Source organism: Peromyscus leucopus, chromosome 7 (assembly GCF_004664715.2).
Source record: "Peromyscus leucopus breed LL Stock chromosome 7, UCI_PerLeu_2.1, whole genome shotgun sequence".
Taxonomy (NCBI): Eukaryota; Metazoa; Chordata; class Mammalia; order Rodentia; family Cricetidae; genus Peromyscus; species Peromyscus leucopus.
In genome coordinates, this window is record NC_051069.1 from 51,316,185 (window position 1) to 51,423,088 (window position 106,904).

The 106,904-nt window shown below is 42.5% G+C and overlaps 2 protein-coding genes, 1 long non-coding RNA gene, 1 other non-coding gene and 1 pseudogene across 10 annotated transcripts in view; 4 read left to right on the forward strand and 1 right to left on the reverse strand.

Annotated features, from left to right (window-relative positions):
- The window catches only part of LOC119088342, an 8,540-nt gene extending 181 nt beyond the window's left edge, over positions 1 to 8,359 (reverse strand). Inside the window, exons 1-3 of the long non-coding RNA XR_005091995.1 lie at positions 8,088 to 8,359; positions 7,742 to 7,831; positions 1 to 282 (exon numbers count right to left, since the gene is read on the reverse strand). The exon at positions 1 to 282 is cut by the window's left edge and continues 181 nt beyond it. This is a non-coding gene — a long non-coding RNA (uncharacterized LOC119088342). The remainder of the gene's footprint in view (positions 283 to 7,741; positions 7,832 to 8,087) is intronic.
- Positions 8,360 to 16,414: 8,055 nt separating this feature from the next.
- LOC114695298 lies at positions 16,415 to 18,356 on the forward strand (annotated as a pseudogene).
- Positions 18,357 to 26,232: 7,876 nt separating this feature from the next.
- LOC114695187 (zinc finger protein 426-like) lies at positions 26,233 to 59,100 on the forward strand. 2 transcript variants are annotated; one of them, XM_028872401.2, is made up of 9 exons: positions 26,233 to 26,320; positions 26,551 to 26,662; positions 45,108 to 45,268; positions 46,577 to 46,731; positions 47,384 to 47,472; positions 48,508 to 48,634; positions 51,919 to 51,999; positions 53,159 to 53,238; positions 53,656 to 59,100. In XM_028872401.2, exons 4-9 carry the CDS (start codon positions 46,707 to 46,709, stop codon positions 55,066 to 55,068), a joined length of 1,815 nt encoding a protein of 604 aa, XP_028728234.1. In that variant the 5' UTR covers positions 26,233 to 26,320; positions 26,551 to 26,662; positions 45,108 to 45,268; positions 46,577 to 46,706; the 3' UTR covers positions 55,069 to 59,100. The 2 variants fall into 2 exon arrangements, with proteins under 2 accessions (XP_028728234.1, XP_037063622.1); XM_037207727.1 differs by having other exon boundaries at positions 26,260 to 26,331.
- A 1,843-nt stretch (positions 59,101 to 60,943) lies between these two features.
- Positions 60,944 to 101,285, forward strand: LOC114695188 (zinc finger protein 426). 6 transcript variants are annotated; one of them, XM_037207729.1, is made up of 9 exons: positions 60,993 to 61,011; positions 61,230 to 61,299; positions 66,914 to 67,041; positions 90,679 to 90,802; positions 92,643 to 92,725; positions 94,822 to 94,948; positions 96,797 to 96,877; positions 98,708 to 98,790; positions 99,231 to 101,285. In XM_037207729.1, the coding sequence occupies exons 4-9, from the start codon at positions 90,778 to 90,780 to the stop codon at positions 100,488 to 100,490; spliced, it is 1,659 nt and encodes a 552-aa protein (XP_037063624.1). In that variant the 5' UTR covers positions 60,993 to 61,011; positions 61,230 to 61,299; positions 66,914 to 67,041; positions 90,679 to 90,777; the 3' UTR covers positions 100,491 to 101,285. The 6 variants fall into 6 exon arrangements, with proteins under 6 accessions (XP_028728236.1, XP_037063625.1, XP_028728242.1 ...); XM_028872403.2 differs by having other exon boundaries at positions 60,944 to 61,299; XM_037207730.1 differs by having other exon boundaries at positions 60,944 to 61,299; positions 99,234 to 101,285.
- A 1,777-nt stretch (positions 101,286 to 103,062) lies between these two features.
- On the forward strand, positions 103,063 to 103,221 carry LOC114695312. Its single transcript, XR_003734831.1, has one exon. It is a non-coding gene; the product is annotated as a U1 spliceosomal RNA (small nuclear RNA).
- The last annotated feature ends 3,683 nt before the right edge of the window (positions 103,222 to 106,904 follow it).

A 106,904-nucleotide genomic window follows, 5' to 3' on the forward strand; every position in this document is an offset into this window, starting at 1 on the left:
AACAACCATAGTATAGATTACAATTGATCAGTGCTGGAACTAGGCTTCTGTTATTTCTCACTAGACTCACAATTGACTTCAGTGATGCTGAAATACAGTTCATACACAGCACTCCTCTCCTCCCTAAGAGACCAGGAGGGGCAATGGCATCTTACCTGCTGAGGACAAGTTCTGGTAGTTCTCCAGCATCACCTCTCTGTAGAGGTCTCTCTGAGTTTGATCCATTATAACCCACGCCTCTTGGGTGAAGTCCACAGCCACATCATCAAAGGTCACCGAGTCCTAAATCATATACATGCCAGTCTGAGTAACACATGACAATAGGCATGTCTCCATAATGTTCTCTGGAAAGGAATGAGAACAAAGCCTCTATGGGGTTCTGAGGGTTCTGCTAGTCCTGGATCTTCTCTATAAGTCACCCCAGACACTCTCTACAGAAGGCATTCATGACATTAGTGACACATGACAGGATTTCAGAGTACCCAGACTGGGACTCCTTTCCTCTTAGTCTTCCCACCCCACAGCACTGGGAAGGGAACCTAAGGTGTCACACATACTAGAAACAGAGTATTAGTAAGCCATACAACCTTGCAGTAGGACAGGCCCATAGGGTTGAGGAAATTGGCTCAGACCAGTGGCCAGGGCATGCACATAACATACTCCTTATGGGCCAACCTGGAGTCTGCTTGAGGGCCTAGCAACAGGAACTGTCAGAGTTCCTAATTGATGTCAGAGTTCCTGATCATGCCCAGCCAATGAGGGAGGACCACTCAATGCCATCAGATTGCAACACAGACTGGGTGTTGGGAGGAGGGTATACAAGGCCTTCCCCATTATTAAATAAATGAATCTGATGTTTGCCTTCAACTGACTCCCAGTGTCTGAGCCATTGATCCTTCAAGGGAAGCCGTTAGGATCCAGCATCATCACCCAAGTAGCTGAGATGACAAACCTGTGTCACCAAACTTGGTTCATTTCCTTACTTAATTTATTTGAGTCAGGGTCTCATGTAGGAGAGTCACAATCAGTAACTGCTGGACAATCACAGCAACGTTCAAGACAGCTGTTAGAATTCCTAGCCATTTCCCCATGACCACACATGTGCTGGCAAGACACTTAGCCATCCCAGGGCCTTACGACCTATGTAATCTGTGTGCTGCGTGATCAAGTAATCTATGTGCATGCGGCATAGCTATGTCCCAAGAGGGACACTGGTCGACTGACTGTCCCTGTGCACCTCATAGCATGGGGACATCAAACTAAGACCACCCTCCAGCGGATCTCCTAGGCTTGGTGTTGGGCAAGGATTGAAGGTGCCATCTCTCACAGGAAACCCAGGGTAGCCATTTCCTTCTTTTTGGACAGTGGAACCACTTACTCAGTCCTGAGGGAGTTTTGGGGTCACACCTCTCCTCATTTCCCTATTGTCGGGGTAGGGGACAGCCTTACCTACCTCACCAGACCCCACCACTTAATTATATTTTCAGGGGTATCCCTCTCACCCACACATTTTCAATTGTGCCAACCTGCCCTGTGCCCCAAATGGGACGAGATTTTCTAGCTAAGGTAGGAGCTTTGATTTCATTTGCTCCCCCCATTTGCCTTAATCCAGAGTTATCAGCAGCTTCTCTCCTCTTCCTCCTAGCCACCCAGCCTACTAGCTCTAACATTTCATATCCCTTGCCAGTCTCTCAGGTGGACCCCAAAGTCTGGGACACCCAGAACCCTTCCCTTCTATTGCTAGGCACCATCCCCCTATTATTATCATCCAGTTGCTACTCAGCTAATTGTTATAGGACCACCATAGAGTCAGAGACCAAGGGCCACCAAGTATACCCAGGCAGTAAGGAATAGTAACAGTCCAGAGGTATTTACACTCCCCGACTCACAAGTGCCTGGACTCTGCAAAAAAACAGACTTTAATATAACTATCAATTACTGTTAAATGCCCTCAGCAATTGATCACCTGTGTCTCTTAGATGCTAAACTACCAAAGAAAACAGATGCCTTGAGGTTTGTCTTAGATAAGGCTTACCTCCGGTGAAAATTAAAACCATGCTCCAGGTTTCTCTCTCCCTCCCTCCCTCTCTCTCTTGCTAACACTAACCAATAAAATTCTTATAGCAGAATACTAAACATTATAATATCATGGTTACCAGCTCAAGATTTTAAATTAACTGTGACTGCTTCTCAATATACTTAAAAATTCTTCTGAGCTCCAGAGCCAGCTTGAATTGATCTGGACAGGTCAGATCGATGTCAGATAAGTATAATTCAAACTTTTCTGGTCTTGGGACCCCCTCTGTCACCCTGGTACCCCAAGGTAATTTTTTTTCTAAATTTCTTCTGTCTTGCCAGCACCTTGTCAGACCCAAACAGTCATAGAGCCCGAAGGAGTGGAAGACAATGGACGATTCCCAAAGCAGCAGAGGACAATTCACTACCTTAGGATGCCCAGCTACTTCAGGAGTCCTCTTCCCTACCCCCAAGATTTAACCAATGCCCACCAAGTCAGCTGGAAGCACTTTTGGGAGGCACAGTGCCCCCATTCCCACCATCTTTATAAGAAGAAAGAGTCCGGAATGTTAGAATTCCTAGCCACTCCCCCATGACAGTGCATGCACCGACAAGATGTTTAGTCATCCCAGGGCCTTACGTCCCATGTAATCTGTGTGCTGCGTGATCATGTAATATATGTGCATGCTGCATAGATACGTAAGCCCAATATGCACATGTAAATATGCACATGTATGGAGGAATCTATAAAAGTGGGTCCCACATACCCCTACCCCTTCTTCCTGCACAATCATTCCCATAGGCCTAAGCACCCCCTTCTGTTCCCTTCCCCTAATAAACTCTTACAGTGGGTTTTGTTTCTCGTGGCTTTTCTTGCATGGTAAACAGTGCCGCTTAATAAATAACAATGGCCTCTCTCTATTCCAAGGGCTCTGCTCTCTGGGAAAACCAACTAGGGACTCAGTCCTGGAGTAAGGTTCTATATATTTAAGAAACTGGTGAGTTGGGCTAGGACAACCTCTCAGTGGTGATAAAGTACTGGCTCTTCAAGCCTGAAGACCTGAGCTTGGCTGCTGGGGAAGGTTATTTTAAGGTGTGTTACTTTTGTTTATGTTGCATCTGTTTAACTCTGTGAAACTGTATTACTGTGCCTGTGCCACCTATTGGATTAATAAAGAGCAGGCCAATAGCAAGGCAGGAGATTGGAAAGGTGGGGCTGGCAGGCAGAGAGGATATATAGAAGGAGAAATCTGGGAGGAGAAAAAAAAAAGATGAAGGAGTGAAAGGAGGAAGGAGCCAGAGAAGGAGGAGGACATCAGGGGCCAGCCACCTGGCCACCCAGCTACCCAGCAAGCCACGGAGTAAGAGTAAGATTTATAGAAGTAAGAGAACGGGAAAAGCCCAGAGGCCAAAGAAGATGGGATAAGTTAAGGAAAACCAGCTAGAAACTAAGCCAAGCTAAGGTCAGGCATTCATAATTAAGAATAAGCCTCCACATGTGATTTATTTGGGTGGCGGGTCCCCCAAAAGAAAAACAACAACAACATTTGACTTCTCAGAACCTATGTAAACCTGGTTCTGAGTCTGATTAGTCAGGTGGCAAACCTGAACTCTATGCGATCTACGGTTAATGAAGTGATATGCAAGAGCTTTCTTCCCTGATGTGACGGCTTATGCAGTCACTGGATGGGACCAGAATCACCTAAGAAAGGAGCCTCTGGGCAAGCCTGTCAGTGATTTTCTTGATTAGGTTAATTGAGGTGGAAACAATTACACTAAATATAAGCAGTATCATTCCTTCTTTGAAAAATGATTTATATTGTTTTGATGTACGTGTGCATGTTTGCCATATTGTGCAGTTGCCCATGGATGCCAGAAGAGGGCATTGGAGGCCTGGAAGCTGGAGTCAGAGGCAGTTGTGAGACACTATATGGGGCTAGAATCAAACCTAGGTCCTGTGGGAAAGCAATGTATTTTCATCTATTTACTTATTTATTCAATACATTTTGATTTTTTTGAGGCTAGGTTTCCCTGTGTAGCCCTGGCTGTCCTGGGACTCACTCTGTAGACCAAGCTGGCCTGGAATGGAGTGCTGGGATTAAAGGCATGCGCCACCACCGCCCGGCTTTTCTTTCTCTCTCTCTTTCTTTCTTTCTTTCTTTCTTTCTTTCTTTCTTTCTTTCTTTCTTTCTTTCTTTCTTTCTTTCTTTCTCTTTCTTTCTTTCTTTCTTTCTTTCTTTCTTTCTTTCTTTCTTTCTTTCTTTCTTTCTTTCTTCTTTCCTTCCTTCCTTCCTTCCTTTCTTTTCTTTCTCTTTCTTTTCTTTTTGTTTCTTTCTTTCTTTCTCTTTCTTCTTTCTTTCTTTCTTTCTTTCTTTCTTTCTTTCTTTCTTTCTTTCTTTCTTTCTTTCTTCTCTCTCTCTCTCTCTCTCCCCCCACTTTTTTGATTTTTGAAACAGGGTTTCTTTGTGTAGCCCTGGGCTGTCTTCAAACTTGCTGTGTAGCTGAGGAAGATCCTGAAACACCTGATTCCTCTGCCTCCATCTCCCAAGTGCTGGGATCCTGTCACACATCACCATACCTATTACACAGTACTGGGGATGGAACCCAGGGCTTCGAGCATGGGAGACAAGCACTCTAACCAGCTGAACTGCAGCCCTAGCTCCTGGGCTGGAATTTTAAGTTGCTCGAAGAGTCTGTTGTACCTCTCAGCATTCATTGCCTTTGTTGAATTTATGAGGAAATGAAAGTCTCATTGGCTGCCTTTTCCAATTACACATTTGGGAAAGTGAAGTATGTGCTGGGGTTCCCTTTCCATACCTGTAACTCCAAGGCCATAGAAAATGTCTGGGTGGGTGAGATGGCTCAGCAGGTAGGAGGCCCATGCTGCCAAGCCTGACAATCTGAGCTCAGTCCCTAGAACCCACATGGGGAAAGGAGGAACTAACTTTTGCAAAGTTATCTTCTGACCTCCACACAAGTGCTGTGCTACATTTGTGTCCACATACATACATAGACACAATAGATAAATGTTAAAACAACAACAACAACAACAAAACCAGATCTGCCAGGACCTGGTCACAACCACTAAACTCTACTACTCTGGCCTCAGTAGAAATAGAGATGTGTGACATTGTTTGTTAGGTGCTACAGTTCTAACACAGGTCTTACACATATTAAGCATGCATTCTATGGCTAAGCTCTGTCCCCAGCCTGAAATGTGACAGTGATATTTTAGCCTCTGTGAATCAAGAGATCCCCAGCGTTCATTCTTTTTTTTTTTTTTTTTTTTTTTTTTTTTTTTTTTTTTGGTTTTTCGAGACAGGGTTTCTCTGTGTAGCTTTGCGCCTTTCCTGGATCTCGCTCTGTAGCCCAGGCTGGCCTTGAACTCACAGAGATCCACCTGCCTCTGCCTCCTGAGTGCTGGGATTAAAGGCATGCGCCACCACCACCCGGACCCAGCATCATTATGAACAGGACAATTTTTTTAAGCAGTAGTGAACAGTTTGTGCAACAGTAGTGAACATGGGACACCTGTTGGCCACGGTTTCTAGGGTCTTACTCCACAGCCTGGGCTAGCCTAGACCTCACTATGTATCACACACAGGCTGGTCTCAAATTTGAAGCAATCCTCTTGTCTCAGCCTCCAAGTGCTAAGATTAAGGCATGAGCCACCACATCCAGCTTGGTCCCCCCCCTCCCCCGTGCTAAGTATGGACTCAAGGCTTCCTTACACATGCTAGGCTAGCGCTCTACGGACCCAGCCTGGAGACTATTTTATAGGAGCATCTAGGCCATCTTGTTGCCATTTTCATAAGGCTAAGTATAATTAGCAGTTGAGTTTGGAGGGTCATGGACTCAGGGTCTTTGAGAGACCATTTCCAAGACATCCCAGGATGTAGCCAGCAGCTGCTTTTAAAGTACATGACAAGAATGTCATTTTGGCACTGGTTTCAGACTCCGGGCCTGTTTCCTTGGTTCCTTTCTCCAGCTCAGGTCCCAAACCCAGGCTGTGTTCTTTCCCTGGTCCTGGGCCTCAGGGCCAGTATTCTACTGTCCTGCTCTGTGGTTGGTTTCACAAGTCACTTGGCCATGGGCAGAGATGGCTCTGATCTGAGCCAAACTGTGTTTCTTTCACTGGCCTTATCTGAGCCATCTTTCCCTAGTTCTGGGCTCCAGGGTCAGAGTGGGTTTCTTTCTTTCTTTCTTTCTTTCTTCTTCTTCTTCTTCTTCTTCTTCTTCTTCTTCTTCTTCTTCTTCTTCTTCTTCTTCTTCTTCTTCCTTTTCTTCTTCTTTTTCTGAGACAAGGTTGGTTTCTTTAGTCAGCCCCTTTTCCCTACACCTAGCACTGCATAAAACCAGATATGGTGGTGCATGCATGTAATCCCAGGAGGTGGAGGCAGAAGGATTAGGAGTAGAAGGTCATCCTTGACCACACAGTTTGAAATCAGCCTGGAATACCTGAGACAATACCTCAAAAAAGGGTGTTGTTTCTTCCATCAAGAGCATGTGAGAGGACACAAACTAGAATGGCCACCCGAGACTTCAGGAAGCATGAAACTACCTAAGCCATTACCATGATGAAGTATCTGAAGGACCTAATGGAGTATGTGTTGTGATCCTATGTGTGGAGAGCAAAGAACTGTTTGAAGGAGTTCATTCTATCCTTCCAACACGTGGGTCCAAGGAATTGAACTCGGGCCAAGACATCCCATCAGCCCTGCATATGTATAACTTTAGTGAGAGTCCAATGTATATCTTTAGAAGAGGCTGTCATCAATGTATTATCATACTTGTATTCCTGGAGAAAATTGGACAAAGTCAAGTTTCTGTCTGCAAGATTATCTGTAAGGAGACTCAAGCTGAGGTATTCACAGTGGTTTTGAAAAAGTATGTTGTGTTTCCCTATAGATGAAGGCAAACTGCAGCCGAGGAGCTATTGAGAAAGACACTAAACAGAATGCTCCATCCAAATGTATACTAGCAAAATATCTACAGGTTGATTAGAATCTGTATTTTAATAAAATTAGGTGATGGGTATGGAGACCCTATCATTGGGTCTAATGGATGGAACTATAACATTGAGACTGTAGTAATTTATTATGAATAGTTATTTATAATCTATTTTCAGTTTGTTGGCTTTGTTTTCTTTGTGTTGTTTGTTTTTGTTTCTGCTTTTGAGACAGGGTTTCATTATGTGGCCAGGTTGGTCTAGAACTTGATATGTAGACTGACTAGGCTGGCCTTAAACTCCCAAGTGCTGGATTAGAGGGTGGGGCACCGCCACCTGTGGACTATACCCCTTCCTAAAGCCAGCCTTTCTCACTGTAAGTTCCTTCTTTTGGGCACTGTGTCAGAACAAGTAGAAAACAGCAATGCACTCACTGTTTTGTATTCAATGTGAGTAACCCTTCTCAAGTTCTTCCCCTCTTACTGTTATGTTCAAAGAACTGGCCAGTATCCATTGAAAATTACTTTTTTCCATGGACTGTTTATTCCATAGGTCTGCCCAAGGTGGCAGTTCTATGCCTGTCTCGATGGTCACTGCTTCCCTACTTCTGACCGATTATGTAGACTGTCAGATGCCCTCAGAATCACCACAGTGAAGCAGGTATGGTGGGGAGGTCATGAGTCGAGGCTAGCCTGATCTATCAAAGACTCTGCTTCAAAAAGAAAAATAAATAGGGTGTCCTGACTCCCCGAAATGATCTTTCTATCCAGTGCTCACCTGAAAGCCTCAGAATCACCAGGTCCTGCAGCCGCAAGATTTAAGGCGAGACTCAACTAAATGTATGTTAACAGGTGAATGTTTTTCCTTCTGAAAAAAAAAAAAAAAAAGAAAAAAAAAAAAAAGAAACCAGAAGGTTTTCTAGGGGCTTTTGAAGAGGGGAAGACACGAAAACAGACCCGAGTCATGCGTGGTAGTTACGCCTTGTAATCCCAGCACATCAGAAGAAGTTGGGTCAGGTAGTTAGGAGTTCAAAATCACTCTGAACTACATTGTGAGACATTGTCTCAATAATATTTAAAAAAGAAAAGGAAGGCAAAAAGCACTCCGGGGACGCAGTGTACACCAACAGGACACTTCCCGCCGGCCCGGGCAGGGGTGGGCGCGCTGGCTCCCCGGCCTCCATCCACACCCGGACCCTCCACGTCACTAGACCGTCTCTAGGGAGGACCAACAACAATTTGTTCTTTGACGAACGGGGACCGCAGCGGAAGAGACGACTGCTTTATGGTGTCACTTCCGGGACAGCCTCCTGAGGGGTGCACAAGCTGGGGTTCAGCGGCAATAAACAGGCTGGGACCAGTCCACAGCTCGGCTGCGGCTGCCAGACTCCTACCCGCTTGGAGCTCCACCTTAAGAATGATCCGGAACGCTGGGGGCGGGGCTCCTTCCTGGGGGCGGGGCTACCTCCTCGTGGGGGCGGGGCCGCTGTGCAGGCTACGCGTTGCGGGTCCTCTGCCCAGGGGCCGGGCCTCCAGTACTGACCTATCCAGAGACCCGGAGTCTGGGGCGGGTCCGCTACCCAGCGGGGAGCCTGCACACGCAAGTTTGGTCGGGAGGTGGGGCCGGGTCGGTTCGTAGTGTGCACAGCGGGATAGACCTGAAGAGCAAGGTTTCATGCGGGGACTTGCCCCACCGGATGCTCCGAAAAGCCTTGCCGCATGCCTGCCGTCTAGCTATTCAGCCGACGCAGACTGGTCTCGAGTCACGTACTGGAATTCCAAGGCTAAATGCATTAGGGCGCAGAAGCTGAGGACAGACAGGCGAGCTGAACAGGACTGACTCCTAGACTACAAATTGTATTCCTAGTACCCAGGGTGTGGCTCGTGTGTTGAGCCCCTGTGTACCAAGTGTAAAGTCCTGGATACTAACCGCAACGCAAGCAAACAAAAACAAAAAAACCAACTTAAAAAGCCCTAGGACTTACAGTGATGGAGGAAGAATCCCACTGAGAAATTTATTCCTTGCTTGCTGTCTTTTTTTTTTTTTTTTAAGTTGGTGATGAGGATCAAACCTAGGGCCACCTTGGACCTGAGGACCTGAGATCGATCCTTAGGACCTACAAAATGCTGAGTGTGGTAAACATTTGTAACCCCAGTACTGGGGGAGAGCAGGAAGAGGAGGAATCCCGGGGTGGCCAGCCATCCTCGCCCACTTGTTGAGTTCCAGGCCAGTGAGAATTGTAAACATGCCCCAGACTCTTGTGATTTTTTTATTCCTCTGAGGCTGGGCTCTCCTGGAGGCACAGTGAGAACCTGAAACTGTAGCTCAGGTCCCAGCTTCTTGGTTTACTCAGGCATTGAGATCGGGAGCGCTGCAGGCATGGCTTGGGTAGGATCCGTTTCAAATTAATTTTTGAGACTTTTTTTCCCCTTAAATTTGTATTACATTTAGTGTGTGTGTGTGTGTGTGTGTGTGTGTGTGTGTGTGTGTGTGTGTTTTCATATGTGTATGCCCATGTGTGCAATTGCACATCAAAGCCAGTGAAAAAAAGGACCCAGAAGCGACACGCTGGGCCAGGTTTCAGTCAAGTGTCTTAGGCCTAGATACCCAGACTAACCAATAAGCCAGCCTTTGTTTTCTGTTTGTTAGAAACTATTAGACCATTGCCTAAAGCACTTTAGAGAATCAAAACTTTGGGAATCTGTTGTCTTAGAGATACTATAAATTGAAATGATGTGTTATCATATAGACTAAAGCACATTGCTGGCCCTGCCAGGACATTCCTTATTCCTTTCAGAGTTGCAGATGGTTCTGTTAGTCACAAAGTTACATGGTTTTTTTTTTTTCTTTTCTCTACTTTAACCTTTGTTGCTTGAACCCGTGTTGTATACATGCACATGTGTATGCATTTGCCTGTGTCTAGGAATGTGTGTGTGTATGTGTATGTATATGTGTGTGTGTGTGTGTGTGTGTGTGTGTGTGTGTGTGTGTGTGTGTGTGTGTGTGTATAGTCCAGAAGTTGATGTCAGGAGTCTTTCTTGGTGATGCTCCACTTTATGCATTGAGCTAGAGTCTCTCACTGAACCCATATCTGAAGATTCTAGCTAGTCTAACTAGCCTATTGCCCAAAGGATCCTGTCTCTACCTCCAGCGCAGGAATTACAGGTTTCTATCATGTCTGCCCATGGCTTTCATGTGGATTCCCAGGGTGCAAACTCCAGTCTCCACACTTTCTTGGCATGTTTTTTAATCCATTGAATCAACTCCCCAGTCCCTTTATCTTTTGGGTGTCTGTGTGTGTGTGTGTGTGTGTGTGTGTGTGTGTAATATATGTTATAGTAGTGAGTTGTCACACAGTTTGAGATCACTGAGAACCTGGCTCTTAGGGTAGGGCTGCCCCCTCCCCACTTTAGACCCAAGCATGCTAACAAGACCTCTTGCCTGGGAATGGACTAGCTTCCTCTGGTCCTGTGAGGAGAAGAAAGAACAGCAAAACAGCCCAATGAGACTGTGAGAAGGAGTAAAAGTACTGTGTCCTTGAACACACTGGGAGGTAAGCATTCCTAGGCAGCTTTCCAAAGCTAATGACTCTGCTACTGTTTAATCCATGATATAAAGGTGCTTGTGGTGTGAACTGCCAATGGGAAGTCTCACCCAGGGGAACACGTTCTGCCTGGAATCTTCTGGTGGTCAGAGTGCCAGCTGACTGTCTTGGTGGTGACTGTCCTCAGACAGTTTCTGCTGGGTGGTGTAAGTGCCTGGCCTCATACTCTGCTTGTTTTCTTTCCAAACCATAAGCGTGGCTAGCATGGATCCCTCCACAAGATACAGCTCTGTTCTGAAGGAGAAAGCATTCTAAGGCTGCTGAGCAAATCCCTGGCTCTGAGGAACTTCTCTTTTGTGTATTGGCTTGGTAGTGAATAAATCAGGCTGGTCTTTGTGAAGAGTGGGCCAGCAAGTTGGAAGCTTTGAAGCTACACCATGTAGCTTAGGCTTCAAAAATGGTTACTGGGAAAAATATGACCCTTTTGGCCAGGTGAGGCTGGTGTTTGCTAATGATCTACTTGAATGCTATTGAGGATGTAGATGGGGAAGACAGAAAAATGTTCAATGGGAAAAGGAGGTGGCAGATTTGCAGAGCTGTTGATGATGTTGCAATGGCAGACACATATCCTTAGTGAACAAATGCAGGAGGGGAAGTGGAGGGCCAGTGCCTGGAAATGCCACCTGGCAAATGCTGTGGCCAAATTGAGATCCTGACACCTATACTGGGATAGTGATGTACGGGATAAGGATTAGAGTGATGAGGGATGTAATGAGGAGGAGAGAGAATTCCACCTTACTGAAAGCTGGGCTCTCATGCACAGATGCTTAGAACAACAGGAGGATTTGGGGATCTGAAGGGATGTAATAGAATACTTTACATGGCATGAAATAAATGACATTATCAAGGGCTACCTAGAGGCTTGGGGGACCCCTGATTACCTAGCTGGTGCAATTGTATGACCTAGGTGTCACTGGTATGAAACTGGATTCAAGAGACTTCATGTTGTTATTGCCACCACAGAATCTGCAGTGTGCAATGTGTTCTGAGTGTGGAGCATACGGGCTTATCCACAGATGCACAGGGCAGGCCAATTGACAGCACCAACATGTCCGAACTGCCTATGAGGGGTGCTCAGGGACAAAGCGATGACTCTTGATTGGTGACCCACAGCTAATCACCCATGATACTCCTTAAAGGATTGTGTACAAACCGTGGGAGAATCCTGGAGCCATCCAGTGTTACAGCGGCTCATGATCTAACAACCCTGCTTTAGGAACATAAATCAGGAATAGGACAATTTAAAAATATTTATTCTTTATTCTTTATTTATTATGGTGGTTGCACTCATGACACAAAGTATGTGTGGAAGTGAGAGAGCAGCTCTTGGGAGTTCGTTCTCTCCTTCTCCTCCTTCCTTCTTCCTCTTCTCTTCTCCTCCTTCTTCTTCTTCTTCTTCTTCTTCTTCTTCTTCTTCTTCTTCCATGTGGATCTTGGGGATCAAACTTGGATCGTCCAGTTTGACAGCAAGTGCCTTTGCCTCCTGACCTGTCTCACTGACCCTGATAAGACAATTAAAACCGCATCTCCTGCTTATAAGCAAATTATCAGGGCTCTGCTAATAAATGATAGATAACTTATTGACTTGAGTGATTTAAAAGGTAATGCAAAGAAGGAAGTTGGGACTGGACTGTAGGAAGGTGACCTCCCCATGTGCACCATGGGAGGAAAGCTTCCAATTCCCAGAGACAAACATTCACTGCCCTTCTTAAGTCAGAAGTGCCACGTGATAAAATAGATGGAGTGACTAGCCAAGAACTGTGACAGATGTTTAAAGATAAAAGACAGAAGCATCCTTATCCTCCGGAAAGCCCCTGGCTGATGCTTCCCTGGTGGTCCCCATTGCTACAGTGGCTCCTTTTGCTTTGTCTGCTGTTTTACTCTCAAAACTGGAAAGTCCAGCTCCAGAAGTGAGGGTGACCTGTAAAGACTTTAGGCCCCACATTAAAGTCATAATCTATTGGAAAAATGGGTCAACTACCATACTAGTACTTTGGTGAGTACTAGAGATGAGACCAATTTAATTTATGGTAATCCAATATTGTTCAAAGGGAAATCAGTTACAGTTACTAGATTAGGGGAGGGAATTTTTGCCAAACAAGCTACAGTTCCATTTAAAAGTGGCCAGCTTCCTAGACAGGGGCATGAGGTAATGATAGTTCCCATTCCAGAGTAGATTGTGAGCATTGATATGTTAAGAGGATTAAAACTAAATTTAAATGATGGAACTTATCAATTTGAAATCAGAACTGTTTCTTGTAAAGCCTCAACAGGTGCCTGTGTTGGTGAGCTACTAAGGTGATGCAAATGAGGCAATATCATCAAGGGACCACGGAGAAATAGCCCAGACTATGGAGGATTTGGAAGTATAAGTTTTGGTGCCTACTACTGCTTAGTGGAGCAAATCCATACGGTCTGTTAGAACAATGATCATGGAAGAAGATCAAAGACTGTTGGAAGTTAAATAAGTAGCTCTGCCTCTCACTGCTGCTGTCCCAGATGCTGTCACCTTTTTAGAAAAGTACAGTGCCATTCAGGCGCCTGGCTCTGTTATAGATCTGGCTAATGCTTGACTCAGTACATACCCATCCTGATCAATGCAAGCAAGGGCAAAGAATGCACATTTGTGTGCCTACCCCAAGGGTATATTCATAGTCCTACTGTATGCCACCACCTCATAACAGAGCATTTGCAGAGTGTAAAGGTGTCTGTCTCCATTCAGATAATGAGTTACATTGATAACATCATGCTTCAGAGGATGGAGGAAGAAGCCATCCCAGAAGCTGTAGTGTTAGTGACTGCTGGGTTGAAGTAATTTGAATGGGAAATCAACCCTGTGAAAACTCAAGGACTGGAAACTACTGTCTAATTTGGAGAAAGTATTTTGGAATCAAGGCAGATAGTAAATATTATTTATATCCAGACTGAAGAAATTGTAATTTCCCATTGTATAGGATAAAAAGCAAGCCCAAAGTCGATTGGTCTGATTGGTTTCCAGCACCACCATCCTTCATCTAGAACAGTTTGAACCTTCTATATAAAATAACTAGAAAGAAATTTCAGTTTGCAGGAGCAAACATTTGAACACGCAAAACAGATAATACGTGGCACTAGAGGTCTGGCTGGTCAGAACAGACTACATTGAATTATAAGGAAGAGCTGATGGGATGTATGCCAACTGGAGTTTGTGGCAGAAATGAGAAAAACAGAGGGTGCCTTCATGCTTTTGGAATAGAAATCTGTCCTCTGCCAGTGAAGCGTATACCCCTTTAGAGAAACAGTTACTGGATTCTTCTGGGCTTGATTGAAACTGAACCAATCACTGCCTATCATGAAGTACTGATGAGACTCCACACTCCATTACAACATGGGCACACATCAAACCCGCCACTCATGAAACAGGGCAGGCATGGGAGCCTAGTGTCATCAAGTGGAAGGGCAAGCAGGACAGAGCAAACGCAGGGCCACTGTCCCAGCAGAATTGGACTGCTCTCTCACTTTGGATGTTACAACAGAGTCTCCAGTTAGGTTGGAGAAAGTCTTTTGATCAATGGTCTCCTCAGCCTCTGGTGTGAGCAGTCAATATGTAGAGATATATGCTATTTATAAAGCTATTCAAACTGACTCAGGACAATGCCATGTGTACATTAACTGGTCTGTGACAAATGAAATGGCCATTTGGATGGCCTGATAGCAAAAACATGAATGGACCACAAGTGGCAAAGAAATATGGAAAAACCTGCGTGGGAGGATATTTGGCAGTGGTCAGTCAGTGGCACTGTACTCCATGGTGGTACTTCAGTGTGCTTACTTACCTCCATAGAATAATCATTCAGCCCAGACTCTTCAGTCTAGACTCCAGTGAGTGTGTAAGCTCCCTCTGATAAGCACAAATGGGTTTATCACAAATCTAGACATCTTGGAGAGTATGCTGCTCACAGGTGGGCACAGGACTATGGAATGCCTAGTACTCAGGACATCATAAAGAAGAGTATCCTCAAAGAGCCCCTCTGCCAGCAGATGCAGAAGTGGGATATCCTGCATCATTGGATAGATCATATTCATCAGGCAAAATCACCAGGACAATCTGGCAGATCAATAATGCGGGAGCTTTGACTTGATGTCAAAATTGTCAGTCCATTTCTGTGGCAGTAAATACCTACATCTGGATGTTTGGTTGTATGTCCATATGCCCATGCTACCCAAATGAATACTATATGGACTCTATAATGCTAAGCTTGATATGCTCATACAAAAACAGAGTGATATGGGAGCTACTTCAAGTGTAAGTTAATATAGGAATGTAATAAGATACATGGTATAAAATGGATTTATCACATTATCCTCTGAAAGCTGAGGGTTTGGTAGAAAACATAAATGGGATGCTGTATTAGTAAGGGTTCTTTAGAGTAACAGAGCTTATAGAATTAATCTATCTATCTAACATATGAATAGATACATGTTTATATAAAATATATAGATTCTTGGGGGCTGGAGAGATGGCTCAGTGGTTAAGAGCACTGCCTGCTCTTCCAGAGGTCCTGAGTTCAAATCTCAGCAACCACATGGTGGCTCACAACCATCTCTAGTGGGATCTGATGTCCTCTTTGGCATAAAGTTGTACATGCAGATAAAGCACTCATATACATAAATGAATAATAAAGATCTTAAAAATATATATTAATGCACTGTGTAATTATTGTTTTAAAAAATATATAGATTCTTTATTAAAAATGGGGGGATTTATTAGAATGGCTTATAGGCTGTGGTCCAGCTAGTCCAACAATGGCTGTCTACCAATGGAAAGTTCAGGAATCCAGTAGCTGTTCAGTCCATGAGGCTGGATACCTCAGAGATCTGCTTACCTCTGCCTCCTGAGTGCTGGGATTAAAGGTGTGCTCCATCATGCCCAGCTGAATCTTGAATTTTATATCCATTATACTTAATATCTCAGCATGTTGCTGAAGGCTGCTTGATCTCTATGAGACCAGTTCAACATTCTTCTTCTTCTGGGAGCTGTGCAAATCCTTAGCTCCTGGACTAACTGTACCACTCCTGTCCGACCAGTAGTTTACGAGAGGGAGACGACGGAGGTATTTTTCCAGGCCAACAGAGACATCTCTTAATTCAAAAATGTTATTGATCTGCCCCCCAGAAAAACAACTGTGATTTCACCATGTGACTCCCTAGAGCAACTCAATGGATGATAAGGACTTTATCTACATCAAACATAAAAAGCAGCCTTTGAGATATCTCAGTGGGTAAAGGCACTTGCCACCAAGCATGAGGGCTGAGTTTGAACCCAGGAACTTATGTAGTAGGAGAGAATACACTCTGATGAGTTGTCCCAACCTCCACAAGGATGCCATGTCATGTGCACACCCACTTTCTCCCTCATGGAAATAAATGAATGTAATTTTTAAAATAACTGTAGGGAGGGACTAGAGAGATGGTTCAGCAATTAAGGGCACTTGCTACACTTGCAAAGGACCTGGGTTTGGCTCCTAGCACCCACAAAGTGGCTTATGACCATCTGCAGTGTCAGGGGATCTGACCTCTCTGGATTCCTGCATGTATATGGTGCTCTTATGAAAACTCAGGCACACATATATACACAGGAAATAAAAACAAATATAAGCTTGGCATAGTGACACACCCCTTTAGTCCCGGCACTCAGGAGGTAGAGGCAGGAGGATCTTTATGAGTTCAAGGCCAGCCTGGTCTAGAGAGTGAGTTCCAAGATAGCCAGGGCTACACAGAGATTCCTTGTCTTGAAAAACAAAACAACAACAAGAAAACCAAATTTCAGGTTAAATTTAGCTCTAAATCTAATCAGTTTACTTTGGTGTTCATAATAGATATAGTCCTAGAAAACTGCTACAAGGGCCAGTGGGACGGCCCAGCTGGTAAGGGCATTCGCCACCACACCTCGCAGTGAGTTCAGTCCTGGGGCCTACATGAAAGGAGGAGAGAACTGACTCCTGCAAGTTCTCCTCCGACCTCCACACTCCGGCCCCAACAGACTCACCCACTTCTTCCCTCCACCCACAACAATAAATGAATAAATGTCATTTATAAATTAAAAAATTGGGGCTAGAGAGATGGTTCAACAGTTAAAAGTTAAGAGTGCCTAGTGCTCCAGCAGAAGACCCGAGTTCAGTTCCAGCACCCACGCGAGGAAGCTCACAACCACCTCCAGCTCCAAGGGGAATCAGATGCTCTCTTCTGCCCCCTGTGAGCACCTCTACTCATACACACACACAAAATTAAAAATAAAGTCTTCAAAAATGTTCTTAAAAGTTGCTACAAAATAACCTGATAGAGAGAGGCATTACCTGTGGAGACACTGGTAAATGCTACAGGGATGCCCTTCATGCTAACCCACTAGACACCTACCCACGTGGCCAGCACGGATACTGTTAATCAGTGCTGTCTTTGTACTGACTGTCTCGCTCTAAGAATGTAATGTAACTCTACTGGCAGTACGTTCCTGCAGAAGCTTGTGAATAGTGTCCGCTTTGTTTTAACGTATCTTCTGATCACACACTAGTGAGATGTATGGGCTGTGTGATCGGTGACGTAGTGTAGAGACGTCTTTATACTAAGGGCTCTTATCATAAAGAACTCCACGTTTTGGGTCAGGCGCACTCTTTCTGCGTCTTGTGATGATAACCTCATCCTGTACCTGCTTTAACTACTATTGCAGTAGCTACATCTTTGAGAGCCGTTCCAGGGCTTACGGCTGGGTTGCAAAGTGAACTTTCAGTTAGAAGCTTCATCACTAAAGTAGTGAACAGCACTGCCTTAGCCTTGACTGCTGTTAAGAATTAATCAAACTTTCTCTTCTTCGGGAAAACACCAAATGGCGGAGGAAGCCAGTGCCGCGGGAGGACCAGGCTTGGCTTCTGAGGAGGAGTTGGCAGCAGCAGCTGTAGGCGTGGCCCAAGGCCTCAGGACTCTTGGAAGTAAAGCGGAAGACAAGGACTGGATCCCCGTCACTGAACTGGGCCGCCTGGTCAAGGTCATGAAGATCAAATCCCTGCCCACTAAGGAATTTATGATTATGGACTTTTTCCTTGGTGCATCACTAACGAATGAGGTTCTGAAGATCATGCCAGTGCAGAAGCAGACTCAGGCTGGCCAGAGGACCAGGTTCAAGACTTTTGTCCCTATTGGGAATTACAATGGTCATGTTGGTTTTGGTGTTAAGTGCTCTAAGGAAGTAGCCACTGCCATCCGAGTGGCCATCATCTTGGCCAAGTTGTTCATTGTCCCTGTGTGGAGAGGCTACTGGGGGAGCAAGATTGGCAAGCCCCACACTGTCCCATGCAAAGTGACAGGCCGCTGTGGCTCTGTGTTGGTGCGTCTCATCCCTGCCCCCAGAGGCACTGGCATCGTCTCTGCTCCTGTGCCCAAGAAGCTACTGATGATGGCCGGTACTGATGACTGCTACACATCAGCCAGGGCTGCACTGCCACCCCGGGCAACTTTGCCAAGACCACCTTTGATGCCATCTCCAAGACCTACAGCTACCTGACCCTGACCTCTGGAAAAAGACTGTGTTCACCAAATCTCCTTATCAGGAATTCACTGACCATCTTGTAAAAACCCACACCAGAGTCTCTGTTCAGAGGACCCAGGCTCCAGCTGTGGCCACCACGTAAGGGTTTTTATACAAGAAAAACAAAGTGAATTGAATTAATCAATATGTGCCAAGGTATATTCGAGCTGCTGTTGCTTATTATTACACCACCTGAGTGCAGAGAATTTCCAGCCATGTGTTGTTTTGACCTGAATGATGATTCTCAGAATATTTCTGCATTGATCTCAGATTTACAAACAACATTAGTAAAATACTCATTCCATAGGACTCTTGGGATGGGCTGTAGGCTGAGAAACATATAAATGTGATGTAGTGATAATATCACTAATGACTGCACTTGTATTGATGACTATGTTTCTGCTTTTACCCATTGTACTCACTACTCATTGTAGTCCCTTCCTATCCTGTAACTACTCAGGAATAGTTTACAAATAAGATGTAATACACATTGTGTTAGTATACTGCCACGCACTGTTTAAGATTATTGAGATGCTGGTTCTAGAAGTGCAGTTAGTCCTCCACTTCAGACCCAAGTATGTTTGTCTTGAGTGTCCTCCATGACCTCCTGTCCAGGGATGGACTGCCCTGCCCCAGGCCCTGTGAGAAAATGGAGACAAGGCCAAGAATGAAAATATCATGCTGAAAAAGTAGAGAAAATTGGCAGAATAAAAACATTATGTCCTTGAACACAGTCGGGAGGTAAACTATTTCCAAGTATCTTCCCAAAGCAAAAGACTAATTTACCTTATGATATAAAATGCTGTGATGGGAATGGCTAACTGGAAGTGTTATCTAGGATATGCTCTGAGACCCTCTTTATCCACCAGGGGCCGGGCTGAATGCCTGCACCCTATCTTGGACTTTCTGCTGGTGGCAGTGTCTGATATGATGCTCTACTATCTTTCTGCTGCTGGCTTATTCTTGTTTTCCTGCTTGCTGTATAGTCAATAAACTCACTCACTCAGAACAGAAAGTGCCACTACTGAGGATCATCCACCATACAAAACAGTGTTCATGTGTGTGAGTGTGGTGGGCCCACACCTGTCAGGACAACCACGTGGAGGTCAGTAGATACCTCAAGTATCTTGCTTTTAACTTATTTTAGACAAGGTATCTTGTTCACTGCTGCTTATACCAGGATAACTGGCCTGTGACTTCCCTAGAAATTTCCTGTCTCCACATTATATTTTGCTGTAGGAGTGCTGGGAATATAGATGCTATATCATGCTCCTGAGTTTGGCTTCTAAAGATACAAATTCAAGTCTTTATGCTTGTGTGGCAAATATTTACAGTAGAGTCATTTCCCTAGCAGCCCATGATGGCTAATCTTGTCAACTTGATCACATCTGCAATCAACTAACATTTAAACTGCTGGACACTCCAGCGAGGATTTTCTCGACCAGATTATTTGAAGCAGGAAGACTCACCCTAAATCTGGGCAGCATCTTCTGTGGCACCCAGATAAAAGGACATGGAAGAAGGAAACCGCTTTTTGCCTGCTTTGCTCACTGTTGCCAGTGAGTCCATCTATTCTGTTGCTGAGGCATTTCTTCATCAGTACTAGAACCAATTTCTTTGGGATTCCAACACAGATCGAAGATTAGCAGCTCTCCAGGCATCTTTCAGGACTCCAGTGCCAAACTGGGACTGACGAGATATCCAAGCCTTGTGGACAGATTAACCATTGGATTCTTGTCCTTTCCAACACAGTTGTTGGACTACCCAAACTGCAGCCTGTAGGCCAACATAAGAATCTCCTTTTCATATGTTGTAGGGATTTGAATGAGAATGTCACTTACGGACTTCCCTATTTGAATACTTGGTCCCTGTTGGTGGTGCTGTTTGGGGAGGTTTAGTGTAGCTGGAAGGTTTCTCCAGTCTCGCCCAGGCCCAAGGTCCCACAGCCACTTATAAAATAATCATTCAGAGGCTTAATATTAATCATCAATTGCCTGGCCTATGGCAGACTTCTTGCTAGCTGGCTCTTATAACTTGACCCATTTCTATTAATCTATAAGTTGCCACGTGGCTGTGGCTTATGGGTACTTTCACATCTTGCTTCTTCTGGCGGTGGCTGGCGTCTGTTCCCTCTGCCTTTCTTCTTCCTGTCTCTCTCATCAATTTCCCGCCTAGCTATAACCTGACTTGCCATAGGCCAGACAGCTTTATTTATCAACCAGTTAGAGCAACACATATTCACAGTGTACAGAAAGACATCCCACAGCAGTTTAGGAGGTATGGCCTTGTTGGAGGAAGTATGTCATTGGAGGTAGGACTGAAAAGCTTAAAGAATTGGTCATTTTTGGTTAGTTTTGTGCTTGTGGTTCCACATGTGAGTTCTCAACTTTCTGTTCCTGCCGCCACGCCTGCCCCCTGCTGCAACGCTGTCCCTGCCATTAATGACTCGAACCCTCTGTAACCGTAAGCCCAAATCTATTCTTTCTTATCTCGATCATGGTGGTTTATTATAGCAACAGTAAATATCTATCTATCTATCTATCTATCTATCTATCTATCTATCTATCTATCTATCTATCATCTATATTTGCTTCATAAGTTCTGTTCCTTTAGGGAAAACCCTAATTCACCTTACTTCCTTTTTTGGTACAGGAACAGAGGAACAAATCCAGACACTTCTGCATGTTAGATAAGTAAGTGCTCCACATCTTCAGCTCTTCACTTAAAAGATTTATTTTTTGTGTATATGGTGGGTATATGCACAAGAGTGCAGGTGACCATGAGGCCTGGAAGAGAGTGTATGACTCACTGGAGCTGGAGTTACAGCTGGTTGTCGTGTGGTTTGAAAGAAAATGGCCCCCAAAGGAAGTGGCATTATTGGGAGCTGTGGCCTTGTTGGAGGAAGTGTGTCACTGTGGGGGCGGCTTTGAGGTCTCTCTTTTCTCAAGCTTCAGTGTGACAGTCAGTTGACTTCCTGTTGCCTCTGAGTCAAGATGTAGGACTCTCAGCTCCAGAACCACATCTGTCTGTGTGCTGCCATGTTATCCATCCTGATGATAATGGACTGAACCTCTGAAACTGTAAGTGAGCCACCTCAATTAAATGTTTTCCTTTACAAGAGTTGCCATGGTCATAGAGTCTCTTCACAGCAATAGAAACCCTAAGACAGTTGTGAATCATCAGGTGTGGGTGCTGGGAATCAAACTTGTGTCCTCTGGAAGAGCAGCAAATGCTCTTTAACAACAAATCCATCACTCCAGTCCTGCTCCTTACTTAAACAAAACAAAATAAAACAACAAACAAACAAAAAGCCAACCAATTTTTTTTTTAAGATGGTCTCACTATGTATCTCTGGCTAACCTGGAACTGCCTATGTAGACCAGGCTGGCCACAAACTCACAGAGATCCCACTGTTTCTGCCTCCTGAGCACTGGAATTGAAGACATGCACCACCATGCCTGGCTTTAAAAACCTTTAATTTTTCTTTTAATTATTTCTGTGTATGATGTGTACATGTGGGTACCCAGTTACTGTGGTGCCCTAGTGGAGGTCAGAAGGCAACTTTGTAGGGTCACATCTCACCTTCCACCTTTCCTTGGGTAGAATCGAACTCTCTGTAGAGCAGGCTGGCCTTGAACTCACAGAGATCCCCCTGCCTCTCCCTCTGCTGGGATCAAAGGCATGTGCCACCATCACCCTGCTCCCAACTCTTTGTTTTCCTTTTTTTCCCTTTCTTGAGTTAGGGTTCTTACTATGCCTGCTTAGGGAGTTTGAGGCCATCTTGTCTACATAAGGCTTTGTCTCAAACAAGTAGAAAAAATTACCATGAACAATTGTAGTTGTTTGAAAGAGAAGTCTCCCATAGGCTCAAGGTTTGAACAAATGGTCCCCAGCTGGTGGCTCTGTTTGGGGAGGTCATGGGGACATGAGGCTTTGCTGGAGGACAGATGTCCCTGGGGGTGGGCTTTGAAAGTTTGAGGCCTCACCCCATCTCTAGTTCACCCTCTTGCTTCTAGCTTGGGGTTGGGACATGATCTTTTAGCTTTCTGCTTCAGTTGCCATGCCTGCCTGCTGTTATGATTTTTTACCATGATGAACTCTCATCCCATGGGAAACATAAGTTCAAATAATCTCTTCCTTTTGTAAGTTGTTTTTGGTCATGGGCTTTATTACAGCAACAAAAACATAACCAATCAACATTGATAGACCTTTATATACATATATGTTAAAATTTTATTTATTATATGTAGGAGTGTTTGCTTGTGCAAAACAGCTGTGCAACTGTATCTTTCCTGGTGCCTGTGAAGGGTCCCCTGGAACTGGAGTTATAGATAGCTGTGATCAGTCATGTAGGTGCTGGAAATCAAACCTGGGTCCTCTGGAGGAGTAGCCTGTTCTCTTAGACAATTGAGCCATCTCCCCAGCCCATATATATTAATATCAAATATATCATACAAATTAATAATACACAATATACTATACAATATTAAGTATATCATATATCATATAATAGCAAATACATTATTACTAGGGTCCAGCCTCGGCTCAGATTCAGATCCTGAGATGGGGAAGGGGTATCGGTGCGAAGAAATGAACTGTCCGACCACCAGATGAGTTTCACACAAGTGGCCAGCCCCAAGTAGTTCCAGTCATCTTTATTTATATATCAAAACCAAGCATTTTTTCCACACTAATAAGTTTTTCCCATCCCCCAATGTTAACTTCTGGCAAAAAACAAATATGTCAAATATGTTTTTTTTTTTCCCCTACTTTTACATCAAAACATCTTTAAACAAGACCACAACATTTATCTTTTTGCTAGCTTGGCCAAATATTGAGCCAGGTACATCCTGTCTTTACAAAACTAAAAGGTGATAAACACAGGCACACATTTTCAAGAACAACAATCTCGTTCAAAACTTATTTACAGAAATAGGGGTGATCTGCCTCCTGTCCACACTGAGTCAGAACAGCTCCTGGGGTCAGATCCCTGGAGCTGCAGCTAATAGATGGCTGTGAGCTGCCCAACGCGGACGCTGGGATGCAAACTCATGTCCTCAGGAAGAGCTTCAAATAGCCTTCACTGCTGAACCATCTTTCTACCCCTTTCACGTGTTTTTTTTTAGTAAGCAAAGTAATAGGTTTCGTCATGACATTTTCATACATACCTTGCTTTGGTTGACTGTCCTCCCCCATTCATTTCTGCAGTTCCCACCTCTTCAAAATGTACCCTCGTACCCACTTCCAGCTTACTGCCTCTACTTCTACCTCTTAAAACAATTTTTTTTTTTGTATAGGTATGGGTATTTTTCCAGCATGTATTTCTGGGCGTTATATGCATGTCTGGTGCCCATGGAGGCTAAAAGAGGGTGTCAGGTATCTTGGAGCTCAAGTTACAGACAGTTGTGGGCCACCATGTATGTGTTAGGAATTAAACCAGGACTCTTAACCAGTGGGCCATCTCTCCAGCCCAAATCCTATTTCCTTAAAACCTCTCCTCCCACCCCATTCATGCTCCCCTTTCTAGGTTCATGACTTACACACACACACACATACACACACACACACACACACAAAGCTAGGATCCACATATAAAACAGTAGTTTTGTCTTTTGTTTTGTTCTGAAATCTGTATCGATGGCTGGCTTTGAACTCACAGAGATCCACCTGTATTTGCCTCCTGAGTGCTAGATTAAAGGTGAATGCCTCAATGCCTGACCTAGTTTTATTTTGAATTATTCCAAAAATAGAAAATACACAAGTTGCTAAATTGTCTCTAAAAAAGTAAGCTATTTGGGCCAGCAAGCTGGCTCAGTGGGTGAAAGAGATGATTTCCATTGCTGACTTCCATTCCTGAAGCCATGAGAAGAGAACTGACTCCTGAAAGTTCTCCTCTGACCTCCATACATTGCCATGTACATGCCTGCTCTTCCTGTCACACACATGCCCATGCACATGCACACACCACCCCCACCACCACTAAAAATTAGAAAAAAATATTAGGACCTCACGTTATCTAAAATTTCATGAAACCCAAATATTCTTTACAAATACAGACTTCTCCTACAAACTGATCATTGTATACAGAAAAGATGGAAGAGAACAGCAAAGGAGTTACCAATTCAACATATCTGTAAGCTAAATTTGTTAACACACAGATACTATTTTATTATTTATTTATAGACAGGGATTCACTATGTAGCTGAGGCTGGCCTCCAAGAGCTCTGATTTAATACAGTTCAAGTACACAGCTTCCCTTGAGACACTTCCTCAGAATTCAAAAGAGTAGTCTTGAGTGACTTTTCTTCTCAGTGTCCTATATTTCACTTATTTATTCATTCAAGAATGAGGCATTTATTGTGCTCTGAGATGCTGGTGATACAAATTAGTACAACCACTTTATATGTGTAGAAATACAATCCAGTAGTTCAGGCTGGTTTTGAACTCTTTATACACCCCAGACTGGCCTCCAACTCTTGATTCTCCTGCTTCAGTCTCTGGAGTGTGTTGGGATTGCAGGAATGTCTATGAATAACTTTTTAAGATTCATATTTTTATTATTTAGTTGTGTTTATGTGCATGAGTGTGAGTGCCTGCAGAGAGCAGAAGAGGGCACCAAATCTGCTGGAGTTGGAGTTAAAGGCAATTTGAGCCATATCAAGAAGGTGCGAGCAACTGAATTCTGGTCCTCAGAGCAGCAAGTGCCCTTATGGGTGAGGCCTCTTCAGCTTCCAAAAAACTTACAAAAACAACAAAATCACATCAGTGGAGACTGAACTTAGAGACTTGAGTGTACTAGGCAAGTACTCAGCCACCAAACTGTATTCTCAGCCCTAGTGAATAATTATTGAAAAAAAAAATGCCAGTAAATTAGTGTTCACAGTAACTCCCCAAAGGCCACCCACTGAAAACTCAGTGATACCCAGAAAAACCTTGAGGCACAATTTTAGAATGCATGTTATCATTATTACTTTGTAAATAGTGATAAATAGGAAAGGCTGGTTTATTTGGTAAATTCCAAGAAATAGAAAACTTAACACTTGAGGTAGAGGATGAAGCTCTGTTGGCAAACGTCTTGAATAACATACACTAATACCCATGTACCCCATTAATCCCCACATGGGCATGTCTGTTATCCCAATACTTCAGAGGAGGAGGCAGGAGACTCCGTTCAGAGTTAACCCTTGGCAGCCTAAGGAGTTAGAGGCCTGCATGGGCTACATAAGATCCTGCCTGGGCTACAAAATACCCTGACTCAATGGGAACACACACACACACACACACACACACACACACACACACACACACACACACACTCCCCCGCGCTCCAAACCCCAAACAAGCCACATTAGATGGAGGGGAAAGGAAACAAAGAAAATTCAAAAGACTCAGAATTTACAGAAAGCCCATCTTTATTTTATTTTGGAGACAGGGTTTCATGTATCCCAGGCTGGCTTCGAATTTACTATGTAACGGAGGCTGGCCTTGAACCTCTATCTCCCAAGCACTGAGACAGGCGGGCACCATCTCACGGGGCTGGAGATGGATTCCAGGGCTCCGTGCATGCTAGGCAGGGGCTTTACAAATTGAGCCCTGGGTGGTGGTGGGGGGTTGTGCCTTTATTCTAAAAACACGACGGAATCTGCGACTGCGGCGTCAGCGCGGCGTCCAGAGGCACACAAAGACAGGTCCACAAAAAGGTGTCTGCAGACGGCAGTGACTGAAGGGGCCGGACGGATCATTTTTCCTGGGTTGGCAGATTATGCAACATGGCTAAGGGCACCGCGAGCGTGAGGGAGAGGCCCGACAGAAAGGCTTTTGTCAGCAGCATCTCCATCGGGGCGTCCCCACCCCCATCCTCGCCCCACCGGTCCGCCATCAACTGCGGCGCACCCGGGCCTGGTCCCGCCCCTCACCCCGCCCCCGCGCTGCCCGCCCGTCTTCGAGGCCTCGCTTCTGACCTCGACCTCTCGGCCCTTTTCGTCTCTACGCCCCTTACGAGCCCACCCGAAGAAGGGTGCAACTGCCCGGACGCGGGAACAAACAGGCTTTTCTCCCCGGCCCGAAGGGATCCAACGTGGCCGAGAACGCCGAGCCGGAAGCGGAAGTGACGTCACGCCACCAGCCCCCCTTTTTTCTCGGAGCTCTGAGACCTTCTCGGCGTTTGTCCGAGGGCTCTCCACTCCGCTCGGTGAGGATTCGGTGAGGGGGTGCGGGGGCCTGCACCGGGAGGGAGAGCACTCGGTAGGCCTCGGCGGGGCGGGCCGAGCTCTGCTGGCGGGACCGCGCGTCCGCTGGGGTCTGCAGCCTTTCCAGGTGCCGCGGCCCCGAGTGCGCATCGGGACTCAGCCCGGAGCTGTTTGCATCCACCTTTCTTCTAAAGCCCGTGCAAAGTAACCTTTGTGGAATTGTTCTCCCCAGTCCCCCTCCCAGAAAGAATAGACTTTCCGCCATTGGCATCGCATTGAGACGCTGCATCTTCCATTCTCGGACCGGGCGATTCTGTTTGCTGCAGCCGAGCTTTGGCCGAAAGGTGGGTGAGGACAGCCCTTTCCTCGTTTTTTCTTTGTGTGTGGGTGTATATGTGTGTGTGTGTGTGTGTGGAAAGGAATGTTTTATCCGAAAATTTAGCTTTCGTGGGACATCTGTTTACCTGAGACACATTGCATTCTGATCTTTAAAAAATAGCTTTTTTATACCCTTATGCAGGATGCGTCTATCTGTATGTAAATCTAAACGTACATAGACCCTACACGGGTCCCTTTGTGTCGAAGAAAAGTAAGGATACCAAGTTACTCTGATTTGATGCTGGGGATGCAACTCGGGACCTCATGATGCTAAGTACGCTCCTGCTGAGCGACACCCCAGCCCAAATAGTTAGCTATTGTCTGAATGTTGTAGGCCTGTGCCTTCTTGCAGACTTTAAAAAATGGAGGCTTTGTTAGGTTAGTACTGATTGGCTTTTTCCAAGGAAAAGTAAAATAACGTTTTATGGTGAACTATTTGAAATAAGTTGAGAGTTTCAGGCATGATACTTTACAGAATGGGTAATACATCTTCTACAAAATTAAGATATCCGCCCAGTAAGACCTTAATAGTTCATGTTTCAACCAAGATAACTAAAAACAATAATGTTATCTAATAGCTTCTTTGTGTGAAATCAGAATTCTTCATTGTTATAAAATTGAGTATTTTTGCATCTAAGATCTCTTCAAAGTTTCTTTGTTTTGTTTTTGCGATAGTGGCAATTGAATCTAGGGCTTTGTGCTTGTTGGGTAAGCTCTCTACCACTAAGCTATAAGCCCAGACCTCTTTAAGACATTTTTGTTGTTGTTGTTTTTTTAACATATTTTTAAAAATTTGATATTTATGTATGGGGTGCGGGTTTATGCCTTCTCGAGTGCACTGCTCTGGGACATCGGAAAAGGGCATGGGGTCCTTGGAACTGGAGCCGCAGGAGGTTGTGAGCCACCTGGTGTGGTGTTGGGAACCAGATCTCAGGTTCTGGAAGAGCAGTACCCACTGTTAACCGACAGGCTGTTTATCACTTCAGTTCCCTCTTTAAGGGTCTTACATGAAAATTTCAAATGTCTTGCAGAATCTTTGAACCTAGAGCAATCGTGTTGTTTGTTATACTAACTTTTTCAGGAGGCATCCCCCCCCCCCCCCCGTTTCTGTGTTTATTTTGATGGCTTATTTTTATTGGCATTTTTGTCCATTTAAAATTTTTCCCCATTAAAAAATTTTTTTTTTCTCCTGTAGACTAATTGATGCTTTGATGGCTGAGTGAGTGAAGTGGTCGAGTTCTTGCCTAGAATATTTGAGGCCTTGGGTTTCATCCTCAGCTCTGCAAAGGAAGGGAGAGGCAGTGAAAGAAATCCAGCCTAAGCTTGTTCTTAAAACCCAGAATAAATATATTACAAATTGATCAGAGTTTTGGAAGTTCATATACTCTATTGAGTTACTGAGTTAATACATTCTATTGCTATTATGAGAATACATGAAGGAAATAAAAGTGAGTGAGTGTGTGTGTGTGTGTGTGTGTGTGTGTGTGTGTGTGTGTGAGAGAGAGAGAGAGAGAGAAAAAGAGAGAGAGAGAGAGAGAGGCGCAGAAAGGCAGAGAGAGAGAGACTGGAGGGGTGCTGAACCTACAGCATTGGTCATGGTAAGTGCTCTGTCATTGAGTTACACCCCTAGTCTTTTTACTTAACTTCTTAAGCTACATTTTACTTGGTCCACATGAGTGCATGTATGTGCTGTGGTGGGTGTGAGGAGATCAGAGGACAGCCTACTGGAGTCCATCCTTTTCCTCCATCTTATGGGTCCTGGGAGTAGAACTCAGGGAACTTTAGGTCTTTGGGCTTGGTGGCAAATGCCTTTATACAGTCAGCCATCTCTCTGGGCTTTCTGCTTCTCTTCCTCCTTTTCTTCCTTCTCCTCTTATTCTTCTCCCTCCCAGCATAATGGTTCCATATACTCTTTAATTTGAATATATTCATTCTACAAAATAATGGGTTTCATTATGACATTTTAATACATTCACATAATGTATTTTGATCATGTTCATTCTCAAGAGAAGTGAGTTCTAAGTTGAGACTAAATGACAGGGTATAGGAATAACCATGTTGAAAGAGAAGGACGTGGGAGGTAGAGAGAACATGGTAAGCAGTGACTAATTATATTTGTACAGTACAAGAGGAGAGCCTCAAGAGTTAATCCAAGGCTTGACAGTAATTTCACTCATTTTCTTTGGTGGTACACAAACTCTTATCCCAGCAATTGGGTGGTAGAAACAGAGGCAGGAGAATTGCTGCCAGTTTGAGGCCAGTCAAGACTATATAGCAAGACCCTATCTAAATAAACAAGGGGGCTCATGATTATGAATACTGGTTGCTCTTGCAGAGGACCTGGGTTCGGTTTCTAGCACTCACATGGCACCTTACAACCATGTGTAACTCCAGTTCCAGGGGAATCCAGTGCCCTCTTCTGGCCTCCATGGGCACCAGGCATGCAAGTGGTGCACAGACACACAGGCAAAGCACTCATACCTATAAAATAAAATAATCACAACAGCGGGACAAAACAGGATAGAAAATTCACCTATGCTAGTTATTAATCTTAGGAAATGTTTTTGTTCCTGAACAGCCAGAGCCTCTTTGAGTGGTTTTTAGACTGCCTTGGGTTTCCCATATCCAAACTAGGACTCAATTTCCCTGGGGGAATGTTCTAGTTCTTACAGGAGGAACTGGTCCCGTGTGACTGCTTACAGATACTGACACAAGTTGGAACCACTCCAGGGCTAAATGACCAGAAGGCTCCCCTGCCAGTATGGTATAGCTGAAAATATCAAGGGATACTTTGGCTTGACAGCATTCATGTTTTCTTCTATATTTGCTCTTTAAGGGACATAGATTAAAAATTGATGGTGTCAGAGGAGTCAGAAAAAAATGAGAGAAAGCTAGGCATGGTAGTGAATACCTGTAATCCCAGTATTTCGGAAGTGAAGCAGGAGGATCTTGAGTTCTAGGCCAACCTGAGTGACATACTGAGTTCCAAGTAAGCCTAAGCTACATGAGACCTTGTCTCAGAAAACCCAACCAACTAAACAGAAAAATTAATGAGGAGTTGTTACCATGCAGTTGGTAAGGCTGTGCGTATAACGCTGGTGACAGAAGTTAGTGGAGAAATAATTTGAACTATTAGTAGTGTCTGCTAAGTGTTTAATGTGAATGTTCTGATATTATAGTATTAGTATACAAGTAAAACTTATTTAAATATTATTTAAATGTGAGTATTATTGAAAGTATTCACAATTATTACTAAAATTGTATTCAGTTAGAAACAACTGTGAGGGCTGGGGAAATGGTGCAGTTGGCAGAGTGCTTGCCTACTGTGTAGAAAGCCCTGGGTTCTGTCTCTGGTTCTGCATACACTTGACTACAGCATACATTCCTGTAATTCTGGTACTTAGTAGGTAGAGACAGGAGACTCATCTTACAGTAAATTGGAGGGATAAATCAATGATAGATACCACACAAGATGAATTTCTCTGACATCTTCTCCTTTTCCTACCCTTGGAGTCCAGGGCGTTGTGAATGCTAAACAGGTGCTGTACCGCTGAGCTCCATTTCTGTCCTCCACACAAGCATGCCTGCCCCTGTCAAGTCATGGATTTGACTTCGTCAGAAAACACTCGTTTAAAAAAATAAAAGAAGAACATGTGTATACTTACTAATTAGTGCCTAACAAGTTTTAACACATTTACTGGCTTAAAATGTCACATGACTGAGTATGTTGATGGACACCTGTAATCATAGCACCTGGAAGATAGGCAGGTGCAACTCAGGACTAACCTGAGCTACATAGCAAGTAGCAAGGGTGGAAGGGGAAAAAAACAACTAGTGTTGTGTTACATAGCATGTATTGAAGGAGAACTTGAGGCATACTGCAGTCCACAGTCCACTATTTGTTTAATTACTATTACATTGTATTAGTAATTAAACAAGTCTATAGCTAAGAGAATACAAAGGAAGTTGTAACTCTTCCCCAGAGTGAGGAGAAACAGTCCCCCGTAGACATAGACATGCTATCACTATCACAAACCATGTTCATTAATCCTCATATTTAGACACATTCTGAGTGAATAGTATTGTTACCACAAAGATTAAATTAGAGCTGGGACTGGTGACTCAGACCTGTAATCCCAGCTGCTGGGAAGAAGGGTAAGAAGATTGAAAATTCAAGGCCATTAAGGGTTATAAAGTGAGTTCAATGCCAGTCAACTTAGTGAGACCTTCTCTCAAAATAAGTAAAGAAGAAGGTTGGCTATCTCAGTGGTAGCATATGTGAGGCCTTAGGTTCCATCCCCAATACCAGAAAGGGTAGAGGGGGCTGAATTAGAAGCTGAACGTGGTAGTGGTAGGATTGTGAGTATAAGGTCAATGTGGGCTATATAATGAGGTTCGGTTTCAAAAGGAGAAGAATAAAACAAATTTAATCTCCAGTGTTTGCAGAGAAAAATGGAAAAGAGATTGAATGCTTGGACACAATTATTACAATCCAGTAAAAAAAGGACTGCTGCTCTTCTCATGTAGCTTAGGCTGGCCTCACACTTATCGCCCAGGCTGGCCTTGAATTCCCTATCCTCCTCCCTCAAGTTCCCGATTGTTAGAACTGCAGATGTGTGCTGCAAGAATACTGTGGTGGGTTATAGATCTGACAGAACACCTTCATTCTCTCCTTTTCTCTCTCCTTTTTATAGGTGTGTGTGTGTGTGTGTGTGTGTGTGTGTGTGTGTGTGTGTCTGTCTGTCTGTCTGTCTGTCTCTCCAAAGACCAGAGGAGTTGAATCTCCCTGGAATTGGAGTTATAAGCAATTGTGAGCTGCCAACATGGCTGCTGGGAATTGACTCTGATTCTCTGTGAGAGCAGTGCCCGCTCTTAACCACTGAGCCATCCCTGCAGTCCCTTTCTTTTGTTTTATTTTCAGTTTTAATTTTCTGTTAACTTTCTGCATCATGGAAGTATATGAGACTCCAGACTTCCTTTTTGCCTTGAATATATCCTTGTATCCCACTTCTCTTTGGTAGCGGGGAACAATTGCTGTAGCCCATGGATTGGTTAGTGTCCCCTTGCCTTTTGATTAGGTATTTGTTGCTAGACAAAGCTCAAATGACCCTGTGACAGTCTCATTTCCAGTGCCTTCTGAGGAATGCTTTCCCTTGAGTCTGAAATGGAACTGAAGGCAACAATTGTTTTGTGTAGAACCAATTTCGCATGTTCTCCTCTGTTCTCCCCTCAAGTTCTGTGGGGGCCATGCCATGCAAAGTCCTGACCCAGCCTGCTGCATTAGAAGGAAGGGTTACATTGTTCCAATAGTATTGTGTAGGCAGTTGTTGCATCTTTTTTATTTTTGAGAGGGAGTTTTGCTCTGTAGCTCAAAATAGCCTCAAATTCATTGTCCTCTTCCTATCTGCTGGCCTACAAGCATACATCACCACACCCATTGGTGTTTTTTGGGGTGGGGTGGGGGTGCAAGGATAGTCTCACTATGTAGCTGAGGCTGTTCTGGAACTCACTGTGTAGTATAGGCTAGCCTTGAACTTATACTCCTCTTGTCTCAGCCTCCTAAATGCTGGTATTACAGCTGCTTCCTCTCTTTACCTGGCTCAATGATTGCATCATTATTGTACATGTATAGACTTTTTTTTACCATGATTTTCTTCTTCCTTTTTCTTTTCTTTTTTGTTTTTTCCAGACAGGGTTTCTCTATGCAACAGTCCTGGCTGTCCTGGAACTCTCTGTAGACCAGGCTGTCCTTGAACTCACAAATCCGACTGCTTCTGCCTCCCCAGTGCTGGGATTAAAGGAGTGCGCCACTGCCGCCCGGCACCACTTTTTTCTTAACAATGTAGTGTAACAACCACTTAGCGTGTATATTATTATATTGGGGTTTTTTGTTTTGTTTTTTGAGTCAGGCTCTCATGTTGCCCGGGCTTGCCTTGAACTCAGTATCCAAGGATAATCTTAAACTCCTAATCTTCTGTCTACACTTCCTAATGCTGAGATTACAGGCATGTGCCAATACCTGGTTTATGTTGTGCCATGCCAGGGATTGAACTGAGGGCCTCATGCATGCTAGGTAAGCTCTGCCAACTCAGCTACATTCTCTAACCTGTATTAGATATTGTGAGTAATCTGGTGATGATATATCAAGAAGTACATAAGTAATACACAAACACTGTGATTTTTTTTTTTTTTTTACATAAGGGATTTAATCATCTGCATATTTTGGGATCTACATGGCACCTGGAACCAATTGCCCAGGGACCCCAGGGACATCTACTGTGGACTAGAACACAGAGTCTTGGGCTGGGGAGATGGCTCAGTAGTTAAAGCCCTTTCTGGATTCTGGAGAATGGAGTTTGGATCGCTAGAGCCCACATAAATGTTGGGTGGGTGTGGCAACCAGTCTATAATTTTAGCACTCAGGAGGCAGAGATAAAGGATCTGTTGAGTAAGCTGGCTAGTTAGACTAGCTGAATCGGCAAGCTCTCAATAAGATGGGGAGCAACCGAGGAAGACTTTATAATCATGTTCAGGTCTCCTCGTTAACATACACACCTGCACTAACATGTGTGCCTGCGATGGCACTTCTTGATGTCAACTACATCTGGAATTGACTAAAACCCAAACGGCTGGGTCTACCTGTGAGGGATTTCTTTCTTCTTCCTCTCTTCCTTCTTCCCACCTTCCCTCCCTCCCTCCCTTGCCCCCTCTCTTTCTTATAAATAATTACTTATTTAATTTTATTTTATGTGCATTGGTGTTTTGCCTGCATGTGTGTCTGTCAGGGTGTCATATGCCCTGGCACTGGAGTTAAAGACAGTTATGAGCTGCCATGTGGGTGCTAGGAATTGAATCCAGGTCCCCTCTTAACCACTGAGCCATCTTTCCAGCCCCAAGTGATACGTTTCTTAATTAAATCACTTGAAGTGGGAAGACCCATTTATATATACACACACACACACACACACACACACACACACATATATATATATATATATTATTTTACAATACCATTCAGTTCTACATATCAGCCATGGGTTCCCCTATTCTCCCCCTCCCACACCCTCCCCTTACCCCCAGCCTACCTGCCATTCCCACCTCCTCCAGGACAAGTCCTCCCCCGAGGACTGCGATCAACCTGGTAGACTCAGTCCAGTCAGGTCCAGTCCCTTTCCAGACTGAGCCAAGTGTTCCTGCATGAGCTCCAGGTTTCAAACAGGCAACTCATGCAATGAGCACAGGACTTGGTCCCACTGCCTAGATGCCTCCCAAACTGATCAAGCCAATCAACTGTCTCACCTATTCAGAGGGCCTGATCCAACTGGGGGCCCCTCAGCCTTTGGTTCATAGTTCATGTGTTTCCATTCATTTGGCTATTTTTTTTTTTCAATAATTGAGTAAAACTGAAATTTATTATAAGCCACAGTCGTCCTAGGGACCTCCATGCTATATATATAGCCTCTATGGTTCTATGGGTTGTGGTCTGATTGTTCTTTATTTTATATCTAGAATCCACCTATGAGTGAGTACATACCATGACTGTCTTTCTGGGTTTGGGTTACCTCACTCAGGATGATTTTTTTCTAGTTCCATCCATTTGCCTGCACATTTCATGCTTTCATTGTTTTTCTCTGCTGAGTAGTACTCCATTGTGCATATGTACCACATTTTTTTCATCCATTCTTCCGTTGATGGGCATCTAGGTTGTTTCCAGGTTCTGGCTATTACAAATAGTGCTGCTATGAACATAGCTGAGCATGTGTCTTTATGGTATGAATCAGCATTCCTTGGGTATATGCCCAAGAGTGGGATGGCTGGGTCTTGAGGTAGTTCGATTCCTAATTTTCTGAGAAACCGCCATACTGATTTCCACAGTGGTTGTACAAGTTTACATTCCCACCAACAGTGGAGGAGTGTTCCCTTTGCTCCACATCCTCTCCAACATTGGTTGTCATTGGTGTTTTTGATCATAGCCATTCTAACAGGTGTAAGGTGGTATCTCAGAGTTGTTTTGATTTGCATTTCTCTGATGATTAAGGATGTTGAGCATTTCTTTAAGTGGGGAAGACCCACTTTTAATATAGCTCTTTTGAGGGGGAAGATATACCTTTAATCCAGATCTTTTCGGGAGGAAAGCTCTCCCTTTAATCTGGGCCACCCTTCTGCTGATATTCATTCTGTAAGTTCTGTTCCCCTAGAGAGCTCTGACTGATAGAGTGTCCCACAGGTGAACATGGATATACACATGCAAACCACAGAGGCATACATACGAAAAACAAGGGACAAATGTATTTGTAGGTGCATCTGTCTGTTCATGTACATTCTTGTCCTGCCTTTGACCTTTTCTTTTTACTGCAGAGAATTTTAGTGTTTTACCATAGTGCACCTATTCTGTTGATCCATATTTGTTGTTTTTTTTTTCTCCCAGTTTGGAACTTGCAAATTGTAGTGGTAGCAAAGGCATTTGCTTCCATTTTATGCACAGGAGCATACCTTTTATAGTGTGTGGACACAAGAATCTCATGGATGTTGCCAGTAGTTTTTGAAATTGTTTCTCCCATAACCTACTCAGTCAGCAATGTATGCGTGTCCTGATTGGCTTAGTATTAAGAACTCTGTTTTTTAAAATTAGATTTTGTTTATTTTTGTATGTAGGGAGGATGTGCCTCAGCTTACCTGTAGAGGTCAGAGGACAACTTTAAGGAGTCATTTCTCTCTCTGCTCCATGTGGGTCCCAGAGAGGTCACTAGGCTCTGCAGCAAGCACCTTTGCCCTCGGACCCATCTCCCGGGCCCAGAGCTCTCAGCTTTGTCAGAGTAGCCCGCTAGCTCCTTGGGGTCTCCAAGTGCAGTATATAGAAGATGATAAGGACATTTTCAAGCTGCCTGCTCCCTTCAGGTCCTTTTGGCAGTTCATCTTGGCAGCAGAGGAAATTTCTGGCTGTTACCCATGGAGTAATTCCAGCCCCCTGGGTGTGTCAGTGTTCATCAAGAGTCCCAGGAGCCCAGTTACTCTGGACACTCTTTCGGGGAGGTGAAGGGCTAATTTGAGTAGAAGGAGGAATTCCAAAATACACTGCAAACAACTCTGATAAGTCACCTTTTAACCCTAGGCTGAGGGTGACCCAGGCCTTGAACTTTCGAGATGAGCACTCTATACCACTGAGTACATCCCTGGCGCAGTGATCGTATTCTCTTAGATTACCTGTGATGGGGTTCAGGCAGGTCACAGATACCTTGATACCTTGTGTCCTTTCAGACAAGGCAGTCCAGTGTGTGTGTTTGTGAGTGTGTGTGTGTGTGTGAGAGAGAGAGAGAGACAGACAGACAGACAGACAGACAGTCAGGAAGAGAGATGGAAAGTGAGACAAAGACAGTTTCACTGTGTTGCCCAGGCTAACCTGGAATTCCTTAGCCCTCCGAGTGTTGGGGTTACAAGTGTGTGCCCCATGCCCATACAGATGTCCTTGTCACCATTCTTGTCTTTGTACATCCTTGACTGTCCAGACAAATGATTGGCAACTCTCGTGAGTTAGTGTATAGGTCTCCTGGCAAGGTAAACAGCAAACACACTCTTTGAGGTTCTTTACTGAGATGATTCTTTTTAAACTACACATTTTATTCATTCATTTTGCTTTTAAAAACTCTCTGTGTGTATATATTTATGTATATGGGGTGTGTGAGTGTGTGTTTATGAATGTGGAATTGGGGCAACCTCCGATGTGGGTCCTTGCCTTCTACCTCGTTTTGAGTCTGTTTTTCCACTATGTCCAACAGACTTTGGCACTTCTGGGCTGCTTCTGTTTCTACTTCCCACCTTCCTGTAGGCACCCTTGTTTGCAGACATCCATGCTTCTCCTGCTTCTGGGTTTTGCATGGTTTCTGGGGATTCGAACTGAGGTCTTCATGCTTGCATGGCAAATGCTTTGCCTGCTTCTCAGCTCTCCTCACTGGGATGATTTTCCATAAATACAAGTCTTCAGAGTTCAGTAAGACCATAGAACTTGATGTCTCTGCTCTCCTTTCGGGTGGTGCTGATATGTCATGCAGGTTCATTTGTAAAGTAGGTCTTGTCCTAGGTTTGGGAACAATGCAACTGGAACCAGTGTTGAACTAGTCGATCACAAGGTCTTGCCGCAAGTTCTTATAGTTTACTTGTGTTCACTGGAGTTGACAGACCTTAGGATTTTGTAATTTTTCTTCCTTCCCTTTTGGAGGAGATTGGGTCTCATGTAGCCTGGGCCAGCCTTGAACACTAAGGATGACCTTCAGTTCCTGATTCTCCTGCCTCTACCTTCATAGTATCGAGTCCAAAGGCATGTGCTCCTACCTCTGGTTTTATGTAGTGCTAGGGAAGGGACACAGGCTTCATGTTTGCTAGCCAAGCATCCTACGCATTGATTCACATCATCAGCCCACTCAGTGTCTTCTTTGTCTTGGTATAATCTTATGCTGGCGTTGATTCTCTGCCTCAGCCTCCTGAGTCCTGGAATTATAGGTGTACACCACTGCCACACCCAGCTTGAGTGCAGTGTTTTCTGTAGAGTTCCTGTTGGATGGCAGATTGTTGTTGCATGCCCAAACACATGGCTTGGTGGATCAGGTGACTCAATAACTTTAGGAAATTCCAGCCATTTGGTATATTGATATCTTGTAGTTGTTCAATTTATTATATGCCAGGGCTAAGCTGTTCCTCCTTTTGAGAATAGCTTCATTCAGAAAGTGTCACAGATTTGGTCCATGTTACCTGAAAACTGTATATTGAGTTCCCTCTGGTCCTTTGTCAGGGACTGTTAGCAGGACCTTGCTTTCCTTGGTCTGCAAGGTCATTTAAGCTGAATGCTGGAGAAGCTTGTAGTGCAGCCTGGGCTCTTTTAAAACTGCAATCCACCCCACTCCCCGCCACAGGCTTTTCTCTGTGGCCCTGGCTGTCCTGGAACTCACTCTGTAGACCACGCTGGCCTCGAACTCAGAGACTCACTTGCCTTTGCCTCCTGAGCACTGGGATTAAAGGTGTGTGCCACCACTGCCTGACTAAAACTGGAATTCTTAAAAGTGACTGGAGATTGGTTTAAAATGAAGAAAATTCTGTCATTTGTGGCAACATTGGTGGATGTTGTATTAAGGGAAATAAGCCAAGCGTAAATCCCTTGTGAGTATAGGAAAAGTTGAAGGGAGACTGTCAACTTAGTTGGATTGAGCGATGTCCAGTCAGTTAATGAGTACAGCTCTGGGTATTTCTGTGAGGATGGTTCCAGAAAGGATTAGATTATGAGGGCTTTAGCTTAATGAATGATTTGATCCATTGATGGATTCAAAGTTTGTGTAAACTATTGGAACTGAAGAAAGGCCATCGAGCATGTTCGTGGGGTTGTGTCTTGCCGTAGCTTGTTGTTACCGTGTTGCTCTGCTTCCTGCCTGCGCCTGTGAAGAACCTGGTCTGCCAGGTGCTCCTGCCACTGATGCTCTGACCAAGCACGTGCACCAAGTCCCCTGGGCTGATCCCTCACAAACTGAGCAAAATAAATCTTTCTTCAAAAAAATACTCATTTATCCCAGGCTTGGTGGCCTTTAATCCCAGCACTTTGGGTCGGGAAACAGAGGCAGGCAGATCCATGAGTTCAAAGCCAACCTGGTCCACATAGTGAGTACCAGGCCAGCCAAAGCTACACAGTGAGACCCTGTCTCAAACCCTGCTCGCCAAAGTTGTGTGTATGTGTGTCCCTCTCTCTGATGTGTATGTGTGAGAGTGGGCATATGCATGCTGCTTTTGGTTTTCTCCTTCCACTGCGGGTTGAGGGATTAACTCAGCTTGTCTGTCTTACTTGCTGAGCCATATTGCTAGCCCAGTAATTCCTTCTTTTAATTTGTTGTTAGGTAGTCCATACCTGGGAAAAGTAGTACAAGGATTTATTTATTTTTTGTTTTTGTTTTTTCGAGACAGGGTTTCTCAGTGTAGCCCTGACTGTCCTGGAACATGCATTGTAGACCAGGCTGGTCTCGTTTCACTGAGCTCCACCTGCCTCTGCCTCTCTAGTGCTGAGATTAAAGGTGTGTGCCACCAACCCGCAGAATAAGGATTAAGGATACAAAAATTAATTTTTTTGGAGGCAGGGTCTCATGTATCCCAGTCTAGCCTAGAACTCACTCAGTAGCTAAGGATGACTTTCTTATTTTGTGGGAGTGCATGTATTTGTGATTATGTAGGTCAAAGGACATCCTTTCATTCTCTTCTGGCCTCAGCATATGCACATGCATTTGCATTTAGTCACATACACACACTCATACCCACACCCTCCACTACCTATCTTACCTATTCATTAGTTGTAGTCAGTGTGCTCAGTGGATGTACTGTATGACATGGTGTGCCAAGGCCTGTGTTTCTAGCTTGCAATTCTATTGTGTGGGGTATCGACTTTGGTGTTGTACAGTAGATTGTCCCTGAGTTTAGTAATAGTCGTGAGTCTAGTAACAGCAGCAAGTGCTTTTGAAAGTTCTTTAGAAAAATGAGCTCCCTGTTTCCAGGTATCTCCCTGGAATGAGTTTTCAAGTAGGTTCAAGGTTGCCTTCTGAGCAACTAGTGGGCATAATGCTTACCTGGTCAAGGAAGCTCAGGGCGTTGTGGAAGCTTAAGAGTGTGACTTTCATTTGAGTCCAGAGAGATCCCTACATCCACCCTTCACACTCCTGTTTTTTACTAACTGTACCATGCAGAGTTTTTTAATAAAAATTTATTTTATTTTATTTGTATGGGTATTTTGCCTGTATGTATGTCTGTGCATGAAGTACTCTCAGAGGCTAGAAGAGAGTGTCAAATTCCCAGGAATTGGAGTTACAGATGTTTGTGAGGTGCTATGTGGGTGCTAGGAATTGAACCCAGATCCTTCTGAAAACTAGCAAATACTATTACCTCTTAGCCATCTGGCCCCTGCATTGCATAGTTTATTGTATAATTTCATTGTATATTTTTGTGGTGCTGAACCTGAAATACTATGCCTCAGGAATACTAGGCAAGTGTTCTGCCAATGAGCTTTACCTGTTCTGTTTTTGTGTGACAGGATCTCACTATTTTCCTCTTGCTGACCTCAAAATCAGTCTTTGCTTTTCAGCTTCCAGGCACAACCTGTTTTTTTTTTTTTTTTTTTTTTTTTTTTTTCTTTTTTCTAAGACTTACTTATTTTGGGGCCTGGAGAGATGGCTCAGAGGTTAAGAGCACCAACTGCTCTTCCAGAGGTCCTGAGTTCAATCCCCAGCACTCACATGGTGGCTCTCAACCATCTGTAATGAGATCTGGTGCCCTCTTCTGTGTACCAGAATAAAAAAAAAAAAGATTTATTTATTTTATGTATATGGCATTCTATCTATCTGCATACCAGAAGAGGGCACCAGATTTCATTATATAGATGGTTGTAAGCCACCATGTGGTTGCTGGGAATTGAACTCAGGACCTCTGGAAGAGCAGCCAGTGCTCCTAACCTCTGAGCCATCTCTCCAGCCCCAGGCCCAACTTATATTTTAATTTTCTTTTTTTAAAGATGATGTCTTATTTAGCCCTGGCTGGTCTTGAACTATGTAGCTGAGGATGGCCTTGAACTTCTAATCCTCCTTCCTCTACCTCCTGACAAGACATAGGGGCTTCAAAGGGAACCTCTAGTGACCTACTTCCTCCAACTGGTCCTGTGGAAGTATATACCATCTTTCAGTAAGATCACCAGTGATGGTTTATACTGATTTTCCACTTGATAGTACGTAAAAATTGTCCAGGAAATGAGCCTTTGGGCATACCTGGGGGAGATTTTCTAAATTAGGCAAATTTGGGTGGGTGGTACCCTAACTATAGACAGCATGTTTTTATGGACTGGGTCTTGGACTGGGAGGAAGGAACTGAGCAGCAATATTCATTACCTTCTGTTTCCTGACTGCAGATGCAGTGTGACCAGCTGCCTCACACTCCTACCATCATGACTTTGCTATGGTTAACTGTACCCTAGACCTGTGAGCCAAAATACACACTTCCGTAGCTACTTCGGTCAGGGTATTTTATCACAGCGACAGAAACACATTAAGACGCTTGTCAAATTAAGAATCCATCAGCTAGGTGAGCCACTGATGAGGTCAAGCCTTCGTGAGCCGTCAGTCTCGAGACCGTGCCTCTGGACATGCTGTGTGAGGGTCATGCCTCCGACAGGAGCCTTTCTGTAGGCCTTCACTTTCTCAGGTGTCCCCAGTGTGGTACAGCTCCTTTGTTCTGTGGTTCCCTGTTTTTTCTGTATGTGTTCCTCTCTAGCACCTGTGAGTAAATCTTTAGTTCACATGTTTCTCCAGTGTAAGTTTTTTGGCCATGACAGAGCGATCCCCCAAGATCTCATGAAAACTCCCTCCCTGTTTATAGTCTATTGATCAGCACCCTAATTTCCCTTGAAGAATATTTGATATGGGCCATGGCTGTCATTTGTCCTGTTAACTCAGGTTTTGTGTTTTGTACTAACAACCTTGTAGTGTTCCTTTCCTTCCAGATTTTTCAAAAATTCATTAATTTATTATTTATTTTGGACAGAATCATACTATGTAGCCAAGGCTGCCCTCAAACTTGTGAACATCCTGCCTCAGCCTCCATAGTGCAGGAATTACAGGTGTTCACCACCACACCTGGAAGGGTCTTAGATCTTAAGTGGGTCTGCAGGTTAACAGATCTGAGTTTTAAGCACACTTAAAAAACTTTGAGGACTGGGGAGATAGCTTTGCAAGCAGGGAATGTGGGTGGGTTTGAGTCTAGTACCCAACCTAAAAAAATAAGTTGGATGTGGTGGTGTGGGCCTGAAACTGCAGTGCTAGAGTGGTGCCAGGAGAGTTGGATTCCTGGAGCCCACTGACTTGCCAGGCTAGTCTAAACAGAAATCCCCAAATTGAGCAAGAGATACCGTCTCAAAAAATAAGAGCTGTAGAGGAGGACTCCAAACACCAACCTCTGGCTCCCACATCAGCCTGCGCAGGTGAGTACAGCCATATACACAAGTAAAGAAAAGGGCTTTTTCATTTTACAACTTCAAAGACTTACAAATTAATTTTTCCATTTATTTATTTTGTGTGTGTAGTGGGGTATGCTCATGCCATGGCATACATTGAGGCCAGAGGACAGTTTGGAGAAGTTGGCTATCTTTTCTTCATCATTTAGGATCTGGGAATCAAACTCAGGTTGTCAGACTTGTGGTAACTACTCAATGAGACATTTCACAAATCCAAAAACTTTTTTTTTTTGAAAAAAAACCACTCCATTGGAAAGCTATCTGAGACAGGAGAATTGCTGTAAGTTTGAGATCAGCTTGGGCTATGGAGTAAGACAATATCTCAACAAAAGATACCATCATGGTTGGGGGTATTGTGGGAAAGTACTTAGCTATCCTGCATGAGCCCTTAAGTTCGATCTGAACATTGGCTGGAGAGTAAACAAGGAACTGCTGCTGGCAGTTACAGCAGCATCTGTTTGGGCTCCTGTCTCAAACAGTTGGCACTGCACTGCAGTCACCCACAGGAACGTTGGGATTCATGGGATTTTACCAAATGTCTTTCCCACTGTAAGGAGCACTATAGATGTAACCAACCATCTTATTAAAATAAGAAACACAGAACCAATGTAAAAGAGAAAGCCAAGAGGTCAGAGCTCAGAGCTAAAATCTTACCTCCTGCAGTACTCCTAGCTCTCTGAAAGAGACCTACTTCCTGTGTGTGTATGTCTTTAAATAGTCTTTCTGTTCTGTCTTCTCATTGGTTGTAAACCCAAACACATGACTGCCTCGTCACTGCCTGTAAGTACAACCCTCTAGGTCTTAAAGGCGTATGTCTCCAGTGCTGGCTGTATCCCTGAACACACAGAGATCTATGGGATTAAAGGCGTGCGCCACCACTGCCATACTCTTTCTATGGCTCTAATAGCTCTGACCCCCGGGCAACTTTATTTATTAACATACAATTAAAATCACATTTCAGTACAAATAGAATACCACCATAGAGCACTGCTACTTTCTGTATCTGAGAGGCCCCAGCATGGGGTAGCAGGGACCGGAAGGACAAGATTCTAGGGATAATCGTAGTGGGCTCTATTTGTCTGTGGAATCTAAATGTGATTTTTAGGAGATTATCTAGTCTAGCACTTTAGATTCATCAACTATAGAGTAAGCTGCATAGGGATTTTGAGAGGGTGAATTTTGTTGGTGGATAATGAGCTATGGGACTTTTGGGGTTCATTGAAATGTCACTGTGTGGAGCACTAGGTAGGCTGGTGTTCTATTGGCTTTATGAAATCTTATTTGTGGGGAGAGAACACAGGCCACAGTGTGAATGTGGCAGTCAGAGGACAACTTTCAGGAGTCTGTTCCCTCGTTCTACCACGTGGGACATGGGTATAGATAGGACTCAAGTCATCAGGCTTAGCAGTAAGAACCTTTGCCTGCCCAGTCATCTCACTGGCCCTTATTTATTTATGTGTGTGTGTGGCAGGGTGTTGGTACTGGGAATTGAACCTAGGCTGTGACATATGCTAGGCAAGTGCTCTATCACTGAGCTACATCCTTAGCTCTTTTTCCTTTTGAGACAGGATCCCACTAACTTGCCCATGCCGGCCTTGCACTCATTCTGTAGCTCCAGCTAACTTTGAGCTTTCAATCCTGTCATTTTGCTTCAGCTGCCTCAGTAACTGGAATTACAGCTCTGGGGTTTTGTTCGTTTGTTTTGTTGTTGTTTTTAAAGGTAACTATTGCTGTTTAGCCCAGGCTAGCTTTAAGGTCTTCTTGCTTCTGTCTTGACAGTGCTGGGTTCACAAAGCTTCCCCTATCATACCTGGTTTTCATTTCTTTTTTTTTTTTTTAAGCCAGTCTTTAAACTGTATGTTGCATGGTAACAATAAAAGAAAAATGAAGGAAATTATTGGAAGAAATGAAAACAAAAAAGTCAACCTTTTTGGGTGGGGATACAGCTTCAGTGGTAAACCACAAGGTTCTGGGTTCAGTCCCCAGCATCATGAAAAGAAGGACTTGGATGGCACATGCCAATACTCAGAAGGTAGAGGCAGGGCTGTGAGTTCAAGGCCAATCAGGTCTTCCTGTTGGGAGGAGGGTTGGATAAAGAGAGAATAAAAAGACAAACTTGCACTTTTTCTTTTAATCGCCTGGTACTCTTTATCTAAAAAGGTATGCCACACAAAAGAGCTGGGCAGATTCTGACTCGTCCTTGACCCTGTGCCAGTATGAAGAGGAAAGGGCATTTATGTATGATTCTAATGTTTCCAACCAAGACCTAGTACTTGAAGTGTGCTGAGTCTGTGTGTGTGTGTGTGGTGTGTGTGTAGAGAGGCCAGAGGCGATTTTGGGTGCGTTCTGCAATCACTCTTTACCTTATTATTTTTCAAAGATTCAGTTTTATTATCTATTGTGTTTTTGTCTGTGGTGTGTGTGGGTACTTGGAGACCAGAAGAGGCCATTGGATTCCCTGGAGCTGGAGTTAACAGGCGATGTGAGCTGCTGGATGTGGATGTTGGGAATTGAATTCAGATCTTCTGCAAAAGCAGCAAGTGGCCGGGCGGTGGTGGCGCACACCTTTAATCCCAGCACTAGGGAGGCAGAGGCAGGTGGATCTCTGTGAGTTTGAGGCCAGCCTGGTCTACAGAGCGAGTTCCAGGACAGCCAGGGCTGTTACACAGAGAAACACTGTCTTGAACTGCCCTCCCCCCCAAAAAAGCAGCAAGTGCTCTTAGTTGTTCAGCCATCTCTCCAGCTGCCATCCACCTTATGTTTTGAGACAGGATCTCTCATTGAATGCAGAACTCTATTTTGATGAGACTGGTCAGTGAACTCCAGGGATCTTCCTATCTTTGCCTCCCCAACACTGGGATTACGTGCCCAGACTTTTCCTGGGTACTGGTGACAGAACCCAGGTCCTCATGCTTTCATGACTGAACTGTCTCTCAGCTTTTTGTTTGTTTGGTTTTTAAGAAAATTTAAAATTATTATTATTTAATATGAATGGGTGTTTTGCCTGTGTGTGTGCACCACTTTTATGGCTGGTGTCCTCAGAGGGTGTTAGATTCCCCAGAAATGGAGTTAGAGATAGTGTGAGCTGCCATATGGATGCTGGGAATTGAACCAGGTCCTGGAAGAGCAGCCAGTGCTCTTAAGACACTGAACCATCTCTCCTGCCCTCAGTCCTTTAAAAAAACAATCGTGTCAATTCTTACCCTAATCTCGTGGTCACAGATGATGCAGCCAGTGTTAGTTTTCTTTGGTGTTGCTCTCTTGCCCCAAACAAGTCTGTAGTTCTGTGCTTCCCGTGTGTGCATATGCAGGACAGCTGCTTGATTTCCTGGAGCCCTTATGAAGTAATATATCAGTTCTTTTGTTATGATTATATTTCCCCATAGGACTTCTAGATCTTTACAGAACAGGATATTTTCTGTGTCCTTCCCTGCTCTGCTCATGCCTACCACAGGAATAGGACTTCCTAATTATTTGCTGAAAGAATTAAAGAATAAGCCAGACCTGAAATAAACTTCCAGTACCTACAGTAAATGAAATAGAAGAGGTAAGATTATTTGTAATCATGTTTTTATTTTAACCCATATATTGAAAATACCATTTTAGTACATAATAAAAAACTCAGATGCTTGTGTTTTTTTCCAGACATATTTGATTTATGTTTATAATAAATGAGATTAGTAGTTTTAAAAGATTCAGAACCTGGGGGTATATATTAGTGGTAGAGTGTGTGTTTAGCTTACAATGAGGCCCTGGGTATAGCTCACAGTCACACACAGGGCTGGGGATGTAGCCCCATGGTAGAGTGCTTGGCTAGTGTACACAAGGCCCTGAGTTCTATCCCAGCACCACATAAACCAGGCATGGTGGAACACATCTGTAATCCTCGTAGTTTGAGATAGAAGTAGAAGGATCAGAAGTTCAAAGTCATCCTCAGTTACGTGGTGAGTTCAAGGCCAGACTTTATATGAGATGCTGTCCTTAAAAGAGAGAGAGAGAGAAAAAAAAAAAGATAGATTCAAATAGACAAGCTATCCCATTTTTTTTTTTTTCCGAGATACAGTTTCTCTGTGGAGCTCTGGCCTTCCAGGAACTGTCTTTGTAGACCAGACTGGCCTTGAACTCAGAGATCTGCCTGTCTCTGCTTCCCGAGTGCTGGGATGAAGGGCATGTGCCATCATCTTTTATTTTTTATTTTTATTTTTTGTTTGTTTGTTTCTTAAGACTGGGAATCTTTATGTGGTTGAGGTTCTAACTTACAGTCTTCTTGCCTTGGCCTCTGAAGTGCCAGCACTAAGCGTGTGGCGTTGGGCCTTGTGCCAACGTACTTACGCATTGTCAAATAACAGTCATACTGATTTTTAGAAATACTTCCATTTTAGTTTTTTAAAATTAAGTCATAATGTGTACCTATGAAGTAGTCATTTACATATGGAACTAGTGAATCCTGAATAGTGCTGTGGTGGGTCCATGTTTTGTCACGTTGGGGAGAAGTAGCAGTCATAGAAAATCAAGCTTTCTGGACAAACTCAGTTTCATCAAGTCTCAGTTCATTTCCAAGCAGGGTAATGCTAGACTGACCACTAGTGCTGCCTGGATGTGGGTGTTTTAGTGTGGGTAACGATATCTACTGATGTCTACTGTGTAGGATGGTTATGATTACATGTGAGCTTAGATGTGTAAGCTGCTAGCACAGCTTCTGACAAAACTAGTAAATGTTAATTGGTATGCGCATGGCTAGGGAGTAGGTGTTGGCTGGTGGGTTTTGCATATATTATCTGCAGAGAGTGAGCACTACTGTGTGATGTTTGCTGACTGACGTTCGATGTTGTTGATTAATGATTGATGTGAACAGGACTCCATATAACCCTGTATTAAGAGGAATGGAGATTGCCTCTGTCCACTTAGATTCATAAGCTGTCCCGAAGTGATCTTGGCATCAGGGAAGGGAGTGTTCAGGCACATTTCACCATCAGCATCACGGGATGGCAGCCATTGATTTGTCCCATGGTAAGTCCTTGTTGAAGCTCTTTTTTAGACTGCTTTAGGTCTCTCCTGCACAGCAAATTCCAGTGGGCAGGGCTTCAGTATCTTGTGTGTTCGTTTACAAAGAGCTGAAATGGGTCACATAATAGTGCTCTGTGATTTAGGCCGGGAGTGTATGCTTTCAGAAGAGGTGCTGTATAATTGTCCTGAGTGCTGTTACCAGGTGCAATTTAGAGTCATGTTTTTCTTTCTACTTTTTATTTTATTTATTATTATTGTGTGTATGTATTTGTGTGAGTGAGGGTACATGTGGAAGTCAGAGGACTTTTTTAGGGAGCCAGTTTTCTCCTTCCATTGTGGAATCCTGGGATCAAACTCTGGGCACCAGGTCTGAGCACTCAAATTAACCTCATGGCGCCATCTCACCAGCCCCAGAGTCAGTGTTTTTCACCCTTTAAGTTTCTTCATCTATAGAGTGAGAACACTCCCTTTCTCAGCAGGCAGCAGAGTTCCTAGCCTGCCCCCCTGGCTCCGGGGGAGACGGAAGTGCTGTGTATTTCTTGGTAGGAACATGTATTGATGTGGTTTGATGAGTGTACAGATGACAGGGAATGTCACACTAGAGCAGAGTGACTTCCTGGCTCTGGGAGTTGATGCCGTCTCCTTTTCCTGTCAGGTCTTCTTTCTAGAGAGCCTGTCTACATCTATGAAGAAAATACAGAGGAGGAAGAGACGGTGACTGACAACCAGGCAAATTGTTACCAGGTAAAAAGAAAGGATAGCATTCTACCAAATAAAACTTTTTTGGGGGCTGGAGAGATGGCTCAGCGGTTAAGAGCACTGGCTGCTCTTCTAGAGGACCCAGGTTCAATTCCCAGCACCCACATGGCAGCTCACACCTGTCTGTAACTCTAGTTTCAGGGGACCCCAACAACCATGGCAAAAACACAAATGCACATAAAAATAAAATATATTTCAAAACTTTTTTGTCCATGATCTAGATGCGTTTTCTTCTAGAGTCTAGAATCTAGACAGACTAAGCCTTCAGGACTTCTTAAAGGAAATGCATTCTCCTTAGGAGGTAAAGAGTGTCTGGCTGAATTTCCCTGGGGAGCAGAGCCTTATATTGGTAACGTGTTACCTTGCAAATCATTCTAGCATTTCTGTAATTGCTACTTAATGTGTTTGCTTGCTGGGGATTGAACCAGGGCCTTTTTACCCATGCTAGGCACATGCTTCACCACTGAGCTATATCCCCAGCTACACTAGGTAATCTTTCTTTCTTTTTTTTTTTTTTTAACGTAGGGTCTGGCTATATAACGTAACCTTCCACTCACTATATAGTCCTGGCTGGTCTCAACCTTCTTCTCCAGTGTTGAGGATTATAGGCCTCCACTAACTAATCTTGAGTCTCATGTGACAACTGCATGTTCTTTTGTTTTGTTGAGTGCTCTGACAGATGATAAGGCAGGTGAGAGCACCCTTTTCTCAGAAGATCTACTTGTTAGATATCTACAGTTTGCTTAGGAATGTGCTGCGATGAGAGAGTAGGACCAGAAGAGCTTCTAGCCTGGCTGTGCTGGTAGAAATCATGCTTATGAAGTGCTGCTAAAGTCATGTGGCAGTAGAAGTCAGCAGAGGGAGTTTAGAGAGAAGAGTTCCTGGGGCCATTGAATCCTGCAGCGGGATTGAGGCTGATCTGAGAACCATGTATAGGTATTAGGTCCACCTTCCTTATTTTCCATTGAGTGCTAGCAAGACTGTTAATTGGCTCAAACCAACATGTGTGTAATGGTTTAGGATTCAGTGACCTTTGATGATGTGGCTGTGGAGTTCACCCCAGATGAGTGGACGTTACTGGACCTGACTCAGAGAAACCTATACAGAGAGGTGATGCTAGAGAACTACGAAAACTTGACCTCAGTAGGTAAGGCAGCCAGCATTCCTCATTACCTTTTATGAAACAGATACACATTGCATGCTTCTTAATGTGTTGGAGATTGATCGTGTTAATTTTGAATATAGTGGAATGACAAATGCAACTTTTAAAATGAAACAGCTTTTGTGTGGGGGTGCAGTCAAGGGGCTCACACCTTTAATCCCAGCACTTGAGAGGCAGAAGCAGAAGCAGAAGCAGGTGGATTTCTGAGTCCAAGGTCAGACTGGTCTTTGTAACAAATTCCAGGTCAGGCTATCACAAGCCATGTTCCCAGCTTCAACAAATAAAATTCCTGTCACAATACATAATAATCTATGGTGGCAGTTCTTTGCTTTTCCCTTTCTTCTCTCCTTTTCCTTAACAAATATACTTCTTTTTATTTTTTGAGATTAATATAGTACATACTTTTGCCATTTCCTTTCCTCCTTCCAGTATACGACCTACTGTCTTTCAATTCATAGTCTCTTTTCATTAATTGGTGTGTGTGTGTGTGTGTGTGTGTGTGTGTGTGTGTGTGTGTGTGTGTATCCTTGAATATATAAAAACAGTCTATGAAGTCTGCATAGTTTTACTTGTGTGTACATGCTTTCAGGGTTGACTGTTCGGATAAGCAGTAGGTGTAGTCTTCCCCAGCATACCTTTGTTGTCTGTAGTTCTTTATGTATGGTGGAGACCTCATGAGCTTCCATGAGCTCCCCCCTCCCACATGAGCATGTCTATTGGTGTCCTTGTCTGGCTCATATTTAGGCAGTCATGTCGTTGATATTTTATGGACATAGCTTCTGACATTTCTAAGAGATACAATCTCACAGCAAACTCTCTGTCTGATCGTCTGGCTTTTATATTCTTTCCACTTCCTCTTCTAAAACGTTCCCTGAACCTTAGGTGTAGAAGTTGTTTTGTAGCTGTATCCATTGTGATTGAGCTCCACAATTCAGCATTTTGATTGGTTGTGTTTTTTTTTTTTTTTTTTTTTTTTAAATGGTCTCCGTCTGTGATGAGGGGTGAGGACTGTACTGTGGGTATAAAGACAAGTATTTAGAATGTAGTTGAATTATGCTGGCTTAGTCAAGTGGTGGCTATGGGAACTTCTCCAAGTTCCATGGTTTGTAGTACCAGGCGTGATTTCCCTCTAATTGAGTCTTCAGGCCAATTGGAGAGCTGTTGGTTTACTCCAGGGTGTGTGTGTCACTTGTGTATCCTTATGGCTATCATGCCGTGCTGGTTGTTGTTGGGGTTCAGAGGTATCATAGCAGATTGGACTCGCTTGCTTCCCTATTTTGGAAGCTTCAGGTCAGTTCTAGCTCAGGGGTCCATGGGCCTTGTGTCTGAAGCGCATGGCATCTTCAGGATTGGGACTTAACCTTCTACCTCTAGCAGCAACCAAGGGCAGCAGGAATGACCTGTAGTGTTTTTGGAGTCTCTTGGACAACCCTATTCAACAACTCAGAAGAGGTCTTCTCATGTCCGGTGTTGAGTTTTTGTTAGATGGTCTTTGACTCTTGGAGGGAGCTCAGGTGGGAAAATTTAATTTAAACTAAGTATCTATATTTAGACACACCGACTTATGTGTACTATGGATATTTTTAGGTAGATAGTTGATAGTATGATCTTACACCTTTTTTCAGACATCCCTACTATTTATTATTTTACCATCCTTCTGTATTTTCTCCTTCCCGCTTCCTAATTAAAGCCCCTCCCCCATTTTTCCTATTTCCCATTTCAGATCAATCGTACTGTGCTATTCTCCTCTCTGTTACTACCCCACTCTCCTGACTCCAGCAATGGTCCTTTCTACTTCCCTGGTTTCCACAGCTACTCCAGGTTGTGTGTTCACATCTGAACATTTGGAGCTAGGAGCCTCAGATGAGAGAGAACATGTGACGTCTGGGTCTTGTGTACCTCACTCATTATGATCTTTTGTAGTTCTGTCCATATACCTGCAAAGTTCATGGTTTCACTTTTTTCTTCACATTTTCATTACCATTTGTCAGTTGAAGGACATTTAGGTTGTTTCCACTTCCTAAAATACAGCAGCAATGAACATGGCTGAGCAAGTATGTATGGAGTAAGCTTTCAAGTCCTTGGACATATGCCAGAGGTGGTGTAGCTGGGTCATATGGTAGATTTATTTTTAGCTCTTTGAGAGTTCTCTGCACTGATTTCCATAGTGGCTATATCAATTTGCAATCACTAATGGGGGTTCCCTTTCCCTCTCATTTTCTTTAGCATTTGTTACTGGTTATTTGTTGATTTTTGTCATTCTGAAATGAAATCTAAAGTTGTTTGGATTTGCATTACTTCAGTGCTAAGGATTCTGAATATTTAAAGAAATTTTTTTTCATGTAATGCATATTGATCATATTCTCCCCATCCCTAGCTCCCCCTAAAACCTTCCTAACAATGGACATTTAAAAAAGATATTTCTTAGCCATTTTTTTTTGAGAATTCATTTTATTGTTTTTGTTTGTTTTCTTTTCTCTCTTCCTTCCTCTCTTTTTACTCCTCCCCCTTTGTTTTTTTTGAAACACATAGTTCTGGCTGTCCTTGGAATTCCCTGTGTAGATCAGGCTGGCCTTGATCTAAAACTCAGAGATCTGCCTGCCTCTGCCTCACAAGTGCTGTGATTAAAGATGTGGCCACCACATCTGTCTTCCTTTCCCTTTACTCTTTCATTTCCTTTGTCTTCTCCACTTCTTCTTTACTTTTTTTTCTTCTCTTTCCTTTATCCTTGTTGTGACTCTCACCTATTTTTGGCAATAAAAATCTTCTGTGAATAGTCCAGGCTGGCCTCAAACTTGGAATTCTCTGTCCTCATCCTCTCAAGTTATGGGATTTCAAGTTTCACACACCACTGTGCCTTGCATAGTAAGTAGACTTGTTTTTGGAGAGAGAGAGACAGAGACAGAGAGAATGAGTGAGTTGCCAGAGATGAAACCCCAGGGCAGTGCACATGCTAGGGAATGCTTGGCCCTGGAGGTATAGCTCCTCTTGAAAGTGTACATTAACTTGCATTTGGCTTTCAGGGGGTCCTTTTTGGGGCACAGAAATAGGAACATTGTCTTTTATGTTGCTAGAAACTGCACTTAGAGCCTTAGGCATGTTAAGCAGGCAGTCTACCACTACGCTACATCTCTCCCTCCCCTGCATTTGCACTTTTACTCATTTTGAAAGAATTTCTTTGCTTTCATTTGAAGTATGATTTCCCTAGTCATATAAAAGTTTGCCATCTCTTGTTTGAACCTCTTCCAATCATGTTTCTGCATATGCAGGATGTCAGTTCTTCATTCCTAGTCCGACTCCCTGGTTAAAACAAGAAGAGCTGGAGACAGTGGAAAGTGCAGTTCCTCAACGTGAGTATGCATGTAGAAATCTGTTTGATGAGTTCAGTATTGCTTTGCAACTATAATCAATTTTCTTACAATGTACTGGCCTCAGAGATTGGAGCCATTATTCTCAGAGTTTGAGATATCTTCCATTTTACATAACCTATTGTTTCTCTCTATTTATGCATACCTGTGATCTGGTAACACTATGTGTTCATTTCCTAAGTTTAGGACTTCAATGTTAACTGTTTTTCCAGACCTTCTGACTTTCCTATTGCTATAATTGCTACAGGATCAGTTTGTAATACATAAAATGTTGACTCTACTTTTATTTTACTACTATTTTTTTATTACAACTTTTTTGTTGCTCTTGTTTTTGAGGTGCTGGAAATTGAGCCCAGATCCTGGGCCTGTGAGGCAACCATTCTACCCACTGAGCAGACTTGTTGCTAAATTTTTAACATAACAAAATCCTTAAATATGTGCAGTTACTTTCTTTCACATGTAGGAGAGAGTGTATATGTACAAATCCTGGCAGACGTGTGGAGGTTAGAGAATAACCTCAGAGTCAGTTTTCTCTTTCCATCATATCAGTTCCAAGGCTCGAACTCAGATTGTCACGTTTGGTGACAAGGTAGTCTCCACCTTTTATTTTGAGACCAGGTCTCTCATTGAGATCTGGGGCTTACTGACCAGGCAAGGCTGGTTGAGCAGTGAGAATCAGGTAATCTGCTTGTTTCTGCCTCTCTAGTTACTGGGATCATTAGCATGTACCACTATGCCTGGCATTTCAAAGTGGGTTATGGGGTTCAAACTCTGGGATTCATGGTTTACCAACTAGCCATCTCCCTTGCCCCTCCCTTTTCCTTGTTTTTCTGGTACTGATTTTGAAACAGAGTGTCATAATATAGCCCAGGCTGCTCTTGAACTTAAAAAGAGTCTCTGGCTTGAGCATCTTCTGCTTTAAGATCACAATTGTGCACTGTTAGGTCTGTCTCACTTTCCTTTCTCATCTTTTTGGTTTTGAGCCTTAGCCATTAATGTCTGAGCCATCTTTCCAGCCCTCACTTGTATTTTCTTAATGTGCTTAATTTGAAAAGAAGGGCAAATGACTTGACCACCTTTAATTCCTTGTATGTACCACTTATTTTGAACTTCTTACGTTTCTCTTTCTATTTAACTTTAGAATTGGAATTGCAACCTAGAATTGATGATACAGAGCTTCCGAATTATTTTAAGATGCAAAGTTCCAGTGCAATAGAAATGGTAAGATTCGCAAAAGATTTTCTGTTTCATACTCAAAAAAAGAAGAGGGTGTTCTTTTGTAGAAAACTATTTGAAATGATATTTGAGATGACTAGTCTGCACCCAAGAGGTATTGATACTTCTGGAGAACTATTTGAAATATCATGTATTGGAAGATTCCTGAAATATACCGTAAAGATTATGTCTCATTGTTTCCACTAGTATGTATTTCTATATATGCAATTAGACATGGAGGTTTTAAGCAATTTCATGAAAATACACATTTGTTTTTTAAAAAATGCATATAATTAACCAGTCCTCAAGCTGTGGGCAAAGGGATCTGTCATTCAGTTTGGAAAAAAATAGAGGTCAGGAAATAATTGCATGGAAAAGAAACTGTAAAATTCATATTGAACATAAAAATGTTTTTGTCTTCAGGTGGGTGATTCATCCCTTCCTCAACAGTCAGAAAACCATAATGAGGGGGACCTATGTGACTCTAAGCCATGTGGAGAAGTGTTGGGGGAACAATTATGCCTTAACACAGAGGTGAGCATGCAGAGCCAAGGATACAGTTCTGAGTGTAACTGGTATGGGAAAGACATTCTTTCTTTCCTCAAGGAAACCTCTACTGGACAGAACGTTTCTGATCTTAATCAGTGTGGGAAAATCTTCAGTCTGACTCCAAACATCATGTACCCGAGCACTAGCACAAATGAGAAGCCCTTTGAATGCACAGACTGTGAGACAGCCTTTTTTAATCCGTCGTACTTTCAGACAGATTTGAGGCCTCACAATGGAGGAGAGCCCTATGACTGGAATAAATATGGGAATGGTTTTATTCACCCCACAAGCTTTGCTATGCATCTTCCAATTCTCAATGCAAGAAACCCCTACAAGTTTGAGGAATGTGGAAAGGACTTTCAGTATTTTGCATGCCTTAATAATCCCATGGGAATGTGCACTGGAGATAAATTCTGTGACTGCAAGGAATGTTGGAAAGCCTTCACGGTTTCCTCACACCTAACTCAGTATGTCTCAATTCATACTGAAGAAAAATCCAAAGTATGTAAGATATGTGGGAAGTCCTTTGCTAATTTTTCTCGACTTTCTGCACATGTAAAAACTCACAATGAAGAAAAGCCCTTTGTATGCAAGGAGTGTGGAAAGGCCTTTAAAAATATGTCATACCTTAATGATCACGTTAGAATTCACACTGGAATAAAATCATACAAATGTATGGAATGTGGGAAAGCCTTCCTTCGATGGTCAGGCCTTACTGAACACATAAGAGTTCACACTGGGGAAAAGCCTTACGAATGTAAGGAATGTGGAAAAACCTTTTCTAGATCTACTCAGCTTACTGAACATATAAGAACACACACTGGAATCAAACCTTATGAATGTAAGGAGTGTGGGAAAGCCTTCACTCAGTACTCAGGCCTTGCCACACATGTACGAATTCATAGTGGAGAGAAGCCCTTTGAATGTAAGGAATGTGGGAAGGCCTTTACCAGGACCTCTGGCCTGATTCATCATGTGAGAACTCACACAGGAGAGAAGCCTTTTGAATGTGTTCATTGTGGGAAAACCTTTATAACTTCCTCCCATCGCACAAAACATCTGAAAATTCACAGTGGCGAAAAGCCCTTTGTGTGTAATATATGTGGGAAAGCATTTATATATTCCACATCCCTTAACATTCACATGCGAACCCATACTGGAGAGAAGCCCTATATATGTAAGCAGTGTGGGAAAGCCTTCGCTGTTTACTCACGTCTAAGGAAACATAGCAGAGTCCACACTGAAGAGAAGCCCTATCAATGTGAGGGTATGAGTGTTGCTATTTAGCCCATCTGTTGCCACCTTTAAATATTGACAGTGACACCAAAGATCATCAAATTAGTCTTATCTGCTTTGTGTGGGTTATAATGGCTCACACTGGCCTTAGACACCATCCTAATTTTGTGAAATAGGATTATTTAGTTGCCCCTCAAACTTTCTTTTGGGCAGTGCTGAGGATTGGCCTTGAACATCACACATGCTAGGCAAGCACTCAATCACTGAGCTACATCCCTTGAACCTTTTCATGGATATCAGAGTCTGAACATTTGTGGGTCATAAATGAGGCCAGTATACAAGTTGGCCTCATTCTGATGCTTTACTCTTAGTGATTATAACATTTCTAAATGCTATAAAATAATGAAACAGATTTGATCCTTTTGTTTAGTGGCTGCCAGTGTGTCTTGTTAATGTAAAAATTCACCACAAGCCAAAATAATACAGGACACAGGTGGATTGTGGAAAGACATAATCCAGGCAACTATTCTGACCCCATTGATTCTGCTAAGCATACCAAGAAATATCCCTGTCTGTTCTTAGTCGTTGTTCTATTGACAGATGTTACCCTGTGTCCTTTATAAAATTCAAAAAGTGCATTCCATCCCACCTTTTGGGATCTATTTTGGATTGAATTGGCAGTAACTTTGTCCATATATCCAGTGTCCGTTCCTCAGTTTGGTTGAGATTGATCTGTGCATTGAACTGAGTGTTGTAAATGCTAGGTAAGTATTCTGCCACTAAGCTAGGTCCCTAGCTGGCTCTTAGTCTTTTTTATACAAACTTCTCAGTTATTGTAATGTGGATTGGCTGAGAGTTTTTCAAGGTACAGTTCTCTTTTGTTGAACAATTCCTTCTTAGCTTCAGTAGTTTCCCCTTTCATATTTTACTAAAAAGCACTCAAGAGGAACCAAGTTGCTCCTTTTGAACACTTTAATTACAGCTCTTACATACATTTCTTATTTTATCACTCTCAAGTTCTAACTTTCACACAAAATGCAAGGTTCATGACCATTACATATCACTGATTGCTTTTTCTTCATGTTCTAGTAACATGTTCTTCCTTCTTAAGGGAGCCCTCACCAGAATAGTGTCTACCTATCACTCAGTTTCAAAGTTACTTGCATCTCTTTAAGTGTTCTTTTACTGCAGTGCCCCAGTACCACAAAACACCATAGCCAGCACTGGCAAAATGGCTTAAATCAAATCAGGAACTGAGGTCAGTCCCAGGTACCTACATAGTAAAGGGACAGGATGGACTGCTACAAGTTGTCCTCTACTTTACATGCATACCACAGCTTGCACACACACTTAATGTACCACCATAAATATAACAACAACAAAAAAACTAAGTTGTTTTAAAATTCATTTTAAAAGAAATGAAATTTTAGGTTAGCATAGTATTGGGTTCCATTATGACATTTTCATATTTACATTTTATTGTACTCTATTCTCATTAGCTTACCACTTTTGGGATAGAATTTAGGGCTGTGGGTTTAGCTCAGTGGTAATAGTCCTTGCCTAGCATATGTAGAACTAGTTTTTATCTCCAGCCCTGGACAGATAATATACAGCAATTTACTTTCTCATACAAGAAAATAGCATGGGAGCTAGTGAAATGGTTCTGAGGGGAAAGCTCTTGCCATGCAAACATGAGGACCAGATTTGGATCCTCAGAACCCATCTAACTGCCAGGTGGGCATGGAGGCCCTCCTCTCATCCCAATGCTTGGGAAGGAAGATGGGAATCCTCAGGTGATTTGAGTAGCTAGGTTACTTGAATCCATGAGCTCTGAGTTCAGCAAGAGACCCTGCTTTGATAAATAGAGTGGAAAGTGATTGGGGACACCTGACATTATCTTTTGGCTTCCACATGCCGTGTGCAAATGTGTAACACACACCAGCCTGCATATATACACACATTAAAAAAAAAATAACAGCATGTTTGACTTCTGCTGCAGACTTTTACTGGCATGCAGTCTCTTTCACATGACAAAGCCTGAAAATGAGGTTTTCTTTCTCTTCTGATAAAATCATAGCCTTGTTGGGTGAGGTTTCCACTCATTGTCCTTGCCTAACAAATGAAATTCTAAAGACCCTACCTGGACAATCATGCTGTGGGTTAGATTTAACCTGAATTTGAGAGGGTCATCAGTTCAGTACATGTATGTATAGATTCTTTTGGTTTCCTAGACAGGTAGTCATACCTGTAGATAATGACTTTTTTTTTCTATTTTAGTTGTTATTTTTACAGAAATGAGTATGATGTCCAGCACACTAGTCAAAGTAGTAAAAGCGTATTTTTCTTTAGAATTATAATGAGGTATGCTCTCCATCATACTGATTTGCTTATTAGGTAGTTTTTTTTTTAATATCTGGATTTTACATAATGATTTTATAGTATTTCTTTATTGGTGAAGTAAAATTCCTCTTGGATTCATTCATTGCTTTCCCTGTATCTTCTGTGATGACTTGTACTCATTTGCTGGTAAGACTATAAAGTACCTAGGATTTCCTTGGTCCATAATACCTAATAAATACTGGAATGAGTAAAAGGACTCTAAAATAAAAACAGTCATTTATTAATGATGATTATATATTTGTTGTCTCATGTTAACCTTAAATTCCTAGATATATTCAACTTGGACATTAAGGATTATTTTTGTTTTGTGTGATTGCTGAGGATCAAACAAACCCAGGATTAGGCAGGCACTGCCACTGAGCTACAATCTTGAGCCAAATGGATCATTTTACTACTTAGTGTTGATTATGTTTACTCACATAAAGCTTATCATAGATAATCTTGAGTAACATTGACGTGTAAGTTTTCCTTGTGCAAGAAGGAATGGAGCAGGGGATAGGTAGAGTTTCTGTTTAGCAATCAATGTACAAGATCCTGGTTTCAATCCTCAGCACCACCAAAACAAATTTTTGAAATGAATTGACTGGTTTTTAGCTGTAGATTAGAACAGTGTCATATACTACAATTAAGTGTATTCCTCACTTTTCTAAATTCTTAACCTGTTCAGTTATCCTGATCTAGAATAGTTGATACTGTTTTGGGTACCTTATCTTAAACTGTTCGATATCTTTTATGTTTATAGGACACCTAATATTTACAATATCATTTAAAATTTTTGAGTATATTTTTCTAGGCATGCTTTCATTTTCACATACAAAGCAAAAATTTATTTTTTTCTTATATTCCTAATATTTCCTGGTTGTATAATTAAATTTACTTTGGGTCTGTCTTGCATTCTGCAATGATTTCTTCTTATATTTCCATTGAGTTGATCTTGAAAGTATCCAGTATTCTTTCAGTGAATATCTGTCTCAAAAGCAGAATGTGTTACCACCCACTTAGAGATTTGAAGCCAAGTCGGGAGGGTCACAGATTTAAGGGTAGCCTGAGCCTGGGCTACTTCGTGAGACACTGTCTTAAAAAGATAAAAACCAAAATAAAACAGTAAAACAAACAAGCAAACACAAATGCACCCAAAGATAGAGTTGGGGGCCTGGTTAATGATTTGGGAGGGAAGAATCATCTTGAAATATTTAAACTTTCTGATATAGTTTTTATTCTATTCACTCTGGTAGGTATTTACATGGCTCTCTCTCTCTCTCTCTCTCTCTCTCTCTCTCTCTAAATATATATATATATAAGCTTTCTTTTTGTATCCTTAGTTAATTTTTTTTTTTGTGGGGGGTGCTAGGATTCAAACTTAGGGCTTTACACATGCTAACCACTGACTTATAACCCAGCTGTAGATGTGTCTTTTATACATACTTTAGTTGGAGTTTTAAAACTCTGAATACTTGAAAAATCCTGATTAACAATTGTTTTAGACCATTATGTATAATGCAATGAGTAACAAATTGGATTTTTAGCAACTTGGTTTTTTTTTCTTCTGTATTTGTTGCATGTACCTTCTCTTTGTAATGATATTTTCATTGAAATTTTACCCAGTGCTTGAAATCTATGTACTCCATTTACTTTTATTTTAGTTGCTATTCTAAAACATTAAATCCAGTTTTAAAATAAAAATCTGTTAATATTGTTTCTTTCTACCGGAGTAGACTAGACTGTTTGCATACAGATTCCCATCATTGACTTCCTGAGTGAGCATCACAATTGCAGAGACTGAGAAGGGAATGCACCATCATACTGACATAGAAGAAAGTCAATGGAACAGTGGATGTTGTAGAGGATTTAATAGATTTGCTGAGGAGATGCTAAATCACACAGAGTAGAACTTAGCCAAGGAAGTGCTGCCCCCTCCTCCCTGCCCCCCAGCACCCCAAACTTAGTAGTGTGCTACTCAAGCCTGGTAGAGGTAAGCAGATTCATGATTCATGATGTAAATGTTTGTTCACAGGCCTGACTGGTCAGCCATTAGTCTCATCCCCAAAGAACATGCCTTTAACAGGCAGCTCCAGGGGGCAGTGCAGGGTCACAATGGATGTTAAGTCCTAGCCTGCTGTAAATTCCCAGTGCTTTTCTTGAGAAAAGCATAATTCTGTTGAAAGGGCAATATGACCCTGGGTCACATCTGTTTGAAAAGAGCAACACTGGTGTACTTAAATATTTTTGGCAATGTTTTTGCTTTGTAAATCATCTCTCTCTCCAGGTGGCTAGACTTGCAGTCTCCTGTCTCTGTTTATAAATGTTAAAAGTGTAAGCTGGGACCTAAAAGATTTAAGGATGACTGTGTGTAAAATGCATAACCCCAAGGTGTATATAAGTTAGCAAAATTTTCTATTTAAGGTCAGCTCTTATTGGCCCGTTAGCCCCATTTGGCAGTGTGCTTAATAAAGAACTTTTCCTTCAGTTTTTAAGTGTGTAATGATTTCTTATTGAGAAATCTTATTGGCATATTGTTGCTATGGCAACACAAGCCCCTGACTGAACAAATTTATGGCAGAGGGGGGCAAAATGGGTCTCTTGATCACAGCCATAAATTCTTTGAAGTTCATCAGAAGGCGGAGTAGCATTTCCTTTTCCCTTTTATGTGAGCTGGTCTTGACTCAGTTTGACCAGTATAAGTCAAGAGAATTCAGTTCTGGAAGTTCCTCAAAAGCCTTCTAATAACATCACAGTTCTCAGCTACTTCGTGTATCAAAGGAGTGTCAGTATCCAACTGTAGAACTGTTTGAATGACTGCGCATTCATTTTTCCTGTGACCTGAGATGACAACAAGCAAGATTTGCGTTCTCTTTTTGTTTCGGGACCCAGGGCATTCAACAGAACTGAGAACTGGGACAATTGCTGGGTAAGATGCAGATAGGGTTAGGAGAATGCTAAGACCCACTCAGTAGTTATTTCAGGATTTCCAATCAAAAACCTCCAGCATCTCAAATTCCTCCAGTGGCTCCTGAGCTCGGCGGAATGGGCTGAGGGCCGATCTGTTGAAGCACTCTTTATTGTTGCAAACTGCCCAAAGCAATCCCAACACCTTGAGAGGTCCAGATAAATGCAGAGGCGAGCCTGCCTTCCGTCCCCTACTGAATTAGGGAGCTCTGGAAAGCAAGGGTTTTAAGGCGACGGAGGCAGGCAGGAAAAGTTTCTGATGCGCTTCCTGTGGGCGGAGTACCCACAGGAAACCGAGCTGGAAGGGCTTGCGTGACCCGGCCCGGGCGCCACCGGTGACTTCCGCTCCCGCCCGTGGCCCGGCCCACAGCCTGGGTTCCAATTCTGTCTTGTCCTCGAGGCCACCATTGGCCTCCAGCTCCCGCTGTGAAGTTACCCCGGCGCCCCCGCCCTCAGACTGCGAAGAAACCAGAATTCTGACAAAGGGAATGCAATGAAGTAGGATCTGAATCTCGACCCTGCAGTAAACGATGCGCGAGCGGAAGTGACGTCAGGACCGCGGCCGTCTCTTCCGGTCCGTGTCTGCAGGGAGGCGTTCCCTGGGGGCTGTGGCCCTCGTGAGTTCCGCGGTCCCGGGACTGCCTGGAGGTTGGTGGGGAGGATACAGGACGCGGGCGCCGAGCTCCGCACGCCGCGGCTCCTCGGACGTGGCGGAGGCCGAGGCTCTCAGGCTGTCAGTCACCGGGGTGGAAAGCGCCCCGGGCCGGTCCTGGCGGTGTCTGCCTCTCCCGCTCTTCAAAAGCCGCCCAAGCAACTTTTATGGAAAAAAGCTGGTTGCTTTGTTTTTGTTTTTGTTTTCTCCTCAGAAGGGAACGAATTTTCGCTGGAGTAGTTGGAGTGACCAGCATCATAAACCTTGTGATTTCAGCGCCTTTGGTGAGCACTTAGTGAACGGTGGCTTTTGGAAAAGGTCGATTTTCTTAAAAAAATTAGAAACGAATGCCTCGGGTGAAAACTGGACTCTGTGTGTGTGTGTGTGTGTGTGTGTGTGTGTGTGTGTGTGTGTGTGTGTGTGTGTTGACTATTAGCTTCAGATACAAAGACATACTTAGTTACTTAGAGTGTACGTCTTTCTGGTGAGAGTATAAACGTTGGAAGAACTCAAGTCCACTTAAGAAAACTCAGCCGAGTGTGGCTGTGCATACCTCAGATCTCAGCACTCAGGAGGCAAGAGGATTTCTATGAATTCCAGGCTAGCCTGGTATACATAATGAGTTCCAGGCTAACCAGTGCTCCATAGTGGAACACTGTATTAAAAAACAAGCAAAACCTCAACAAACAATAATACTAGGCTGTTCTGTACAAAGTTCCTAGGCCTGTGTTCGTTCCTCCATCCCTTTTGTGATCTTGTGCTAATGATCAAGTCCAGGACCTTGTGCATGCTACAGATACTTTCTCTTAGTTCTTAGGCCTGTGCATCACTAAACTGCTTAAAAATATGGACCTCACAGAGGAAATGTGGGAAGCTTTATTAAAAATCGTAGAATTAACTGTTAAGATTGATAAATTAGTCTTCTCTCTCCCACAACATTCCCTCCCTATTTCTCTTTTTAAAAAATCCTTAAATGTACTTGCATATTAGATGGTCCAGAATCTGTTGTGATACATTCATCTTTTTGCAGAAGTTTGTTTGCTCTTTCCTCTAATAGATAAATATATTGTATGGTGATTTATTTGCTAAGATGTAAACTGAAAATAAAGGGGAACATGGCAGGGTTGTGGTGGCACATGCCTTTAAGAGGCAGGCGGATCTCTGAGTTCGAGGACAGCTAGGGCTACACAGGGAAACCCTGTCTTGAAAATCAAAACAAAATTACTAGATTTCCATCAAGAAAGTTAGAGAATAGAGCTGGGTGTGCAGCTCAGTCGTAGAGTGTTTGCCCATTAAGTACAAATGCCTAGGTTCAATCTCTAATACCATATAATCTCGAGTGTGGTAGCCCATACTCCTGGAATCCCAACACTTAATCCATAGATGCAGGAGGATTAGGAGTTCAAGGTCATCCTCGGCTATATAGTAAATCGTAGGCCAACCTGGATCACATAAGATCTTGTCTCTTAAAAAAAAAAGAAAGAAAGAAACATGTTAAAAACCAGTTGGACATTCAGCTCAGTAGTAGAACATTGGCCTAGCATGTGTGAAGTCCTAGGTTCAACTCCCAGCACCACAAAAAAAAGAACTGAAAATTAAAAATGATGCAATGTGATATCTGAACTATAGACATTCAGAGTTCTCCACATTGTTTAAAAGAAATAAAAAGTGTTGGTGGCCCAAGCCTTTAATCCCAACATAGAGGAGGCGAATCTCTGTGAGTTCGAGGCCAGCCTGGTCTACAGAGCGAGATCCAGGAAAGGCGCAAAGCTACACAGAGAAACCCTGTTTCGAAAAACAAAACAAAACAAAAAAAACCCAACAAAAACAAAAACAAAAAAAAACAAAAAAAAAAAAAACAAAACAAAAGAAGAGAAGCAAACAAAACAAAACAACCAACAAGCTTCTGGGTGTGTGGAGGTATACGATCCATTCAGGATTTCCGTGTTGTGCTGGGCTTGGTGGTAGACACCTGCAATCCCAACAGCTGAGCAGTAGAGGCAAGAGTATCACTGCAAGTTGAGGTCATACCAAGACCTTGTGTCAAAAAAATAAAAATAAAACCACAAGACGTCTATATTGTACTTGTTTATAAGCCGTAAAGGTTACCAATTAATTGGCTGTATACATGTAGTAGACAAGTTGCCATACGTGGTTGAACAGCTAGGCACAGCTTTCCCTTTTTTGAGGCAGGGTGTCATGTAGTTCAGGCAAGTCTTAAGCTTATTATTGGCTTAGGTTGGCCTTGAGTTTGGACTCCTACCACCATCTCCCAAGTGCTAGCTTAACAGGCACATCTTGCTTCCAGTAAATTTGGGTGCCACGGCTTCCACTGGAAGATAATTGGTAGATATCACATACTTGGATTATATTTTAATAGGGAGGCATCTGGTTGTTGTGGTCCTAATTTTGGTGCTCGCTAAGGGCCCTGCCTGTTACAGCACTTTGCTTGTTTGCAGTGCTGGCCACTAGAGCCAGGGACTTGGGTATGCTAGGCGAGCACTCTGCACCAAGCTACAGCCCCAACACTTTGTTTTACAGAGATTTGTCCTTTTAAATAAAAAAATTTGTAGGCTGATAGTTTGACAGGAGGGATGTCTTGAGCCCCAGCTCTCATCCCACCTATTTTTTTTTAACATCCATTAGTCACCTGCAGTGAATACAGGTCCCTGTCCTTTTTTTTTTTTTTAATGTGTACATGCTCATACCTTAATGATGGTGACATGGTTGTGGTCAGAGGACAACTTTGTGGAGTTGATTCTTTCCTCCTTCTATGTGGGTCCTAGTGGCCCAACTCAGGTAGACAGGCTTATGCTGCAAGTGCCTTTAGCCAATTTGTCAGCCTTTTTATCCCCCCTTCCTTGTATTTATGGAGGTGTATTGTCAGAGTAAGCTTTTAAGGACGAGTGTTCTGGGTCAGAGGACATATGTACACTTTATTTTGACATACATTAATTTTTTTCTCCTTTTTCCACGTCTATTACTTATATAGCAATTTCTGAATCAATTTTTTAACTTCATTTAAAACTTATTCTAGGAAAATTAGCAGATTTTTAGTTGTAACTACAAGGCATTTGTTTTGAAAAGGGAAATCACTTGGCCATTTTAAGTGAATAAGCACTCGCCTGTATTTTCAGAAGCTGTATTTGCACGGGTGACCTATCATCTAGTGCTTGGGCAACTGAGGCTAAAAAAAAAAAATCATTGAGTGATATATACTTCTAATACTAGGACTTGGGAAACTGAGGCAGGAAAGCACAAGTTGGAGGCCACCAGCATTACATAGTGAGAGTCTGTGTTTGAATTTGTATTGTTTGGGGATGATATTTAGAAGTGTTACTTAATTTTTGCTTTGTAATCTTGCTCTGGTGATTGGTTCTTTCTCCTTTGTGTCTCCTCCTCCCCCTCCTCTCCTTCCCCAAGCAGCATTTTTGCTGGCTGTGAACTCAAACAAGCAAAATAAAGGGACTTTTAAACTTCAGGTTTTCCAAAATACTTGTGTGTGTGTGTGTGTGTGTATGTGTGTGTGTGTGTGTGTGTGTATGTATGTACGTATGTACGTACGTATGTATGTATGTATGTATGTATGTATGTATGTATATATTGGTCCTGCTGTGTTGGGTAGGTCAGCCTTGGCCTCTATCCTCCTACCCCAGGCTCCCCAGCATTGTGAGTATAGGTGTGTCCACCTTGAGTTAATGATTTCAAAATGAGCCCCATTCAAGAGCTTAAAATACAGTGTAATTTAGTAGATTATGTGAGTTAAATCAGCCTTTACATTTTCATTAATGGTTTTTGAGATAGATTCCTGCTGTGTAGCCCTAGATGACCTGGAACTCACTATGTAACTGATATTTCCTCTTGCTCCTGCCTTTATATATTTCTGTATGTCTGCATTTCAATGTGAATAATATAAGGTATATATGCGATAAATTTTGTCAGGTGTAAGTAATAAAATAGTTCTATATTCTGATCTAATTCAAAATCCAAAATGTATGTAACTAATTTTCATGGATCAGACAGACACAGATGGTACCTTGCAGTGTTTTATTTACCACAGCCTCAGTGTTGTGGCTCCATAGTCAAAGCCCCATATACAGTACTCAATGTTGCTACTCATTCTCTTCAAGCAACAACTTGTAAATATTTTTTACTTATATATTGGCTAATGTATTCCTTTTAGTGCCTGTTTCTTTTTATTTAATTTATTATTGTGTGTGATGTGGGTGTGTGGGTATGTGCGTAGAGGTCAGAGGACAATTTTGTAGAGTTGGTTCTCTCCCTGTCCTATTACCTGATGTGGGTGGATTCTGGGGGTTGAGCTCAGGTCAACAGGCTTGCATGGCAAACAGCGTACTCACAGAACCATCTCATCAGCCCCTCGGTGCCTATCTCAACAGCTTGTTAGCTGTACTGTGCCTCACTCTTCCAGCTTGAACACAGCATGCTTTTCCAGTCTGCCTTTGAGGTATCACAGCAACTTTGTCATCACACACAGTTCATTCAAACAACATCTTTTTTTTTGTTTTGTTTTGTTTTATTTTTTCAAGACAGGGTTTCTCTATGTAGCTTTGGAGCCTGTCCTGGAACTCGCTCTGTAGACCAGGCTGGCCTCGAACTCACAAAGATCCACCTGGCTCTACCTCCCGAGTGCTGAGTTTAAAGGTGTGGTCACCGCTGCCTGGCCTCAGACAACATTTTAACTATATACACTTTTCTCTAGGACCACAAGTAGGACATTGATAGTGTCTTCCAGGATTTTCATTTGGCACACTTCATTTTTACATTTATTTTGTGTGTGTGTGTGTCTATCTATGTGTGGGGTGCTTGCACTCATGTAGGAGTGCCACAGCATTTATGGAAATTGATTGTCTGTTACAAACCTCTGGGTTCCAGGGATAGAACTCAGCTTTTCAGGCTTGGCAGCAAGTACCTTTATCCGCTGAATCATTTCACTGGCCCTGGCACAGTATTAAAATGACACAAAAAAATGCAACATCTTTTACTCACTCAACCTTTCCTTTATTTTTTAATTACACTTATTTGGGGGGTTGTTTAGATCAGGGGGCAACTTGGGAGAGTTGATTCTCTCCTTCCACCCTGTGGGGCCTTGGAATTGATGGTGAGCACCTTTTTCTACTAAGCCATGTTGCTGGCTGTGTCATTTTAGTTCTGGTGGGATACATCCTTATTTTAAAATTTTATTGACAAATTGAAACTAACAGCTAATCATGTTAGTGTCCTTCGTTACTTCTTCACTGTAGAGATTTCATCAATATTTCTTATGCCTTGTGGTGTATCTGTCCCAGATAGCCTTTTGTTGCCATACTCTTCTAATAGAAGAAATTGTCCTTCTCAGCAAGACAGCAAATGACATGCCTACTGGGCTATCTGAGAACAGGTTATCACAAATAGAGTCTTTGACTCTCCATACCCAGCTGCCCATAATACTCCAGGTCGTGGATATCCCATAAATCTGGCATGGATATTAAAGCCCAAGCCAGTGTTGTATCAAATCTGGGCCCTCTGATAAATTACAGCTGTAGGAACAGTGGCTCCTGTTCCCAGTCCCTGTATCTAGGTGGAGGTCTCTGAGACGCCTAGACTTTACAAAGGAGCGGCTTGGGTTTGACGTGTGAATGAGTTTGTATAGCAGTGAGTTTGTGTGCTATCGGGAGGATGCTGCTGCATTATGAATGTACCTTAGCCAGTAATTACTGTCCTTCGTAAAGGACAAGTGCAGGGACTAGCACACTTGTTCAAACTTTGATTGTTGTCCTTGGCATTAATGCTGTGCTCAGCCAACTACCCCATTCTCACATATAAACTGGGGAACAGTTGTTAAGCATGTTCTCCTTTGTTAACTATAGCATCATATTTGGTTTTATTTTGAAACAGGACTCAGGCTGGCCTTGAACTCTGTGTAGCTGAGGATGACCCTATACTCATGGACTTCCTATCTCCACCTCCTAAGTGCTGGAATTTCAAGTCTGTATCACCATACCTTACTCATATTACCACATTTTGTGAGTACATTTCCCCCTTTTTAACAGCATCTTTGGTTTCATCTGGGGTCCTCAGTAAGCAGCATATATATTTCTCTTTGCTTATCTTCCCATGTTCTCCATAATGAAACTGTACCCAGTGTACAGTGGTCACGTGAGTTTTTTTTCTCACCTGGTACCTCCCTCCATCATCTGCAGGTTGCTGAGTGAAATGAACAGTATAATGGTCCCCTTATCTATAAGAGAGACTTTCTTTTTTAATAAATGTGTTTTAAAATCATTTAATTATTTGAGTATTTTGTGTATGTATGCATGTGTATTTTTATGTCTTTAGATACTCACACGGAACTATGAAGTCAATATCTGTGTCTTCACCTATCTTAATTCTTGAGATAGGATTAAAACTATAGCTCACCATTTTGGCTAGACTATCTGGCTGACAAGTCTCTGACCTCACACCCCTTCCAGTGCTGGGGTTATTGACATGTGCTAGCCTGTTGGATTTTACATGGATGCTAGGATCCACACTCAGTGTCTTCGTGTTTACACAGCAAGTATTTTGCTCACCGAATCATCTCCTCAGATCCTGTGGTTGACCTAAGAATGTCAGTAGATAGCTTAAACTGTAGAGGGTGTATCATTTTCTGCCCCTGAACATATGCATCTGTGATAAATTTATGAATTCACTACAGTAGGAGATGAACAGAAATAACTAAGAAATTCAGCAATGTACTATAATAAAAGTTAAGTGATTATGGTTTCTCAATATTTTGTCCCATAGTCACCTTTTTTCGGACTGATTGATCATGAATAGCATACTGGCATGTAAATATGGAAGCAACTAATGCATTTAGTTCTGTGTTAATAGCATGTGACATAAATACAAAGCCTCTAGTATTTACACCAATTCAGCATCTTTTGTCAAAATCGAGTCATAGGTTCCAGCACCTAATAACACCTTATAATGATGCTTTGAAATCACTCAATATCAGCATGAAATATGGTCTGTCATACAATATACATGTGACCGTTTCTTTACATTTTTTCCCCCGCTTTGAGGGCTTAATACAGTATATATTGATCATATTCACTCCTTCCCCAACTTCTCCCAGATCAGTTGCCATCTCCCTTCCCACCCAGCTTTCCTGCTTCTGTTTCTTCTTCCTCCTCTTTTTCTTTCTCATCAAGTCCAGTTTGTGTTGCCCAAATACTCCATCCACTGGACTGTGGACAGCCTACAAGAGGTCGTACTTTTAAACTGACAACAGACTCCTCCCATAAGCTGCCAGTAATTCCTCTGCTTAGGGTTAGACCTCATCTCACCTTCCCCTCTGTGCAGGAATTTTGTCTGGCTTGAGCTTGCAGAGGTCTTGTGCTTGTTATGCAGCCACTGTGAGTTCATTTGTGTAAGTGCCATGGTGTGTCTGGGAAACACTTTCATTATAGTCATTTGTGGTCTCTGGCCCTGACTGTTCCCTCTTTCTTGATTCCTGAGCCTTGAGGGGAAGGGTGTGATGTAGATGTCTCATTTAGGGCTGAGCACTCCAAAACTTCTTATTCTCTGTGTTGATTGCCACTTACTGCAAGAAGCTTCTCCGATGAAGATTTAGATTGCGATAGGGTTAAAACTATGGCTCACCATTTTGGCTAGACTATCTGGCTAACAGATAGTCTGTGGGTATAGTGATAAGTCGTGAGTTTGTTTAATACTATGTCTATTTAGCAGAATAATAGTGGTAGGTTCCCTCCTATGACCAACTAGCCACAGGTTCTTGGTTCTGATATTGCCAGGTCTGGGTTCCATTTTATGTGAAGGGTCTTAAGTCCAATCAGAAAGTGTTTGGTTACTCCCGTAGCATTTGTGCCGCTAGTGGTTGCATCACTGGGCATATCTTGCCAGAGTGGACATTATTGTAGCTTGCAGAGTTCACAGCTGGATAAGATTGGTGATTCCAGGACTGAAGAGATGGCTCAGCAGTTAAAAGCACTAGCTCCTCTTCTAGAGGACCCAGGTTCAATTCCCAGCACCCACATGGCAGGTTACACCTATCTGTAACTCCAGTTCCAGCACATTCGACATGATACTCTCAGATATACATACAGACAAAACACCAATGAACATAAAAATTATATATATATATAAAGATTGACCACCGCCCCCTCCACTCCCCAGTAGCATGCATAGTACTCAGCACTAAAAGCTAGTCAGTAGGGATGAAACTTCCAGGTTAATAACAGTTTGATTTTTTTTCATGTTCTGTGGCTCAAGTATGTGGTGTCTTCAGCAATAGGGTCTTATTCTCAAGTTTTGAAGGTTAACCAAAAGCAATGGCAATAGTTTATAATGTTTGGAGGTCTGTGCAACACCACCAAAAGAGGTAGTGCATTCTTGGCACTGACTTTTTTATTTGTTAGCCTGTGGTATATCCAGTGGGGACATTGTTGCCTGGCTACAGGGCAATTCTATTTAAACTCTTTTTATACAAGTATAAATTTTAGGAAGGTAGGTTTCTATGCAGTGTCTTCAAAAGGCTTTTAATGTTGCCTTTTCCCATAACTCCCTCTTCTATTCTGCCCTTCTATCCCTGCTTTATTTAATCCATCCTGTTGGAGTAGTCATTTTTTTCCCCTTTGTGATATGATGGTTAGCTTTTAATTGTCAGCTTGTCCACCTGGAATCACCTGGAAAGAATCTAAGTAAGGAATTGTGTAAATCAGATTGGCCTGTGAGCATGTCTATGGGAGCATTGTCTTGATTGTTAATTCCTATAGGGAGTCCCAGCCTGTTGAAGGTGCCATCATTCCCTGGTTTAGGGCTCTGAAATGTATGTATAAGACAGCAGAGCAAGCAAGCAAGGATCCATTCATTTCTCTCCTCTTGATTGTCAATGTGATGTGAAAAGATGTTTGAATTCATGCCTAGACTTCCCCTAGGTGATAAGACTATAGACTCTAATTGTAAGCCAGAAAAACCCATCACCAATTAAGTTGCTTTCGGTAAGATTGTTTAGTCCAGGGCCAGTGGGTGACTCAGTGTGCAAAAAAATTTATCATACAAGACTTGGAACCTGAGTTTGATCCCTGGAACCCACAGTGGAAGGAGAGAACCAGCTCCTGAAAGTTGTCCTCTGACCTCCACATGTACATGCCTACACATGCATTCACAATAATAAATATTTTTTTAAGTGTCTAGTGCTTATTGAATGAATGATAGGATTTTTGACTGCCCACAGAGGAAGTAGAGAGTGTGCCATTCCAGCTGCATCCTGCTGTCTGTGTATTTCTTAGAGAGAGCAGACAAGGGTGTTGCAAAATTATGTTTTAATAACCAATGTTCTCAACACTTAACTTTGATCAAAAAGCTACAGGAGTATAATTCTAGCACTGCAGAAACTAAGAGGAGGGTAGAAAGTTCAAGGCCACCCTGGGCTCTCATGCAAGATTGAAAACATTATCTTGATTTTAGATCGAGGTGTCTGATCTGTTTTCTTGGGTGTTGATGGCAAAACAGAGTGTCTGGTTAGTGAACTGGGTTCCAAACCTTGTCATATGTCTAATGAACTCTTTCTAATTGTGTGGATTTTGTTTTGCTTTGTTTTTTTGTTTGTTTTTCAAGGTTGTCTTTAACCTCACTGTTAACTAGGAATGACCTTGAACTGGGCCTCTTGCCCCAAATTAGGAATATAGATGTGCTTTGTCATATATGGCTCTCCAGTTAGATTTATAAACCTGTGGGAGCTAAGTCAGTCTGTTCTGCTCATCTTTTATATCTGCATAACCCAGATGACAAGTGTCAGCATTCCCAGTTGCTGCTTAACGTATTGAGTTGTGGTGTTAGAGTGTCGGCTCTGCAGTTAAGAGCATTTGCTGTTCTTCCAGAGGGTCCAGGTTTAGTTCCCAGCACCTAAGTCGGACCATCAGTAATTCTAGTTTCAAGGTACCTGACAACTTCTTGGCCTCTACAGGCACTCGGACACATGTGGCATGGTGTGTGCTCGTTTGCACATGCATGTACATACAACATACACACACACACACACACACACACACACACACACACACACACACACACACACGAGTTAGCAGGAATAAAGGTGCACATCTGTAATCCGGCACTTGGGATGATCAAAAAGAGAAAGAAGACCAGTAAGATGGCTCAGTGGTAAAGGTGCTTGGTGCCAAGCCTGACGTCCTGAGCTCAGTCCTTGGGACCCACATGGTGGAAGAAGAGAACCAACTCCCAAAACTTGTCCTCTGATCTCTACATGGGTGCCATGGACCATCAGCACACCCAGACATACATATAGCAGTAATAAAAACTTTAAAAAAGGGTGGTGAGATAACTCAGCAGGTAAAGCTTGTGGGTAAAAATTACTGTGTGAGCTTGATCTGAATTTAATCCCTGGACCCCACAGTTAAAGAGAACCAGCTTCCCAGATTTGTTTGCTTGCCATCTTCTGTATACCATGGCACATGTACCTGCACACAGCACACTCACTAATAATAATAATTAATAATATATAAAGGACCAGTGAGATGACTCAGCAGCTGAAGGTGCCTACTCCCAAGCCTGACAGCCCAACTTCAATCCCTAGAGCTCACAGAAAGAGAACCTATTTCTGAACTTTGCCTTCTACTCCTGCACATGTTCAGTCATACACCTATTGGGGACCAGCCTCAGCAGTTTCGAGGGAAGAGCAGGGATGTCTGGCAGGTGCAAGAAAAGGACTCGGACACACGGGTTGGTGCAAGCTGACGAGTCTTGTCAGGTCTGGAGGTGTGCGTCTTCTCCGCCTTCTCCCGATCCAACTCAACCCCAGTCTTTTATTGTAATCATACAAGGAAATAGGGGATGAGAAAATTCAACAGATGACTGGGTTCTTCACAATTGTTTCAAAAGTTCTTTTTGGAAATCAGCAAAGTGTACCCCATGCCCCTTGATCTCACATAGAAGTTCCCAGGAAGAAAGCCAGAGCATACCAGCTTATTCTTTTGCAGGTTAATAATTATCAGAACATCTGAGGTTAGCACCCCAGAGGCCATCTATTGCGGTTTCTCAGAAAGCACAGAAGTACAAGCAGTGGTTTAAGGTGCCAGACTGTCAGCTTCCTCTCAGCTTAAGTCCTTCTTCATCACTCTGTAATTTGTCAAGTTGTCTTCTAACTAGTTCTGGACACCCTTGTCTTCTGTCCCATCTATATGTCACTCCATCTAGTTTTCGTCACTGGCCTTCTGGGGTTTAAATGGTTTCTTCTTCGGGACTGTGCTTAGCATGCACAGGCAGAGTTCTCGGGTCATCTAAGGTTGAATTTTGCACAAGCACTAAATGTAATTCAGCCTGCCTGTGTACCGCATCCCATACGCTATAATTCTGAACTTTGCATTCTGTATAATTGTCCCAAGCCTGAAGAGCTTCCTCAGCCTTCGGGGTTTTCCCATGACCTGCAGAGCAGCTCTAACTCCTGCCGCTGTCACATCTCAATGTCATTGCTAATTCCATGGAAACCATTGCAGGAGAGAAAGAAAGTCATAAGGAACAAGTAGATTAGGAGGATGACAAGAACCAGTAACAGTTGGATGGGTGAGAACATGACATGCATCTGCCATAAAGTCTGCCCTCAGGACACAAGGGCGGTTTTCTCCCTGGCCCACAGAAGGCAGGCTTAGTAGAGTGTCTGTCAGGGCAGGCTGGAGGGATTGATGTCCTCATTCTCGGGTACCTCCAGCACAGATTCCACTGGCAACACCTCAGGCTTTTCATATGCCTTCTCTGGCATCTCCCCCCCTTTGTTTTAGGTGGAGGGTGCGAATATCCACCATTAAAGAAGAGATAGTGGAACAAAGTAGTCCTATGAGGACTGGAAAGAGAATTAAAACAATTAGAAAAAGACCTCCAGCAATGGCAACATTATAGATGAATGTATTTTAATTCAAACTGCCAGTATAAGACTGCACTGGCCGGGCAGTGGTGGCGCACGCCTTTAATCCCAGCACTCGGAAGGCAGAGCCAGGCGGATCTCTGTGAGTTCGAGGCCAGCCTGGGCTACCAAGTGAGTCCCAGGAAAGGCGCAAAGCTACACAGAGAAACCCTGTCTCGAAAAATCAAAAAAAAAAAAAAAAAAAAAAAAAAAAGACTCCACCGAGGATGTAAAAGCAGCAGCAGCAAACCCAAGAGAGAAGGAACCTACAAGTGACTTACTAATTTCAGCAATTTGGTGATGTAAATGACTAATAGCCATAGAAAAGGAAGAATGATTCCAAACACCCTGAATATGTTTTTGGATAGTATCCCAGTTATGCTGGGACACATTATACTGAAGAAGAGTGACACAAATCCATTTAAACATAAATTGTACTGCCAGTCTAATCTTGATATTTTGTATCTCGTTTTCAATAAACAGTACTGCTTCTTCCAAAGTATTAAGTTTATCCTCAAGACCTCTGTCTGTTCTTTCCTGAATCATTAATGTCACATTAGCATTCCTAGAGAGCTGATCAATATGATGTGTGCAATGCACCTCCTTCATAAGAGAAGTGGTAGACATAGCCAAAGAAGAAACTATACCTATAAGTGTAGTAATACCCAAAATAAGAGCAGTGACAAAACCCTTAGGCCCAACAAGCGCAGCAGCAGCTTGATGTAATGCTTCCAGGCCAGGATTAAGCAAACCATGTCCCGTTAACAGCAACCGGCAGAAGCAAATGAGGAGGCTGATGCAAAATAAGGAAAATACCCTTAGGAGTGGAAGAAAGGCAGTTAGATAAAACATAGTACAAGAAATGTGATAAATGTTATTGCCATCCAGAGCAGATTGTAACTTGCCGTCCGTCCCTGTAGGGAGAATGCTATATGAAGCACACACACAGGCCTGCACAGGAGCAGAAGTTTAACATTGGAGTGTGGCCTCACCAAAGTAACCTTATGTGTTGTTGTAAAAAGTCTAAATAAATTAAGTTGAACAGGAAATAATTGAGAAAGATTAAAAAGGTTGAAAAGCAGGTGAAACCCAGCCAGGAGGATACCAGGCATTGGCAGGCGAAGATGGAGGATGAGAGTCTCCCTTTGTGTAGTGCAACTGATCAAGCTGTGACTTGTAGTCAAAACCCGGAGTGCTAACAGACCAGTCCTTCAGCAAGAAAGAGGAAGTATTGAAAGGTTTCAGAGAAACAGTCTTCTGTGCAAAACCACAAAACCACCAAAGCAGATAGCCATCATCAGGAACCTTTGTCCAAGCACACTCCAATTCCCCAGCATTCAAGCAAGGATGTAAGAAAGAAGGAAGGGCAGAGGGAGTCTGCTCAAAGGCTGAGCCCCCTCGAGGAGGAAGAAAGAGCTTCAAAAACCAAACATCTCTATTGTGAACCTGATCAGAACACTGTAACAGAGAAGGAAAATCAGAAATTAACTGTCATTCCTGTAACTGAAAACTTCCTGGGTGATTTAAAGCGACAATAAAACAGGAAGGAAGTCAGCTAAACCTGAGTAGTTGTTACCTTTAAGCATCTCTTCTTTTAAATATGCATTATTCTGTCCTCCAAGGAAATGAGTATTATTTGTTTTTTTTCGAAGTAGGGTTTCTCTGTGTAGCTTTGTGCCTTTCCTGGAACTCACTTGGTAGCCCAGGCTGGCCTCGAACTCACAGAGATCCGACTGGCTCTGCCTCCCAAGTGCTGGGATTAAAGGCGTGCACCACCACCGCCCGGCTGCAAATGAGTATTATTAATAGTAACCTTAATAGGACCATCCTTCCAAGTAGCATGATGAAAATGAGGATCAGGCAAGTACGTCCAATAATGAGCTGTAGAGAAAGATTAGCAGCAGCAAATACCTGCAACATCAGCAGTGAGAAAACAGCCAAAAGGATGTTGAGATGAGTCACCGGTATCCCCAACTTTTCCAAGTTCTTCTTAGCCTGCTGAATTAATTCACAGAGTTGGTCAAGAGTAGGCAACGGGACAGGAGAAGTGCTTCCCTGTACATTCAGATGAGCAGAGGCGAAAGTCAAAACTTGATCTGGCTGCTGGGCCATATTAGGAAGTCGGCTCTGACGCACGCGCCTCTGACGCTGCTTGCGGTTTGGCCGGGCTTTTCCTGCAGGGTCGATGGGATCAGCAGCGTAGGGTCTGGTGAGACAGTTTGGTATCCAAATTGGTGACTCGGCATCCTGTGGAAACACACAAGCAGATCCTCTTTCAGAGGATAGCAAAATGCCTGGATCTTTTTAGGTCGAAGAAAGAACATCTTTTTATTTCATCAAATATTTAGGCAAGACGATGGATTCTCAATTTTTTTTTTATATTAGAATATCCCTCAGAATCTTTATTAAGGTAATTAAGCACAAAAAGTGCATGATGCAGCAAATGAGGAGAAAGATACTTAAAAGTCTCTCTCCTGTAATTTTTGTATTTGCATTTTTAATGACTGATTTAATCTCTCCATTATGGCTTGTCCTTGAGGGTTATAAGGAATCCCAGTGGTATGTTTAATGTAAAATTTCAGGCAAAAATCTTGAAAAGCCTTTGAAGTGCAGGCTGGACCATTATCAGTCTTTATATGTTTAGGCATCCCCATAAGTGCAGAAGCTGCAAAGAGATGCTGCACGACATCCTTATAGGCCTCTCCTGTTCTGGCTGTGGTAAAAAGAAGTCCAGAACAAGTGACCGTACAGACACGCACATAAGAAAGCTTTCCAAAGGAAGCCAAGTGTGTCACATCCATCTGTCATAATAGTCTAGGTGACAGTCCTCATGGGTTTACCCAGAAGGGAGTGAAGCGTGGTGAGTTGGACAGTGAGGACACGTTTTAACAATTTGTCTAGCTTGTCCTCTGGTCAAAGAAAATTGGTATCTCAGGGCTTGTGAATTTTGATGATGCAATTGATGGGATGTGATGGCCTCTTCAGTAGGGTCCACCACCAAGTGAGTAAGCACATCCACTTGTCGGTTTCCTTCCACAGGGGGTCCTGGCAACTGTGCCGGCAGATGCCCTATAAAGTAAGAACTAGTTCTAGCCTGTACCAAGCTTTGAAGTTGGAGCAACAGTGCATTAATTGAGGATTTATCCATATTAATAACTGTAGTTTTAATATTAGGAAAAAGATTAAAAATATGTGAATCAGTATATAAGTTTAAAGCTTCTTTACATAATTCAAATGCCTTAATCATAGCAAAAATCTCTGCTTTTTGAGCTGATGTAAATTTAGTTTTATCAATAACAGCTGCATTAGATGAGCTGTCAGTAAATATAAGATGAGCATTATTCAAGGGCTCATAATATTTAGATGGAAAGATCAGAGATTGCAACTGTAAAAACTGTAACACAGGGCATGATGACAAATGATATTGAAGTGTCCCAGCAAAAGCTATTAATGCTACAGCAAAATTTTCAGAATTTGTCATTAACCAGTCAACCTGTTCAGCAGTAAAGGGAGCAATAATAAAATCTGTATCTTTTCACAAAATTTTTGTCTTTAATTATTAACTGGGAACAGAGGTCATAATAAGCAGAGAATACTTTTGGTCTGGATACAGGTAAATGTAACCATTTAAGAGGACCCTGTTTTTGCCAAATAACTCCTGTGGCGGCAAATCTGGTCCTTAGAATTATTAGACCACGTGGTAAGTCAGGGTCATATCTGTATAGTAGTTGATTATTAAGGGCTTGTTCTACTAAAATGTAAAGCCTCCAATCCCTCTGGGGTCATGTCTCTTTGATTTTGGATTAGAATCCCCTTTAAGGATATCAAATAGAGGTTTTAATTGTCTGGTAGTTAATTTTAAATATGGCCTTACCCAATTTATTTCCCCTAGTAATTTTTGAAAATCATTAAGGTTTTTTAAGAGCTTAATATCTAATTTTAAGGGTCTATGGTATTGTAACATCTTTTGTAATAATTCTGTCTAAATAACTATAAGGAGGATTCTTTTGTATTTTATCAGGAGCTATCTTTAAGCCATAAACCTGTAATTGAGTAACTAATTCTGTTAATGACTGCTCCAAGACCTGTGGATCAGAGCTGGCAAGCAGGATATCATCCATATAATGACATATTATCACAGGAAAGGAGTTCCTGACCTTCTTTAAGACGTGGTCAAATTTTTGGCACAATGTAGGGGAATTCTTTATTCCCTGAGGTAAAACCATCCATTGATATCTCTGATAAAGTCTTTGTAAGTTAATTGGAGGAAGGCTGAAAGCAAATCTTTTTTATCACTTGGATGTAGGGGGATAGTGAAAAAACAGTCTTGTAAATCTATGATAATGATGGGAAAATTTTTAGGTATAACATGAGGAGAGGGGAGTCCAGGTTGTAGGGCTCCCGTGTCTTCCACAGTGGCATTTACCTTTCTGAAATCCCGCAATAATCTCCATTTTCCTGATTTCCTTTTATAACAAAGACAGGAGTATTCCATGGACTAGTACTTCCTTCTAGCTGTCCTTTTTGCAATTGTTCCTCTGCCAAATCTTGTGTTGTCTGGATCTTGTCTCCATAAAGGGGCCATTGATTGACCCAGACAGGGTTGTCAGATTTCCAAGAAATCTTATCTGCTGTTAAAGCAGCAGCCCCTACTGAAAAGGCTGAAACCCCATTCCATATCTATCCAGTTTTTGATTAACAGGGACTGGTTCAGTGCCTTTTTTTTTTTTGGCTTGAAATCCCATTTTTTGCATCTGTCTGAGAAACAGGGTCTGATGCAGAAATCAGATAGGTACCCATTTGATCCAGGATATCTCTTCCCCATAATGTAAAAGGCAAAGAGGGCACCACATATGGCTGGAAGGTGCCAGCTGGTTCACCATCCTTCCATTGCAGGATGGTGGCACTCTGAGCCACATTGGATGCCTGTCCTACCCCTGTAAGGGAGGCAGCAGTAGTCTGAACTGGCCAGGATGAAGGCCAGTCTTTTGATGAAATACAAGATACATCTGCACCAGTATCCAAAACCAATCATCCCCTGTCACCTCTGGGGTCTTTAATGGCCTTTCCTGTTTAATTTTTTTCACCCAAAAGATATAATCACTGGAGCCGAAACTTGCATTGTTCCTAGGCTGCTGAGTAATATCTATACCTTTTTTAAGATAAGAAAGTAAGAGCAATTGTGCAGTTCCTTGACCTTTGTGAGTCATAGTAGTTTTGAATCTGGTTAAATCATTATTTGTAGTTCCCTGGTATAATCAGGGTCAATCACCCCTGGTAACACTTTTATTCCCTGCATTGAGGTTGAGCTTCTCCCCAAAATGAATCCTACAGTTCCCTTAGGGAGAGGTCCAAAAATTCCTGTAGGGATTTTAACAGTCTGAGAGTCAGGGGTAAATATGACTGTGGTGGAGGAACCGAGATCCAATCCTGCACTCCCTGGGGAGGTCCTATACAAAGAGTCGATGGTCCTTATGGGAGAAATGGATTGTTGACTGATGTCTCCATTATTTGGGGGGCCTGGGACAGGGCCCATTTCTGGTAAGGCGCAGAAGCTGTTCCCAGTGGCTGCCCATTCCTACGAAATTTAGATTTACAATCTCTTTGCCAATGATACCCTTTTGGACAATAAGGGCAAGGTGTAGCAGGAACTTATACATACTGGTGGTAACAAACTGAGTCCCCTGTCCTTGAGGACAGGTTCTACTAATATATCCAGTTGCTCCACGATTGAAGCAAGCTCCAGGTGGTCTGGGGTGTCGCCCTTTTTGTTTTAGTTGGGGTGGCATCCCAGGTACCCTTCCCTGGATTGTAACTGCAAGAGCCATTCCTTGTACCATAGAGGGAGAAAAAAAATCAGAGCAGATCATCCACCATCACTCTCTTTTAGGTTTAGTAGAGCTTGACAAGTTCTGTTAGCATTTTCATATGCTAACTGTTTCAGTATTTTATCAATGGCAACTGCATCGGCCACTGATTTCTCCACAACATCAATGAGTCTAGCCACAAACTCTGCATAAGGTTCATCAACTCCTTGTTTAACAGCAGACCATGGCTGGGGTCGGGAATCATTGGAGGGCAGTGAGCGCCATACTCGAATGGCGGCAGAAGCAATTTTCTTCAATATGGGCAAAGGAATTTTAATCTGTTGGTCTACTGGGGCCCATTTTCCTTGTCCCTTATATAAGGGAAAGCCCAAGTCTTCCACCTCTTCAGGTTTAATCTTTGGTGGCAAGCAAGGCCCTTATCTCATCATCATAAGCAGACCTCCACAGGAGGAATTGTCCCCCTCTTAAGCATGACCTGGCCAAAACAGTCCAATCTGTAATAGCCTGTGGCTTCCCCAGACATTATCTACTAAGGAGAGGGCAGATGGTGCTGATGGCCCATATTTTGAGCAGCCTTCCTTCAGTTCTTTTACCAGTTTGTGGGGCATAGCCTCCCACTGGGACTCCCTGTCCACGACTGTCATAGGGAAGGCCAGCAGCAGCTTCTTTCCTCCAGCTCGAGCTTCTGTCAGCGAGCTATAAGCGAGATCGTGGCCCAGCCTTTGTAAGGCCTTTTCTGTTAGTGAGGGGCTGTCTCAAACGAGGCAATCAGGATTAAGATGCTTATTCTTTCACAGGTTAATAATTATCAGAACATCTGAGGTTAGCACCCTTGCGGTTTCTCAGAAAGCACAGAAGTACAAGAATTCATAGCTGGGTGGTGGCGGCGTACATCTTTAATCCCAGCACTTAGGAAGCAGAGGCAGGCGGATCTCTGTGAGTTTGAGGCTAGCCTGGTCTACAGAGCGAGATCCAGAACAGGCACCAAAACTACACAGAAAAACCCTGTCTCAAAAACTTAAAAAAAAAAAAAAAAAAAAAAAAAACTTATGTTGGGAGAGGAAAAGGGCTGGGAGCTGGTGTGTGTGTGTGAGGGGTGGGGCTGGGGAGGGTTTGTCCCCTGGAAAGAGGTCAGATCATATTGTAGGAAGAACTGGAACCTGGGGAATCATGAGGGATATCAAACACTAACCAGGACTGCTTAGCTATGCATGTCTCTTGCCCTCTGGTTAAACTTGAACTTCATGTTAGGATCTCAGAGATTGGCTTGGAGGTGAAGGCCATTGTTTTGTTGGAGGTACAAGTCACACTTTTTTTTTTTTTTTTTTTTTTTTTTTTTTTGAGATAGGGTCTCTCACCACTATTTAGCTCAGGCTATCCTGAAACTTATTATTGCAGGCCAGAGATCCACCTGCCTCTGCCTCCTGAGTGCTGGGATTAAAGGCATGCCACCACCGCCTGGCCAATTGCTATTAATTTTTTTGCCATTAAATTTTAACAAAATGTTTTTTTTTTTTTTGGTTATGAGCCTAGGATTTAACAGGTGAGCCATCTCTCCAGTCCCCAGAATTATTTTTTAAATACATAATGCTTAATGATGACCAAAAGGAGGGCTGGGGATAAAACTCAATGGGTAGAATACTTGCCTAGCATGCACAAAACTCTGGGTTTGATCAGCATTACCACATACACTGGGCAGGGTGGCACACCTCTATGTCGATTCTTGAGAGATGGAGGTGAGAGGATTAAAAGTTCAAGGCTAACCTTGCCTATGTGGTGAGTTTGAGGCCAGCCTAGGATATGGGATCTTTTGTTTTGTTTTGTTTTTTAAAAACAACTTGGGAGGCAGAGACAGGTGGATTCCTGAGTTCAAGACCAGCCTCGTCTATAGAACAAGTTCCAGGTTAGCCAGGGGTGAAAAAAATAAACATATGAAACACTATTCCTACCTTTTATTACCTAAGGAAGGTTATTACCTATAAGGTAATTTATTTAGGCTATAATCTTCAAATTTGAGAAACTGAATGGGAAGATTGCTGTGAGTTTGAAGCTAGCCTAGGCTATATAGTGAGATCTTGTTTCGGGCAACTAATCATAAACCCTAAAACAAAAAACTGAAAAGATGGTTCTCTGAAAAGACCTATAAAATAGGTGTTGAATAGGTCTGATTTTGCTCTAGCCTTCCCTGTACTAGGGGGAGAAGGCATGTCTTTTGAGTTCCATATTTCCTACCATGACCTTGCTGAGGTTGCTTACTGCTTAAATTGTATTCTGAGATTCCCCATGCCATTTAAGACTGGGATATAGGTCAGTGGTAGAACTCTTGTCTACCCTGCATGAGATCCTGATTTCCACACCTGCAAAACAGAATCAAATACTACCAACAAAAATCTACCTGAAAACAAGAGAATTATTTTGGGACCATAAAGATGGCTCAGTGTTTAAGAACATTTGCTGTGGATCTGAGCCTCATGTATCAAACCAGGTGTCCAGTTAACACCTGTAACTCCAGTCCTAAGAAAGGATGGAGACAGGAGGATCACTGGAGCTTGCTGACTTTCAGCATAGCTGAGAAAATGTGAGCCCCAGGTTTAGAGAAAGACAACACTTTAAATGAATGGATGAAGAAAGATAGGAAAGGGCATCAAACACCTTCTGGCCTCTGTATGAGCACATAAACAGAAGACATACAAACAAATAAGAAAATAACAATCTGATTGTCATACATATAACTTTACCACTCATTAAAGATAAGAGCAAATTTGCACACTAATGAAAAAACTCTTACCTGCCTTCAAGTCCTGCATCATCATTTTTTAACTGGATGGTAAATGAGCAGTCACTAATGTTTTCTGAATATAGATCCTTTCCTGTTTTGTTCTGTTTTAAATTTTATGATTATTTTCTCTCTGTGTGTATGTAATGCATGATGTAGGGAGAAGGGTGCACATATCACTTCATGAGTGGAGATCAGAAGACAGTTTGTAGAGTTGGTTCTTTCTTCTTTCTTTCCACCTTTACATGGATCCTGGAGATCCGACTTAAGCTGTCAAGCTTACATTGTCTGGAGGTAAATGGCTTTACCTGCTTAGCCATTTTTGTATCCTGGACTGGCTTTGAACTTGCACTTGCAGCATTTACCCTGACTCAGCCTCCCAAGGACTGGCATGTGGGTGGAGTTTTCTGTCCCTCTAGCCCACTCCTAAATAACCACACAGTGACTTATTATTAATTATAAATGCTTGGCTGGTAGCTGAGGCTTGTTACTAAATAGCTCTTTCAACTAAACCCATATTTCTTTTTTTTAAAGTTTTAATTGTTATTTATATTCTATGAACAGCATTTAGGAATTAGCCTGCTATTAAAATCTCAATTTTGTTTTGCAAAAGTAAATATATCCCTTGATCTTTTTTAAATTTATTTTTAAAAATTACACTCATGATATTAATCACATTTGTAGTATTCATAGATTACATTCGCAGTATTCATTCAGATATATATATATAATTTTAAATGTCGAATGTCATTTCTTGAAGGGGGTAGGAGGTCTTAATTATAGGCTTACAGCACAATGGGAGGACCCTGGAGGGCAGAAGTTCGCTACTGATGTTTTACAATCTTGCATCTAAGCTGTTAATGCCCATTATTCAGGATACACAGACAAGGAACTTCCCTTAAGCATTCAGGAGGGTGGAACCTGGCAGGGAATTAGCATAGGGAGGATATCAAGGTCAAGGTCCGCAAGCAAGGCAACATTTACTGAAAATGGGGGCCAGGGACCTGCAGGTCCCCCTTTTATTAAAAAATGAGCTTCTGACTTGGGTTGCGTGGGACGTCAGCAGGTCACCTTACCCGTCATGGAGACAACTGCCTAGGCCACACAGGCGCTCTGTCTTAGGTTGGTGAGTTCCCTCCAGGCATTACCCATCTCTGAATACTCATTATCATACCGGCTCAATCGTGTGTGAGCTGCATGGTTAATTGCTGCCAAAGATCTCAAAGTGGCACTGGGCTTGCAATCTGTGTGTTCGATACAGAAAAGACCAACAGAGGTCCTATCTCACCCATAGCCAGTAGGCTAAAGGCAACTGAGCCATTCCCTTCCTTATCGAGTCATACTGTACGTTGAAGTCCTTGTAAGATAGTATCCCAAAAACAACTGGAACTTGAGTTTATAAATTTATAATTTTCAAAGCCAATCGAGATGTATATAACTACTGAATTAAATTTATCATGCCCAATAGAATGAAAGATTAACTAACCTTAGTAGCTACTTTTGTTGCCAGGGTCTCCACTGTGCTAGCTGTAGTAAGCAATTATGAAATGGTAATCCCAGAAACAGTAGCAGTGGTGTGCGCCATTGTTATAACAGCAACAGCGGCAGCAGCAATGTCAAATTCTCTTCTGGATTGTGTGGACATCCACTGGCATGGATAAAACTCCAGGAACATGAACTGCCAAGGCCCGTTTTTCTTGATCCGAGCATGACTTTGGCTGGAAGCTCTTCTGGAGAATCCAATCTCATGGCTACAGTTCCTAGCCTTACATTAATGCTTGCCAAAGCTGGCCATATTGGGCTCTCAATCTCCATTGACATCAGAAGGGTATATTTTTTTCATGATGACCCATTAGGTCTCTGTCATGTTGGGCTTCAGCAGCAGCCACAGGGCACGGTTCAGTGCTCAGGAATCCAAAGAGGAACCTCATTGTCCTGAGGAAAGACATAAACCAAACTCCAGGGCCACACCGACACTAGATCGGGTCTCCTCCACGTGCTAGTAGACAGATCCTTCCATCAGTCCAGAGGGGGATTTGCAACAGGAGCCCTCCAGTGCTTATCTGCATCGGATCCTCCAGCAGAATCCACCGATAAACTCCAGCAGAATCCACCGATAAAAAAATTTAAAATATATAAAACAAGGGAAAGAATAGAATGTGGAGAGGAATGATGAGTCCCTAGTTCTCCCTATTTTTAACTTTAGTAAAATGTTTGTTTGTTTGTTTAATATTTCCAATTTTTCTATTTTTATTTTTTATTGTTTAAAATTAGTTTATTTATTTTTCTATTATCATCTTGATAGAGTATGTATTCTTATTTTAATAGTGAAATGTTTCATTGAGGCTTGCTCAGTAATTGAGTATAACTGAAATTTATTATAAGCCACAGTCATCCTAGGGACCTCCATGCTATATATATAGCCTCCATGGTTCTGTGGGTTGTAGTCTGATTGTTCTTTATTTTATATCTAGAATCCACTTATGAGTGAGTACATACCATGACTGTCTTTCTGGGTTTGGGTTACCTCACTCAGGATGATTTTTTCTAGTTCCATCCATTTGCCTGCAAATTTCATGCTTTCATTGTTTTTTTCTGCTAAGTAGTACTCCATTGTGTATATGTACCACATTTTTTTCATCCATTCTTCCATTGACGGGCGTCTAGGTTGTTTTCAGGTTCTGGCTATTACAAATAGTGCTGCTATGAACATAGCTGAGCATGTATCTTTATGGTATGAATCAGCATTCCTTGGGTATATGCCCAAGAGTGGGATGGCTTGGTCTTGAGGTAGTTCAATTCCTAATTTTCTGAGAAACTGCCATACTGATTTCCACAGTGGTTGTACAAGTTTACATTCCCACCAACAGTGGAGGAGTGTTCCCTTTGCTCCACATCCTCTCCGACATTGGCTGTCATTGGTGTTTTTGATCGTAGCCATTCTGACAGGTGTAAGGTGGTATCTCAGAGTCATTTTGATTTGCATTTCTCTGATTAAGGATGTTGAGCATTTCTTTAAATGTCTTTCAGCCATTTGTGATTCTTGTTTTGTGAATTCTCTGTGTAGCTAGAGTTTTCCGGCCTTGCCCACAGTCAGGACAAATCTTTGTCAACCACCAGTCCCACAGCCGCTCAGACCCAACCAAGGAAACACAGAGACTTATATTGCTTACAAACTGTATGGCTGTGGCAGGCTTCTTGCTAACTGTTCTTATAGCTTAAATTAATCCATTTCCATAAATCTATACCTTGCCACGTGGCTGGTGGCTTACCGGCATCTTCACATGCTGCTGGTCATGGCGGCGGCTGCAGTGTCTCTCTCCCTCAGCCTTCTGCTTCCCAGAATTCTCCTCTCTCCTTGTCCCACCTACTTCCTGCCTGGCCACTGGCCAATCAGTGTTTTATTTATTGACCAATCAGAGCAATTTGAAATACAGATCATCCCACAGCATCTCTGTTTAGCTCTTTAGCCCATTTTTTAATTGGACTGTTCAGTATTTTGATGTCTAGTTTTTTGAGTTCTTTATATACTGTGGAGATCAATCCTCTGTCAGATGTGGGGTTGGTGAAGATCTTTTCCAATTCTGTTGGTTGTCTTTTTTTCTTATTGACTGTGTCTTTTGCCCTGCAAAAGCTTCTCAATTTCGAGAGGTCCCATTTATTAATTATTGCGCTCAGGGTCTGTGCTGTTGGTGTTTTATTTAGGAAATGGTCTCCGGTGCCAATGTGTTCAAGAGTGCTTCCTACTTTCTTTTCTATTAAGTTTAGTGTAACTGGATTTATTTTTCAGGTCTTTGATCCACTTGGACTTGAGTTTTGTGCATGATGACATGGATCTATTTGTAATCTTTTACATATTGAGATCCAGTTATGCCAGCACAATTTGTTGAAGATACTTTCTTTTTTCCATTGTATAGTTTTGTCTCCTTTGTCAAAAACCAGGTGTTCATATGTGCATGGATTAATGTCAGGGTCTTCAATTCGATTCCATTGGTGCGTATGTTGGTTTTTATAACATTACCAAGCTGTTTTTGTTACTATAGCTTTATAGTAGAGTTTGAGGTCAGAAATGTTGATGCCTCCAAAGGTTGCTTTATCATATAGGATTCTTTTAGCTATCCTGGGTCTTTTGTTTTTCCATATGAAGTTGAGTATTTTTCTTTCCAAGTCTGTGAAGAATTGTGTTGGGATTTTGATGGGGATTGCATTGAATCTGCAGATTGCTTTTGGTAAGATTGCCATTTTTACTATGTTAATCCTACCTATCCATGAGCATGGGAGATCCTTCCATTTTCTGATACCTTCTTCAATTTCTTTCTTTAGAGATTTAAAGTTCTTATCAAAAAGGTCCTTCACTTATTTAGTTAGTGTTATCCCAAGGTATTTTATATTATTTGTGGTTATTGTAAAGGGTGATGTTTCTCTGACTTCTTTCTCAGCCCTTTTATCATTTGTGTATAGAAGGGCTACTGATTTTTTTTGAGTTGATCTTGTATCCTGTCACTTTACTGAAGGAGTTTATCAGCTGTAGGAGTTCCCTGGTAGAGTTTTTGGGGTCACTTATGTATACTATCATATCATCTGCAAATAGTGAAAGTTTGACTTCTTCCTTTCCAATTTGTATCCCTTTGATCTCCTTTTGTTGTCTTATTGCTTTAGCTAGAACTTCTAGTACTATATTGAATAAATGTGGGGAGAGTGGACAGCCTTGTCTTGTTCCTGAATTTAGTGGTATCGCTTTGAGTTTCTCTCCATTTAATTTGATGTTTGCTGTTGGCTTGCTATAAATTGCCTTTATTATGTTTAGAAATATTCATTGTATGCCTGATCTTTCTAAGACCTTTATCATGAAGAGGTGTTGGATTTTGTCGAAGGCTTTTTCAGCATCTAATGAGATGATCATAAGGTTTATTTCTTTCAGTTTGTTTATATGGTGTATTACATTGACTGATTTTCGTATGTTGAACTATCCTTGCATCCCTGGGATGAATTCTACTTGGTCGTGATGGATAATTGTTTTGATATATTCTTGGATTTGGTTTGCCAATATTTTGTTGAGCATTTTTGCATCAACATTCATGAGGGAGATTGGTCTGTAGTTCTCTTTCTTTGTTGCATCTTTGTGTGGTTTGGGTATCAGGGTGATTGTAGTATCATAAAAAGAGTTTGGTAGTGTTCCTTCTGTTTCTATTGTGTGGAACACTTTGAAGAGTATTGGTATTAGTTCTTTGAAAGTCTGGTAGAATTCTGCACTGAAACCATCTGGTCCTGGGCTTTTTTTGGTTGGGAGACTTTTGATGACTGTTTCTATTTCTTTAGGGGTTATTGGTCTATTTAAATGGTTTATCTGGTCTTGATTTAATGTTGGTATGTGGTATTTATTCAGAAAATTATCCATTTCTTCCTGGTTTTCCATTTTTGTGGAGTACAGGTTTTTGAAGTATGATCTGATGATTCTCTGGATTTCCTCGTTGTCTGTTGTTATGTCTCCCTTTTCATTTCTGATTTTGTTAATTTGGGTACTCTCTCTTTGCCTTTTGGTTAATTTGACTGGGGGTTTGTCTATCTTGTTGATTTTTTCAAAGAACCAACTCTTTGTTTCATTGATTTTTTTATATTGTTCTCTTGTTTTCTATTTCGTTGATTTCAGCCCTCAATTTGATTTTTCCTGGCGTCTATTTTTCCTGGGTAAGTTTATTTCTTTTTGATCTAGAGCTTTCAGTTGTGCTGTTAATTCATTGGTATGGGATTGCTCCATCTTCTTTATGTGTGCATTTAGAGCTATGAATTTTCCTCTTAGCACTGCTTTCATAGTGTCCCATAAGTTTGGGTATGTTGTACTTTCCTTTTCATGGAATTCTAGGAAATCTTTAATTTCTTTCTTTATTTCTTCCTTTACCCATTGATGTTTCAGGTGGGCATTATTCAGTTTCCATGAAACTGTGGGTTTTCTATAATTTTTATTGTTGTTGAGGTCTAACTTTAAGTCATGGTAGTCTGTTAAGATACAGGAGGTTATTCCAATTTTTTTTGTATCTTTTGAGATTTGTTTTGTGGCCAAGCATGTGGTCAATTTTTGAGGTTCCATGGGGTGCTGAGAAGAAGGTTTATATTCTTTTGTGTTAGGATAGAATGTTCTGTAGATATCTATTAAGTCCATTTGAGTCATAACATCTGTTATGTCCTTTATTTCTTTGTTAAGTTTCAGTCTGATAGATCGGTCTTTTGGTGAGAGTGGTGTGTTAAAATCTCCCACTACTAATGTGTGGGGTCTGATGTGTGTTTTAAACTTTAATAGTGTTTCTTTTATGAGTGTGGGTGCTTTTGTATTTGGAGCATAAATGTTTAGAATTGAGACTTCATCTTGGTGGATTTTTCGTGTGATAAATATGTAATGTCCATCCTGATCTCTTTTGATTGATTTTAGTTTGAAGTCTATTTTATTAGATATTAGGATAGCTACACCAGCTTGTTTCTTAGGTCCATTTGCTTGGAAAGCCTTTCCCCAGCCCTTTACTCAGAGGTAGTGTCTGTCTTTGAAGTTAAGGTGTGTTTCTTGTATGCAGCAGATGGACGGGTCCTGTTTTCTTATCCATTCTGTTAGCCTGTGTCTTTTTATAGGCGAGTTGAGACCATTGATATTGATGGATATTAATGACCAGTGATTGTTAATTCCTGTTATTTTTTGTGGTTGTGTTGTGTTGTCCTTTGGTGTATGTTGGTGTGGGATTATCTATTGCTTGATTTTTCATGGATGTGTTTAGCTTCTTTGGGTTGGATTTTCCCTTCTAGTGTTTTCTGTAGGGCTGGGTTTGTGGACAGGTATTGATTAAATCTGGTTTTATCCTGGAATATTTTGTTTACTCCGCCTATGGTGATTGGGAGTTTTGCTGGGTATAATAGTATGGGTTGGCATCCGTGGTCTCTTAGTGTCTGCATAAGATATGTCCATGACCTTCTAGCTTTCATAGTCACTATTGAGAAGTCTGGTGTTATTCTGATGGGTTTGCCTTTATATGTTACTTGGTCTTTTTCCTTTACGGCTTTTAATATTTTTTCTTTGTTCTGTGTGTTTAGTGTTTTGATTATTATGAGGGGACTTTTTTTGGATCCAGCCTATTTGGTGTTCTGTAAGCTTCTTGTATCTTCATAGGTATTTCTTTCTTTAGGTTAGGAACGTTTTCTTCTATGATTTTGTTGAATATATTTTCTGTGCCTTTGAGTTGGTATTCTTCTCCTTCTTCTATCCCTATTATTCTTAGGTTTGGTCTTTTCATGGTGTCCCAAATTTCTTGGATGTTTTGTGTTACGACTTTTTTGTCTTTAGTGTTTTCTTTGACTGATGAATCTATTTTCTCTATCGTGTCTTCAGTGTCAGAGATTCTCTGTTCCATCTCTTGCAATCAGTTGGTTATGCTTGTTTCTGTAGTCCCTGTTCATTTAGTCAGGATTTCTATTTCCAGCATTCCTCAGCATGTGTTTTCTTTATTGTCTCAAATTCATTTTTCAGATCTTCGAATGTTTCTTTCATCTGTTTAATTGCTTTTTCTTGGCTTTCTTTGATTTCTTCCCATTTTTTGTTTGTTTTTTCTTCCATTACTTTAAGGGAGTTTTTTTTATTTTCTCTTTTAAGGAGTTTTTCATTTCCTCTTTAAGGGAATTTTTTATTTCCTCTTTAAGGGAATTTTTTATTTCTTCTTTAAGGGCCTCTATCATCTTCTTAAAGTCATTTTTAGGATTGATTTCTTCTGTTTCTTCTGTCTTGGTATGTTCAGGTCTTGCAGGTGTAGAATCACTAGGTTCTGATGTTGCCATATAGGTCTTTATGTTGTTGCCTGTATTTTTGCACTGGCGTCTACTTATCTCTTCCTCTGCTCGGTGCAGGTGGTTTCTGTGTCTGAGAGTGCTTCTCTTGTTGTAATTTTTAGTCTTGGTTCACTAGGAGTTCTTGGTTAAATTGGTGCTCTTGGGCTGTTTCTTCAGGAGCAGCTGATCTCAGTCGTATATACTTATGATTCTGGTGATCTGGTTTGGTGGCTGGGCAGCACCTTCTTCTGTGTTCCCAGGTCACATTTTGTTCATTTGTCAACTCCTCAGCTGATCTTGTTTCTTCAGACTTCAAACTGTAGGCATCTGAATCCTCTCCCGGATGGATTTCAGCTGAGCGGGGTAGTCTCACCAACACCTCCAAGTTGTTGGGTTTCACAGGATCAGCAGCTGAGCCCTGGGCTGGCCTCAGACAGAGTGTTCAAATTCATTCTGGTTCCATCCCACGGAGATAGCTTCTTCCCTGGGTGTTGGGGTTAAAGGCGTCCCTGTTCCAAGCTCTTGATTAAGAGCTTATTTTCACTAGCTCTTCAGCGGCTAATAGCTCAGTTTCTGCCTCTGCTGGGCCTTGCCTGCCTCTGCCGGGCCTGTCTACCTTTGCGGGCTGCCTCCGGGCCTACCTGCCTTTGCGGGCTGCTGCTGGGCCTGTCTGTCTCTGCCTACTGCTGCCGCCTGGCTTACCTGCCTCTGCCTGTTGCTGCCGCTGTGCTTGTCTACCTCTGCGGAGTGCTTTTGGGCCTGTATGTGTCTGCTGGCTGCCGCCGGGCCTACCTGCCGCCGCCATGCCTGTCTCTAAACCTATGTTTCTTATCTATGTTCTACTGCATGGTGGTACCTTTTTTCAGCATGGCATGTTCATCTCCTGCTTCTTCTGCATCTTGCTGGTGACTCTGCCCCTCTTCATCCTCATACTCTCTTTTTGTTCACAAGTCCTGCCTAAACTCTACCTGCCTAGCTGTTGACCATTAGCTCTTTATTAAACCAATGAGTGCCCTATATTAAACCAATGAGAGCAACACATTTTCACAATGTACAAAAGATTGTTCCACAGCACTAGCATTGCAGTCATGCACCACCATACTCGGCTTTGAATGTAGGTCTTTTTAGGGCAGTTGTATTTACTGTGAAGGCTGGTTATAATGATAATTGAACACATACACACACACATACACATACACACACACTCCTTTCACAGTGTGCTACATAGCATTCCTCAGTAAATGGCAGGTAGTATCACTAGAATTCATGTTTCAGAGTCATGTTAATTAATGATTGATACTACAGGAATGCAAATGGTTGTGTGCTACAGGTAATGGAGAGTGCTTCTGTCCACTGAACCTCAGCAGCTGCACTAAAGTGATGATAACCCCAGTCAAAGGAGTATTCAGACACACTTCCATGTTACAGAATGGCAGCAGCTGATTCATCCCATGGTAAGGTCTGATGATTCTGTGTCTTAGAGAATTCCTAAGGTTCCCCTAGGGATTCCCAGCACTGTGGTCTGGGTCAGAATAGTTTATGTTGCTGATTCTTTATATACTTTAAAAAGGTAGTTCTCAAGACTGCAGAGAAGGCTCAATTGTTAAAAAACACTTGTTGCTCTTGCAGAAGACCCCAGATCCCAGCACACAAATGGTGGCTCACAACTATCTGTAACTCCAGTTCCAGAGGACCAAATGCCTTCTTCTGACCTCTGCAGACATTAGGTACACATGTGATGCATAGACATATATGCAAACAGAACACTAGTACATATAAAATTTAAAAACAAAAAGGTAGTTCTTTGAGAAGATACTCCATAGATAACAGCTGTGCAAATTCTGAGTCGGTCTGCCTTGGTCTTGTGCCAATGAAGAGAGTGGGTATTTATATGATTGGAGTGTTTCCAACCTAGGATCTAGTATTTGAAATGTGCCCTAAGGATTTTGTTATATTTGGGTTTTTTCGTGTGTGTGTGTGTGTGTGTGTGTGTGTGTGTGTGTGTGTGTGTATGTTAATATGTATGTGCACATTGGTGTGTGCATGTGGAGATCAGAGGTCCACATTGGGTGTTTTCCTCAATCATTCACTGCATTACTTTTTTTTTTTTTAAGGAGTCTTTCTTCTTTCTTTCTTTCTTTCTTTCTTTCTTTCTTTCTTTCTTTCTTTCTTTCTTTCTTTCTTTCTTTCTTTCTCTCTCTCTTTCTTTCTTTCTTTCCTTCTTTCTTTCTTTCTCTCTTTCTTTGTGTGTGTTTGTATATGTATGTGTATGTGTGGACATCTTTTAGGAGTCCGTACTCTCTCCTACCTTGTGATTCTTTGGAATTGAACTCAGGTTGACAGGTTTGGAAGCAAGTGCCACTTGCTGGCCCACAGGGATATTTGTAATGTCTCTGGGGTATGTTACAAGGGAAAAGGTGAATTCTTCATTATAAGTACATTATAAAACAAAAAGTACCATTTTTTTGTTTTAGATTTTATTTATTTTTATATGTAAGTGTGTTTGTCATGTGTGTGTAGTGCCCATGGAGGCCAGAAGAGGGTGTCAGATGGGACTGCACAGTTGTGAGCTGGCTTGTGAGTCCTGGGAATTGAACCTGGGTCTGCTAGAAGACACATCAGTGCTCTTAGTCACTGAACCATCTCTCCACCCCCAACACTTTTCTTTTTTGAGATAGAGCCCCATGCAGCTCATGGTGGCCTTGAACTTCTGATCCTTTTGCTTCTACCTTTTGAACTGGGCTGACAGGTATGCACCATCACGTCCATGTTTATGCTAAGATGGAACATGGGGCTCCATGCATGCTAGGCAAGTACTGTACTGACTGAGCTTCACCTCCAGCCCTGATAAAGTAGTGTTTTCAGGGCATAAAGCTATGTTACTTGTGAAATGAGGCTGTTGTTAATAGTTATCCTAATGAGCAGCATTCCTTGTCATCCTTCTTTCAGGTTGTAGATGGGACAGGACTGTTCTAGCATTCTGTGGCATGTAGGGGTGGGGAAGAGCACTTGTGTGTGTGTGTGTGTGTGTGTGTGAGAGAGAGAGAGAGAGAGAGAGAGAGAGAGAGAGAGAGAGAGAGAGAGAGAGAGAGAGAGAGAGGTGAGTGAGAGAGGGAGGAAAGAGGGATATATTGAGAGACACAGAACAATAAAGATGGAAAATAGGAGGGAGGGAGACATCAGTCTCTAGTTAGATTGATTACATAAGGCTTTTGTAGCAGGTGGAATGACTTCTGTGCCTTTGAATGAGATTCTGGACAACTGATTGTTCATACCTGCTTCCTTTCCCTTAAGTTCTTTCAGGGGACTCAGTCTGCCTTCAACAAGAAAAGGTAGCAGCAGAAAGGATGTTGATTGACTGCCTGACAAATTATCAGGTAAAAAATACACACATATACACACTTTCAAAATGTTCTACCTGTAGACAGTTTCCTCTGGACAAACTTGTCTCTAGAGTAAATAGAGCCTCACCTAAGGATCTCGTTCCCTGTTCTAGTTTCCTGGGAGTTAGAGCCTGTCATAGTTTGCCTTCTGTTGCCCTGATAAACACAAGGGGGCGGGAGAGAAAGGGTTCTTTCCAGTTTACAATTCTCAGATCCTAGTCCAGCACTGAGGGAAGCCAAGGCTGGAACTTGAGGCAGGAACTGAAGCAGAGACCAGTGGTGGAATCTGTTTCCTGGCTCGTGCCCCTTTCTAATACATCCGAGGCCCACCTGCCCAGGAGTGGTGCCACCCACAGTAGGCTGGGCCTTCCTTCGTCAATCGCAAACCGAGAAAATGCCCCACTCTGATGAAGGCAGTTCCTCAGTTGAGACTCCCTAGTCCCAGATATGTCTAGGTTTGTGTCAGGTTGACAGTGACTATGACAAAAAACTTTCCTATTAAATGAGTTGGAAACTTACAGTTAATTTTGATTTTTCAATAATAACCTAGTTTTACCTTCATGGTGTCAACTCATGTTTCTTTCTCTCTTTCTCTCTCTCTCTCTCTCTCTCTCTCTCTCTCTCTCTCTCTCTCTCTTTCTTCTTTCCTTCCTTCCTTTCTTCCTTCCTTCTTTCTTTCATTCATTCATTCTTTCTTTCTTTTTTTAAGATTTATTTATTATGTATACAGTGTTCTGCCTGTATGTGTTCCTGCAGGCCAGAAGAGGGCACCAGATCTCATTAGAGGTGGTTGTGAGCTACCATTTGGTTGCTTGGAATTGAACTCTGGACCTTCAGAAGAGCAGCTAGTGTTCTTAACCTCTGAGCCTCTCTCCAGCCCTCATTTTGTTTGTTTTTATTTTTTGTTTTTCTAGATAAGGTTTCTTTATGTAGCCTTGGTTATCCTGGAACTCACTCTGTAGACCAGGATGGCCTTGAACTCATAGAGATCCACCTGCCTCTGCCTCCTGAGTGCTGAGATTAAAGGCACACGCCACCATTGCCCAGCTTCCTCATGTTTCTTTTATTATTACGTGTGTGTATGTATGTATGTATGTATGTGCCCATGAATGTGTAGATGCAAATGTTTATATGAGCACATGCCACAGTGTGTGGATTTGGAGGACAGCTTGCAAAAGTCAGTTCTCTCCTTGCATCATGTGTGTCTGAGGATCACACTCAGGTCATCAGGCATGGTGGCAAGTGACTTTACCCACTGAGCCATCTTGCTGGCCCCTGGTCAACTGAATGTTTCTTCCTTTGTTAAGTTCTCTGGCAGATGATAAGATAGATGACAATTAATTTTTCTACAGACATTCATTCATGTATGCACATTCCTCACATCTTTAGGAAGTGCTGGCTACTACGCTTAATACAGAGAAATAGGGTATTTTCTTGTGTACTGCTAGTACCGGTTCCAATTCGGCATGGCATGTAACTTGAGGAAGTGAAGAGAGAGAGAATAGGGCTGGGGTGGAGCTCAGTGGTGGGGTTCTTGCCTAGCATGCCCAGTCGGGGGTCTGAGTTCCTTCTAGCAGGGCAGAAAGGTGGGCAGGTCCCGAGGAGACGACTCGGTGGGTAAAGGGCTTGTAGTACAAACCCAGGGACCTGCGTGCTGATCCCCATATCCCCAGCATATGTCTGTAATGTCATGTGGGTGGACACAGGCAGGTTTCAGGACTCTCTGGTCAGCCAGTCTAGCTGAAACAGCAATTTCCAGGTTCAGTGAAAAACCCTGTCTCAGAAAATAAGGTGAAGAATTCATTGAAGAAGTCATCCCAACATCAACCTTTGGCCTTCACATGAACTTGCACAGGCAAGTATACCTATCAGTATATAAGTATATACACCACAACACACACACACACACACACACACGCACGCACGCACGCACGCACGCACGCACGCACGCACGCACGCACGAGTTTACAGAGGATTTCATAATGTGGCCAGCAAATTTTCTATAGATGATGGGTCCTGCTTCTTCATCCTCCCATGTTCATTAACAAAGATCTTATTTGGCTAAACCCAGCATGTCTTCAATATTTCAGGAGTTAGTGAGCTTTGAGGATGTGACTGTGGCCTTTACCCAAGAGGAGTGGTCCTCACTGAACCCAGCCCAGAGAAGCCTCTACAGAGATGTGATGCTGGAGAACTACCAGAACCTGGCCACAGTAGGTAGGTCTGCTGTTGCTCCCTGTAGCCTCTCATGGACTGTGTTTCAGGAATGGTGATGGTAGTTCTGAGTAAGACACAGCTCCATCCCTAAATACATACTTTTTTTGGTTTTTGCTTTGCTGTATTTTGAAACAGGGAGTCTCATTGTAGCCCTTGGTAGCCTGGAACATGAGATGTAAAACAGGCTAACCTCAAACTCACAGATATTACCCGTGCCTCTGCATTCTGAATTCTGAGATTAAAAGTATATACCACCCTAAATATGTCTTAATATTCTGGGGTAGTTCTCAAAAAGTCCAAGGTCTGTATATATTTTTGCTGGGTGTTGGTGGCTCATGCCTTTAGTCCCAGCACTAAAGAGTCAGAGGCCAGCAGGTCTTTGAGTTTGAGGCCATCCTGGTCTACAGAGCAAATTCCCAAGGCATCCATGTTGCACAAAGAAACCCTATCTTGAACCCTGCCCCTCACTCCAGAAAGAGAGTATATATTTTCCCTCTCCATGTTGATAGGCTAAATTAGAGACATCAGTGTAAAATCTTATATCATTTGTGTGTCACTAAGTTCTCTTGGAGTTCAAGAGATGGCTCAGTGGTTAAGAGACCTTGTTGAGGACCTGGAGTGGGGAATCCAGTACTTATATAACAAGCTGCTTGTGGTCTTGCACACACCTGAAACCCTAGTATAGAATAGGGGGGAGGTTGGAAATGAGGATCATTGAGGCTTACTGGCTCCCAGCCTGGCTGGAAAAACATAAGCCAAGGTTCCAGGAGAGACTGCTGTAAAGAAGCAAGACAGAGAGTGATGGAGAGTGGCACCCAACACCCCCTTTGTCCTTTGCATGTGGGCACAGGCATGCACACAAATGTGCATATTCCACATACACATACACCGCACACATCCATACCCGCAAATGCATATATTTAATTAAGGAAGGGGTTGGGAGATGACTCAGTAAGGTGGTCACTGCTCAAGCAAGAGGACTGGGTTAGAGCCCCAGCTCTCATGTAAAAGCCAGGTGTGATATTGACCACCACATATACAGAAGCACACCCACAGACATGAGCACTTATACACACATGCAAAATAATAAGTAAATTAGAAAGTTTGATTATCTTGATGACTGTGATGAACAATAATATATATGAACCACTTGTAGTTAATTTCCCTAGAGAAACAAAGATCTCTTTGTTGCAGTTCTCTCTCTCTCTCTCCCTCTCTCTCTCTCTCTCTCTCTCTTGTTTTTGGTTTTTGAGACAGCGTTTCACTGTGTAGCTCTGGCTGTCCTAGAACTCACTCTGTAGACCAGGCTGGCCTTGAATTTAGAGATCTACCTGCCGCTGCCTCCTGGATTAAAGGCATGCACCACCACTGCCTGGCTGTTGCCGTTCTTACTTCCTGTTTGAATAAAAGTCAGATTTTGGGTTAGATATGACTCAGTGGTTGAGCACCTACCTATCTATCACTTGCAGGGCCCTGGGTGCAGTCCCCTGTACTACAGAAAGAAAACTCTGGTGCTTTGTAAATGTGTATGTGACTAAATTAATTGGGGTCTTAGGCTCCAGAGCAAATTGAACTTTTGAGGCATAGACAGGTGGTACTTGTATTATTAGTTCCTTAAAAATAATTTATGTTATCATTACAACTCTAATTCCTGGCCAGGGTTGGTGGCACACTTCTGGAATTCAAGCCCATGGGAGGCTGAAAGAGGATTATTTCTGTGAGCTTGAAGCCAGTGCTTGTCTCCACACACTGGAGAAAAAAAGCAAAAATTGGGATTCATGAGCCCTGGGAAGTTCTGTCATTTTTCTGACTGTGCCTTCTCACCAATGTGTCTTACCTTGTGCACAGGATATCAGCTCATCAAACCCAGTCTGGTCTCTTGGTTGGAACAAGAAGAGTTTAGTACAGGTCAGAAGATAGTTTTCCCAGGTCAGTATTCTTGGAAATTCTTTTTTTTTTTTTCTTTTGAGACAGGGCTTCTCTGTGTAGCCCTGGCTATCCTGGAACTCACTCTGTAGATAAGGCTGGCCTCGAACTCACAGAGATCTGCCTGCCTCTGTCTCCTGAATGCTGGGATTAAAAGTGTGTACCACTGTCACTGGGCTTGGAAATTCTATTTAATGAAAGTTTAGTATGTTTGCAACTGAAATAAACTTAAAATAAAAACTAAACTCTTGTGTTGGATTGAAGAGATGGCTCAGTAGGTAAAGGCACGTGCGGCCAAGCCTCATAACTTGAGTTCAATCCCTGGAACCCACATGGTGGAAAGAGAGAACCAACTCCCAAAGTCCCCTGACCTCTACTGCATGCTGTGACACATATGTATGTGTGCATACATACACTTAGTTGTTGCTGGAGGGCTTCTTTCCAGGATCCACCAAGCCCCGCAGTCCCACAATCCATGTATAAAATAATCACTCAGATGCTTATATTACTTATAAACTGTATGGCCATGGCAGGCTTCTTGCTAACTGTTCTTATATCTTAAATTAACCCATTTCTATAAATCTATACCTTGCCACGTGGCTCGTGGCTTACCGGCGTCTTTACATGTTGCTTGTCCTGGCGGTGGCTGCAGTGTCTCTCCCCTCTTCTTCCTGTTTCCCTAATTCTCCTCTCTCCTTGTCCCGCCTATACTTCCTGTCTGGTCACTGGCCATCAGTGTTTTATTTATATAGAGTGATATCCACAGCACTCAGTATGTGAATGAATGGATGAATGAATGTTTTAAAAAACCTTAAAATCCTTGTATATGTATGCGTGATGTGTGTATAGGGGCATGTATGGGTTGCCGAGGTATGTATTTTGGAGTCAGAGGGCAACCTTTGGTGTTGGCCCTCACCTTCCACTGCGTTTTGACAGTGTCTCTGTTTGCCACTGCATGTGCCAGGCCAGCAAGCTTCAGGGGATTTTCCTGTCTCCATCCCCATCTTGTCATAGATGTACTGGAATTGCAGACACATGCTGCCATGCTCAGCCTTATGTGAGTTATGGGGATCTGAACTCAGGTCCTCACACTTGTAAAATAAGACTTTACTCTTTTTTAACCAGCCCAGCTCCTATAATGAAGTTATTCAAGATAAAATTTGTCTCAGAACTCTGAGGCAAGAAGGAAAATCTTCAACTTCCAATATTCTTTTAGTTTACTTAAACATTGCTTTGAGAGATCTTTCTACTTAAATTTTCCTGAAATTTTCTACTCTCTTTCCCTTATAATTTCTTTCTGTTTACCATTGGTTTTAATTTTTATATAATTAACTTTTAATATGATCTAAAAGCTTGATCCAGTGTTATTGTTTTTGCCTGGCATAATGACACATTGCTGTGATCCTTCTATTCAGGAATCTGAGACAAAATGGTTATGAAGACAGCATAGTATGAGTTGTGTAGTGAGTTCAAGGCTGGGCTGCTTAGTCTTAAAATAGAATGGAAAAATAACCTCATCTGTTTCTACTGTTTTCTACCTTTTAAAATTCAAAATAAAAATAAATGAGCCTTATTTTTTAAAGATAATTTATTTTTATTTTATGTGTATTGGTGTTTTACCTGCATGGATGTCTGTGTGACAGTGTCAGATCTTGGAGTTCGAGACAGTTGTTAGCTGCCATGTGGGTGCTGGGAATTAAACTTGGGTCTTCTAGAAGAACAGTCAGGGCTCTTAACCATGGAGCCATCTCTCCAGCCCAAGCCTTATTTTTAACTCCTATTTTCCATTTCTTTCTCCAAACTCCTAACATTTATTTTTCTGTTTTACTTCAGAATGGAAAATGCAGCTTGAAACCAAATGTTCAGCACCCCAACAAGAATTTTTGAGGGGTAACATATCCAATGGGATGCAAATGGTAAGAATAAAAAATTTATCTTATTTTTATTCTCAAAGAAAATTAGCGGCTAGAGATGTGTCTCTTGTACAGTACCTAATTGGCGTGCTTGAAGCCCTTGGAAGGAGAAAACTCATTAAAGGAGGTTTGAGAGAAGCAGATAATACACAGAGCAAATGTCTGGAGGAACAGTATTAAATTGTGCCTGTGATGTGTAATGAAACTCACTGCTTTGGAATTCACACACACATTACATCTTTTTCTTGGAATTGTACAGAAATCTTTTAAAGATTAGACCAGATAACAGCATTCTGGAGGAAGTGTTTAATCACACCACTTGAGAGCAATTCACGAGTATGAAGTGTATGCATGTAGTGAAAAATAATCATGTTTTGTTATCAAATGGTCATAACCTTACCAATTGGCTGCAAAAAAGAAATGTTGTTCTTCCCTTTTATCAGCAGACAGGAAGCCAGGATGGAAGGGAGCGCTGTAACTGGACGAAATCTGAAGACTTCTTCAGTGAACTCTCATCCCTTAAGACACATATGGAAACTCAAACTACACAGGATAATTATGACTGTAGTCAGTATGGAAAAGACCTTGTAATGCTTCAGAAGAAAAACTGTGCTGGTGAGAAACTTTCTGAGTTCAATCAGAATGAAGAAATCTGTATGACCCCAGTTAAGGTTAATCAGAAAATTACCACAGAAGAGAAATCTTTTGAAGGCAGTGACTGTGGGAAGTCTTTTATTAATCAGTCACACCTTCAGGCACATAGAAGAACTCACAGCGGAGACAGAATTTATGATTGGAATGAATATGGGAGAAGTTTTATAAACTCAAGACTGGCTGTGCTTATAGAAACTCTAAATGCAAAGAAACCTTACAGATGTAAGGAATGTGGGAAAGGCTATAGATACCCTGCATATCTAAATATTCACATGCGAACTCATACTGGTGAGAAGCCCTATGAATGTAAGGAATGTGGGAAAGCCTTCAATTATTCCAATTCATTTCAGATACATGGAAGAACTCACACTGGAGAGAAACCCTATGTATGTAATCAGTGTGGGAAAGCTTTCACTCAGTACTCAGGCCTTAGTATACATGTAAGATCTCACAATGGCGATAAGCCCTATGAATGTAAGGAGTGTGGGAAAGCCTTCCTTACATCCTCACGACTTATTCAACATGTGAGAACTCACACAGGAGAAAAGCCTTTTGTGTGTGTCAAATGTGGGAAAGCCTTTGCTGTCTCTTCAAATCTCAATGGACATTTGAAAATGCATGCTGAAGAGAAGACATGTGAGTGCAAGATTTGTGGGAAAGCATTTGGATATCCTTCATGTCTTAATAATCACATGAGAACTCACAATGCCAAAAAATCATACACATGTAAGGAATGTGGGAAGGCCTTTAACTATTCCACCCACCTTAAAATTCACATGCGAATCCACACTGGAGAAAAACCCTATGAGTGTAAACGGTGTGGGAAAGCGTTCAGTCATTCCACTTCATTTCAGATCCATGAAAGAACCCACACTGGAGAGAAGCCCTATGAATGTAAGGAGTGCGGGAAAGCCTTCATCTGTCCCAGTTCCTTCAGAATTCATGAAATAAGTCACACTCACACTGAAGAAAAACCATATAAGTGTCAGCAGTGTGGAAAAGCCTACAGTCATCCTCGTTCACTTCGAAGGCATGAAAGAAGTCACTAGTGAGAAGCCTAGTTGATGTAAGCTATGTGAGAAAGCCATTATTTGCTCTAGTTTGCTTTGAAGACATGATGGTACTCACACTGGAGAGAAAATGTTAAACTTATATACATAGCTTGGAGCAGTGCTGTGTGGTAGCTGCTCAGGAGGCTGAAGATGGGGGTAAATTTAAAACTCTACTGCACAACACAGATACTCCATGTCAGAAAAATTAAAATGAATGCTGGCAAGAGGGCCCAGTGGACAGAAGCACTTGTGAATGTCTGACGACTGGAACTTGATCCACATCCATGTAAAATAGACAGATAGAGTAGCATGCATCTGTATTCCCAGCAGTCCTACAAGATGGGAGGCAGAGGCAGGAGAATCACCTGGAAGCTTGCAGGGCAGCCAGTTTGGAGTATGCAGCATGGCAGAAAGAACAAGAGAGACCCTGCCCTGCCTCAACGAGGTAGAAGAACCAGTGCCCTGAAGTTGTCCTGTGACCCCGTATGTTTACCCACCTCCCCACATATGCCGCAGTAATAAATACAACTTCCAGGAATGGAAATGGGGGCTCTTGAGATGGCTCGGTAGATAAAAGCCTTCTCCATACAGTGCTGACAACTTGCTTTCTATCCCTGGTTCCCTACAGTGGAAGGAGAGAATTGGCACTTAACAGCTGCCTTGTGATCTCCACATGAATGCTGTTGGCACACATGCCCTCTTGCCAGTCTCCAAGAATAATAGATTTTAAAAATTGAAATGAGTGACTGTAGAGATGGCTCAAACAGTTACCAGAACCTGCTACTCTTGCAGAGGACACAGGTTCTGTTCCCAGCATTCACATGGCAACTCACAGCCATCCATAACTGTAGTTTCAGGGGATCTGGCACCCTCTTCTGGCCTCTGTGAACACTCAGCATACATAGAGTGCACATGTTCAGGCAAAACACTTATACACATAAAGTAAAGATAGTAAAAAGAAAAGAAAGTTGCAATGAGTCCTGTTAGGTCAGAGTGACTGATGTCCTCAGAAGGTTCAGGTGCAGCAGGATACAGAGAGAAGACTATGGGAAGTCTTCAAATGGCCTTCTGCAAATGAGACAGATGGGCTACCACATGTGTTTCTACTATGACCTCCAGAGGAAACTACCTGAGTTATGTTGATCTTTGATTTCCAGCCTCCCAATTGTAAGAAATAAATAACCACGTTTGAGCTTCCTGGTCTGTTACTTTGTTGCATTAGCTCTAACAAATATATTCAATATGAATGAACCTTTGGACTACCCAAAAGCTTTAGTTACATGCAGGTCTGATTGCAGTGGCCCTTATTTGTATAACCCTACAGTTTGAGAGGTGGAAGTGGGATTGAGTGTAAGACCTGTGCTACACAGCAAGGTCTTGTCTGTCTTCTGTGTTTTCAAACATTTTTCTTCAATATCACATCTTTACAAATCAAATCAAGGGATGGGGGCAAAATGATGGCTTAGCGGTTAAGAGCATTTGTTAGTCTTCTAGAGGACCTAGTATTTGAGTTCTAGTGTCCACATGGTGGCTTATAATCATGTCTGTAATTCCAGTTCCAGCTCATCTGATGCCCTTTTTTGGCTCCTGAGGGCAACATACAGTCATGTGTTGCATATAAATACACGTAGGTAAAACACTCATGCACACAAAATAATTAATAAATCTTTTTTTTTTTTTTTTTTTTTTTTTTTTTTTTTTTTTTTTTTTGCGGCGGGAGTTGGGGGGCAGAGTTTCTCTGTGTAGCCCTGGCTATCCTGGAACTGGATCTACAGACCAGGCTGGCCTTGAACTCTCAGAGATCTGCCTGCTTCTGCCTACTGAGTGCTGGGATTAAAGGCGTGCGACACCACTAACCTGCTGAATAAATCTTAAAAAGCCAAATAGCATGAAAATAACGGCACACTAACATAATCCTAACACTTGGCGGGGATGAGGGCAGAATGATCAGGAAGTTGAGTTCAGTATTGCCTACATGCTGAGTTTGAGGCCATCTTGGGTGCCATGAGATCCCATCTCGAAACAAAAATAAAACCGAGTGTTGTAGTGCACACCTGTCATCCCAGCACTCAGGAGGTGGAAGCAGGAAGACTAGTAGTTCAAGGTCACCCTTGTCATGGTAAGTTTGAGGCTGGCCAGGGCTAACAGATCCTGTTTGTGGTGGTTTGAATGGGAAAGGCTCATGTTTGAATGCTTGGTCTCCAATTAGTGTAACTTTGGGAAGGATTAGGAGCTGTGGCCTTGTTGGAGGAGGTGTGTCCCTGGAGGTGGGCTTTGAGATTCCCAAAGCCTATGCCAGGCCCAGTATATCTCAGCCTGCTGCCTGCAGGTCAGGGTGTAAAACTCTCAGTTACTGCTCCAGCATCATACTTGTCTGCTTCCCACCATAATAAATGATCATGGCCTTCTAAAACTGTAAGCAAGCCTCCAGTAAATGCTGCTGCTGCTTCTTTTTAAATAAGAATTTCCTTGGTCATGGTGTCACAGCAATAGAACAGTAACTAAGACACTGTCTCAAAAACAAAAGCAACTGCGATTTGACACATTTATTATACAACTTAAATTCATAAGTCATACCTGGCAGGGGAGATGCTCATAAAGGTTGTTTTCACAGCGCATGGCCTATTCATTGTATTCCAAATGTTTTGACCCCTGCATTTTTCCTAAATACGGGAAACGTGACTGTATAATTTGTGGTAATGGGGAAATGTATAACTGCTAAGCCACCTCTGTAGCCCGCAAATGAACTTTATAACATTATTACATATATGGAATGGAGTGTAGCCAGATGTTTCTCTGGTCCTGCCTGGCCCCGAGGTCCAGACGAATCTCTCCCACCTGTGGTCCCACAGCTGCTTATGAAATAATTACTCAGAGGCTTGTATTAATTACAAACTGCATGGCCTATGGCTCAAGCTTTTTGCTAGCTAGCTCTTATGGGTTTGTGTGTGTGTGTGTGTGGGGGGGTTGAGACAGGGATTCTCTGTGTAGCTTTGGAGCCTTTCCTGGAACTCACTCTGTAGTCCAGGCTGGCCTTGAACTCACAGAGATCCACCTGCCTCTTCTTCCCAAGTGCTGGGATTAAACTAGCTAGCTCTTATAACTTAACCTATTTCCATTAATCTCTCTCTTGCCACGTGGCTTTGTGGCTTACTGGTACTTTCACAGCTTGCTTCTCTTAGTGGTGGCTGGCAGCGTCTCCCCCAACTCCACCCTTTGTCTCTCTGTATCTCTGCTTGGATTTCCCACCTGGCTGTAAGCTTCCTTGCCATAGGCCAAAGCAGCTTATTTATTAACCAATGGGAACAACATATATTCACAGCGTACAGAAAGACACCCCTCAGCCTTAATATTCACATGTGAAACAGTTGAGAACAGCATCTAAGCAATGTGGAAAAGCCTTTCACTTGTTTCAGTTCAAATACATGAAAATATTCAAGTCGTGGGAAGACTCATGAATTTAAGGAGTATAATACATGTGTCAAATCACAGTTCCTTTTTATATTTTTTTTCATTTATTTTGAGATAAGGTCTCTGTATGTAGCCCTGGCTATCCTGGAACTTAATATGGATCTGCCTGTCTCTGTTTGCTGAGTACTGGGATTAAAAAGTATGCACCATTATGCCCAACTAATTTTTAAGAATGATTTTTATGTGTCTCTGTGTGGGCATGTACACACGAGTTTGGTTGCCTGTGAAGGAGTGACAGGTGGTTGTGAGCTGCCAGATAATGGTTCCTGGGAACTAAATTTAGATCCTCTGCAAAAGCATTAATCTGTCTCAACCACTGAGCTATTTCCCCAAACCTATTGCTTTTATTACAGCGATTGATTAGCTGATACTTGTGGACATGTACATGCCATGGTGTGCATATGGCAGTCAGAGGACGACCTGTCTAAGTCAGCTCTCTAGTCCCACCACGTGTGTCCCAGAGATTGAACTCAGGTCATTATCCTTGGTCGAAAGCTTGTCTAAGGCTGAGTCATCTTGCTTGGCCTGAGGAAAGGCTCTTCCAGCTCGTATCTATTGGGTATGTAAGTCTCATGTGTGGCTGTCCACATCTTTTCCTAGATATGGATTTTTTCCAATATTTTACTGGGTATGTTTTCTGTGCTATTAGTTTTATCTTAGCTCTGTCTTCCCCATGGTTTCTTAGCGTGTTCTCTCTCTCTCTCTCTCTCTCTCTCTCTCTCTCTCTCTCTCTCTCTTATCATCTCCAAGAGTTCTTGAAAAATTGTATTGACTTTTTTCCTTTCCTAATATCTGGATATGGCTTTTCCTCGGTTTTATCTTCAATAACTGATATTCTTTTGATATATTAGTGATGCTTTCTGCTGTTTTGTTGTTGTTTGATTTACTGAGATTTCGTTTCTAGTATTTCTCTTTTCTTCAAACTCTCAAATTCCTTGCTGATTTTTAAATTTGTTTTTCAAGACAGGTTTTTCTAGGTAGCCCTGGCTGTCCTAGAACTCACTCTGTACTCTACCTGCGTCTGCCTCCCAAGTGCTGGGATTAAAGGCATTCCCACCATGCTCAGCTTCCTTGCTGAATTTTTCATCCATGTTGTTAACGTTCTTGTCCAGTTCCTGAACTGACTTCTTACTTAATTTATCAGCTATTTTTCAGTCTTCTTTGAGGTAATTGATTTTTTTTTTGGTAGCCCTAGCTGTCCTGGAACTTGTTCATCTCGAAGAGATCTGCCTGCCTCTGCTTCCTGAGTGCTGAGATTAAAGGTGTGCACCACCACCACCTGGCTGGTCATTGATCATTTTAATGACTTCTCAGGACTTGTGACAGAACTCAGCAAGTAAAGACGCTCAGTGCCATCCAGAGGACCTGAGTCCAATCTCCGTAATGCACATGGTGGAAGGAGAGGACTGACCTCCACACGTTGTCCTCTGGCCTCAAGAACACACCCTGGCATATGCACACACACTGACCCATAAGGAAAAAAGTTAAAAAAAAAAAAACCTTAAAAAACTTAGACTTTTGAGTTCTTTGTCTAGCATTTCAGCCATTCTATTCTGCTTGGAGTCAGTCATTGAGTGGTAGTGATCTCCAGGAGGGGTCATGTAGCCTCGCTTGTTTGTTTTGTTTTGTTTTGTTTTGTTTTGTTTTGTTTTGTTTTGAGGTAAGGTTTCTCTGTGTAGCCCTGGCTGTCCTGTGTTTCGTGTGTTTCTAAGCTGTGATTCACTCATGTGGTTAGATGGACAGCTCTTCTAGTTTTATTTGGAGGTCTTTTTAGTGAGCAGCCCTCTCTCTAGGGATCACCCCGGTACTACTCAGAGAGGAGAAAACAAACTATTACAACAGCACTAGAATTCAAAGGTCCCAGATACAGAAAATCAATTAGACTCAATTAACATTACCCATGTCACCAATGACCATACAAAAGAAAATGTCTAAAATACTGCAATCTATTAGATCAACATGGAAGTACAAGTATGGTGGTACAGGCCTTTAACACTGACACTTGAGAGGCAGAGGCCGGCAGGTCCACGTAGCGAGTTCCATCTTGCTGCTTTGAATACCAATTCTTACAATTAATTTTTTTAAAAGTCAATTAAGAAGTTGGAGGCCAGCCTGAGACACACACATGCCCGCATACAAAACCTCTGAATTCAAGAGTAACAGTAAAACTCAAACATATAAAAGGACTTGAATAACTTCACCAGGTATGCAAATGAACGGTGTGCAAATGAGCAGCAAGCACAGCAAAAGATGATTAAGTCACTGAACAGGAAAACGAACCCAAACCACAACCGGGCTGTACTGTGTCTTACGCGTCTCGGACTGCAGAAGTCATGGGGCTGTACTGTATCGTGCGTGTCTCGGACTGCAGAAATACCGGGGGCCGTACTGTATCGTGCGTGTCTCGGACTGCAGAAATACCGGGGTCTGTACTGTATCGTGCGTGTCTCGGACTGCAGAAATACCGGGGGCCGTACTGTATCGTGCGTGTCTCGGACTGCAGAATACGGGGGCGTACGTATGTGCGTGTCTCGGACTGCAGAAATACCGGGGGCCGTACTGTATCGTGCGTGTTTCGGACTGCAGAAATACCGGGGGCTGTACTGTCTTACGTGTCTCGGACTGCAGAAGTAACGGGGGCCGTACTGTCTTATGTGTTTCGGACTGCAGAAATACCGGGGTCTGTACTGTATCGTGCGTGTCTCGGACTGCAGAAGTAACGGGGCCGTACTGTGTCTTACGGTTTCGGACTGCAGAAGTATAGATTGCCTGCAAAGTGAAAACGAGAAGCCGTTTTACCACACTGATGATGCCCATTATCAACAGCAGATGGGGAGGCGGCGAAATTTGAAAAAGAAAAGAGGGTCTGGCAAGATGGCTCAATGGGTAAAGCACTTGCTGCTGAGGATGATGACCAAGCTTGACCCCTGGAGCTCCGTG

Bases quoted from the DNA above. Each gene is read 5' to 3' on its own strand.
- LOC114695187 (XM_028872401.2), top strand. From the start codon at position 46,707: ATGGCAGCCATTGATTTGTCCCATG. The intron at 46,732-47,383 runs GTAAGTCCTTGT...TTTTCCTGTCAG, and splicing joins AGCCATTGATTTGTCCCATG to GTCTTCTTTCTAGAGAGCCT. The intron at 47,473-48,507 runs GTAAAAAGAAAG...GTAATGGTTTAG, and splicing joins ACCAGGCAAATTGTTACCAG to GATTCAGTGACCTTTGATGA.
- LOC114695188 (XM_028872403.2), top strand. From the start codon at position 90,778: ATGGCAGCAGCTGATTCATCCCATG. The intron at 90,803-92,642 runs GTAAGGTCTGAT...CTTTCCCTTAAG, and splicing joins AGCAGCTGATTCATCCCATG to TTCTTTCAGGGGACTCAGTC. The intron at 96,878-98,707 runs GTCAGTATTCTT...GTTTTACTTCAG, and splicing joins TCAGAAGATAGTTTTCCCAG to AATGGAAAATGCAGCTTGAA.